Below are 144,179 nucleotides of genomic sequence, written 5' to 3'. Positions count from 1 at the left end.
AGGTTCCAAAGTACATCCACAATCCTCCACAAAACAACATGGTCAGGTCTGTCACATCAAAACCCCACTCCTGGTACTAACCTATCTTAGTTAGGGTTTCTATTGCTGTGATGCAACACCATGAACAAAAAGCAAGTTGGGAAGGAAAGGATTTATTTGGCTTATACTTCCACAATGTATTCCACCAATGAAGGATGACAGGAACTCAAACATGTCAAAAACATGGTGGCAGGAGCCATAGAGGCTTGCTACTAGCCTCTTCAATTCTTGCTCAGCCTGTTCTAATATAGGACCCAGGACCCCATCCCAGGGATGATATCACCCCAGTGTGCTTGGCCATCCCTCATCAATCACTAATTAAGAAAACTCCATACAGGTTTGCATACAGCTTGATATTATGGAGGCGTTTTCTCAATTGAGGTTCCTTGCTCTCATATGGCGCTATCAGATATAAAGTTGACATAAAATTATCTAGTACAATATGTTTTTTAATTGTTTAAATTAAAACGTATAAAAGAAAAGGAAGATTGGCAATAGAAAAGCAAAAGAGAAAGTGAAAATGAGAGGAAAGGAGAAGTGGATAAAAATGGGAGGGAAGGTGAAAAAGAACCTATGGAAGGCACAAACAAGAAAAGAGCCCTGGTTGGCCCTAGCTACAAACCCACCAGCCCATAATTGTTTAACAAGTATATAGGTCCTTGAGAAGTAATTTTATATATATATATATATATATATATATATATATATATATATATGCACATATATATATACACACACACATGAGTATGTATGTGTACATATACATATATATGATAAATATACCAGAAAGAGGCAAATTAAGTGAGTAAGGAAGGCTGGTGGTATCAGAGAGTACAGTTCATCAGGACAAGGGAGACATGGCAGAATTCATGTCAGCTTGCAGTTGTGGCAGCAGAAATATACGATTGCTTTCTTAGATCTCAGAAGATCAGGAAGAGAAATGCCAATCTTGAACCAGGTCAGGTTGTAACCCATAAGCCAACTGTCCTCAGTGAACTACTTTCCAGCCATGTGTCCCACAATAAAGAGGTGGCTTCAGGACCTCCCAAAATAAAATATATTAGCATGTAAGGATTAAAAGTCATGTGTCTATGAAGGACATTTCTCATTCACAGTATTTTGCGTCTGGTGGCTATGAGCTTATGGTTATATCATAATGACAAAAGCATACATCAAAAGTTACATAGTTTTAAAGTTCTCTTACAGGTTGAAAACCCAAAGCTCAAAGCCTATTCAGAGATTGAAGATGTAAAATTAAATAGTTTAATACTTTCAATAGAGAATGAGCAAACATCCACATTATGAATGAAAGGATAAGAGGAATTGTAATGATCAAGTAAACCAAAGTAGGAACAGGGCAAACATGAAATTGTGCTTTTCCCTTCATGTCTAGCATGAGGGGATCATAGTACCATCTATGTTTCATCTCATGAGCTTTAATTGACATAAGGTACTCAGTTCTGCTACTTTCACCAAGGATGCTTTTTCTTTTGGACTTGTGTTCATCGCCTGCTACTTTATTTAGTACATTTTAACATTTCCAACACCTTGTGGCTTCAATGTCAACTTTGTAGTATTCTGAAACCTTAGTGCACAAGTCTCCATAGCCAAAATTCTTGCATTCTGTATGTCTGAAAAACTGTAGCTGAAGTTTCCCTGTGTCTCACCTGGCCCATGGTCAGGACAAATCTCTCTCACCTGCCAGTCCTGCAGCCACTTGGACCCAAGTAAACACACAAAGGCTTATATTAATTAAAACTGTTCGGCAATTAGCTCAGGCTACTATTGACTAACTTTTACACTTAAATTAACCTGTAATTTTTATTTATGTTTAGCCATATGGCTTGGTACCTTTTCTCAGTTCTGCCTTGTCATCTTGCTTCCTCTGTGTCTGGCTGGCAACTCCTGACTCAGCCTTTCTGTTCCCAGAATTCTCTATCTTTGTCTCACCTATACTTCCAGTCTGGCTACTGGCCAATCAACACTTTATTTATTAACCAATCAGAGCAACACATTCACAGCATACAGAGCAAAATCCACAGCACAGCATTAGGTTGATGAGGAGTCTGAATTCTCCAGCCAAATCAAGATACAAAGTAATCATCTTCATGGCTTAAACTGGGAAATAATTTTCCTATGTGGGCATTTTTTTGAGCAACGAAACCTTGTAGAGGTGCTCTCTGTTCAAGCATCCTTTCCTTGGGCATTTTCCTTTCAAATGAATGTTTTCAAATGGTGGATAAGTTATTTTTCTCTCATATTCAACCGTAACACTAATCTTTATACCTACTTTAGGACTACTTAAGTGCTATTACAGACCATTTTCAATAGAATGTATATTATTTCCATAAATGTCTATTGCTCTGATTTTTTAAAAAATTATGCATTTTTATGCACTGAATTTTTCTCTTTTAAATCACAATTTACAAAAAAACTTGTATAAATTAACATATTGACAAGTTTTTGACAGATTTACCCACCTGTGTAAACAATCAATGAAGAAATTCAGCATTTCCATCATTCTTAGAAAGCCTTCTTGTGCCACTTTAAGGCATCTCAACACTTCCCCAGGAAGCCACTGCAAGTAGCATCTGTCCATTATCTTAGTTTATTTCTGTTATTCAATCTCAGACAAGTGGAAATGCATAAAGGTGAACCAAAGAAAATGAAAATTTCTGTTTATGTTTGGTATGACAGTTCCATATGCACTAAAAAAGTACTACTTCAGTTGAATGATATTACTCAAACTGTAAAGTAATTTTCTTTTGTAATTCCTCATATGGCAAGATGAATTTGGCTAGTTGGTTTTCTGTCAATTTGACACAAGCTAGGGTCATCTGGGAAGAACAGATCTTAATTGTGAATATGCTTTCTTAAGACTGGCTTATAGGCAAGTCTGTGGGGCATTTTCTTGATTATCTGTTTATTTGGGAAGGCCTAGCCCACTGAGGGCAGAGCCACCCCTAGGCAGGTGGCTCTAGCTAATATAACAAGGAAAGCTCAACAAGCCACAGTGAGCAAACCATTAAGCAACATTTCTCCATAGTTTCTGCTTCAGCTTTTGCCTTCTGGTTCGTATCTTGAGTTCCTGTCCTGAGTTCCCTTCATAATAGACTTGGAATAAACCCTTTCCTCCCCAAGTTGCTTTCAATCATAGAGTTTATCACAACAATAAGAAGAAAACTAGGAGATGAATGGGCTTAGTCTGTTGGTGATAGATGCAGAATTGAATATAGGCCTCAATCCAAATCACAGCAGTTTCTTATTTGGGGTAGCAATTTGCAGGAGATTCTTAAAGGGCATCATATTAAGAACTGAGAGCATTGATAATATTTCCAGTTGTTCTTTTTGATCTTTTTTTATTTTGAGATTATAATTTTATTATGAAATTTGTCTCTTCTCTTTCCTCCCTCCAAACCCTCACACATACCCCTCCTAGCTCTCCTTCAAATTCACACCTTCTTTTCTTGTTGTTATTGCTTGCGTGTAAATGTGTGTGTGTATGCATGTGTGCGTGTGCGTGTGTGTATGTGGTGTGGTGTGTGTCTGTGTGTGGTGTGGTGTGTGTGTGTGTGGTGAGTGTGTGTGTGTGTGTCTGTGTGTGTGTGGTATGTGTGTATGTGTATGTGTGTATGTGTGTGTGTGTGTGTGTGTGTGTGTGTGTGTGTGTGGTGTGTGTATGCGTGCATGCATATATATTCCTAAACATAGCCTGTTCCATCTTTATAGTGCTACCTATATGTATATTTTCAGGATTGGCCAGTTGATATACTCTTACCTGAGACATGCCACCTTTCCCATTTCCCACTTTACTCAGTTTTCCATAGTTCTTTTGTAGAGTTGAGACCTTATGGGCTTTCCCTTACCCAGGTTTTCATGTTTGTTTGTGTCATTCTTATTCAGCTCACATTTTGGCAGTCATGTTCATGAGATCTTATGGGTGTAGTTTCTGATGATGCTAGGAGACACATTATCACAGCAATCTCCCTGATGAGAGGTAAAAATTACATTTTGAATGTTTATATATTGCTGTTAGGGATTGCACTAGTTTAGTAAATTAGTGGTTGTAGATTCACCTCCAATAACCATGACTTCCCCAGCACTGAGAATTTGCTAGGTTCCCAATACCAGGAATGGTCTCCCTGCTGTGGATATTGCTCTGTATAAATAAAATGCTGATTGGCCAGTAGCTAGGCAGGAAGTATAGGCGGGACAAGCAGAGAAAAGATGCTGGGATGTGGAAGGCTGAGGCAGGGAGACACTGCCAGCCACCGCCATGACAAGGGAGATGCAAGATACCAGTAAGCCACGAGCCACGTGGCAAAGTATAGATTAATAGAAATGGGTTCATTTAAGATAGAAGTACATAACAAAAAGCCTGCCATGGCCATACAGTTTGTAAGCAATATAAGTCTCTGTGTGTTTACTTGGTTGTGTCTGAGCGGCTGTGGGACTAGTGGGTGAGAGAGATTTGTCCTGACCATGGGCCAGGCCAGACAAGAAAAACTCTAGCTACATCTCCCTTTTGTTGATTATGTTTTAATTCCAATTAGGGAGCTGTTAGTTACCACCAAGGTATGTGCACCACTGTTGCACCCTAGGGGTTATTATGCCATGCTGCTTGTTGATATAGTTCATAGGCATCATGTCTGGGTAGGACTGTTGGTTGCCTTCCTCCTTTGGAAGCTTGCATAAAAGCTAGTCCTCAGGGAAAGGGCTTTCAGGTCAGTTCCAGCTCATGGGTTTCTGGGCCCTGTTTCTGATATGCCTTATCTTCAGAAATAGAGACTTACCTTCACACTCTAGGGTAGGGGCAGTAACCAAGGACAATAGCAATCTATGAGATAGTTGATTCTGTTTCAATCAAGAACCATAATATTATTCATTTTTTCTAAGTTAACCAGTGTTGGGAGCCATGCAGCCTAGTCTCAGATCAGCATGTCTGTCCAACATATTTCCTCAGGGCAAGGCACCTGTGGAAATGGACTCTCACTTGGCAAGGACCAGCAGTCCATGGGACAGCATAGGAATTTGCAAAATTCATACAGCTCGCAGGCTCTTTTCTCTCTCATTATATTGGTGATTCTTTGGGTGTATTTTAGTTTTACTTTGACACTCACACATGCAATAGCTGTAATTTTCCCTGGAAATTCTGTTATTTCTTGAATATTTCCCCCTAAGTTTTACCAAGGGGCTAATGTTTCTCAAAATCTTATCTGGAATTACTAACTACAACTCCTAATCCTGGGAATTTTTCTGACTCAATAGAAATAGCTAGGTACATATGAGAAAACAACACTTGGAACATTAACCATGTCTCACAATTTGGAAAGGAGAGTAAAACATGCATACACTCAACAGGGAAAAAGTCTGAGTGCCAACTGTTGAGAGTAAGTTCCCTGGACACCAAGGATAGAATCAGTGGCAGGATCTGGTATGCTCCAAGAGGAAAGAACACAATGCAAAATGTGGAATGAATAGATCCATCTTTACCATACACAGAGATTTATACTGTTGGAAGAAGTATGATACAGTGAGATGAAAAAGATGCCTTAACAAGTCTGGCTTTTACAGAGAATTTGAGACATGGGACCCTCTTGTAGAAAGGGGAATTGTATAAAAACATATCTTGCAGACATGAAAGAATTGTCTGTGTTGAAATTGTTGTCCTTTAAGCATTGTAGCCGTGTCTATTACTTTTTAACTTTGTAACCACAAATAACTGGCAATTGACATAAGTTCTGTGAAAACAGGGTGTGTCTGGCTCAATATTTAGTTAATCCTGCAAAAATGCTGAACTCTATGTCTAGAATAAGGTTATTTAGGGGATGGGAAAAAGTATTTGGGGAAACATAAGAGAACAATGGGGGCTTTCATAATTATTATGATGTATTCCTTAAAATATGATGTATTTCTTAAAGGTAAAAAAATAGGAGCCAATAAGAAAGCTGTTCATGTAACTCTGGTAAGGAAAACTCTGTTTAAGTATGAATAAAGATGTCCTGAGCTATTTAGGGCCACTTGAGTGCAATTCACTTGGTAGCCAGAATTTTTCCTTGTGCCGATGCCCCTTTCCCACCTCAAGACCTGAACTCTAGCCAAGTCTGGACCCTGGCAAACCAGCTCATTATTGTTTCCTGAGATAAATATATCAAATAATAAAATAAGGTAAATTTAAGTCCATTTTAAATGTGTTCTATGAGTATTCCCAGGGACATGTGTTGGTAAGCTCTATTATGAGAGAAAACATAGCTTTGATGTATTTCCAATGGGATTTTAAAATAAATGTTTACCCTACACCAAGCATATTGGATGACAACCTGTAAATTTGGTTTTAATTACTTCATTTCACATTATGTTCACATACACCTTTACACCTAATTATTACAGGATTCCCTTGACAGCATTCTATTTTCCCATGGAGTAAATAATTGTTGTCAGTTGTAAATAACAATAAAAAGCAATCAGGCAGTTTTACATGGCATAACAGAATAAAAGTGGTTTGTTCTAATGTTAAAAAAATATGGAAAACAGGTCAAATATTCACAGGAGCTGGGTGGGGAGACAGCTTAGGGGTTAATAGCTCTTGCAGATGACCTGAGTTTGGTCCCCAGCACCCATGGCAAGAAGCTCACAATTGACTATAATCCCAATCCCAAGGCATCTAAAATTGTCTTCTGGTCACCTGCAAATGAGAGCACATACCAATAAAGAAACACACACGCATACACATAATTTAGAGAGAGAGAGAGAGAGAGAGAGAGAGAGAGAGAGAGAGAGAGAAGGATATGATAGATAGATAGATAGATAGATAGATAGATAGATAGATAGATAGATAGATAGATAGATGATAGAGTGTTCCAGTATATTTCTCTTCCATTAATCTAAGAATTACCATTCTTAATAATGTTAGAGCATTGGTGGATTTATTTTGGAAATATTATATAAACCCAGACAAATCTACTAAAATGCCTTTCTCTTTTCAAGTCAGCTAAGATCATACATCAAAAAAAAATCAATGATATGTTTAGGGAATTATATCCCTGAAGAACAAGTTTGAAGGACTATGTATTGGTTTCCACCAGCCAGTTTTTCTTTGAGTTTCTGTCATCCTCCAGCTCCAGAATTACTACAAAACCCTCACCTACATCACGATTGCTGGTTACAAATGGGTAGTTACTTTCTTCCTTAGGGTATTTGCTCAAAGGGTAAATAAAATGAGCACCCTCTTTTTAAAATCATGGTGATACAGCTTCCAAAAATACTTACATATAGAGCCAGGCATGGTGGCATGTGCCTTTATTACCAGAACTCAGGAACCAATGGCAAGTGGATCTCTGAATTCAAGGCCAGCCTGGTTTACAGAGCTACTTCCAGGACAGCCTGGGCTATACAGAGAAACCCTGTGTCAAAAAAATGCATACATATATGTTTATAAAAGGAGCCCAGAGTTTGACAATCAAGATTCATCCCAGACGAGGAGACAGAAAGATTCTCAGAACCAGCGGCAGTGGATTTCTGCAGAGGAACCATGTTTGCCAGGCATGATAGGACCATTGTACCAGTGAACTCAAAGGAGCTGTGACAGCATGCATAAGACCTGCCCAAAATCAAGCCTCACGAAATCCCTGCATGGGTGTGTAAAAGATTATGATATTCCACCACCCTCTAAAGAACTATTACAATTGAAGACTGCTCAGAAAAGAGACCCAGTTTTCTTTAGGGATGGGACCCTGAGAAGCTACCCATGTTCTAGTAGATTGCCTTGCACCCACATGTACTTACTGGAATCAGTTGCATATGAATAAAAGAGCACATTGAATTTGAGAAGGAATAATGATGGAGAGCATAGGGAGAAATTGGGGGAGATGGAAAGAGGGTTAACTTTATCAAAACATATGTGCATAAATTTCATATATGTGTATGAAATTCTCAAACAATAAAAAGAGAGAAAAATCAAAAATACTAAAGCCTGCTTCCCTGCTTTCAAGGAAGTATTGGTAACAAATATGCAGTTCCTGAGATGAATAATTATTTTCATGGTATTTAATCAGATTCTTACATAGCATATAATAATAATTTTCAAGTCTTCACTGTATTCAGAAATGCACACTTTTCCCAAAAACAGTTTTTAAGAGGCAAGGGTGACACTGCACTGAGGCCTGTTTGCTACAAAGTGGCAAAATTTTGCAATGTTTGAAACCACTGAAGGGAAAGCAGTGTTGGAAGACAGCAAGGGTGAGAAGGGTGAGTGCTGATAGAATTTAAAGCCTGTGTTGATCCATACTTTAAGTCTGATTAGGCTTCTGAGTCTCCAAACAAAAACTTCCAGGCAAATATTCCAGGCAAATCTGTGTGACAAAGTATCTAGGAACCTGCCAGCATGAATTGATGCACAGACATCAGAAATGTGAAAGACATAGGCAAATAGGCTCGAGGAATCAGAGAAAAAGGAACATGGCTCCAGCCCATTGTTTCTGAAGATGGTTTTTCTGCCATTGGATGCAAGGCAGATGGGGCAGAAAATCTGTTCTTCCTGGTTGTGAGGACTGTCAGGTGTCAGGTGGAAGAGACCCATGTATATTCCGCTACCTGTATTCCTGCTTAGTTGATGCCTCATTGCGTGTTGTCTGATGGTCTGGTACATTACAGTCTTACTATTGGATAACCTTCACTTGACTTTTCTCTGAGTCTCCTACCATAGTTTATGCTCTTAAAGAATATGTTGACAGTGTGTGATACTTTTTAAAATTTGTGAGCATACTTTATACAGTACTTCATATGTAGTAAGTTCTCAATAAATATTTATAGAATAAATGAACAATTAAAAGTTTTTAAATGCTATCTACTGATGAGGATGATGTTTAGCCATCTTTGCTTAGAAAACCAGCAAATGGGTTTACATTTAAATACTTTCTTTGCTGTCGGTGTGCCCATGTTGACAGCAACTTTTTAACTCTTCTGGGTAACACTTAGGGAAAAAATATTACATGGGTCTGGAGACCCATAAATGCATCATGTGAGTTTCACTTCTCCCAAGCATCTGTGTATTAGATAGCCATGGTTTTATTTTTTTCTCACATAATCCATTATGATCTATTTATTTACCATATGTAAAATAAAATCCTTGCCATAGAAACTTTTTTCCATTAAAGTTTCTATGTTTACATTCAGAAGCCATATGTATCTGACTTGTACACTTATATCAAAAGGCTAGAAAAATAAATTGCCCTTTGGTATTTCAACTAAGATATAGATTATGGAGATTATTGTAGATAATGGCCTATAATTGCTGTCCTGAGGAGGAGGATGAAAAAGTGTCAGAAGGCCTCCCTTCTTGTGGTCTCTCTTGGGTCAAAGCTTCCTCCTCACTATAGTTTTCCTAGTCTAATGGTTGAAAATAAGGCTGGGAAGGCAAGTATGAGATGATCAAGTTTCCCATGCCCAGTAGTGTCTGCTTCCTTTCTCCAGTTCCCTAACTGATACATAGGCACCCTTCTGTGTCTGCTAAAGTCACTCTAATCAGTGCCTTCCCCACCAAAGGTCTCTTTCCTATTTCCCAGGAACCCTTGCCCTAGCTCTGTCTTCTCTTTGCTTGCTTGTTTAGTTTTTGAAAGAGATAGCAGCAGGCATACATCTCAGGAGAGAGAGAGAGAGAGAGAGAGAGAGAGAGAGAGAGAGAGAGAGAGAGAGAGAGATTTAGCTAAGGCTAAAAATTATTCAAGGTCACATGCAAAATGCCCTGAGGTATGGAAGGAGAATTGGAACTGCAGTTAATTTTTTTTCAAGAGTTTGAAGTTATTTTAGGACACAGGCTCAGAATAAAGAAAGGGATACAGGGAAAAAAATGAAAGTAGTAACTTCTGAAAATTCTTAGAGAAAAAGACGTTAAAGACAACAAATGCACAAGGCCTTCCACAAAAGCAGCTTATCATTTGTCCCATGGCTTCTTCCCTATCCTTTCTCTAGCTAAGGGATAGCAAGTGTTGGCACTCGGATCCAGAGTACAGGCTTTGAAAGCCGCCAGACACAGACTTGATATATCTTTGCTCTGTCATTAATTAATAACCCACCCCATTGTTTACCCCTAATCCTTACCATCTAGTAAGAACTAGCTCCTGTTTTTATTAGCATGGCCAGCCAGGTTCATTCTGGGGTGTGTAGCTGCAGTCCCAGAAGCTCTGCCAAAATGTGAGTTTATTGCTCGGTCTTCATGCCCCATGACTGTGGTTGATAGATTGTACACCCTAATAAAGGTTTCCTGGGGATCAGAGAACAGAACAGCCACTAGATTAGACATAAAGGCCAGACAGTAGTGGCACACACACCTTTAATCCCAGCATTCAGAAGGCAGAGATTCATTCAGTTCTCTGTGAGCTCAAGGTCACACTGGAAACAGAGCCAGACATGGTGGCACATGCCTTTAATCCCAGTACTTGCTAACCATAGAGGTCTGGAGGTCTGTACAGACAGACAGGAAGTGATAGAGATGGGCAGAAAGAGAAAGTGATGTAGCTGGGTGGAGAGAGGAAGTAAGATGGCAGGGCACAGAAAAATATACAGGGGTGAGTATACAGGAAGTGTCTCTCTCTGGAAACTGAGGAGATGGTAAGCTGAGGTTAGCTGTGGCTTGTCCTATTCCTCTGATCTCTCAGTTTTCACCCCAGTATTTGGGTCTGGGGTTGTTTTTTATTATTATTAAGAAGACCGTTTAGCAATTCATTTTACACATGACATTTAGCAGGAGGCCTACTGTCCAGTCACTTCCTCTTCCTGCATCCACAAAGGTACAGTCCTTGCCCTTGATAGAGATGAGCAGGGGACAGAGCACTGCACAGGGTTTTATGCAGACAGAAAAGGCAAATAAGATGCTGACCAGTCTAGCAATACCTAACACATGTAGACAGAGGTCTGTGTAAAGATTGACAACATGCCTATTTCAGTGCAGTGACAGCCTGGTATGAAGGATGCAAGTTCAAAATTAGCAGTTTTTCCTACTTATTTGTCCTAATATTGATGCTGTCCCTTGCCTTTGGAATTACTCAAGCTTTACCATTCTCTTATCACTCATGAAATGCTTCATTCAGAGGTAGAATGTCTCCCCAAGAACACTATATCCCTGGATGTGCTATTTTATGAAAAAAGAAACACTGGGCATTTCTAGACCAGCAAACAAGAATCCTGGGCCCTGGAGTTCTATGACCCTTGGCAAGACATTGAATATAGTATAAGTGAATTGTCACCTAAGGGTGACTAATACATGATGAACTGTTCAAGAAGATATTAGAATCACAGTTCAAACGTTGCAAGTTATTGGAAGCAGATTCTTCTGAAAATCATTTCATCTTTTTGGAATTTGTCTCTGAAAAAAGTAGTTTAAGCCAGATTCTTTAATATTCTATAAGCTAAAAACTTTCAGTGGTTGCCAATAAGACTTGCTTAAGAATGGTCATGTGTTCACTTAAAATCGAAGTTTTCAATTACATTCCCAACACTGTAGCCCCAGGCTCTGCACTCTAAGTAGTTAAGGGCCTCCAAGACCCATGGATGACTTAAGCCCTGTCACACTAAATGGGAAAAAGTGAAGCAGGAACAAGGAATGATTCCTGTCATTCCACAGAGGGGGGGGATGTATTAGGGTTGTCCAGTGTGCTGGCTAATTTTATGTCAACTTGACACAAGCTAAAGTCATTGGAGAAGAGGGAAACTTAACTGAGAAAAGGCCTCCATAACATCAGGCTGTAGCGTAGCTCACAGAGCATTTTCTAAATTAGTGATTGATGATAGAGAGCCCAGCCAATTAATTATCAATTGAGTAATCCCTGGGCCAGTGATTCTAGATCTATAAGAAAGCGGGCTGAACAAGCCATGAGGAGCAAGTCTGTAAGCAGCATCCCTCCATGCATGGAGGAGCCTTTGCATCAGCTCCTTCGACCAGGTTCCTTTGCCTTGATTCCAAGCATCTCTAAAAGCAATAATTTGTTATCAAAGAAGTAAAAGTGTAGATGGAATTGAGTTGATATTTAGCTCAATAAAGATATTAGAAGAGAAAAAGGAATCACTGAGTATCAGCGTATATCAGAAAATTGCCACCAGTATTAAATTTGCATGGAAGGACCCACGATCCCAGGAATATGGGCAGACTTGAGAAGTTGAAAAAGGAAATCAGGGTCCTCTAAAAAAAACACTGCCTTGTTGATACCTTGACCCTATCTCTGTGTGAACAACTTGGACTTCTAAACTCTAGGATTCTGAATTAATAGGCATGCCATTTTAAGCTATGGAGTTTGTGGTGGCTCATTAGAATGGCAAAAGAAAAAACTGGGTTTGTGATAAATAATAACCAACAGACATTTTGCAGAGGATAAGGATAATACAGATAGATTCTTTGGAGCCATATTGTCCAGTAACAAAGTTTTATGTAACTCTAAAAAGTACCTCTGAAATAGGTACCATTGAGTCTGATGCCAACCGTGTAAACAAAGAAATGGCATAGATGCTCTTCTCTGGGAAAGCCACTGATGCTTTACATCAGAACTGTACTGAGTAGTGTTTAAGATTTTGTGCACATTCTAGGCCAGGACAATTTCATGTTTAAAGGCATGAGTGCTGGGATCAGAATATTTAATTCCATCATTCAACTATTCTGTTGACCTTGGGATCAAGCATCTAAAACATAAGTTTACTTACAAATAAAGTGAAAGATAACAGTACCTACATTATGGGGTGATGAAAAGCAAATGGGTTCATTCAACAAAGAAATTGATCTGGTATATAATGACTTCAACCAAGTCATTTGTTTATAGTACACATACATTCTCACATCTACAGAATTCTCATTTCAAATTTGTGGAGGAACTTCAGGTCATGGAGAGAGAAAGTTGGCAATTCAAACACATTATTTTGTACTTTCAAAAATACCCAATTAAATAACTACTCCTGGGGTGTTATAATGTTAGGATTGGGTAGCCCCAATGGAAGAATTATAGTCGATATTTAAATATCACACAGTAGGAAAAGTCAGGTAAGCATTAATGCTGGCAGAATTTTGTCTTAATAAGGAGTATTTCTGCCTGGGTGAACTAGACATTATAGCAGCATCTGGAGCTAGTTTCTGCACCCAGCAGGTGTCTGTGGACACCAATGACTCCCATTTGTGCTATAGAAGAGTAAAGAGTTGAAATCAACTGAAAAGAAAGATATGAGAAACACCCACTGCTCTTGGCATCACTGAGCCCAAAGAGTGGCTAAATTGCTTCCCTATGTAGCATCACAAATGTTACACACTTGCACATGTGTTTATGTGTGTGCTAGTGTGTAAAAGGGAAGTAGTAACATCAAGGGGAAAAGTGAGACCCTCTTAAAAGTAGAGTCACTCCTAGACTATCATTTATATCTGTGGAATATGACCACTGAGAGGATTATACCCCATACTGCCCAAATGATAAATTTGTTTGTTGTAGAAAGTGTCTTCCTCATTATTGTACTTCAAATATTAGACATGCAGTAAATACATATCCAATGTATCATAAAGGTTTAGCTGTTATACCATAGAATATCATGAAATCTGTAGAATTATTTATTAATGTATGATGGGGTTTCACTTCTACAGAAGAATAAGAAAGAAATAGACATATGACACTTACCTCCAGAAAGAAACCATGAAGCATTAGAACCTATATCATGAGCTTCAGAGAGCTCAATAAGGGAGTTATATTTCATTGTTGCTAAAAGCTATGAATTATAGAGGCAAGGAGCTGAGGTCTACACACAGGCTGCAGCACAGCCTAGGAAAGGTTAAGTCAAGAAGCAATAAGAAAATCTCCTGAACCAAATGAAGAGTGTTGGAAACACAAGTGTGTGGTAACTAGAGACTACTCAAGAGCAGACCTTCTAGACAGGTTGTTGATAGAAATGGGAAATTCTCAACACTAACATCCATGCTGATGGGTGCTGTGGTCTGGTAAAGCAAAAGCTTCTGGTACCACAAGCCAGAGAACAAATAATGAGAGAGCTCAAGCAATGAGTATCTCAGTAGTCATTGAGATGGATCAAAGGTAAACTCTCAAGTTTCTGTAGAATTGAAGAAAGAGAAGATGAGAACAAGGATTCAAAGAAAAGAATACAAAGACTGTAATGGCTTGATTCAGAAAATCAGAGATGCCAAGCCTCTTGCCAATACTGTTTGGGGCAGAATTCTGACATGTTACACATGTATGATAAGAGATGGAAGGACTACGCTGAAATACTAAAATATTTATCTCTCACTGGAGTTTTATAAGTAACAGTAACTTAATTTTTATTTATAATCACCCATACACCATACACACACTTTTTAAGTGAAAATACAAAATGCTACTTGCCTACCAATGAAGTATGAACTGATACAATGAGTTTTTATAGATAAAATGGACCCCACCTCACTTTTGAACAATCTCAAAATGTTTACTTGGTTCTTTTCTCTGAGAAACTTGAGATGTTAGGGTGTCCAGAGGAACACTAAAGCTCTTAAAGAGTTTCCCCCTTAAAAGCCCCTCCTCAGTGGTCCATTTGCTCCAGCCTGCATGATGTATATGTTTGATATTTTAAGAATGTAGCAGTCTCCAGGAAAAATGAATAAACAACAAATAAAATGAACTCTTCCATTGGCAACATCAAATCTGAAGTTACTGAAGTTTAGCGGCATCTCTGTTAGGGTATATAAGATGAGAATGGTTATTGCCATTTCTAGGACTTTATTACCCTACACAAATACAGTTTTATGTCTGGATACATATTCCTCGTTTGGCAGTGAATTTTTCTGTAGTTTATATAAGTGATGTCACTCTAGTGGCACAGGTACTGAAGGGCAGGTTTCCATTAAGTACCTGTCAGAGGTGATGGGATAGTGTCATGGCTAATTTCATCAGAATTAATGTATAGATGGATTTAGAATTGAGTGGACTACGAGGAGGTGGTGGAATCTACAGAAAATTGGGTCCAACTGAGGGAAATAGGACATTGGAGCGCTCTCTCTCTCTCTCTCTCTCTCTCTCTCTCTCTCTCTCTCTCTCTCTCTCTCTCTCTCTCTCTCTCTCTCTCCTTCCCCAGACCATAGGTAAGCAGCCCTTCTTCTTGGATGTTCTGCATTCCTACAAGCCTGAAAGCAACAGAGCTACCTAATTATGAAAGGAAACCTCTGAAATAATGAAACAAGATAATTTCCTCTTTGAAGATCTTTGTGTCAGGTATGTTGTCATAATGATGTAAGTCTAGCACCAACTTCCTGTAACAATGTTGTAAATAATCGCCTGAAAATCAGGAAATCAACAATGACATTACTACCACCTTACCCTCAGAATGCCATTCTTAGGATTTTTACAATAAACTCCTTTGTAGTAGAAGGAAGCAATTGGAGAATTAGGCATTGATTTTTTAATAATAAAAAGGCATCACTTTTTATTTTGTTTTCTCACTCTCAAGTAGTTCCTCATCCTTTTCTTTTCTTTGTTATTTTAGGAGATAGAATGCCAATTGTTTTTGTAGTTATAGTTTAAAAACTGCAGTGTAAAATTGGCCATCTAGGTAAACACTTTTGATAAATTGGTCACATTCCTAAACTTAGATGTCTTGACTGGAAGTGCCTGTCCTGTATCGGGTATGCCTAACAGGGTCTTTAACATGAAATGCATTTTCAGTAAAGGCCTGTTGAATGAATGAATGAATGAATGAATGAATGAATGAATGAATGAATGAATGAAAAAATGCTGTGAAATCCATTTCCTAAGTGGAAGTCATTAAGTGGGTGTTCAGTTAAGGTAAAAGTTCTATCCCTTTATTCATTTTCAGGAAACATCCCTTGGCTATATGATTCTCTGCTGCCTTGTCAATCAAGACATGGCTCTTAATCTAAGAAATCAGCTGCGAGCAACTCATACCAGGGTAAGACTGGCACTGGTGAGACTGAGAACTATACAACCTCTGCCCCCCAAAAAGATCCACTCCGACTGAAGGAATCAGGGAGACTGGCCCAGAGGCAGTGACAAGTGACATGATTGTTGAGGGACAACTAGAATTTTTAAAGGCAGGGAGAGAACTGAACTTCTGCAAATCAATGTATTCCACATTTTTCACACAGTCCTTGGCCTTATATTGTAACATGGTATCATTGAGGAAGTGACAAGATTGGAATGATTAACAATATCTGGGTGAAAGGAATGAACCCCAGTTCCAGCCTGTTTCTCCTGTATTGCATTCATTTCCAGATTTCTGTGGCTCTCCTTCTGCATAAAGGCACGCTGAAATGTCGGCTCCTTGCAGAGCACAAAAGTTGCGATTCTTTTTTGTTTGATTACTAACATGGTGGTTTTGTTTAGTTCCACTCGAATTTTGCAAACTGAGACCCCTACATAATGACCAGCTAGTCTGGAACAATGAGTGAATAGACTTCTTGCCTCAAGAGTGGATTTGATTTTATTGATTTTCTTATAATGCTTGTAATTTTTCCCAGTTTATTGGAGCCTCTTTTTCTTTTCTTTCCTTTGTATTCCCTAATTGCTTTATCTCTCACAGAAAGATCTGTTTGTGGCTTGTTACGTTTTTTCCTTCATCAAGAATGTATGTTGTAAGATAGCTTTGGCATAAAAAGGCAAAACTCTATTATCAAAAACTCCATTATGTCCTATGATATGTGTTTTTTCTTTCATGAAAATGCTACAAAATGTTTTTGTCCTTCATTTCACAAAAAATTGTACTCTCTAGAGGACGAGAAAATCATCTGTTATGTTCAATGCTTTCATTTCAATGTTGTGTTATTAGTGTTTGGGAAAAAAAAACATTTTAACTTGGTTGTTTGATCTCCTTTGTCCTTCTGAATACCTCTGCATTATTGTCTGTGTTTTAACAAATGAAATGAGAAGCCATTCAAGGTTAACACACAAACCCCCAAGGAGAAGCATCCTTTCTGATACATGTATTCACTCACTAACATTTGTAGAGCACAAACTAAATGCCAGTAGATTTTCAATTACTGGAAATACAGAGAGAACAAAATTCAGGTTTTCTTGCATTAACTCTAAATGAAACTGCAGAGGGAAGTTGGACCCATGAATGTTCTCAGCTGTGATTCTTCATGATGTTCAGGTTCTGATGGGGACTTTGGAATCTTAAAAGTGTGGCCTCGAGTTCAAGTTTTATGGTAAGGTGAATAACCTGTCTTATTTGAACCTCCGTGCCCTTAACAATTAGATGAAATGCTGCACACAGATTGCTACCTAGAGTGCTAGACCCATAGTAAGTGCTTACTGAACTTGAATTCCAGATTTACACTGATCTTGCCTTATGTACATTAATCCACAAGACTAAACTCATAGATGTGCCCTAGTTGTTTTTATTCTGTGTATCTGTATGGTGTGTGTGTGTGTGTGTGTGTGTGTGTGTACATTACGGTGAACACGTAAAATCAAAGAGTCAATTCTCCCTTTCCATGGTGGGATCTTGGGATAAAAATCAGGTCTCTCGGATTGCATGGCAGGTGCTTTCATCCACCAAGTCAAACTCCCTGGCCCTCTAAATATGTGCTTTGACTGTCACTCTAAACATTTTATCCATCAAGCAATAATATGCTGCAATGTTGGACATGGAACTGAGTGTTTCCGATTTTAATCACAGAATTCCAAAGGGGACTTGATGGTTGGTCAGTGAAGCATAAACGAGTCACTTAAACTTTGTGGTTCAAACCTATCCCATTCATCCAAACCTCAAAACATTTCTATTTATTAAAAGTTAGCATACTGACTGTCAAGCAGTCTAAAATTCACTGATATTCTTCAGTTATATTTTCTAAATATAACTAAAATAATTTCTAAAATATTATATAACTAAACTATTTCTAAAATAAGATGTATCATAAACAGGATAAAGCTCTGAGTGAAAATTAATTTTATCTTCTACTCTTTAGGTTCAACTTTGATCTTGACCTTCCCAGAAATAGGACAAACCTTTAAAGAAATAATTAAAAATCTACCCAGGTGCGTCCTTATCTACAAGGGCTATCCTCTACAACTCTCCAGGCAAATCTCTTCATTAGGGACAAAATACAAAATGAGTAAGATTTAAGAAAGGGCGGAATTACATAATTCTACAATAAAGAGTTCAAAGAAAGTAACATCTTAAAAGGAACACTCCACAAACTAAGTCAAGAGCCTTTCAGTAAGAAAACAGCCAGTCCCAGAAAGCAATCAGCTACTAATCATGGATCCTTCTATGCATTAACCATTTTTCAAATGAGCATCTAAAAGCAACCTTGGGCACTCTATACTTATGTGGATAATAGCCTGCCATGTACCAGGTACAAAACCATGAAATGTGTTGACCACTGGTACACAAATAAAATGAACCAAAATACCCAAAGACTTGGATATTTCATAGCAACATGTCTTCCATGTATAATACAGACAATTGTTGTGGGTAAAAATTTCTATGGAATTATGAGATAGATTTGTTGAAGAAGATGAACTGATCCCATCAAAAGGGACATATGCACAATTTAAGGGCTGACTGTGCTTTATGGAATTCTCCTTGTTTTTGAAAGTTGATGCTTAACTGTTATCCTGATAAATGCCTCTTTATAGTCAGCTCACTCCTTGTTGGCCTGTATCTTGCTCCTCTAGTATTTATTGCATAAAGGAATGTTTCTCAGACAACTCACAGATAAATCTCCTCTTTGATGGAGGGCTTTCCCACTGCCTATTATGTGCCTATTGAGGCTCAGCCAACAATTTATTACCAGCTGAAAAAGGAGGCAATGAAGTAAAAGACTGAATTGTTTTTATGGCTGTGTCCATATTTCTTAAAGACTAAGAGCCTTTATGGAAAGAATTTATCCTGGAATTGTATGAGCCACCATTCATTTGGACTAAAGTGAACTTGTTATAAAATATTGAAAACAGAATCAAATTCTATGAGGCTGTCATTCTGTTTTACTACCAGGAGCTATTTTAATCCCCACCTACTTTCTTTCTACCTTTTCTCAAATAAAGAAATGCTATGAACTTGAAAATGTGGTTTCATCTGAGTACCACAAATAATGTTTAGAACCAACACACAGCATTAGAAGAGAGGATTCTCATCTGACTTTCATTCAGGAAAAAAAAAAAAAATTCTCCATTCAGTACATGACACATTCACTGATGGTGATATATTTTTAAAACTTGAAGTAGTGGGATGATGCAGTGGTGAAAATATTAACAAAAATTTTGTAAGACTGAGGTTTAACTCCAAAACTTACAAGGTAGCATGCTTGATTACCTTGGACAACTTATTTAATCTCTCTGTGCTTCATTGCGTGATGTATATGATGAAAGTTTAGAGTCTACTTATGAAAACCACTTTCTGAGTTTGAGTCAGCTCATTTAATGCCATTCTTTCTATATCCATCCATTTTCCAGAATTTTTCTTAACTTGATTTTTTTTTTTTACAGTTAAATGAATTTCCATTGTCCGTATGTGCCACATTTTCCTTATCCATCCACCTGGTTCTATTTTCTTTTTACTATAAATAAAGTAGCATCAAACATAGACATATGCACATTTCTGTGGTTATATATGGAGTCCTTTGTGTAAATGGCCAACAATGTCAGACTTAGAGAGTCCCTTTCAAAGGGAGCAGGTCATAGTTTCATCAAATCTATGGCTTGTTTTTCCATATCCTATTATTTTTCTCTCTTATCTTAGATGGTGTGAGCATATGTGGCTATTTATGTGGACCTACACAGGTTGCGTTTGGAGGCCACAGATTGTCATTAAGTGTCTTCCTCGAGTGTCCTTCACCTTATTGTTGAGGTGAAGGCTCTCTCTCTTCATCTGGGGCTCAATAATTCAGTAAGACTAGATATACAGCAAGCTCCAAGAATCACCTTGTCTTTGACACCCTCAGTACTAGCATTATACACATGTATCATCATGCCTGGCTTTTCCATGGGGGCAGGGGCTCTGAACTCAAGTCCCAATCTTTGTGTAGCAAGCTCTGCTCACTAAGCCATCTCCTTGCTGCTGCTCTTCCATTTACATAACCAAATCTTTCAATGTGCAAACATTTTTAATTTTGATAACTCAGTCTCTTCTCTTTTACTTATTGATTTAAAAGCATCTTTACTCAAAATTACTTCAGTATTACATATGACATACCATGTTAATTTCAGAAAATCCGTCTATAACTTCTAACTTACTTGGAGCATCTGAGACACCTTTGCGATAGATCTACAAAGTCAAATCTCAGGGAACAAACGGCATGTGTGTTGGATATCTACCTCAGTCTCCTCTAGTCCATCATGCACTTTTTATGCCAGCTAATAATGTTGGCATATTCCATTGACAAAATATAAATTACATTTTTAATTAAATATGTTCATATATGCATGTGTTCTTGTGTATATGTATACATACACATAATGAACTTAATTACTCTTACCCTGTCTCATCTCCTACTGCTGTAAATCTTGAATTTTTCCTACAAATATCTTCTCCTTTTGAGACTGGTGGCTTGATGTCCAAGCTAAGAAAGCTTTCTCTTACTCATGGTAACAAAGATTTTATCTGACATTTTTTTCAGAGGATGTTGATGGTTTTACATATTACATTTAATCTACACTCCATTATTTCTTTCTTTCATTATTTATTTTACAAATACATATTTTTATTGTCTATGTACACATGACATGTTTGAAATATGTATATACTTTGGAACATTGAAATGAGCTGATCAACATATGTTTTACTTTCCATACTTCAAGTTTTCATAATGAAAATGCCTAAAATCTATCTATACACTAGGAAATTTTCAAGAATGTAACACAATGTAATTAACTATTGCCACCATATTGCACCATAGAGCTTTTTAATTTAGTTGTGAAATCTAACAGAATTATTTTACACAATCCGCTTTTTATTAGTTTTTATGTAAGCTAGGAAAAAGTGGTCAAGGATTAGGCAGTTATTCCAACATTATTTGTTAAAATTATTATGCTTTATCATTGAACTACCTATACATATGTAATTAATAATTTGGCTCCTCGTCCCTAATTCTTGTGCCTTCTCTTGGGCTCTTTTCCTTCTGTTGATTTGTCTTGTCCAACCTAAATATGATAGATTTGTTTTATCTCATTACATTTTATCTTGTTATTTAAAAAAATGAACGAATGAATATATGAATGAAAACCTAGCTACTAGGGTAAAGTTTAACAACTGAACTTGCATTTATATCTGCTAATAGAAGGAAAATCAGTTTTTTCCAATAGAGTGACAGTGGATAAATCAACCACTTCAGGACAGACCTCATGTTCAGGAGCAGTTGACCAATATTTAATGGACTAAATAGTTTTGTTTTTTTTTTTTTTTTTTTTTTGTGTGTGTGTGTGTGTGTGTGTGTGTGTGTGTGCGCGCGCACTCATGCGCACGTGCGTGCTTTTATTTGGTTACAGTTTGCTGTTTATTTGAGGGGGTGGTTTTACTTTGTTTTCTTGGGGTTGTTTTTGGAGGGATTGATATACCAGGCTTTTGTTTGTTTTTTTGAAGAAGAACTTATAATTGGGTTGGTAGAAAAGCAGAAAGGAAATGGAAGGACTTGAAAAAGGGGAAAATATGATCAAAATATATTTAAGTTTAAAAATTGTTTTAAATTAAGTGCTTGCCACAAACAATGCACTTTATTACAGTTGGTTGACTGTAATAAGAGTAATAAAACCTCTCTTCAGAAGTCTGTTATTATAATAAACAGTGTACATTATAATTAAATGGTTAAGCTAAAAAAAATGTTTTAAATAATAAAAAAAATAGTCACAAAAATAATTTGACTCCAATTTTGGTGTCCAAGTGACAACAGTTTTCAATACCCACCACCCTTTCACTTTTTGAACCACAACTAGACAGTTAAAAGTGAAAATTAGGAGCGTTCAAAGTTCCAGTCACTGTATAGAGTGGTGTTTATGACAAGAATTTTCCTGGAGAAGCACAATACACATTTCCACTCACCCTCAGAACCAGAGCCTACAACAGACCTAAATGCCGATACCACCAAAATCCAACTTGATGAACCAATGAGTTTTATTGTAAATAGGTGATGAGTTACTTACGGGAGCAGAAATGACTCAAAGACATTTTGTATTACCAAAGCCCTTCAGAACAGGTGCCTTCAGACTGCTCAACAGACTGGAACGTGTCCCTTTCAAGTGATTCATTTGGTCTGAACCTGTTCCAGGCAGTTCAACTGATTTCTGCCTCTTCCAGGAAGATGGTCTGGTCTCAGAATCTTCTTTGTAACTTGTCTGATCTGAGAGAGTCTTTGCAGCTTGGTTTGTGTGTCTACTCTTGGGAGGGAAGGGTCTAGTGAATCTGGCCAATTTCAGGGACTTCCTAAAGCTATTTTGAGTTGCTTACCTTCTGTTTTAAAGGGCTTCTCTGTAGGATGAATTTATCAGTCACTGGAGGAAATTGCTACACTACAAATGGTCTTCCAGTAGTACTCTCTAACCACTCAGAAGTCCCAGCACACTGTCTTTTTCAAACAGTCCATACATACTCTGTACAATGGCAGAAGGGTAGCCCTGGGGTAAAGGAAAGTTCTTCCCTAGACTTTCTTATGTACCTAAGGAATTTACCCTCAGTGCTTGTTAGTCTGTAGAATATCATCATCTTATTAATTAATTAACCATAATCCCTATTAATTGACAGGATGTCTATACGCCTCCAGACAGGATCCACAAACCATCTTTGTAGGAAATCAATTGATCATATGAGTAGAGGTGTAGTCTCTTATTTTTTATTGCTATCATTTATTAGTTTAATGGATTTAATTATGAAATTTCATCCATATGTATATTACTTTGATCATCTTCAATCCCCTATAATCATATCCTGTTTGCCTACCATTGTTCCCCTTCATCTATCTCAACTTCTCCTTCTAACTTCTATTTTTACATAATATCTTAATTTTTATTTAAATATTATTGTTATATGTATATGTACTGCTCGTGGCCATGTCAGAGGAGAAGCAGATGGCAATTGACTTCAGGGAACTGGCCCACCAGAAAACACAACCCTGACAGGTGAACCTCAGATAGACTGCAGCCCCAGAATGTTTCTTGCTACTGCTGTGTCTTTGCCTGCTCGCTGCTGCCATTTTTCTCTGGTATCAGGCATGGTGTGAATGGATGTAGGGAGAACCCCATTGCCCTTAATGCAGTATGATCATCTCTTGAAAATATCCTGTTCTACTGAGCATTTTTACCTGTGGATTATTATGAAGATGATTTCCTCCTAAGCTGTACTGTTTAAATGAAGCTATGATGTTATACAATAATAGTGTTAGTTTAAATGGGATTTTGATGATTGGGATTTTTTAATAAATATAGTAAGGAATTATGATAGAGGTTAGTTTAGCGGAAAAATTAACATAGGTAAATGAAGGGTAAAATGTTGTTCCTGTTTCTCATAAAGCAGAGACTTCGGAGGATAAAAAATAAAACAAGGAAGTGTCACACAGCTAGAATACATGAGTTTCTATTGAGGAGCTGTATAGGCTGTGGCTTAGGTTAATGGTTAAGAAAAACAATTGAGTCCCAGTAGCCAAGCTAGCTTAAATTCTTTTAACCTTAATGTTGGGAGATGTGTTCACAGGTTTCTGATTGCATCATAGCTGAAACAAAGCTTTGAAAATAATTAAGGTTAGACTAAGATATTTTTGACAAATAGCCTTGAAGTAAAAAAAAATCCAAGAAGACAATCTAAAGTTTTAGAAAGGCATATAGCTGAGTGAGGGACTTTTTAAGGTCAGAGAACAACAAAAAAGCAGCCCAATTATTATTAGCTTAATTACTTTTCTTGCTAGGCTTGATTGGTGACCAAGGATGATGATTAATTCCTGGTACCCATTTCTGCCCTCAACTTCTTAATATTAAAAAAAAAACTGTTAATGAACGGGTATGCACCCTAAAGATTTAAAGCAGAAGTGACTGATTCTTTTTCATATATAAAAATTTAGGTTTGTGATTTTTTTTTAAGATTCCTTATAAGATTACTTTTCAAGATAAGCAATAAAGTGATTGATTTCTTCTTTGTAACTGCAATGTGCTGTCTGCCAGTAAAAGAACTGGCTGAGAAAAATACCCTGCTTACTCACACTCTGTTATCTATTACAAGTTACATAGATGTACCTCTATAACAAGTTAATTGGATGTAAATGTATGTGGGTTCTTGGGATGACTTTGTTTTAATCATGTAAAGGAAATGAAAAACATATTGTTGTTTTTACCTGTATTCATTATAATCATTCACTTAAAAACAGAATGTAACCACATTGTAATTTTTATATTGCCTGGGAGATTTTGTTGGGGTATATAAGCTGTAAAGGAAAAATAAAGTCAGAATACAGAAAAAGGAAACCATCAAGATAGTGTGTATGTCTTTTTCTTTACTTCCTCAGATAAACAAGTCTTAGTATACCGACTCCATGGATCCCCTTCCAGCCCTGTGCTGCTGGATACTGGTCCTCATGGCTGTGGTGATATACATATAAAGATACAAATACAATCTGAGTCCACTTAGTGTTGTTCATATGTCTATGTATTTAGGAATGATGGTTTGTATCAGACAACAATTAGGGGCTGATTTCTTGGAAGAGTGATTCTCTATCTCTTGGAAGTCATTAATAGTCTACAGATACTTGCCTAATGGTGGATTTTTGGGCATCCACATTGGCATGTCAATTTGTATTGTTATAGTTAAATTTATAACTTAGGTGACCATATTGTGGAAAATTCATGGGTGCAGTTTTCCTATCATGTATAGAAGATACAATCTTGCAGCATAATTCCAGTCCCCACTTCCACAATATTCTCTGAGCAGGTGTAGGGGCTGTATTTTATATGTATCATCTAGGGCTGGGAACCCAATGATCAGTTGTTTTCTGCATTTTGCACTGTTGTTGATTTCTATAATTGTCTCCACTTACTGTAAAAAAATGTTTTTTGATGAGCAATGAGAGCTATACTTACATATGTCTGTAAGGATAAATATTTAGAATGCAGTTATAAATGTCCACTACTCATGTTCTTAGTCTTCTATAAAGACTATATACCACAAAAGAGATAAAATCATAGTTGCAGTATGTGGAAACATAAATAACTACTATATTTTGATCTTGGATTAATAGACTTTGCTAAGTCTATTAACCAGTTTTAATATTACTAATACCTTCAAGGTCTCTATGCATTTGACCCTGTTATCTGTGAAAAAAAATAGATTTATTTCTTTACCAATATATTTTTCTCTTAAGATTTTTTTCTTGCCTTATTACATAAGCAAGGTTCCCTAAAACATTCCTGAGTTAACATTATTAGAATGAATATTCTGCTTTGTCTGTTATATTGGGTAGAAAGCAATCATTACTTCATTCTTAGATATGGTGGATTTGAGTATTTGTTGACCCAATTATTCACTCTATCTACTGCATCCCACTGTGATTTTATGATGTTCTCTCAGACTCTGGATATTGCTATGCATCTAACTTTGGCAGACCTTTTAAACAACCATGAATCAATAAGAGATTGGAGAAAGGATCTGTTTTTTTTTTTTTCCATGTAATCTCTTATCCTCTTCTATATCCATAACAACTATCTGTGCTAAGCCGTTAAAAAATTAAAGGAATGTAGAATAGGGTCAAGTTTCCCCACTAATTGCCATAGTGACCCCCTTCCCAGTTGTATAAATAAACCTGCCAAAACCAGCAAAACCACCCACAAGCTGCAGCTGACTCTCTGTAGGTACCCTAGCAGGTCCAGCTGAGGTTACCTGAGCCAGGTCAGCAGCTGGAACTCAAAAACACATTTATTGCTCTACACTCATAAAATTTTATGATTGTTTTATGCAGCATTACTGTGGCATTAGATAACTGAAGCAGTAGACTAGAAGAAGCCTATACAAATCCCTTTTGTTCAATCCAAGAATGACAATTAGCTATCTGGAATCTTTCCATACTTTCAAAAGATCACATACTACCTGCTCTTTATGTAGCTATTTCAAAGAGAAAGCAATGAGCTACTAACATTTTATTTTGAAGGAAATTTTCATGTTTAAAGCTTCCATGAAACAATATTTACAGTGACCATGAAAACATTCTTTTTATGTGTATATGGGGTTGGTGTTTAGAGTAGGAGAAAGCCAGGATTTTATAATGCCAAATAAATTCAGCCCATTGCTGCATGACATGAGTATGTGTCATCTGCCATGTCCCCTTCTCCAGCTGCAAAAGCAGTCTCCCTTCACTGTGCTCCATCACAAAAGGAGTGTCAGTGGTGGAAGAGCAACATTCCACTCTCAATTCCAATTTCACAGTTCAGTAAGGAACAAGTGTGAGCAGACAGTAGCTTGAGAAAAGAATGACAATCACAACCAATGAGGGAACCCAGTCATCTATTCTGTGCCCTTCCTCCCCAAAGTCCTTTCAATTTGTACAAGAAAAAAAAATTACAGTGGGCATCAAGCCCTGAAAAGGTACCAGATAGAACCCTTAACTTCTTAAAATGACTAGAGTCCAATCAGGCAGAGACACGGGCTGCTGTCTCTTCATTAATCTCTGGTTGTGTTTCTGCTTTAAGGTTTATTTAAAAAAATAGGCTTCTCCTCCAAGTCTGAGCAGCTGAAGGAGAGGGGACAGAGGACAATGAAAGTGACATCTGTCAACTAACAGTAATTAAGCAGAGATGTGTGGAGTTCCATGGCTCTAAATGGTCCCGTTAAAGTGTTGATGAGCAGTGAAACGTCTGATTAAATTTTAAACAGGGATAAATTGGTCAGTCCCTCCATAGGAAAAAGCTAATGGAGGAGTAGACTAACAAATTAAATGAATACTGCACCGGGGCCAGTAAAGAGACCAGCTGGCACAAGCAGCCTGTCTATAGCAGAAGCATCACTTCTTCGGTGTGATCACAAGGAATATGCCTCCTACAAGCACTCCTGGGGTTCAGAGTAGGTACTGTACTAACTAGAAAAAGAATCAGCTTCGGCAATAAGGGATTCAAATTCCAGTCCAGCTAGGACACTATGTGAGTAATCTGAGATGGCATGGCACATGACCACTTTGGATCCCTATTTTCTCAAATGTGGAATTTAGAGGTTGTTCACAGATAATTTCATATACCCAGTACACTGAATTTTATTTTTTCAATTTAAAGAAAGAACCAAAGTCCTTTGTTTATGTGACAGCCAGAAAGGTGTATATAAGGATCCAGAATACACACAGCAAATTCCTAAGTATCATGGCAGTAGTTGGAAGGATAAACACCCAGCTTGTGATGGCTCTGGGGGCCCATTTCATTCTTGAACAATAGCGTGTTTTCTCTCATTTATTCTGAGTGTCAAATTCCATGCACATTTTTGTAACAGGCAAGGTTATATCAATAAACAAATTTAAAGTCAATAGATTAATTTTCCAGAATTTTCTTTTATCACACTCAGAGGAACAGGAAGTTTGGAGTACTATATGGGTCATACGAGAAGATCAGAATGTTTTAATTGAATCTTACAGCATTGTTCATCTCCCCAATGGTTTAGAGAGACCCAAGAGTGAATGACTCCTAATGACAAGACTTCCAAATTTGCAAAGATACATGGAATGAAATTATGAAGTTGGGAAAACCTGAAGATAGTTACTTCAGATTTACTGACCAGAAAGTGTTCTTCCTATGCACCAAAGAATGACACAGGTTAGAATTCAAGGGGATCATAAAGGTTGCCAAATTCAGAACTGATATTTGATGTTTCTTGTGCTCTCTTAACACCTGTAATTACTATTTAATATATTTTCATTGTCTTCTACTTTCTTTCTCCTTCTACGTTCTCTTTCACATTGATAATCTTATCATGATTCATAATCACATTGAAGAAGTCATGTTTAAGCTATAGAAGAGGCATGCATGTGCCAGCTTGTCTCTTTTATTTGCTCTGTCTCCAGATGATGGTTTCTCTTTACATCTTATTCTCTCAAAGGAAAAATTCACCCAAGTGGAACAGACAGTTGAAGCAGTTTACTCAGCAGGTAAAAGATAAAACACTCCACAGAGATAGACTGGAGAAGTCTGACCCATAGAAGAGATTAGCAGCATGACAGATTCTGAACTATAGACTTTTAAGACTCTTATGACCATTAGGAAGTGACAAGTATATTCATGAGTCTAGAGAACATTTTTCTTTCCCAAATAATTGTAGAACAGAGCTCCCCCCTCTGTTTAGGAATTTCTTCTGATACTTTTTGAAAAGCCTGCAAAAAAAAATGGTGTGTGCGTGTGTGTGTGTGTGTGTGTGTGTGTGTGTGTGTGTGTGGGAAACAACAATGAAAATGGCATTATAATGGTCTTTTAAAAAGACCCTTCATTGTTGTTCACTGTGATGACTGGCTACGTTTCTTGGTATTTTAATTTGGGATACAGCAGTGAAAGCCTAACTACAGCTTCAAGAATACTTGCAACTCCCACAAAATATTATCAAGGGACATATCTACCACAGCATAACTACTGTTTCCTTGACTGTCTCATGTCTAACTCACTGCTCAAGTCGGAGACATAGTTACCAAGCTGTGGTTGTAGTTTTCCTTGGTCCTGTCATAACTAAGTACTTGCTCACCCAGACAGAGGAAGAGCTATAAATCTTGAGTTCTTACAGATCTTAGTCATCTACAATGCTGCAGCATCTTCAGCATTTCTCTGGGTTTTAACAGCAGAAGACATCTCTCATCTTCTTGTTGAAAGTCTTCAGTTCCATCTCCTGTAGTCTCCATTAACCGTGGTTATTAAATTTGTTTTCTTCATAGATTAGTCCTTTATCTCTGAGTAGATCCTTCCCATCAGCAATCAAACATGCACTTACATATTTTTAAAAATTATTCATTAGTGCGGTACCCATACATACACTCTGCCTCACATGTTTAACACCCACTATTTCAACTTCCATTTATGTAAAATATGAATAGAGAGATAATTCAAATAGATACACTCCTCTATTTATCTCTTACATTATGGCATTTTAGTCAATTTTTAAAAGTTTGGCTGCTTTGAGAATGATTTATATTGTTAAGACAAGAAATATAAGAGAAAGAAATAGACTTGTTTTCATAAATTCTCATAGTTGACATTTTTACTGTGAACAAACATACATTAGTTTTGAAAGGCAGAATTGGTCAAAAGAGAGATTGAATTTTCAAAATCCAGAAACTACCTTTACATAAAATAAAGCTTGTGGTTTAAAAATAGAAACTGACTAGAAACCATGGATTGAGGGTATTGAGGTTATAACGTGAACAAGTTTTTCTTTGCCTGCTTGGAAGGAAGTGGGAGACAGAACTCATTACAGAAGGTTCTGGATAGAAAAGAGACAGCACTGAAGGATGTGTAGAACAGACAATCCTAGCTCTTCATTCTAGGTCAAAACCATGGGTGAATAAGCTATTTAAAATTACCATGAAATTGTTTGGGAAGCCCTCAGGCAGTGGACCTGTCCTTGGTGCTTGGGCTGGCTTTTTGGAGCCTGGGGCCTATGCTGGGACACTTTGCTCAGCCTTGCTGTAGGGAAGAGGAGACTGGACCTGCCTTGGCTGAGTCTACCAGGCTGGGCTGACTCCCCAGGGGAGACCTTGCCTTGGAGGAGGTGGGAATGGGGGGTTTATTGGGGGGAGGGCTGGAGGTAGAAGGAGGGAGGACGGAGAAATCCATGACTGATATGTGAAATTAAGTTAATTATAAAATAAAAATATTAAATAAATAAAAAAATCTTAACAATAGTCTATTTCTCATTTCTATGCCTACCACACTGAAATTTTTCATTTTCAGTGAATAAATACCAATACCATCTTCACTAAGATGTTATCTAAATAGTAGGCTGAAATATTTGAGGGACAAATGTAGGAAAAAAAATCGAAGATGATGCACTTGAATCTCACTCAGATTCCACAAGTACAGGTGGCTCCTCTGTACTCTAAGTGGAGGAAGAGGAGGAAACTGAGCTATGGCTCTACAGAGCACTCATGAAATTGCTTCAGGGAGTCATGATGTGTCCCTATAGCAGAAGGTGAAGTGTGACATCCCTTACTATGGTTCAGAATGAATGTTGCTGACAGATTCTAGACAGTCTTCCATCTCAACCAGAACAGAGGGAAAAGTGAATGCCCAGAACAGGTGATAAGACTTTCAGCACCACTTTCTCTTCCATCTGACAGATCCAATGACCAGGTGACATTAAAGGATATCTCTATGGATCTTGCCAAGAATCCTCAAGATACATTCATATGTCAGTGAGCCTTCTTATACAAATGCTCTTGAGAAGATATATGTACCCACCAACACAAAGACAACACATTACCATGAAGAAAAGCAAATCATACTGAAAGGCTGGAAATGCACTAAACAATTCTATTGTGCTCCCTTCCCATGTGGCCAACTAGACAGCTCTCCTTAGACAACCTGAAGTCATCTCAAATGTAATGCATCCCAGCAGAAAGTGTCAGTTATTATTTCCTGTTTCCATCGACCTTCAGATTGTTATCTTCTCATTCAATGAAAAGTAGATCTTCATAGACCCATCAACTCAGACCCTGGAAGACATTCTTGCAACATCTTCCATTTTTCATAGAAACTCAGAAGTCAACCTACTTTACTTCACTTTTACTGTCACCACTTGTATTCCGACCTAAGCATCAACTAATAGCCTGGGATGTCTACCTTCAACAACAAACTCAGGAGGTCTTCTTCCATTCCACTTGGAAGATGGAAAGACAGATAAAAATAAATATCACTTTATAATATGTGAATTACTTTCTTCTCTTCAAATTGGTCATAACTAAGAACTGAAAAGGGAATAACAAGTAACAAGTTTTATGGAGAGGGGTGATAGTAAGCCAATCCAAGGAGGGCAATCACCTGTCCAGTTGAGAAAGCTGCTGGTGAGAGACACATCAGTACAACAACTTCCATAGTTAGTGCTTCTTACAAGTTCATGGGTAATCAGCATGGGATAAGAAGACTGTCATCCCAGCACCAAAGAGTCTGAGACACAAGAACTGGGTATGAACTTGCGTACTTGAAGTCCAGACACTTGGAAGATGGAGGCAGGAAGATCAGAAGTTCAAGGTCATCCTTGGCTACATAGTATATTGGAGGCCAGCAAAGCCTACATTAGACCATCTCCCAAAAAGAAGAGAGAGAAAGAAAGAAGGAGGGAAGGATGGTTGTTAAGTAATCTAGCCAGCTTAATGCCTCAAAATAATAAGAAAACCCACAAAAGTAACATCCCGGGTATACTGGTAAACATTAGCAACTTGTCTAGAAAAACAAAGAAACAAAACCACAGATTTGTGGTGTCTGGTGATTTCTGTGGTGCACATATACTGTGGTAAGTTTTAAATTAACTACAGAATGGAAAGTCATGGAAGGAATGTGCCCAGTCTATTTATCAGTGAAAAAGTCCTTACATGATGCCATGGCACTCTACATCTATACTTCATGCACTTTGGCCCATGATGGTTCTTATGTAAGTGTTCTGTCAAGATGAGGAAGAAAAGTGCAAATGAAGGATCAGAAAACAGAGGCTCCAAGCCTGCCAGACAGAGGTAGACAGGCCAGGAGAGGACCTATGCAGTGAATCTGAAGATCATGTACAGAAAGAATCAGGGGAAAAAAGCTCCTCAAGACCACAAACTTGAAGAAAAGGGGAAAAACGGAAAAAATACCACAAAACCCTGTGGGTGCTGCCCATGTTTAATTATTATTTGAATAAACCACAAATTTTGAGGAAATGTGGTTCCACAATGAGAAAATTGTGAGCTGGAGAGGTGGCTCAGCTGCTAAGAGTGTGCACTTCTCTTACAGGGGACCTAAGTTTGGTTCACATCCACATGTAACTCCAACTCCAGGGCATTCAATTCCTCTGGCTTTCCTAGGCACCTGTGCTCATATGCACAGACATACACACATGTAAACACAATTAAAATAATAAAAATAAATCTTTAAGAAAATATGTACTAGTGATAGAGACCACATATTTGGAGAATGAATAAATATGGGATTTGCTAACTCTAGCTAACATCAATATCTATGAGGAAAAGTAAATGGAGTCAGTTAAAAATATCTATGTAGTAATAAAACTAGGAAACATGCATAGATAAATACATGTGTGTGTTGCTTTTTCTGAACCCTTACAGCCAGTGTCATGGTAGGATTAAATCATATGATACAGTATCAGACAATTTAGGTTTAGGGTCTCACACTGAGCCCTAGTACCTACGTAATCTGGGCAAGCTACTTAGCCACTCAGAGCCCCAATTTTCCTCTACACAGTGGGAAAGATGCGCGTTCTCATAGTTCTGAAACAAATCTTTTTTTTTATATTTTATTTTTTTTATTTTACAATACTATTCAGTTCTACATAATAGCCACAGATTCCCTTGTTCTCTCCCTTCCTGCCCCCCTCCCCTTCCCCCCAGCCCACCCCCCATTCCCACCTCCTCCAGATCAAGGCCTCCCCCAAGGACTGGGATATACCTGATAGACTCAGTACAGGCAGGTCCAGTCCCCTCCTCCCATATTGAGCCAAGCGTCCCTGCATAAGTCCCAAGTTTCAAACAGCGGTGAGACAGTTGATTGGCTTGATCTGTTTGGGAGGCATCTAGGCAGTGGTACCAGGTCCTGGGCTCTTTGCATGAGTTAGCTGAAACAAATCTTTTACTGTGTGTTTGATGACACAGCACTAACTCTATTGGGGAAAGTTTACTAACATTTTTGAAAAGATAGTTCATAATGTTCCTTTGATTGTCAATATTACATTGATTATCATAGCAGAACTTTTTTTAAACAAATCTTACAATAAAGAATGTTTTATTTCAAATTCTATATTGAGTACTTTCTTCTGAATAAATTTGTATTGGCAATGTGTTATTGTGCATTTTTTTTTTTTTTGAGATTGGATCTTCCTCTGTGGTTAGGCTGGCCTTGAACTCATTGTAATACTCTTGCCTCAGCCTTTCAAGAGCTGGCATTACAGGCATGAACGACCATACACAGCTGATTTTAAATTATTTCTTTGGTGAGTTAAGCATTGTTAACTTATTAAAATGCAAAAGTGTATGCTTTGGCCCACAGAGCATTCACTTTCTCACAAAGACTTAAAAATACCTTCATATTTCATCAGTCAGTATCTATATAATAATTTAGCCAGAGTGTCAGGGAACAGATTTACATACTTTCAAGTTCTATGCTAGGATCAGTAAAATACACTCCCTGTTGTCTGCCTGCAGTATTATTTCACCAACATTCTATGAGCAAATATCACCAGGCTTTCCCTCAATCACAAATTACCCTGAAAGTCATTCAAAATAGGATGTGAACTGAAAACACATGACTTTGGAGCCTGCTGTCTGGTCTTCTTTACCTCCCTTCAGTTTAATGAGCCACAGAGCACCTGGGCTGATACTCATATCCGTGTCTTTAGCAAAACACCCCCTAGGAACTTTGATGTGTGTCCTATGAATAGATCAATTTCTAGGTCGTGTCTTCACATCTCCATTTTGAGCTCTGGTGGAGGATCCTGGGAAAGTGTGCTGGAAGCTGTGTTAGCCCTATCATGTGGTGACAAGCAGTGCCATGAGTCACAAATGAGCCCATTACAGCTTTACAGAGAAGAAGACAGGTTAATCCTTTGTCAAATAGCCGTGTGCACTGTCCTCTGCCTTGTTCCAATTACCCAGGAAGTGATGGCACTTTCTCATCCAGCAACCCTTCAGCACCTGCTGACATGTACTTAGGCCATTGCAGGGCATGTGGGTCTTAACTGCACTGTGCTCAGAACGCCTCCTGGAATAAAAAAAGAACAAAGACATGCAAGGAGAGACTGGGACACCACACATTTTAGATGAATACAACCCCATTTAAAAATAAGAGGAAACAGCAAAATAAGCAGAAAGATTCTTGTCCCAAATTAAAATATTTACTTAAATTCAGAAGTAAAATTGTCCACAAAACCTAGAGAGCCAACAGTAAATGGCATGTTGGTTTTACTAGTGAAGAAAGCAATTCCACTGAGAACGTAGTGTGCCTCCTCAGCTAGTTGATGTCAAAATTCCTCAGAAAATTATCCCTAGAAACAGTATTTGCTATTTTTTTCAGCATTAGCAATTCAGATTCTCTCCTTTTTACTCATCCGACAAATAATCTCTGAGTGACTTCCATAAAGCCAATACTTAAAACGTTAGGGATTTTAGGTAAGGTTGAAATGTGATACTGCTGGGAATGTAAAGTAAAGCCCCATATTGCTGGGGGAGGCACCTGCAGACACACATCGGAGTTCAGTGTTACAAGCAGAATCGAACCTCCATTAGTCATGAGAATGCATATCCTGGAGTCCACCCCTGGGACACGGGGAGCCCTTTCCCAGAAAGGTGTCTCCTGAAACGCATTGGAGAGACAGTGCTTTTGGCAAAGGATGAAGGGAGGAAGAGTGGAAAGTACAGGAGGAATATTCTGTCATCACACAGAACACTCAGGATGCTGTCTTGTCCAGCCTTCCGAGCTCTTAGCAATTTTTGACCTTGATGATGCACTTCCTTACTGATTTTGTCCTCATTTTTAGTTCTTCATTACTTTTCTAAGTTTGGTATGAAAGCAGTTATCAGAGAAGCAGTTCTTATGTAATTTCTCATTGCTACAGCGGGATTTCTTCACCTTAGTGGGGCCAACAGGAAGATGCTGAGGTTCTCTTTCCCTGTAGTAAATGCTCCTTACAGGAGGACCTCGGTGTTAATTTTCTCATTTGTTTTCCAGTTTCCTTGTTACTTTCTAAGGCTTTTTCATTTTGCTAATTTTCCCATTATTTATGCTAAAACTGAATTGTTAGGTATATATGTATTGAAAAGTTATATTCAAAATATACTTATTTATGTCTTATAATCATGCTTTAATGTCTAGTTTCTCTTAGTGGGGGCTGTGCCAGCTTTTGTAGAGCATTGCTCTCTTTCTTGCCAATTTATTTTCAAGGAAATTCTCTTGCTGGCTGACTGGATGGATGGCTGGGTGGCTGGCTGGCTGGCTGGCTGGATGGATGGATGGATGGTGGATGATACATGGATGGATATATAGACAGTATATAGATACATAAAGACACAGATACATTTATAAAAAATAAGTAAATATAAATGTAGATCAAGTGTGTCCAGCTTAGGGAAATACTATTTAGTTTCAAATATTAGCTCCAAGTTGAAAAATGTAAATGTTCCAGACTCTAGTTTTAATCTTTAGTTTGCACTTCATACAGACTATTATGTGTACAATCTGTTAGCATATTCCAAGGTCAATAACAGAAAAACTAGACACTACTCTCTAGGCTAATTACACTGTTATTATAAGAGGGAGAACCTCTTATTTTCAAACATCCATATCTGAAGATATGACTAGCCCAGAGAAAGAAGCATAAAATAACATTTTTTACAACACAGTTAAAGAAAGGAGAGATAAAATAATATGAGATTTATAATAACCACCTACATCCTCAGCAGACATATGTTCTATTGCTCTGAGGAAGCTTCACAGTGACCTAACATTGTCTGATAATTGTGATAAAATTCAATCCAAAGAAAAGTCATAGAATGTATAATTGTGGTATGCCTATCTCTATCTCTAGATCTATCTCTATATTTGCATATATATAAAACTATATGCCACATTACATCTAATTGGCAATAAATTTTTCACACTTTATTCTTGAAAAGTTAATACAAATATTCAAGATACCAAACTATTAGAGGGAAGTACAAGGATAACACCAAGCATAGATGTTTTTATACTATCATCTATTAATAGCATCTATCATTTGTTCACTGCTTATGCCCTAGAGCCAGTGCTGAGAGAGAGAGAGAGAGAGAGAGAGAGAGAGAGAGAGAGAGAGAGAGAGAGAGAGAGAGATTGAATCCTCTTAAATATAACAGTAACATTGTTTTTCAGGCAGACATCTGACCCTCGAGAGGTAATAGCCACTTCATTCAAGGCCACATCTTGCTATGAAATGCTGCAATCTATTCCTGTAGAGATATTTGAAGCCTGAGTTGTACCATAGAGAAGCCTCACTTCAAAGGAAGAAGGGATGTTATTTACAGTAGTGCTGTTACAGTAGCATGAAAAGTCCATTAAGGGAAAGATTTTACTCGTGGTCAAGAGAATGGAACCTCTGGCCTGAGTGAAGAGCTTATAACCCAAGCTACATAAAACACATAAGAGTTAATCCGGCTAGGATCGTCAACTGCCCAGCCTAGTAAGGGACTACCGCTCGAGATTCACCTGTGCATCACTAAAGAGATGAGAGAAATAGGAAGTTCACCCCTGATACAGTTGCTTACAGAGCCACAGCTATACAGCTGGATTAAGTCTGTCCTTTTCTGAATAACTCAGAAATTTATGGGTTTTCCTTCCTTTTTATTATCTCTTTTTGTTTGTTTGTTTTTGAATACCTAATAAGTCTGTGAGATTCTTTCCTGGATGCAGCAGACTTTCTCTTAGCTCTGTTTCTATAAAGTTATTTCCACCACCACCACCCCTGTCCCCTTCTACCATGTGGCTGCTAACAAATGGTGTCATTTTCTCTCTTCCCCCTCATCTCCTTCTGCCAGGAGGTACTGATATTTACAGCTTGCCTGCCCTGAAGTTTTTCTCCTAAACTCTAATAAAATTGTCCTTGAGCTTTCTTCTAAGTCTATTCTTAAATTCTTTTATTAATGAGACTATGAATTCCCAAGAAGGCATTCCAATTTCCTTAGCAACATGTGGCACCCCATGTGAAGCTCCCCCAAATTTCTAATGACAGTGCCCTTCAGTCATCAAATAGGCAGTATACATCTCCAGAAGAAGTTGCAATCAAAATAAGGACTAAAGGATGGCAAGCAATGGACAGAAAGCAAAATGTGAAATGATCTCACCCTGAGAACGAGTATGTCATCAAATATATTTCCCTGGGAGACCTGGTAAGAGGAAACATAGCCAGTGCCTTGCAAAATCTCGGTCTCCACCATTGTGACTTTACCTTTTATGGGCCCATCGTGCAATAACGGAAAGGGGGCTGATAACCATGTTATTCTGCGTACTTGGCTAGAAACAAATATTCTGCAATAAAGATGGCGTGACAGGTAACCAAAATGTAACCCAGGGATTTCCACACTTCATACCAGGTTCCTTAGGCCCAACTGTGTGTCTCTTGGATCTAATCTTGCTCCTTTTAATTTCTGAATGAACCAGCAAAACAATTCACCATAGCACCTAAGTCTATGTAGCTTATGATACTTCTTTGTTCACACAATATAATAGCAGAGAAAAAAAGCTAGACTTCTTCAAGTCTGCATTGGGAAGATGTTTTACTAACTACTATTTTAGAAGGTCATTCATGAAGAGAGCAATAGAGCAGCCATATCCCATTTTTCAGTTTTCACTACTATATCTGAAATGGGTGCTGCATAACCCAGCCACCGGTCTTTTATCGGATTTCTCCCCATTAACTGATCATAAGAACTCTCTAGAAGACTACAATTATAAACCATAGGAAGATCACCAGAGCAATAACAGTAAATGGTGTAGGAGACAGAACCACCTGTTCATGCAGCTAACTGTGATCTCTAGCATGCGCACATGTAGTTAGGGAAGTATGAATAACATTTTGCAATGAGTACTGCTGTATGCCCTCAACAGTCATGACTGGAGGCCCTCTTGGCACATAGTTCATGAGTGTTTTCCCCACACTCAACTAATGCCCCTTAGTTACATAACCCGTTTCTGCAAGGACCCAGAAACATGCCAGCAGCTGTTTTTTGAATTGTGTATGACTCTTCTTGCAGATGGCATGGCCATACTCCAGAGCCTTAAGGACATGTGCTGTAGCTCTTCTACTGAGGCTTGCCAGAGTCACCACATGATGTCTTTGCTCACTGCAAATACCTCTAGTAGCATGAGATCAGAAGAGTGGTGTGGCTCAAATGGAAAAACAGAACTCTGGATTGGTGAATAGGCTCTTTTTGCTTTAATTCACGTTCAGAATAAGTACCTTTTTATACTAAAGAATACACAAGTAAAAGTAGTATTTGTGATTGAAATATACTATAACCAAACCCAAAGGACCCTAGCCATCCCTTCAGAGTGCCATGCACCTTCAGAAATTTATATATCCTTAAATGCTTCTATGATGGACCTCTAAATTTCACCCTTTGCTTCAAGTTGGTAAGCAATAGACTAAACTTGTAATTCTCCCTCTTGGTGCTCAATCCTAAGTAACTATAGTTAACACCCTACTAAAGTTACAGGAATTAGGCAAAGTCAGTCTCTCTCTTGCCACCTACATCACACACCACTTCATCACAGGTAAAAATCAAAGAGATTGCATTGCTACAGCATCACGGTGAGGATCATGAACATTCTAGCTATAGCAAAGGATGGGGTCCTCTTTGCCATTCAGTCAGAAAATGCTCGAACTCTAGAATGCCAGTCTTTCTGGTCAGTCTCCTAAAGTTACTCCTTACCATATGGCAGGTTTTTTTTAGAATCAAAATATGAGACAGATTTTTTATGAAAGTGAACTATTGAAAAAAAATGTTCTCAAAAGGAAATTGGTAAAGATAAAGAGGAGGACAGAATAAAGAGAATAACTTAAAAAGACATGATTCTTCTGAATTCTAAAATTGGGTTGAACACTTGAAGAGCTATAGAATATATATGCATATATAATATATTCATATATAGAGAGGGAGATATCTACAAATATGCTTGATTTTGAGGCAATGTTCTGAGACTTCTGAGTCTTCATATGTGTCAATAACAACTATAGGGACACAACTAAGACATAAGCATGGTGATATAAACATGTTAGTAGTCATGTTAGCCAAAGAAAATCTTCCCAAGAAAGTGTGAGCCTTCAACAGCCAGTGCTTTCAACAACCAGGGATTGGGACTTGAGTCTAGGAAAGAAGATATCTGAATTGGCCTACCAAAAGTCTACCATAGGAAATGACTCTGAGACCCATCTCTATAGTCTACCCATGAATTAAGTCACTACCTACCTTGTTGGCTACCTTTCTAGATTCCTACATTTCGTACTCCGGATACCTTCTAAATACACAGTATCTAAGAGTGTTAGATACTACCTGCTATGGAACATCAGCAGCACCTGCCACAATTAGGAAGACTCTCTCATCAGCCAGCATTCTGCACAACTATGAGTCATAGGAGAGTATCACCAAAATTTTTTAATGTGTAGCCTTTCCTATTGGAGTGTGCACAGCATGAAGAGTTTCTCAGCTGTTCCTAAGTGCAAATCTTGAGTGGTTCTGCTCCTGCTTGAATTCTTGACCTCAATTCAGTCAATGATGGACTACGACCAGGATGTGTAACTCAAATAAACCTTTTCCTCCCCTAGTGGCTTTTGGTCATGGCACTTATCATAGAAAGAGAAATCAAAATACAACAGTCCTTGTGTGCCTATGATTATCTGGAACCATGGAACAGCAAGGCTGAAACAGGATGACCAGTATTTCTTCTGGGTCTGTAACCAGAGAAGAGGCCAATGGCCATGTTTCTTTCATAACAAATGAGATGTAATCTCCCAGTCTTTTGTTCATTGAGGTTGGTGTCAGGACCAAATAGTAATGAAGCTGAGGGCATGGGACTGGTTCTGGTCTGCAACCAGTACCTCAATCAGTATGATGTCACAGGAGGCACAGGCTTTAACTAATCCTGGACCATTGAAAGCAGTCATAAAGCTTGAGACAGAGATGGGGACCAACCCCAGCTCACTTGTGGTGAGGAATGTGATTCATAGCATAGTTAAACGCCTCCCCCCATAACTTCTCCTTATAAAGATTCACTCTATTGTTCTACAACTTCTGAAATGGGCAAGTGGTTCAGGAGATTTTACCATAAGCCTTGTGAACATATCTCTAAAACCTTCGTCTGCATCCTGCACTGAATGCTGTGTTCACTGTTTCTTCTTGGTGCTCCTGAGACAATTTACTATAAAATCTTACTGCATCCTGTTTTTAGTTTTTACTCTGAGTTTCTCTGAGTTTCTCTTTCTGTCATTCTCTCTCTCTCTCCCTCTCTTTTTCTAACTCATTCCCTCTCTGTCTCTTCCTTTTTCTCATTCTCTCTATCTCTTTCTCTCTCATTCTCTCTCTGTCTCTCTGTCTCTCTGTCTCTTTTATTCTCTCTCTCCAGTATATTTTCAGTTACCTATAACAGTTTTCCACTAGTCATTTTACTTTCCTCCACCACAATCTTACTCAGAAAAATAATGTATCTGTCTATATTTAAAGGCAACATGATTGAAATTCAATCCCTAGCTTTAGCATTTATTGGTTATGTGGTCACAGGTAAGTCGATTCATTTCCCTGAATTGTGTCTATAAAATATCTGCCTGGGATAATTAGTGATGTGGTTAAATAGCATAAAGGTGACAAGTATAGACAGTAAGGTACCTGGTATTAGCTCTTGTGAGCTTTCTCTACCCACAAAGTTCCCACACATTGTTGATGGAAAAGCTTGCTTCATGTGCTGTAGACAAATCCCAGCATCTAATGACAGAGGACAATTGGGAACCAACATTCCTATATGAATGACAAGGTGGCATTGGTGGATGTGAAACAATATGCAAAAATCTCTGAGCCATGCACATGCCAAGGACTCCAGATCAGCATAGTAAGACCAAGAACATATCAAAGAGCTTACTATGAACTGAAAATATGGACCCTTCATTCAAACACCGTTAAAAATTACAAGACTTCAACAACAAGGGCTGAAGCCCTGGTGGCAAAGCTGACCTTGCACAAAGAGCTGGTCTCTGGAACTGGATGCCTACCTTCTTTTTCTATTCTCCTTTTTCCATTCTCTGCTATACAAGCTAAGTTACAAAGACAAATAAAATAAGCTTGTTCCAGTGTCAAGTTAATTGAAGCTGAGCGGTCAAAAGCCACAATGAATGAGGTACTGACCCTCCCCTTCCTTCCTGTGCAAGACAAATGGAGTTTTACACTGTTACCAGGGAGCCCTATTTCAGTGACAGACAGTCAGGAGAGTAATCATTTGCAGACCTTGTTTCTGTTTAAAGGTCTCCATCAATTCTAGCACCTTCTAGGGTAGAGTTTGTAATCTTTGTTGTAAAAAAAATAAAAATAAAATGAAATGACATGAAAAACTACCCCAGAATAAAGAAAAGGAGAATGGTAAGGACAGGGGAAGAGAGAGGAAAGAGCAGAGGACAAGAAGGGGGAAAAGAAAGAGCAGGCAGGAAGACATAGGCCTCATCAAAACCCAAGCTGGTTACCCCAAAGCAGGATGCCCTAGGAAATCATGGGGAAATCTGATGGTGCCAGCTAACCATCAGACCTCAGCGACTCTTGATCCTTCTATATTGATTGCCAGCCATAGGTCAATTAATGATCATTCACAGTTTGCTTTTTGTAACAAAGTCATGACAAACATCGAGTTTCCAGGCTCTCAATTTGCCCTTTCAGTCTTAGCGTTATTATTCAAGGGTGTTTGGGGGGGAAAGTATTTTAAAGCTATAAAAGAAAAGAGAAAAAAAATATTTTTGAAAATACCAATCCAGATCTATATAGAATAGACTAGGATGAAATCTCTGCCACTCAGTGTTCCCTATGGTGTGATGGTAAACAGGAAAAGTGAGGAGACAGAAAGGGAGAATGAGAGATATGGCAAGGAAGATGTGGAGAGAGAGAGAAAGAGTCAGAGACACAGAAAGAGAAAAAAGAGAGAGCAGCAGAGAGACAAAAGAGGAGAGACACCTGTTTAACACATGCGCATACCTTGCTTTATTTAATTAGTAAATAAGCCGGGAATGCAGCATCAGTGTCAGCAGCACTGTGTTGTAAACACAGTAAGTGGTGTTTTAGATTTGTTAACATGCATCACCAGCTGCTTGGTTTCTGATTTCTTATTTGAAATGATGCTTCCTGGAACATGTGGCCAACACTCCCCTTATGAGAAGACCCAGGAGCCCTAAGTGGATACATTTAGCTCTGTGGTTTCATGAGCTGAGCTCCCTTTCAAGTGTTCAGTCTGCTCAGTTTGTTGGAGCAAAACTGACCCAGACCAGTAATGAAGACTCATTGCTCTATAGTCCAAGAACGGGCCCTAATGGCCTCGTGACTTTGGCATAATTCAAATCTGATGGAGGTAGAGAGAGGAATGGAGGGGAGTGAGGAAGGGGAGAGAGAGGCAGCCCTACAGATGACCTTGGAGCAGTGAGAATGATGTCTAATGTTCAGCAGTTATAGGCTATCAGACACTAATGTACTCTCTGGGCTGAACCGAATAGGCCCATTACTCTCAACTGCAATTCACCATCTGTGAAGTGAGCTGGTGGCTTCAGACAAGACTACAAATTGCACTTGATACCAAAAGAGACAGAGAAGGGATGACGATGTAAAATGAACCAAGGAGCAGACAGACACCAAAGGCCATACAAAGATAGGCAGAAAGGTTCTTAGCCTTTAGAACATACTTAAAAGGACCCAAGACATTCACAAGACTGAATTCAAGTAGCCTAACAGATGCTGGAGGTTTGTGGGATCAAAGGTTTATTGTCATTAGGAGAGATGTACGAAACTGGAACTCACAAACCCTCCCACTCTAGGGCAGCCCCATGGTCACAATTCATTAGCTCTTTCTGATAGTCATTTGACATCATTTCAGAAAAGGAATGTAACTATAGCCCTGAAAATGGAGCCTCTAGAAAAACAAATGATAACTATAGGTACAGTGTCCTGGTAAGTTTGAATAAAGGTGGTGAGAATGGGAATGGCAGCCCCTGATGTTGACTGAAGACACTTTCCTAATCATTCATGGAATTCATTTCAACCTTCACTCTACTGCACAGGGTTTATTACAGATAGAGCTGTGTTCCTGTAAAATCCACATGTGGAGATCATAACAACTTTCAATGTGACGCTAACTTGAGGAAAGAGCTTTAAGAAAATATTGAAGGTTGAGTAAGCACATACAATTGGGGCCCTGGCATTATAAGACTGGTATTCCTATATAGGGATTATACACAACTGCCCCCACTTTCTCCCATTCCCTTACCTCCATTTTTTTCCTCTGAACACATAGACCAGGAAGGCCACCCAAGGACATAGCAAATGGGTCTCACTGGCACTTTGATCTTTTAAGTCTAGCCCCAAAGGCTATGGGGGAATTAAATTTTCACTCAGTCTGTTGCATCTTAAAATGGCTATGCAAGCTGACTAGCAAGGGATAATATCATCTGAGGCTAAGGATGGTGAGTGATACCTTGGGCAGCTTAAGGACACATTCAATATTTATCTAAGGCTAAGGACTTCGTGTGGTGGACAGCAAATTGTTAAGCACAGGTATTTCTCCCCACTACCCAGGAATAATTCAAACAAAGAAGCCATGTTGAAGATGCATCATCTCTGGCCTGATGCTGAAGTTAGTCACCAGGTGCTAGGAACCCACTGAAACAGGGCTCCCCCTGAGAAACAGAAATAGCCCTTCCCATCTACATTTAGAAGAATTCTCATCTGCTAACACCTATGTAGCAGATATTATAAGAATTCTGACACTTCATCCACATATATTCTGTTTGTTATGACTAGGAAAGGGGAGAAACTTGCCTAAGAGTACACAATTAAGCAATGGAAAGAAAACCCTGATCCCATAAGCCATAGAGTCATCCAGAACAATCTGGCCAGCCCATCCAAGGTAACCTAAGGACAGAGGACTTGCTTGATGTAGTGAACCTACTCACACACAGGCTAGAACACCACAAAGTATGATCAATCCAGGACTGTGGAGCACTTTGGACCATCACATCTGTGTACATTTAAAGATATGGGGAAGGTTTATAATGGGTAAATGAAAGGGCAGCACATACAGCTTTTGGAACTTTGAAACAAATCCTACTTGTCTATAAAAGGAAATGCAGAAATAACTGTAATCATAGGATTTGTATGATGTTCACTTGACTATCTTTCTAAGAAAAGATGTGTGTCATGCTATGTGTTTATATATATATATATATATATATATATATATATATATATATATATATGGAGAGAGAGAGAGAGAGAGAGAGAGAGAGAGAGAGCTGCAGAATGAAATATATAAAAGTATTTAATTCCTAAGACAGTTCAAGGTTCATCATATTTCGTGTTTGACATGATTTTAAAATAATCACTTATTACCTCCACTAATCATAGAAATGTACACATTTTCTAGTTTGTTGCTATCCCAGGATGTCATTCAGGACACCCCATGGCATTCAGTCTGTGTGCCTTCATGGCCTCCTCCTAGCTGTGACAGTTTCTCAGACATTCCTTGGTTCTGAAGATCTTATTAGATAATTATCGCATAGTCAGTGTGGAGAATATCTTTGTACTGGTTTGGAGTGGGAGAAACCCACTGAGGAAAGTGGCCATTTTTAATATATCATGCTAAGGGTAATGTTGAAGCAATGACTTTCAGCTTGATCTACTAGAAGGTGACTCCTTTTTTCACCTCCAATACTTTACACTTCCAGTGCAGTCAAAATGAAAACTGCACTGTGGAGTGAGAGGTCAGGGTATAAGGGGCTTGCTACTTTGTATCCCCCTTGTTTGTTTTTGTGTGCTTCAGAATCCACTCACTGATTTTGGTTTGGGATGTAGTACATTGCTGCTTTATTTTGTTGCTGAAATTGTTCCAGCTTCAGTCACTAGGAATTCCTTGGTGGGTACCCATGTCTCCTTGACATATTGCCTCAATCTGTGTATTTTACTTTTTTATTTTTAGAGCAATTCTTTACCCCAGTAACTAAAATCTGCTGCAAATTCATCTTGTACATATCTTTCCCTAGTCTTAGAGTTCATCGTTTTGCCTAATCTGTTAGTCTATGCCCTTTGACTATAATATTTAAAACATTCATCATTATGATGACTTGCTATATTTGGTTTTATACTCAATATATTTGTAGCTGCTTTCTATTTTTTGTATTTATTATTTATTTCTCTCATGCCTTCTCTTTCTGTCTTCTCTGGTTATACAAAAGTATGTTATGTAATTCCATTTTTTTTCTCCTTGTCCAGCACACTCCCTAAAACTTTTAGAAGTGGTTATATATTTCCAGTGTGTGTGTGTGTGTGTGTGTGTGTGTGTGTGTGTGTGTGTTATGTGTGTACATATGTATATTTATGTGTTCTGAGGTGCACATGTATTGGGTGAGTGTGGAAGCCAGAAGTTGACACCAGGTGTCTTCCTCAATTCCTTTCTATATAATGAGGCATGGTCTCTTACCTCAACCCAGAGCTAGCTAATCTGAGTAGCCAGCCAGCTTGCCGGAGGAAGTACACAAGTTGACAGTATAGCAGATGATGTCACAATGTGCTGTAGAAACCCTAATAGAAAGCAAACACAACTCCACCAATATAAAAGAAACTAAATTAAAAAATGAATATAATAAGATATATTATCTTAATAATATATACAATATATAATAATAATAATAATAATAATAATAATAATAAAAGAGTAAACCTACTAGAAAAATAACAAATCTTAGTGCAAGTACCTTCAAAGCACTGGGATGGCAGGTAGACCACCACATTCATCAGCAACTACTTGGGTACTGGGAATCCAAACTAACTCTGGTTCTCACTTTCTCCTTACATTTTCAGAGCAGGTGACTTACCACCTGAGCAATCTCCATAGCTTCTCAATATACATTTCTTAACCAATTAAAGACCACCTTAAAGTAATTCTTCTTATGTAAGGAAGACATCTGTGATGACTAGTCTTGGTTGTCAACTTGGCACATCAGTAAAGAAGGAGGAACCTTAATCAAGGATGTGTCTCTATCACATTGGCCTATAGGCATGTCTGTTGGCCATTTTATTGATTTCTACTTGATGTAGGAGCACCCAACCCACTGTGGGTAGTCTTATTCCTGGACAAGTTCACCTGGACTGTAAAAGAAAGGTAACTGAACAAGCCAAAGGAACCAAGCCAATAAGCAGCATTCTTGAAGGCTCTCTGTTTCAGTTCCTGTCTCTAGGCTTCCCTTGATTATGGATTGTGAACCAAGTAAAGTCTCTCCTGCACCAAGCTGCTTGTGATCAGTGTTTTATCACTGCAACATAAAATAAAACTAAAGCAGCATCTTATAAATCATTTCTTATTGCTTCCACTCATTTCATTTATACCTCCACTGTAAGCACAAACCACATTGTTAGTGCTTTCTTTAAACAACTATGTCTTAAAACAATTAATGACAAAGAAATACTTTCTTTGACCTTCTGCCATTACTTCAGATGCTCTTTTCCCATGTATATCCATTTTTCTGAGTGTATCATTTTTATTCATTGTGACATTAATGATTTTATTTTCCCCAGGGCAGATCTGTTGAAGGTGAATTCCCTCACTTTCCATTGATCTAAGAAAGCTTATTTCCCCTTAATTTTAATTAGAAACCTATTTTATGAATGTTAATGGGATATCATATAATGTTTGATTTATGTATGCATATATAGTGTTCAAATCAATTCTACATATTCGTCTCCTCATACACTGATCATTTTTGATAAAATTTATGATGAAAAGTTGGACAATTCTTTATTCCATCCTTCACAAGGTACTGTACATTCTTCATTCTCATTATCTATCATCACCCCATGAAATAGCACGCCAGTGCTGCATTCCTATCTAACTGTAACTTAATATACATTGATCAAACTCTCCCTATTTCTTTCTCCCTTTACTCTCCTCTAACCTCTATATTGACCATTTTTCTATCAAATTCTACAATATCAGTCTTTGGGGCTGCACATGTGAATGATTGTAGTGGGTAGCCATTCCAGCTTTGATCTGGAAGTTCCAACCCCCACTGAGGCTTCGACAACTGTCACGCCTACAAGGCGGGGCCAAGGGAGGCACCTGGAGACCCGAGATCTGGATGGGCGAGCACTCTCTCTGTTCCTGGACCCTTGACGGTGGAGATTGACTGAGCAGAGCTCTAGAGAATACCGCTGGATTGTGATACACCTTCCCCAGACCCCACGACATACCTATCCCTTTTTTGTAAGTTACCCACTAAATAAATCTTCCTTTTAACTACGTGGAGTGGCCTTAATAATTTCACCAATAAATGATTGAGGCACCTCCTGCTTTTCCATTTCTGGCTGGTTTTGCTCAAGAATCTCCAGTTCCTCTCCACTGCTGCATAACTTCATTCAGTGTGTGGCTTAGTAGTACTTCATTATGCATCCATTTTATCCATCATTTTATCCATTCATCAACTGATGAACACTTAGACAATTTCTATTTCTTGGCTATTGTGAAGAGTATAACAAACACAGACGTGCAGATGTCTCTTAGACAAGCTGATTTCATTTCCTATAGATATTATATACCTAGTAGTGGAAATTCAGTATTTCTTGAGGAATCTACATATTGTTTTTCATAATGGCTGCAACAAATTGTATTCCTACTAGCAGTGGTTGCTTCTCTCCAAGTCCTTGAAATATTTTTCTTCAGTATTTCTTATAATAAATATTTTACATGGGTGAATTAATACCTTGTTATGATTTTGATTTGTATTTACCTGGTGATTAGTTATTGTAACATTTTCATATAACTGTTGGCCATTTTTGTGTATCATTTTGAGACATGAATGCTTAGACGGATTCCCTACATTCAATTGGATTTTGAAATATTAAGTCTCTGAAGTTCCTATAAATACCAACCACTTGTCAGATATGAAGCTTGTAAATAATTATCCATTTTTAAGGTTGCATCTCTGCACTTATGAGCTTTTCTTTGTGGTGAAAAAGCTTTTCTGCTTGAAGTAATCACATTTGTCTATTTTTACTTTTGTCCTCTAGTTGAAGTTCCATAAAAAATCCTTGCTAAGTTTTCTGTCAATTTTAAGGTAAATTTCATCCAATACAGAATTTTAAGTTTATGGATTTTCTTTTCTGTAATTTAAACAGCCCACACCAGTCTCTTCTTGCCTTTATATATTCTGACAAGAAGTTTGCTATAATTTTGATGTCCATTTCTCTATAAAAAAGAATACCTTTTTTCCATTTATTTCAAGAAAATCCCTTTAAATTTTTTTGAAAGTATGACTATAATGTGAATCTAACTAGATCTGCTTCCATGGCGGTGTGAAACTGTTCACCACTTGTTTTCTGCTTCATTCTTTCTTTCTTACCCATTTGGAACATGAATCTTTGTAATTGTTCCATGTCTTCTCTTGTCACAGTCCACTGGGTTTCTTATCTGATGTTGCTATTTAAAGATTTTATTGTTTAGCTGTTGTTTGTCTTTGTGTTTCAATTTAAGAAGGCTTTCTTACTCCATTTTCAAATACTGACTCACATCTCAGCTCTAATTAATATCCTGGTGACATTACCAAGGTCTTACTCATTTTTTATTTTTTGTCATTTTTTAATTAAAAATGAATTTGTTATAAAATACCATTTATTAATATATTTTAATTGAAAAGAATTTTCATACAATATGTTCTGATCATGATTTCCCCTCTCCTAATTCTTCTTACACCCTTACCACCTCCATGGCCATCTAACGCTGTGCCCTTTCTTTCTCTTTCTTTAGAAAACAGGCAAACAAAAACAAAACCAGAATTTTAAAAACACAAGAAGCACACACAAAAATAAATAAACAAATAAGCATAAAACACAAAATCAGAAATCATAATATACAGGCAAAAGACCAGTAAGAGAAAAAATAACCAAACAAAGCAATGTGAGATAAAAAGTCTACAAAAATGTAGAGTCCATTTTTGGCTGGTCATCTACTACTGGGCATGGGGTCCACCCTTAAAGGTATTTAATATACCCAGTGTCACTTATTTTTTTAAAAACTGGTTTTACGCTTTCTTTCTAGATTGATCCTTTTGAGTCGTTCTTAAAACTTCCACCAATGTTTATTTGTCCACTCACATGTCACCTACTTTGCCCAGTACAGCTTTTGGCATATGTAAGTGCATTTCTGGTTATTTCCTGCCTGTTGATCTCACCACTAAGTTATATCTCTGACTAATTTTGAAACAGAGCCTCCTAGACAGGATCTTTTTCCTGGTAGCATTGAGGAAGATTTGGAGAGATGGCAGGTGTGCTGGTTTGAATAGGAATGGCCCCCAGAGGCTCATATGTTTGAATGCTTCATAATTAGAGAGTGGCACTATTTAGAAGGATTAAGAGGTGTAGTCTTATTGGGATAGGTGAGGAAGTGTGTCACTGGAAGTGGGCTTTGAGGTTTCAGAAGGCCCAAACCTGGTCCAGTGGTTCTCTCTTTTCCTGCTGCCTGAGATGTAGAATTCTCAGCTACTTCTTCAACACCATGTCTGCCTGTAAGCTGCCATGATCCTCAGCATAATAATGATAATGGACTTAAACCTCTCAAACTGTAATCAAGCCCTAGTGAAATTCTTTCCTTTATAAGCTGCTATGGTCCTGGTGTTTCTTCACAGAAATAGGACCCTGACTAAGACAGCAGGCATATCCAAATGCATCTATCCAGACACAGTCAAACAAGAAAGGAAAATTAAAAAAAAAAAGGTAAGTAACAAAGTGGCAAAATCTCTTCTTGTTCCTTTCTGCCTATTCAAAACTTGATTCAAAAATTGCCCCCTCCATGGACTCTCGGAAGAATAACCTACTTGACCCAGACCACACTTTTAGACTTTGGTTAGAGCTTGGGAGCAAGCAGTTATTGAAAAATTACTTGGAGAATGTCACTTCAGTAGAATGTCATTTAGTGCTCGTAGTGTTGCTCAGGGGTAGAAGGAGTTTCTCTGCAGAGGATATTCAACTCTCATTTTAGTTCAAGTTATGCCAACAAGTTATATTCATTTTTACAGCCTCTTATGTCTAAAGAGACAAGCAAGACTAGTAGATATAGATGTTTATTATTAAGCAGTTTTTAAATTCATACATTGTGGTAGGAATTTGGCCATGAAATATTATATATATGATTTGTCCTGATCTGCATGAATAAAAACTTTAAAGGAATAAGTTAACACTAAGTCACAAAGTAGCTGAATGAGGAAATCATGATTCAAATACAAACCTCAGTCCTTCGTTTGCCTCCTATATTTTGATGCCTTTAAAATTCATCTGTCTTCTTATTCCTATGCAGAAGACAGACTCTATAGGAAGTTTCTCCTTCACTCACATAATCTACAAGGTAAGAAATCAATGGGCAGAGATATGCATACATTCTTTCTCACTAAAAACAGACAGCTTTGAAAGAACAAAAACAAAATTCTATTTAATTAAGCAAGGTTGATTTTGTCTAAAAACCAAAGAGTTCACACAGGTGAGTCCACTGATACCAAATAAAAACACACTCTAAACATCTAAGATTAATTATTAATCAGCATGAGAGTATCAGGAGAGCCTCTGAAATACAGCTGACCCAAACCAGTTAAAGGGTCAACTAGAAGATACTAAAATCAATCTAGCAGTTTTTGAAGAATTCTCTGGCATGTCTTCAATGAAATGACACATGTGGCTATATGTAACTCTTTACTATTTGGATCAATTTTTAAAAACAGTGTAAATATTTCTCAAACAGTTAATTACAGATTCCTTCGTTTTTTTTTGCTCTGGTATAAAGAGGGGATTAAAAACTGCACATGTCTCCTAAATGTCCTTCAACAGTTGAATGAATAATAGAAAATGGTGCATAAACACAATGGAATGCTATTTAGCGCTAATGAAAAAAATGAAATTTGCTCGTAAGTGGATGGAACTAGAAAAGATTAAACTGATAGGGGAGACTCAGTCTCAGAAAGACTAAATATTCTTTTTCATCTGTAGTTCCCAACACCAAGTCCTCTGATGTAAGTATACAACATGGAGTAACCACAGAAACCAGAGTGCAAAAGGGGCCAGGGAGGCTTGAGAAGAAAATAACAAAATATAGGTGATATGAATTGGGAAATGGAAAAATATGGTGTGGACTCTAACTGGGGTGGAGGAAGTGAGATCAATACAGAAGGAGAAGGAAGGGAAAGGGAAAAACAATAACAGAGTTTTTTGATAAAGCCTCAAAAAGTCATATTAATTTATATTTAACAAAAAATCATACACAATATATTTAAGTGTACACACACACACACACACACACTAAGCTGCTGAAAATGCCCTCCATAAGAACCATAGACTGAAAAAACACACCTCAGTACCAGACAAAAGAAACCTCCATTTGAAAGACTGATCAGGGTAGTCCAAGTGACTCTCAAAACAATATAGACTATCTGCTGTGGGATGGTCTTTATGTCAAATGCTCTGATTGGTCAATAAATAAAACACTGATAGGCAAGTGGCCAGGCAGGAAGTATAGGCGGGACTAACAGAGAGGAGAAAGGAGGGAACAGGAAGACAGAGGGAGACACTGCCAGCCGCCGCCATGACAAGCAGCGTGTGAAGATGCCGGTAAGCCACGAGCTACATGGCAAGGTATAGATTTATGGAAATGGATTAATTTAATCTGTAAGAACAGTTAGCAAGAAGCCTGCCATGGCCATACAGTTTGTAAGCAATATAAGTCTCTGTGTTTACTTGGTCGGGTCTGAACGGCTGTGGGACTAGCCGGTGACAGAGATTTGTCCTGACTGTGGGCAAGGCAGGAAAACTCAAGCTGCAACTATCTATGTAGCCCTTGGGTGTCTCCCATAGCTTGAGGGTGGGCCCCTATTGCTGGAGCTACTGCACACTTAGGACACAGGAGTAGGATGATTCGAGCTAGATCTGACCTAAAGCTTCCTTCCTGTGTTCTAGCTTCCATGGTTCCAAAACACAAGCTAGCAAGGGAAGGAAGTGATGAAATAGTCCTACCCAACCACAATACCTGCAGATCACAATGACCAGCATATGAAAGTATCCCTAAAGTTGTAATAGATGGGACTCGCATGCTAGTGGTAACCAATAGCATTGGACTAAAAGCTCTGAATTATACCTGGTCTGGGAAAACTTGTCAGTTTCCCAGAGCAAGTGAGATCATGAACCTTAGAAAAGCATCTACTAATCACTTTGCTAGACCAGCATAATTCTTTTCCACATTCTAAATCTTATCCTTATATATGCAGGTAAGTGTAGCTACCACCTATCATCAAAGAAGCCTCTTAAAAGGAGACCATCATGCAAAACCACCACTAAACACAATACCAAGATTAATAAATTGTAGGGATCCCCATCCCAAAGAATACATCTACATCAAGTTTTCTGAATCTATGGCTCAGGAAACATCACAGAAGAAAGGACAGAAAGATTATAAGAGTCAGAATACCAGGAAGTCTGTTATGGAACAGTGCCTCCTAAAATTGGCTGCACAAAGCTCAGGACAATGGCAAGATCAACAGATATGTTAACATGAGAGGGGGTAAATTTCATGGGCCCCACCCCTAGAGAAAGAGCTACGGGTAACTAATGATTGTTGAAAGAAGAATTATCTGTATTGGATAATCAATAAGATGCCTCATCTCTGATGGGGGCCTTTTATTGGTTATCTAATATAGAGTGCTCAAACCTGAAATTGTATATACACAAACAACAAAAATTAACTCAACAGTTTGTATTTACATATTTGTGTAGACATATACCTTTATATTTAACAATAATAATCAAAGAAAAACAAGCTATCAAGGTAGGGTGCCTGGGAGAGGCTAGAGGGAGGAAAAAGATGTCAATTATAACATATATATTAAATTTAAATAAAGTATAATAAATAAAAATTATATTTTATATGTATATAATATTATTTTAGTTGCATAACTTTCTTAAAAGATAGAGATATTTTCCAAAATATACAGATTGTTATTCAAGAAAAGATGAAGAAAATGAAAGAAATATTTTAAAATGCATCTGAACCTGAGAAACTTTTCTATACAGAGTTTTGATTGAAGTGTCTCTGGATGTGATTATGGGGAATCTCTGGCTCCATAGATGAGCTTTAATCCTCTAGGCAGGAGTATACAAGAGCCTGTATTTGCTGATTTTGTATGTAGATAATTTCGTTGTTTGCAATTTTTTGAAAGATTTAAGATATGATATCTTGTGGTCAAAATGTGCTCTCAAAATTGGAAAGATAATATATTCTGAATGGATTTTTTGTTTATGTGTTTAATTCTAATATATTAATTTTGCAAAGGACGAGTTTCATTATGGCATTCCCATACATAGTATAATGCACTTTGATCATATCTACCCTAACTATTGTTCCTTCATATCCCATCCCACCCCCCTCCCTATTCCCTAGTAGTCTCTTCTTTATTTTCAGGTCCTTTTTTTCCCCAGCAGAGTTCATCTTTAGTGATAGTTCCAGGGATTATCTAGTTACTGAGAATCTGAAATCACATTGCAAGGAGTAGAAATGTCTTTACAGACTTGGCATTTGTTAAGTTTCTTCAATTTTTAATTAAGACTTGACTATAACTATCAGATGAAGAAAATGTCAATGAGGGAAAAAACATTTCATCCTCACAAGCCATGAGGTTGAATATTGTCAAGTTCATTTAGAAAGACAAATTACAGGATCTCACACTAGCACCCTTCAAATCACATGCAAAGATCAGGAGGGAGATTCCTGGAAGGGAGTGCCACAAGAATGGGAGGACTGGCTGTATTCAAGATCCACAAGGTCCCAACTCCACACCTTTGGTAGCACAGGACAAAGAAGGAAAATTAAAAATCATGAATATGCAAATGAAAGGGAGTAGGGATATAGGTGAGTTGGTAGAGTGCTTGCCTAACATGTTTGAAGCCCTGGCACTAATCCGTGCACAAACACACACACACACACACACACACACACACACACACACACATTCATATATACATACGTACACACATACATAAACGATGTGTAAAACCAGCACTTAGAAAGTGGAAGCAGGAGGATGAGAAACCCAAGGTTATCTCAGCTACACAGTAAGCTGTGGTGGAAGCATCAATACATGAGACCTTGACTCAATAACAACAACAAGCTCTCTCTCTCTCTCCCTCCACTCCCACGAGATGTGCATCCCTCGACCCCTCTCTCTTTCCCTCTCTCTTTCTCTCTTCCTTTCTATCTTCTCTTTGTCTGTCTATTATGATAAACTATTTCTGTGTGCCCGGCTACTGCCCCCAGCTACTGTGCCCAGGTTTTACATGGATGCTGGAGATTTAAACTTAGGTCCTGTGCTTTCACAGCAAACACTGTACCAATGAAATCATTGTCCCAGCCCACATTTTTTTTTGGGGGGGGAGGGTTGGGGAGGGGAATTAAAAGCTGTTTCTCCACAATCAAGAGCAATTTCCTGCATCCAAGTACTTGCCCCAACACCCTTCAAGGATGGACTATGATGTGAAAGTGCAAGCCAAATAAACCCTTCCCCCCCCCCCGCAAAAAAAAAATATCAGCAACAAAAAGAATATTCAAGCAAGATCTCATTTCTCTTAGCCATGTGATTTTGTGCTCTTCCAACTTAAAGATGCAGTATTCTCATCTTTTATCTTGGTAATTCTTTACTCTGGGCCAATGGAATGCCAGCCTTTGCTTCTGATCAGAAACATGAAATGTCCTTGTTGACCTAGGCTTTCACTCTCATATTCTGCCATCCTCTTGAAAAGAGCACATTGCCAGTTCCTTGGGTCAAGAAAGATGTGCTATGCAGCCAGTATAAGCTGAACTCCAGGCGGGGAGCAGCATGCGAACAAGGCCTGTGGGAATCAGCAGAAACCATCTGGCTAACTACTAGGATGTGCATGAGAAACACTGATGCCAGTTAAGGTAGTTAAGGGCACTGAGTTTTGGAATGGTTGTTACATGATGGAAGCTATGAAGCTTCTTGGCAGTAAAGCATATCCATAAATTCTAAATTTTGTGCAGTTTAGAGAATTCGTTGACCTCCTGAATTATCTGCGAAGGCCTGGTTATTAATACTATTTTTTTTCATACAGCTAAATAAAGATAAACTTCCAGTGGTTTCAGAAAACCGGTAATTCAATCTGAAATATGATGCAGATGCAAAAATTATGTATCTGTGATATTTTGCAAATGGCTTGTAGGCATTTCTCTAGATCTCTCTCTCTCTCTCTCTCTCTCTCTCTCTCCTCTCTCTCTCTCCTCTCTCTCTCTCTCTCTCTCTCTCTCTCTCTCTCTCTCTCTCTCTCTCTCTCTCTCTCTCCACTCCTCTCATTCATTTCAAGAAACAAGCTTCAAGCTTTTCTGGTGACACCTGTAAAATGTGTTTAGAAATTGTCCATCCTTCTCCAACCAAGCATCATCACTGAAAAGCCCTCATTTCGTGATGATTGTCATGCCCTCTTATCTCCTTCCCTGCCCTTCTGCAACCTATTTTTTTTAACTAACAGCCAAGTTTCTTCTCAAAACTTTCCCTTGGTGGTGTTTTGTTATTCTAATTTTAAAAATGGTTTATGCTTATGTCAGGAACACTTTGCAATTCAGTTAAGAAATAGAGTTACATTCTGCTCAGCCTGAACTATGGGGAAAACAACTAATGGCTTTAAAATTGGTTATTCATCCATTCATTCATGTGCCTAGCATTATTTACATGAAACCAAAGAATCTTATGTGATGGTGCACAGAATACTGTCTGAATCAACTTTTAGGTATATGCAAAAACTTTGGGGTTATAGGACAATTGATAAGGTGCTTCCTCAGGATGAAGAAAGCCCTGAGTTCAGATCCCAGAACCATACAAACTGGGAAGAAACTTTCAGGGCCTATTTTCTAATATTTTCTAGTAAATAGGCACTGGAAATTTGAAGAGAAATCCATATGTATGTTGTTTTAGTAGTTTAGAAGCTGTCTAACTCACAACTTATTAGCAGCTTTGTCTAGTTATTATTAACTGAATAATATTAGGTTCCATATCCATCTCATCAAATTATTCTAAATTACTATCAATTTATATTTGTTCATCTTTATATATAACATATTTTACATTCTTCACATCAGGGTTTATGTAACCCAAAGTGGCCACAGACCCATGATATAGTAAGAATGAGCTGGAATTTCTGATGTTCTTACACATACTGAGTGCTAGGATTACAGGTATATATCACCATGCCCAGTTATTACAGGTTTCCAAATTTATATGCAGATAATTTTTACAGTACTGCAATTATTGTGCTTTTATTGTCTTATCTGTAATAATGTATCATACTTTATTCCTGAGTTTTTAATCTCTGATCTACTTTCTTTGATGTTCTAGCTACAGAATTATCCATTTGGCCTTTCCACCAAACTAACTTCTTCTTATCAAACCATGTTAGTTTTGCTGATACTGTCTAACTTTTTTATAGTATCAATCCAATTTATTTATTCTATGATTCATTTCTTTGCTTCTGCTAATTTTCTGCTTCATTTCTTTTATTTCGTGTACTCTTGCAATGTGAAGGTAAGTGGTTGACTTGAGATCTTTTCTTCCTAGTGTGGGTACTTCCTGCTTAGATTGACATTTGCTATACCTTGCAAGTTTTGCTCTCTTAATTTCCATTTTCATTTGTACAAAATTAAGTTTTTCTTTCCCTTCTATGTCTTCATTTTTAATGGTTGTTCTGGAGTACATTATCTCATTTCCACATACTATGCACCTTTTATTGTTGATCCAATTCATACTGTTGTGGTCAGAAAATAAAGTCATCATGATTTCAATCTTTTTAAAATTACTCAGGTTTGTCTTGCTGCCTAATATATGATCTATCCAGCAGCGCACAGAGCTATTCTGCAAACACATGAGAAAAATGCATATTCTGATGCTTTCAGCTCTGCTAATATCTTTCCATCCTATTTGGTTTAAAATATAGTTCCCATCTACAATTTCTTAATTAATTTTCTCTTGGATGACCTGTTTTCTTCTGAGAGTAGGATGTTGAAGTCATCTACTAAAACTATACACAAACTATACACAAAAGTCCTCTAAAATTGATTAAAAAGTAAATACAGAGACTGGAAACTTTAGAATTCCTAGAAGAAAATACAGGGGAAAGGCCCCTTGACACTAATCTTAGCAGTGAGTTTTTGGATAAGACTCTAAATCACAAGTAACAAAAAGAAAAACAAACAAGCAGGACCACATCAAATTGAAAAGGTTTTCAAGAAATACAACAAAATGAAAATGCAAGGTACAGAATGAGAAATATTGACAACCCTCTAAGGAGATCTTATTTCTAACATATAAAGAATTCATACAACTTAATAGAAAAGTCAAGACAAAACAATACAAAAATGTGCCAAGGATACAAATGGACATTCCTCAACATGGGAGAATCAATAAGATACTATTCAATTGGTACACACTTCGAGTTATAAGACAAATGAGCCCTAACTTATAGCAGGGTGACTATACTTAATAGAATGTGTTATATATTTGAGGTTAGCTAGTATACCTTAATTGTTCTCATCACAGGAGTTGAAAGTAATAGTGTGAAATGATACATATATTAATTAATCTGTTTGTGATAAGCATGTTATAATATGTACATATCTAATAATTACAAATCACTATACATATAGCTTTCATATTACATAATATATGTGTGTAAATGATAGATAGATAGATAGATAGATAGATAGATAGATAGATAGATAGATAGATAGATAGATAGATAGATAGATAGGTTTCATATGGTGATCAAAACATCAGCAAACTTAGTCAAGAACATTATTAGAATAGCTGGGAAAATGTGAATAAAGTCTATGTGTGGAGACAGTGCTCACTTTGACTTTCTATTTTTGAAAATCCCATTAAAGTTATGTAAGACAATGACTTCATTATCAAAATACACACTATTTAATGAAAGAAGCTTCCCAAATGGGAGAGTCTATAAGCTCTTCTTGCAACTTTACAAAAGCTTGAAGACATTCTAAAAGAAAAATAAATCAGCTGAATTATTATCATTTCAGATTTTTTCAGTGTTTGCCTGTTAATTATTTCTTCTTTTTTTGTAAAGAGAATGTTCTTTCCACCAAACTGAGACTAAAGGCTGGGATTAAATGCAAATATATGAAGAGTATCTCAGACAGAGTGAATTAGAACAACCAACTACAGAGTCCTAGGTAAACACAGACAGTCATTGTCCACAGTTTCTCAAAACAGAAGTTAAAGAGATACCAGGTGATTATAAGTGGAGAAACCTTCTTTTCAGACAAATGAACTTGGAAAAATACACATCTTTATGTGTGGTATCAGTCTCAAATAATGTTATTAAGGAGACAGTCTGAGACAATTAGAAGTGACCATTTGAAGCCATGTGAACCAACTGTAAAGATGTCATGCTTCACTAGCCTCCTATCCCTTTACATTGTTTTGGCTTATAGATCATGGTGTTGTTGTAAATCATGTGATATCAAAGGGATAGAGAAGTCAAATGTCATTAAAGGTGGAGTGAAGAAGGACAGAAGTGTAGAGGCAAAGAAGAATGCAGAGAAAGGAGAAAATAGAAAGGGAATGAAGGAGAGAAACAGAGAAAGAGAGGAGGAAAAGGCCATTTTTGAGAAAAGAAAGAAGGGGGATCATATAGATGGATTTTAAAAACAACTTACTGACTCCTAGCTGAAGCACTAAATGACAAAAATCATACTCAAAATATGTTGTTTATGAAACATAACTAGCATGTATATCTCTCTTTCTTTCAAGGTCTTCCTGCCAACCTTTTTTCTTCTTCCAGGATATTTTCTATCAAACCTCTGAGAGGATAATTTACCACTCATGTTTGTTTTCCTCCTTGCAGGTATTTTTATTATCATGAGAATCTCCTTTAGTTCTTTCTTTCTACAATGATTGTCCTTTGCTGGGCACCAATGATATTGCTTTCCAAATGTGAATACATTCCAAGCATCTTGTCTCATAGAGAAGAGGATCTCATTGAAAGATTTCATTGCACATGTATCATATTTAAGGTAGATTTCATAAAAAAAGAGAAGTTATCAACAGTGTTTATTCCAATTCCTAAACTCAGAGTGATTTGGCTTTTCAAGAAAATTTTCAAATACTTTCTGCATGTGGCAAATGATTTAAGAGTCTCTGAATGGAAATTATAAGAGAAGAGGAGATAAAGATATATGAAATAATGAGGATGATATAAAAAAAAATCTAATGGTGTGATCCGATTAACCTTGTCCCATAATACTTGACTATGACAGCATTTAGATCAAAGGAAAGTGATCCTTACATAATGTAAAATTAATCTATGGAACTCTGAATCAAGGAATATTATTGAGGTAAATTGCTCAGCAAGCTTAAAGGTGGAAGTGAATAACCTCTAAAATAAAGAGAAATTGCAGATTCCATTCCAGAGGCTGAGATTTTTTTTTAGTCTCAGTTCCAATGATGAAATATAGATAAATCCTTTGCATATTGCCGTAAAAGCTCTCAATATACAAAATCAATATTTTGTATTCAGATAGGGCTCAATTAGGTATACACCTCTGTGTCAATATGCACATAGACAAACACAAACAAAAATACAACATAAACCTGTAAAAAACAAAAACAGATTGAAAAGATGATTCAGCCAATTGAAAGACTTGCCATGCAAGTGTGAGGATGAACCCACATAAACCCCAATGGTTCTGGTAGCATGTCCCAGAATCTCAGTATGTCTGAGACAGAGGTAGGGGGTCCTCAAAGCAAGCTGGTTATCTGAACTAGCTGAAGTGAAGAGTTCTGGATTCTGGAGAAGATACTACATCAGTAAATAAAGTAGAGAATGATGGAGGAAGATGCTCAACATCAACCTCTGGTCATTACACTCGCATATGTGCCCTTACATGTGTGAACATGTAGGCACACACTGATGTACACCACACACACAAAAGAAGTAGATAAAAGCAAGTATTACTTATTCAATTTGATTTGATAGTCCTTTACTGAAATTAAGAATCTGGAGTGTGGTGTGGTGGCACATGCCTTTAATCCCAGAATTTGGGAGGCAGAGACAGGTAGATCCCTGAGTTGGAAGACAGCCTGGTCTACAGCGCAAACTCCATGTTAGCCAGAGCTACACAGACAAACTTGTTCTCCAACAACAAACAAAAGGAAAAAGAGTGAGAGTGCTGAATGACAGGCACTATTTCTATGAAACTGGTTAAATAGAACACCAAATTTACACAGTGCTAATTCTTTTCCTATTGATCAATATTGTAGTAGTTACTGATTTGGGTACAAAAACACCTTATTGTTGAGAATATCATTTTAGAAAGAATTCAAGAGTCCAAAGTCTCCCAAGTCCCCCCACAGAAGCTGTGCTCTTGATTAACTATGAGATTTTAGAATGCAATTATCCTGTAAATAATAGTAGCTTTGGAACTGTACAGCTCTGAGTTTGAATTGGAATTCAGCACTGACCTTAGCCAATTGCTCAGCTATTTGGTTTTAAAAATTATGATTCTCTGGTTCATAACTGTAAAAGAAGGAAATATGATGGAAGCCAAAGATTTCCCAATTTTTAGTACCTGATAAATATAATTTCTTCTTCAGTCAAAAGTTCATTTTTGTTGGACTTACCAGACATCATAATGAAACTGAAAATCACAAAGAGAGGTGCATCTACACTGAGACAGGCATGAGGACCATGTTTATTGATTACAGAGCAAGGAGGCATATCACCCATGGTATATATCCCACACCCTGTGGGTGGATGAGAAAAGGCCCATGAGGAAAGTTGGCTGCAGTCCTTTCCTGGGGTGAGGAAAAATGACTGCAGCACACTGTCTCCACTGTTTCTCTCTCTCAGCTGCAAGGGAAGCTGTGAGAAAACAGAAAACTATTATTTCTTAAATCATTTTTCACATCCATAAATGAAGATAACAATTAATTGCAGGATATGTTCAAGAACTGCTGAGAAGATAAAATGAGATTGCACATGCAAAAGTAATTTCTGAATTAAAAAGGAAGTTTAGGGTTGTATGTTCTTTCTGCTGTTCTTGAGTGACCTCTGTATAGAGAAGTCAATGATCAGAACATAACAAGAAAATATGAGAATGCAAAGACTAAACAAACTTTTTAAATTTTCTTTTTTAAAAATAAAATGAATGAAACTTCTTCCTTTATTGCTGTATTTTTTTTAATTTTTGAGTAACCTTTTATTTTTTTATTAAGAAATTTTTTATTCATTCCACATACCAACCACAGATCCCTCTTTCATCCTTCCTCCCCCTTCTCCCCCAGCTTCCCCCCTCAGCCCCCCCATTCCCTCCTCCAAAAGGGTATGGCCTCCCATGGGGAGTCAAATTAATTTTATTTCTTAATTATTTATTTGTAAATATCTTACTTATAAACATTGCATAACAATAATAATGTTTACCTTTCAAAATATCTGCAGGATGAATACAATGTTGACTCTCTACATTTCCATTTATTAGTCATAGACATCACTGGAAGTCACCTGAGGAAAGATTTGTCTTAGGCAATATGCTAAATGTCTTGCAAATATCTCATTTAAATCAAGCTAAGTTGCATCACTACTTTTGTATCCTCTTGTCCCTTGTTATGGGCCAGAGTTCAAGCACAGAATTAACTAGACATGACACATGACAAGCATCCCATAAACAAACAGTCTCATTGTGATGACCATTATGACACCACAGGGGAAAGGGATTTCATTTCCTCTACAAATAAGAAATCTCGGAACCAAAGATTAAATCTTTCCATGCAGTTACAAAACTAATGAGACTCATTCACTGCTTAGGGGCCATGGTAGACTCAGATCACATGGGTGCTGTTTGCTGGATTGAGGAAAAAAAATCTCTAAAAATTAGAACACCCAATTCTACATTAAGATCAAGTAATATGTGTTTAAAACTTCCTCTCATCTAAAAACCACAGACTTCAAGGAGGAAATGGCACACTGTAGAGTGGGTTCTAGGACTGAATTTTACTTTAGTAGCTCTGGTCCTGTATTGGAATCAATAACAGCCCCTATGGGCTCCATGATTAATTGTCTACTCCCAACACCATCATCACTCTGCTTTCCTACCTTGGTCAGAGTCAGAATTTGACTGTGAGAGGCATTTATTAGCGGCTTTGGAACCAAGAAGTCATATGAGTTGCTTAAAAGACCTGCCCTTGATCTGAAATGTTTCCCCACTTCCACAATACTCCAGCTCTGCAGCCCCAACAGCTTAGTACAATATGTGGTGGGTTACTTCCTTGAAGTACCTAGACTCTGATTACTTCTCTGACTTTTCCAAGACACTCCTGATTCTATCCATGTTGAATCTTTGGGTTAAGGTGATTACTGGTCATTTCACCTATCATCTTGGTAGAGCCTTCACTTCTCAATTATTATCACAAATTTTATATGTAATAAAGCCTGTATCAACATTCAAGATTTTTAAAGTAACTGTTTTTCTGATTAAATTAAACTAACTCAAGATATACTTAAAACTGAAATTTTAATTAATCCATTTTAGTTTCTTCCCTTCCTTACTTCCCTGGCTGTATATCATTTTATTCCTTTTAAGTATTAGGAGATATTTTTGTCACTTTCATAAGTAAATATTACTGTACTTCAGTGATCAATCCTTGAGAGTCAGCTGTAAGAAAAACACTTTCATTCATTCATTTATTCATTAAAGAAATACTTAGTAATCATCTAAGCTGTACCAAGCTATGAGAAAAAAATTATGAGAAATGGCCCCATTCTCACAGAACTTACATACCCTCCGGAAACTCTGATTATTAGGTAATCTGACTTTTCAACTCTAAGGCTTGTTGTGTTCTGCCAATCCCAGGAAGGTTGACCTACCTAGTGACTTCAGAATTTCCCCAAGGGAACAATGAAATGAAAGGTAAAGAAACATTCATTCAGTCAAGAAAAAGGGGAAACTGCGTGAAGAGTGTACAGTGTAATGTGTCTCAGTCGAGGGCTGAGAGGTAAACAAGGAAAGCATGTGGCTGAAGCAGAATGGTGGAGGGAGGCAGAACAAATGTACTACATGCTGCAAAGGAGGAGGATCCAGACCATCCTAGTTGATGTAAACCACGTCATACATTTTTAATTTTTCAATATTAAAAGTGATATAAAGTCATTTGAAGGGAAGATGTTTGTATCACCATATTTACACATTTTAAAGATTATTCTGACTGACTGGTAGTGAGTGAATTAGAGAAGGAGAATTGTTCAGGGAGGGGATTAAAAAATTACAGCATCAGCTGCAGAGGATGAGAATGGTTCCTTTTACAGTGGAAAGCCTAAGAGATGATAAGTAGCTAGAATTGTAGTCAACATCAAGAGAGGATGGTGAAATAAAGGCACAATCAGGAAGAGAGTCAACACAGTGTGGTGTTGTTTTAGGTTTCAGGAGTAAGAGAGAGGGAAGGACCAGCAATGCATGCCAGGTTTCCAGCTTATACAGATGGGTACATGAAGGAGCTGATCACTGAATATGATGGTCCCTCTTGATTGTCACCTTGACAGAATCTAAACGAACTGTGGAAACAAGTCTCTGGGTAAGTCTATGAAAGCTTATCAGGGTTAGTTAATTGAGGTGAGTCGCACCATCGCATACACTGGGATCTAAGATTGTCTTAAAAGTAGAAAGCTTGCTTAATATCAGTATTCATCTCTATGTATTTTCTGGATGAAGATACAATGTGTCCAGCTGTATCATACTCCTGCTGCAATGCACTGCCCATTATGACAGGCTCTAATCTGGAACTGTAAGCCAAAATAAACCCTTCTGTTTTTATGTTGCTTTCTCCCGTTCATTGTCACAACAATGAGACCAGTAACCAAAAAAGCTAGCAACAAAAGTGAAGGAGCAGGTTTGATGAAGGAGATCATGGGTCACTTGAAGATATTTGAAGTTTCAGATATCCAAGAAAAGTGAGGTGGATACAAGATTTGTTTTAAACAGGGTTGAAGTGGGATATTCTATAAATCAGATGTATGAAAACTAGTTCCCTTTTTAAAGACTTGTCACATCAAATGTTGAGCCTCAGTTCCAGATGATAGGTTACCTGGTAGTATTAATCTTTTGAAAACAATTAAAGAGAGAATTTAATGAAGGTGAGGTAGTCTCATATAAGAAAGTGTATTCCATAATACCTTTGGGAAAAACATGTAGTCACTGGAAATTTATTAAATTTCAAAATTGTCAAAATTAGTAAAAGACAGTCAAGAGTCACCCAGATGTCAGTAAACTTCAATGGTTAGACAAGCTATAACACCATCAGATTTCGCCTGGTTCTCCAGGTCATGAAATAAGATAAACTTCTAAGAATCAGACCCTGGGTGTGGAGAGAGGAAAGTCTTGGGGGACCTGTCAGAGAAGGAGGTTATATGAACCTAGTCTCTAAGACAGTAACAGTCTTATACATGTGAAACTGGTAGGATATGTTTATTATATCCACTAACAAAAATAAAACTTGGAAAGTATTTTTAAAGTCTCAAAAATCACTTGCTATCAAAAACTTCTCTAAATATCTGTTTATTTTGGGATGAGATACAAATCTTACTTTCTCCTCACTAGCATATTTTACCCAAGAAGATATTTTTGTATGTCAACTTAAGAATAAATTAAAATAGTCTTGGCATAAAAGGCTTTTTTAAGAAGAAATCTATTTTAAATGGCTGCAACAGACATGTATTTATTCTCCAGAAAATGAAACTCACAAGGTTAGAAAATATGTCATGGTGGTTATAATGGCAATTATGAATTGTTTTACACAGATCTTCATGGGCCTTCCTTAATATTTAAATTTTCAGTTGGAGCTGTGATGGTTTGGGGAAGAAATGCCCCCCATAAGCTCACATATTTGAACACTTGCTCCCCTGTCAGTAGTTTTGTTTAGAGAGCTTGTGGGACCTTTAGGAAGCAGAACCTTGCTGGAGGAAGTATGTTACATGACAGTCAGCTTTGGGAGTTCATACCCTCTCCCCAGTTCCAGTTCATTCTTTCTGCTTTCTGCATGTGATTGAAGATGTGAACCCTCAGCTTCCTGCTCCCACCCCCTTCTGCCTTACTATCCTTACCATTTAGGGACTATCTCCCTGGAACCATAAGTATAAATAAACTCTTCCTTCTATAAGCCGCTTCTGGTCATGGAGTTTTATTACAACCTAAAAACAGCTAACACAGGGGTCAAACTTACCGATATAAGTTGCATCCTAGTGCTCTCCAAAGGACTCACTTCCCAGGGCAAGGCTATTAGCAGGTGTGGGAATTTTAAAAGTCAGAGGCTAGTGAAAGGGCTTTAGGTCATTGTAGGTGTGCCTTTGACGTAGGTTATTGAATTCTAGTCTTTTCCTCCTTAGTTTGCTTCTTGGCCATTAGGTGAAAGGTTCAGCTCCACCATATATTTCCTGCAAGATATGCACTCTTAGTCAAACAGCAGAGTCAACTGATCATGAAACAATAATCCTAAAACTGTGGGTCACCTTAAACTTTTTCATACAATAATGGTCTCATGTATTAATGTAGCCATATAATGGAGAATAATAATAACTATGAATTCCTTCACTTCATGTATCTAATTTTCCACCATCTCTTGCATCATTATCTCTATGACAACATAAAATACACATATGCCATATCCTCTGATTGCAATTAAATCAACATCTAGTATGATTAATCATTATCCATACAGGTAATGCTTAGTTTCTGTCTAATATAATAATAATAATCTGTCTACATATAATTAATAATAACTAATATATTAATAGTTCAACTCCACGATTTCATTGTATCTATAAGAATCAAATTGAAGACCTCAAAATACTACATTTTCGTGCAATTTTTTCTCATGTTTCTGGAACAAGAAATCTAAGATTTTTAATTCATGCATCCTATCACTCATTTAATTATTCATTCAATACTTATTGACAGTGTATTATATTCCTGGTCTTTGATGAAACATTTGGACCTATTGGAAAGAAGAGGAAGGGATCAAACTTCAAACCTACACAACTGTATCAACTCCAAACATAAGCTCAGTAAGAGAAAGAGGAACCAAAGAATATACTTAAGACTTAGGTTAAATCCCTTACCTGGAAGTTACTTAAAATGTATATAAGAAGAATATAGATAAAAAGGTGATGGTTCATTAGAAACCATGATCATGGAGTATGGACATAAAATTGAATTTCCTGAGAGTACATTCAAACAAGTAGAGTGGGAGGAGAGACATTACCAACAAAGTAGGAAGTTAAGCAAAAGTAGTGAGGTAAAGTAAAGGGAGCATCTAGAGAAGACCATAGTTTTATCAGCTTAGGAGGCATTGAAAGATATATCAACAAAGGAGGTATACAGAGATGACATAGTTACACCATCTAATGGACATACAGAGAGGGCCATAGGTATATTATCTAAGGGGGCAAACAGGGATGACAGATTTGTCAGCTAAGGAAGCATACAAAGATGACATAGGCATATCATCCAAGAAGATGTACAGAGATGATATAGCTATATTAGCTGAGAAGGCATACAGAGAGGAAGGACTGTGGTTATCAGGTTTAACCCCACCCCATAACTTCTTACCTACTTAAGGACTCAGCCACACCCTTCATATCACTCATCTACTAGATTAAAGTTTTCCAATCTGCTCTGTACTGCCCTAGTCCTGACATTCATCACTGTATTGCCATTTTTCATCTTCTTGATGTTTTCCCTACTAGGCTATGGGTGGTTTAAGAACAAGGATGCCATCACAAGCTGAATTGGTCAGGTTCTAGTATAGCATACCTTGAAATTCCCAAAAGGATGACTCACCCATATTACATTCAAAATCACCAACCTGGCCTCGCAACCTCCTCTGTCTTTCATGCAGCATATCTCCAAACCACACTGGAAAGGCCTACCAATAGTCAGTGGATGGACATGTTCAGATGTCATTTCCTAAGCTAAGAACTGCCTCTTATCTCTATGAACTATGCTAGTTCTATAACACTGACAACTATAATGGCAACTATTTTAGCAAGCTCCATTACCATATTATCCCACTTCCCAAATAATTTAATAGAGCTGAAAAATTGGCCACCTGCCTAAGCTCCAGCTTATAACAGAGCTAAAATTCAATCCCATACCTCTTTGACCCTGGAAATTACCCTCTACCTAGGCATTATGAAATATCTTCCCTCCACATTCATGTCTCATCTTCTCATATACAATCATTTCTGTGAATCTGTAGTGGTATGAGGAGTTTAAGAGCAGAGTTGATCTCTTATTTATTTTGATATCCCTCCCACTTGACACAGAGGCAAATATTTCCAGGGTACCTGTTATACTAAAAACTATTTCAAGAAAGTCAAATGAATGAACTCACCTCATCCTCTCAGCAACACGACAATGTAAGTGCAGTTGAAAGTTTCTGGATCACATCACTAGTGAGTGGCAGGCCCATCTGTCCCTTTTAACCTGCGCATTGATCTGTCTTTGAAAACAATACTAAATGTCTACACTTTAAGTGCTTAAACCTTTTGGGTCATCAGTATTTTAGAACCCTGATTACCCCCCAAACAAGTATATAGAGGGCTAAACCAGTGGACAGGACAAAAACAAAACCCCCAACCTGGCAGTCTGTGCCTCTTCCCAACCCCCATCTACACTGCAGCATTTATCTCTGTTATCAACTGTGTTGATAAGTCTGTTATCAAGGCTTTCACAGTGAATGTTAATATTATCACTTACATTTCTGCAGGAGAGGAGCTCGCTTCAATAATTCAGAATACCATTTGCCCCCAAGGTGCCAGAGACCAGAAGGATACCCAAGAACCTGAGAGAATTCTTTTATAAACAACAGATTCAATAAAAGCAAGATCTAGTTGACCCCTAGTCATATATGTTGATAGTATCATGATGAATATTGCCAGAAAGTCACAAATTGCATTATCTTAAAGACTGGATCTACAGTCAATATGATAGCTATTAATCTGACATCAGAAAGTCTCTGACCTGATGAGTGTGAAAAACCTTGAGTTAAACAGCAAAGCCAGACATATCAAGGGTGACATGCAGAAAACAGCTTTTCACAAGCTGATCAGAAAGAAAGGGACACTGAGAAACAGGACTTCTAAGTACACTGTCATCTAGCATAGAGAAATTGCCTATTGCATTTGATGAAATACAGTGATGTTGACAGAATATTTGGGATAGGACTTATTTTAAAATCAGAGATCAAATCAATACATAGAAGGAATGATCAGTCCTAAGCTTCAGAAAAAAATATATATATACTCATTAAAGTCAAGTTAAAGACACTGGATTTTAGATCTAAATTCTATCATCTGAGGACTTGATATGCAGAAGAAAGGAAATTATTTACCCAAATTCAATATCACTTTTAACATCAAACAGAAAAAAAAGCTTGGAAAAGAACCACTTGGTTCTTGCTGGAGACGGCTACCCCATCTAAAGCATGAGGCTGATATCACATCTGTCCTGTGCTGTATATACTCAGTGAAGTGGGACCTAGCTAAGACCTACCCTGGCTCCCAGTATAACTATCCACCAACATGCTTCTCTTTGCCCATCTTCAGAGCACATATCTATCACAGTGAAGTGGTTAAATATAGAGAAGGGCTTTATTTGTTAAAGACTGGCTCACTTCTGCCTTGACCATTTCTACATACTCAGTATGTGCCTAGGCACCTTACCTACTTACTCTTTCCTCTTCCCTGGTGACGTTATAGTACACACCTACCCATATCTATCCCCAGGTATTTGGTCAAAGTTATCACAATAGCTTCCAGAAACTTCAAACAACACAGCAACATGGTTGAGGTTGAGTACCACTGTTGGTTGGTGCTGTGGGATGGTCTGTATGTCAAATTGCTCTGATTGGTCAATAAATAAAACACTGATTGGTCAGTGGCCAGGCAGGAAGTAGGTGGGACAAGGAGAGAGGAGAGTTCTGGGAAGCAGAAGGCTGAGGCAGAGAAACTGCCAGCCGCCACCATGACCAGCAGCATGTGAAGAGTCCGGTAAGCCACCAGCCATGTGGCAAGGTATAGATTTATGGAAATGGATTAATTTACACTATAAGAACAATTAGCAAGAAGCCTGCCACGGCCATACAGTTTGTATGCAATATAAGTCTCTGTGTTTACTTGGTTGGGTCTGAGCTGAGCGGCTGTGGGACTGGCGGGTGACAAAGATTTGTCCTGACTGTGGGCAAGGCAGGAAAACTCTAGCTATAAATGGTGCCCAACGTGGGGCAAGAGTTTCCACCTAAAACCTGAGAAAAAAGATTCTAAAATGGAGCTAAAAACAGTTCCTAGTTGTTTCTCTCAAGTTAGCGGCAGCCTGCATGTTTGAGCTACACACTATGGTGGGTTTCTGGCATATGCGCTCAACTTGCACGATGGCGGGAATGAGGCCTCTGCAAGTGGCACATTAAGCTGCGTGGTGGATTTAGCCTTTGCTAGTACAAAAAAAAAAAAGGGGTTTCTGGGCTACAGGCTGCTTTGATAGAAGCATAGACCCACTATTTCTGAGAATTAATGGCTCCCAGAGCTGGCGGAAAACGTACCACCGCCATGTTGGGAAGCTGAAGTGGGCAGAGTCAGCAGGCTTAAAAGGCTGCAGTTTAAAGCAATAGGCTCAAGGTAATATAAAAAATAAGTCATGTAAAGATGGCTACCACACAGAGAATCTGGATTATGTTCTCTTTGATATTCGTAACTGAAGAAAAACATTTGATTACAAAAGCTGTTGAGTTATGCCAAAATGTATATTTTAAAGGTACCTTGACTTCAAAATTTGGATGTAATGATATGTTGCTTTGGAAAGGAGGCTCTGTTTTTGTTTCTACAGAAAGCCAGAGGCTATGAATTTGTTCCAGATTAAGATACATCAGGTTTGACCAGCCAAGACTACCTGAAAGGTCTCTGATGACACCATGGCCCAGATGATCCAATATCCAGAATCATTTCAAGGCAACTGGCTCAGACAATACAGTCTCACGAACTACTCCATGATCCTAAAATTTTCTTTGTGTCTCCATAAGATACAGCGCCCCCCTCCAGCAGGAAGTAGTAAGAGAAGCTACACCCAAATTCCCAAATATACCAAGCTGGCTTTGGAGATGTATAAAAGTTAAAACCTTCCTTTTTAAAAAAGAAAAGGGGAAGTGCTGTGGGATGGTCTGTATGTCAAATTGCTCTGATTGGTCAATAAATAAAACACTGATTGGTCAGTGGCCAGGCAGGAAGTAGGTGGGACAAGGAGAGAGGAGAGTTCTGGGAAGCAGAAGGCTGAGGCAGAGAAACTGCCAGCCGCCACCATGACCAGCAGCATGTAAAGATGCCGGTAAGCCACCAGCCACGTGGCAAGGTATAGATTTATGGAAATGGATTAATTTACACTATAAGAACAATTAGCAAGAAGCCTGCCACGACCATACAGTTTGTATGCAATATAAGTCTCTGTGTTTACTTGGTTGGGTCTGAGCTGAGCGGCTGTGGGACTGGCGGGTGACAAAGATTTGTCCTGACAGTAGGCAAGGCAGGAAAACTCTAGCTACAGGTTGGAAAGACAGTGCAAACAAGAATAAGCACATTCTCCCCAAGTGTGGTCTCAGAAGATTTAGCATCTCCTTCCTTCCTTACAAAGAGCCACATGTTCTAAACAGCCCTCACTGCATACTGTAGATGTAACCAACCGTCTTATTAAATAAGAAACACAGAAACAATGTAAAAGAGAAAGCCGAGAAGTCAGAGCTCAGAGCTAAAATCTCACCCTTCCTCCTGCTGTCCCAGCTTCGCGAAAAGAGACCTACTTCCTGTCGGTTCGTATTTTTAAAGTATGTTGTTCTGCCTTCTCATTGGTTGTAAACCCAAACACATGACTGCCTCGTCACTGTCTGAATGTACAGCCCCCTAGGTCTTAAAGGCATATGTCTCCAATGCTGGCTGTATCCCTGAACACACAGAGATCTTATGGGATTAAAGGCATGTGCCGCCACCGCCACACTCTTGCTATGGCTCTAATAGCTCTGACCCTGAACACACAGATATCTATGGGATTAAAGGCGTGTGCCACCACCGCCACACTCTTGCTATGGCTCTAATAGCTCTGACTCCCAGACAACTTTATTTATTAACATACAATCAAAATAATAATTCAGTACAATTAGATTATCACCACATTTCCCCTTTTCTATTTTAATAAAAAGAAAAAGAAAGAAAAAGGTTATAACTAACAAAAGAAAAACTATATACAAAAGTACAATAACTATATACAATATATACAAGTAATAAATACCTAAACAGGTATTTGACAAATCAGAGAAAATAATTCCATTATCTATCCTATTTTGGTAAATCCAAGATGTATCTAATGCACTTTCTATCCTAATTAATTTTCAACTATAACTAACTAATCTTCAACCATAACTAACTAATCTTCAACTCCCTCAGAGACCCAAGAAGGGAATAATAGTAGCTAACAAAAATAAAAACAGGAAGTGCATGCAAGCAACTTCCAAAAAATTTTGTGAGTTGACAGAAACAGCCAGCTGCCTGGGCAGTCACCTGAGGTTTCTCCGCAGTGTTGGGGCATCATCTTCAGCCTATAGGCTTAGTGTATCTGACAGACTCATTTGTGAAGTAGGATGTACACAAGGTCAACAGTTCAACCTCACATTGGGTGAGAGCAGTCCACGTACCAGAAACACCTGAATTCCACTAGTGTCCTGTCATGATTCAGGATTTTAAATTCTGGAAATTGTTGACAGTTTTTTAATTCAGCTGTCCATTCTTCTTGGCTGTGTATATATGGCTTCATCTCAGCATCCCCTTCTTCTCCACATCCCTCTATTAAATGCCAGTCTACTTTTGAGAGGCATGAGCTTTCAGCTGCTGTTCCATTGTACAACAGAATCCATCGGCCCTCTGCCTGTTAAGCTGCCTTCGAAGAAAAGGGCACCGTACCTTTTCCGGATGTGAAGGCCACTTCAGGGATGGGGCCATATTGTCCTGGCCTCAGAAGATGCCTTTTGATAAAGCCATAACCACACTTGTTTTGACAAGAATCAGTAGTCCCTTGTTTCATGATCTGTCTGTCCATTTTGTCCTGTTGATTCGAGGATACTTTGTTGTCCAGTGGCTAACTTTTGCCAGAATGAAAGTTGACTCCATATGCAGTTTCTTCAATGCCCATATTTTCTCTAAAGTAGATTGGTACTGCCAGGAGCCGACATGTCTCAAAAAAGAAAAATTTTCTAAGTTATTAAAACATTTTAAATGCCATATTCTGTAGATCTCTGAAGGGTTTGAAGATGACCTGTCTAAAACATCTCTGCTCAATTTTTAAAACATATCTAATATGACTACAAGTTCTATGATAATGTCTAACTACTAGCTTTCATTTCTTTATATCCTAATAGTTGATAATAATAACATTCAAGGATCAGAAATTTGCATTACATTGTTAAATGGATGGAATAAATACAATTAGAAATATACATATAGCATTTTCTAACAATATCAGTTTCAAATTTGTGTGCTGTGGGACGGTCTGTATGTCAAATTGCTCTGATTGGTCAATAAATAAAACACTGGTTGGCCAGTGGCCAGGCAGGAAGTAGGTGGGACAAGGAGAGAGGAGAATTCTGGGAAGCAGAAGGCTGAGGCGGAGAGACACTGCAGCCGCCGCCATGACCAGCAGCATGTGAAGATGCCGGTAAGCCACCAGCCACGTGGCAAGGTATAGATTTATGGAAATGGATTAATTTAAGCTATAAGAGCAGTTAGCAAGAAGCCTGCCACGGCCATACAGTTTGTAAGCTATATAAGTCTCTGTGTTTACTTGGTTGGGTCTGAGCGGCTGTGGGACCGGCGGGTGACAAAGATTTGTCCTGACTGTGGGCAAGGCGGAAAACTCTAGCTACAGCATACTAGTAGTTTTCATGTCTCAGACATGTGCATATGAATATAATTTATGAGACGCAGATGTCCAATAGATCCAAGTAGCAAATTCTACAGAAAAATAGACCAGATTTCCAGAAAGAACAAACACCCATGAATATCTTCCCATCCACTGACAGCCTTTATAGCCTATTGAAGGCTTCTTTGCACTATCATCAGACTTTCTCGGAAGGCTGGAAGCTCCTCTGTATCCTGCCAAGCCCAGCCCAGCCCACCCTGTCCAGGCAGAAACAAAGCAAAATTATTCCTGCTGGATCTCAGCAACCCCTTTATTGTTTCACTTTAGTGACTCATTGACATTTCTATTTCTAATTAATCAGCTTTAATATATTTTACAAATTGTCCTGGTAGCAGAAATCTCTGGGCTTCTGCATTTATAGAATTTGCCTCACTTCCCAAATATCACATTTGGCAGAACATGTGTCATTTTCTATAAATATTGAAAAATCAATAATTGCTGCCAGAAACCCCATATTTGTTCAAATCCCAGGCAAGATAAATGATAAATAGAAATGCCACTCTCTTTAAAATTCAGAAACAAGGCAGATGTGATTGTTTATTCGTTTGGTGTTTCCACAGTGTGTCTGGCTTCAATAATCAGATACTCAGCCTGACTCCTTTCCCCTCTTCCTGCTGCACTTAGTTCTTTCACAGCATCCTTTAAATGAGCATTTAGATTCAGTATACCATCTTCCCAAGAGGGAGAAGCCCAGGTCTACATGGAAGCAGGTACACATAGCTCAGGGCTGGGAAGGAGAGTCAGTTCAAGAATAAACACACTTCCCTAAAGTGATAATAGTATGACAGCTGCTGGCATGGTTGTCTCTCAAGGGGTTTTGTTTGATTGGCTTGGTTTGGTTTCGCTTGGTTTTGTTTGGTTTTGCTTGGTTTTGTTTGGTTTTGTTTGGTTTTGCTTGGTTTGGTTTGGTTTGGTTTGGTTTGGTTTGGTTTGGTTTGGTTTGGTTTGGTTTGGTTTGGTTTGGTTTGGTTTTCTTGGCCATGCACTAAAATCATTTAAAAATTTTGAAGCCTCTTTCTCTCTCCTCTCACTCTTTCTCATCCCTCTTTCCCTTATACAGTATATAGACAGATGATAGATGATAGATAGATAGATAGATAGACAGACAGACAGACAGACAGGGGGAGAGGGGATAGATAGACAGATGACAGAGCAATCAGCAGCACAGCACACTAAGTATCGGCAACCTTGTAGCTGACTGGAACTGCAGCACTCTCGTTGCTATTGCCTAGCAGCAGGGTACAGTAGTGAATATGTAGTGGTAGTCCTGGAAAATTCAGAATTCAAAGTATCATTTCTGTACCAGGGAGAGTTTGGAGACCTAATCTTGAATCCCAAGAACCTAAGTGTGTAACTAGAGTTTTCCTGCCTTGCCTACAGTCAGGACAAATCTTTGTCACCCGCCAGTCCCACAGCCACTCAGACCCAACCAAGTAAACACAGAGACTTATATTGCATACAAACCGTATGGTCGTGGCAGGCTTCTTGCTAACTGTTCTTACAGTGTAAATTAATCCATTTCCATAAATCTATACCTTGCCACGTGGCTGGTGGCTTACTGGCGTCTTCACATGCTGCTTGTCATGGTAGTGGCTGGCAGTGACTCCTGCCTTCCTGTTCTTTCTTTTCTCTTCTCTGTTAGTCCCGCCTATTCTTCCTGCCTAGCCACTGGCCAATCAGTATTTTATTCATTGACCAATCAAGGTAATTTGACATACAGACCATCCCACAGCATAAATGAAGCTGAATGCAATAATTAATTTATCTGTAATCCTACTGCTTCCACGTGGTGAGATGAGAGGCAGACACAGGGGGGTGATGGAAGCTTGTGAGCTGGTTAGCCTGCAGTATGACAGCAAACAACACAGACATCCTGCCTCAAACCAGGTTGAATGGTAGGACTGTCACCAAAGATTGTCCTCTGACCTCTACACACAAGTTGTGACACATGTGTACCTATACACCTGTGCATGTCATACAATATATTGTACATGCACAAATGCAAACAGGCATACACATACTTACCACACACACACAAATGTGGCTTCTGCTGGGATTATGTCACGTTTTAAATATCATAAGGTAAAAAAAAACAGTTAAGTTAAATTATTGTAAATTGAAAACCATCTGCATATATACATACTATATACACAAACATAAATCTGCATATTGTATACTTTCACTAAATATTGTTAGAATAAGCATTATATATCCAAGGACTATTATTTAGATATTCTTTAGAAACAGAAAGAAATAATACAGGCCAAAATATACTTGTGTTTTCCCAATGGACTATCTTGCAGCCACCTGGTAAACAAACCATTTTCAAGACAATTATTTTCAATCTTATTTTGTAAAAGACATAAGCCTTTTCTGTAAATAAGCCAATGCAAAGCACTTCATCTTTGGCCGGTCACAATGTCTCTTTCTTCACTAATCAACTCTGCAATTTCACCTTAGACACAGCCCTAGAAAACACCTAAGCCCGCATGTATATTTAGTTATGTTCTGATAAAACTCCACTTACAAAAACAGGTAGGAAGCCCAAGAGAGACCCTGGGAAGCTGGAAGTTGCCAATGTCTGGTTTAGAATATAATGAAAAGATATTCAAGACAGTGGTGGGAAGGAGAGCCCATGAGAGCTAGTGCAAACATAGTTATATCAACTTGTTCACATGTGCTTATTTTTCTATATTTATTCTTCCCCCAGACCTGAAATATGCTATTTTTATGTATTTGTGTGTGCAAGTGTACAGGCACATGTACATGTCTGTGTGCTAGTCAAAGGACAGCCTTAGTTGTCCTTCCTTGGATGTTTTCCTCCTGTTTTTCATTATTTTCTTTTGTTTCAACTTGTTTTGTTTTATTTGGTTTTGTTTTGTTTCATTTTGTTTTGATAGCATCTCTCACCAGCCAGGAATTCACCAAGTCAGCCAGACTTGCTGACCAGTAGGCCCTGGGATGCTCCTGTCTCTGTCTCTCCAATACTGAGATTACAGGCAGGAATGTGCCTTCATGCCTGGCCTTTTGTATGTGGGTTCTGAAGATGGAATATAGCTCTTCATGCTTGCAAGCAAATGTTTTACTAATGGAGCCACATCACCAGCTCTATCCTGTACATTTCATGGCTACAAACTTGACCTTACTTTGAACATAGATTGAAAATTTAGCAAATGAGACCAATATATATGATGCAAGCAGCTAAGAGCCATTCTTGGATGGCCTAAATTCATATATGCCTAAAATCAGTATAACTACCATGCAACATGTTCACCAGAATCTGAATTCCTTTCTAGGTTCAGTTAGTTTTTGTTGGGTTGTTCAACTATAGCCAGTGGTGTGGGGTGTAAATTGATTCATTATTGTTTATTTCATTTAATATGAATACAATACAATGAGAGGACTTTTCTCTCATTTTAAAAGTGAGAAAATTTCAATGAAGAGATGTAAAGTACTCAACTGACTACTTTGATCAGGCAGTAGTGACAAGCTGCGAGTTCTTATTGGGCTGACTCTAGGTATTCAGGAGGTTTGGGTGGCCATGACATGAGACAGTGCTTTCTGAAAGCCCATAAATCTGGGTGCAGTTTCACAAAATAATAAACACAGAGAATGAGTTCCAGAAGCCACCACTTGTGTCCCTGAGTTAAATTCCTATTTAACTAAGAGAAAATAGGTATCGACCACAGTTGGCTTGATTGCAAATGCCAGGCTCTTTGAATTATTAGGAACCACAATGAAAAATTGATTACATTTAAAACATCCTGTGAAAAGTTTTACAATTGCACATTAAGAAATGGTGTTAAGCAAATAAGAACTAATTGTTCTCAGCTGCACTGGTAATAACCTTGTCTGCCTTCCTGGTACGATGCATATTCATTTCATTTGAAGCAGGAAAAGTAAATAAAAATAAAAAGTCCCAGACCTCATTCACATTCAATCACTATAATTCTAAACTGCAAGTCACCCTACTGAGGGAGGAGAGCAGTTCAGCCACTAACATTTTCACTGACTAACGTCTGCCTATCCATGACTGTACTGAGACCAGAAGGAAATCAACAGGGGACTGATACCATACATCATGTGGTAGGTGTGCATCAAAAAAAATTGCAATGTAAATTTTAGGGACAGAATGAGTTATTTTATGTGTCTAAATGAAGTTCAAATCAAAACAAATATTAAGGCAAGTGCATTTTCTGTCTTCACTCATGGCCAGCCATCAACTGGCTGCAGTGTGATTCAGAGAACAAAAATACCACCTAATCCCTAGACCTCATCAGCTCATGAATTATAAGGAATGAGAGCAGAGCAGTCTGATCAGCTCCACACTGCATTCATGGAGTCTTCTTTCTGTTTTATGATTTCTCTCCTGAACCAGTGATAGGGGGTGAGGTTCTGCAGCAGTAACAAACTGCCAAAATGTTCAGTTTCTTATATCTGTGTTTCCTTTCTCATTTGGGCAAAAGTGGACCTCTTGGGACCCACATGTGAGCTTCAGCAACTGGACAGCTGGTCACCCTCTCCACACAAGAACTTACATATAACCACATCAGTGGGAAGCACATGCCTTGAGTGACTTATACTTACTTGAGTGGAGATTCTTAATTGGATGATTGCTCTAATGCTAACCTGGAATTGTGCTTTTCTCTTCCAAAGTTTTGAAAGATCCTTCATTTCAACAACAGGACACATGACTAACACACTATCCGTATATGTCACAATCATTTATATTCTGATTATCTGATCTAAACTCTACTGACCATCACATCTTTGCAAATTTAAATCATTTCATAACAGGACCACACTCACAAACACATGCTCCACCTCTGAGATCTTCTGGTCCCACTTTACCATTTTTCTCTTCCTGATAGAGATGCAGTAGTATCATTCACAGTTCCTTCTCTGCTTGAGTTTAGAGAAATGGTGCAAAATAAACTATGAATCTTAAAAAGCTTACCTAAAACCCCAAAGCCATTCAGAGGCTTCTTGTAACATGGTGACTTTAAAACACAGTTGTGGGCTGGAGAGATGGCTCAGCCATTAAAGGCTAGGCTCACAACCAAAAATAAAACACAGTTGTGCATCACAGTCACTGTTTAAAAATCCTGATGTCAGACAAGATCACAAGTCAATTCAATAATGGGTTTTAGCTTCAAGTATCAGTGTCTTTTTAGGAGATCCTGATGTGATTCCAATGTGCAGAGAAATCTGTAGCCATGGATCCAGAGGAATAAGTCTGAGTGTAACAGATGAAATATGTCAAGAGGGTGTCCAGTTCCCAGCACGCACAAGACAGTACACAATCGTCTCTAACTTCAGTTACAGAGGATCCCATTCCCTCTTCTGGCCTCTGACCCAGGGCTTGTCCAATTGACAGCATCTCTCACTGAGGCATCCTCATATGAGTTAAGGGAGAAATCCTTTCTGAGCACCCCTTCCCATATCAGCTTGTGTTATAACTCCTTGTGGTATAGAAATGACATCTCAACCTATCCCCATGAGAAATTTTTTACTCTGGTTTTTCTCTCAAAACAGAACTCTTCCACGGGGCAAAAAATTTCCAGAAGCATCACAAAATTCACTTATCTAAACTCAAACCCTTCTTCTCACCCAGTGGTATGAGGAAGCCAGCTCACAGAAGCCAGTTGTTAAATATTCAGAAACTTTGAAGATTGCTTCCTAATCTTTATGTTAACCTGAAATCAGATATGAGACTATTTCTGCCATAAAAGCTGGAAAATCTTGCAAATCAAGGCTTCAAAACAATAAAGCCAATTTACTACTAAAATTTATTAATTTTGGAGTTTACAAAGTTTTTCAATTTTTTATATTTGAATTTGTATTATAACATTATGAACTCCTGTTTTCCTCATTCTGCATTAAAAATATAGAAGCTCAAAAAGCTTAAACGCCATGCCTGTTATAGCTAAGATTCAACCACAGAGCTGACTCCTAGTTTAATAACCTCTTCCCAAAGCAGCACTTCACTTACAAGGTTAACCTCTTGTAAACTCAAGGCAAAAGTTGTAATTGGCTTTTGTTTGCTTGTTTGTTTATTTATATGTTTGTTTTTGCTTGATGCATTCATCAACAAATATTAACTGACTACTCTTCTATGGTCTAGGATTACCAAAATAATAAGACATAGTTTCACTAATTAAGAAAGAAAACCATCTTAACAGATAAATCAGAGCAGAATGTGATGTTTGAATCTCTGGGTCCTCATTTATCCTCTCCACTGGATGCAAGTCAGGCATATATCCCCATGAATTGAGCTTCTAAAGTTAATGAAGATGTTCATGCAACCTGGAATAACACTTTCAAAACCCTGCAGCTTCATTAATCTCCATATGCATAGCTCATGACATGATATTCCTGCACAGTATATCCTTATCTATATTATGTGCTCAAAGATCAAGGACAGGCATTTTTTTCCTTTCCAATTCTACATCAAGCCATGCAAATGTATTGTCATTGCTTTCCTTACATCTGCCAACAGGCAATATGTCAAATAAATAATTTAAACCAGCTGAGGCACTACAAGAAAACAAAGCCATCAGTCATCTTAGCTGCATTATTGATTGCCAATAACAAGATAGTTGCTAAGACAAATGACTGAACTATTACACTAGTGAGGTTTTAGCCTGTCCCAACTACATAAATCATATGGAACTGCTTGTTGTTTTAAGGTGCACAAACATATTCATAATCCCCTTTATTTTGCTATTTATCTTGACTGGCTCTTCATATGCAAAAATCTCAATTACTTCATTTACACACCACACACACACACACACACACACACACACACACACACACTTCTCTTTATCTCTCTAGGTAATACCAAAAGATTGCTGCGTACAGTTGCACATATGAATTCAAAGATATGGTGACATGCAAAACACTTGTATAAACCCAAGCCAGACAAAATCCCAGCATGGAAGAGAGAGGCACAGGAGAAATTGTTCACAATGCAGAGATTTTGAAAGAAGAGAGTCAGTTTGCTCTAATATTGGGACCCCGGTAGGTTGACCACAATGCAGAGAAGGCAAGAGTAGTTGGGCAATACAAACCAAACTCAATAGGAAAGAAAGAAAAAGACTAAAACTCTAAGTTGGGTGGATAGGGTGGTGAAGATGTAGAGAACAGATATAGGAGCAGGTAAGAGAGGAAGAGTAAATATAATCAAAATATATGAAGCAAAACTGTTCTGTTACGAACATGCCCATCTACACATCACCAAGAATAGGTGAGATTTTTTGATATTCCAGAAATTGGATAATTCTAAGGATATATAAATATTTGCCAAAGAACTAACTAAATGAATGGAGAAGGAGCAGAGGAATGTTGAGGCATCAAGGAACTTGACTGTGATTTCCCTAATCAGAGAGGGTACAGTATAAGAAAGACAGCCTAAAAAACTCCCAATCACAAACTTGTGAACAACAAGCTATCTTGGGAAAAACAATGATTCCTTCACAGACACAGTCAATTCTGGGGAGCTTCATAGTAAGGAAACAGATCCATTCTGATATCTCCTCATCAGTCACACACTGACAGCACCTAGGAGGCAACGAAACTAGTACCGGGAACTTAGGTAGGCTAGTGTCCTGGGCCAAAACCATGTGGAAAGAATTGGAAAGAAAATGAATCTGGAGGGTCATAACACACTATGTTAGATTACCCTACCACCAGGGATATTAACCACAAAGTCATAGTATACTTTTTCTTCCCAAAGCCCCAATTGACTCCTGAAGTCGTCAACTTTATCTCTACCATTTCTCTCACATACACTTTCTAATATTGACGCTTTGTACATCCTTGTATTGGGTAAAATCTTTTGAAGGCGTATGTCAGAAAACAACTCAATCCAGCTAAATCAATGAGGGATTTATTGGCTCCCTCACTGAATTCTCCATGAGAATTGGGCTTCAGCTGTGTTCTGATCCAGGAGTTTCATTTATTCCATTAGTCTCTCTTTCTGTATTTCCTGTTTCATCTGCTTCACAAGCTATAGACCCTGCTATGTACGTGTCCTTCCCACTGGTGACTAGAGCTGCTGTGACCCACGTAATACCCACGTTAAAGTTGGTAAAGCAGCAGAAGTGGTTCCCCTATCAAAGCAGAAGTCCCCAAGCTGAGTCTTGTTGCCATCTATAATTAAAAACAAGCTTCAGTTCTTTGTAATGACTGTGACTAAAATAAATAGTGTAGTTCTCAGCTCTGGGCCAAGTATCTTCTCCAGAGATAAGTGGTATCAGGTATAGACACACACAAGCACAGGCAGACACACTGAAAAGTTTGACTATGATGATGGGGTTTTCATTTTTGAATCATTGAACAGTGCTTATCAGAGAGGTTTACATTGTTCAGCTATTTTGACAAAGGTTTCTTAAAATTTCCCAGATAGCCATTTCACATGAGCCTTTGAAACCCAGTTGAAATTGTCTCTAATACAGAGTCTTGTTTCCAGAAATAATCCAACTATTCTTGATATTTCTTCATATTTTAAAGGGTCTTGTTTCTTCAGCCAGCTTCTAGTTCCATCAACATAAGATGTTACCTCTGTCCTGAATCATTTTGACCTTGACAAACTCAGCTGCTCTTGGTTCCCACAAGAGTGTCCTACCTCACATTAATGGCAAAATTGGCCCATTATTTCTTTTAAAATGTACACTACAAGAAGAGAAAAACAATCTTCAACATTATCCAGCTACAAACCCTGTAACCTACAACAGCAACCTGCCTGCAAGATGTTCTGGTGCAATAGTGGTACAAATGTTATGGTAATCACCAACCATTTTTTATTGGATTTAAGGTCTATTATATGAGATGGAATCCATACCTGACACTGCAAAAGGGGCTAAGAACCTGAGACTAGATATATTATGCGCCTAGGGGAAAATCTAATATGATTATTCAGCTAAAGGAACATAACAATAATGACTACTAATAATATGCTACTATACCCAAAGATCAGTGCATTATCCAGCCCTCATCACAGAAGCTTCTTCTTGCAGTAGATGGCAGTTGACACAGAGATCCACAACTGCACAATGTGCTGAGAGTGAGAGATTTTAGGGCACTCAGCCCTGACCACTCTTTACCAAATCCCTCTTCTTCAGTCTCTTGTATCTGTCAGAAAAACGAGGCAGACAGACTGAAAGAATCAGAGGTGGTAGATAACTCCATGAAAGCAGTATCTTCCAGACACAAGACTGAAACTGCATGTACAAGACCTGCATAAGCCCAGACAAAACCTCAGCACTGAGAAGGGGGAGTGGCCAAAAAGTCTCATCCCTTACCAAGAAGATATTTGCAATTGACACATGGTGGGAGAAAGAAAATTTGTGTTCCCAACTCAACTGAGTGATGCCAGTGCACTAACCACATTCTGAGGCAGATCCCATGCCCCATATCCCAGTAGTAGTTAGTAAATCAAAAATAGACTTCATGTATTTTGAGTGTTTTTTGCTTGGTTTTGTTTGGTTTGGTTTTTATCTTATTGTGGTTTTGATGTTAATTTCTTTGTTGGTTTTAATTTTCATTTGTTTATTTTTTCTCTTTATTGAGAAAAAAAGAACATGAAGTAGGTGGTTAGATAGGTGGAGAGGATCTAGAGGGGGTTGGAAGGGGAGAAGAATATGATCAAAGTCTATTGTATGAAAAATAAATTTTTAATTAAAATGAACGAATGAGACATTATGAGGGATAAACATATTTTAAAATGTATACAAGTTTACTAGATGCCTGAGGAAACACCAAAATAAAAAGATTTTGTTCATATTTGTGATTGAGAAAGTGTGTGTGTGAGTGTGTGTGTGTGTGTGTGCGCGCGCACACACACGCGCGTGCATGCATGTCTGTATATGTGTGTTTACTATCACCTAATTCTACCCCACAATTAATTCATCTTTTTCATGGAACAACAATTACAGTTTCCTCTGAATCTCATACAGAAAACTGAATGGCATATCCTGAACACCTGTGGATATAGCAAACACCTATAATTTCAAAATGGGGACAAAAGGTGGGAATCACTGGGGAAGATGAATTGACATTTGAATAGTGTTCTCATTGTCCTCCTAAAAGGGTGATGCCTTCTGAGGAATAATGAAGTGTGAACTCATGCTAGCTTTATATCTTCTGTGTGTCTCATCTATTTCCTAAGAGTACAATTGTCTTTATCTCTATTTCTTTTTAATTTTTATTTAGTTATTATTAGTGTGTGACATTTACATACACCGCCAGATTAAGTAAACCTTTCCACACCCAAACTTTTTTCAGTACACTCACCCCATCTGCTCTTAAACCACACTAGTACCCCACCTCTAATTTCATATCACATGTGATTTACTATTCCCCTTAGTTTGGCTTCCCCTTGTGACTCCTTAACATCATCCTGGCCTCTATTTACATCAACTCAAGTTCAGAGATCTAAGACTCCAAGCTCAGAAAACAGGTGTAAAAGACTTGAGTTCTGCATTTTATGACATCATTTTGTTTCATTTTTATGATAAAGATGAAATAGAATAAGCTTAAGAGTTGGACAAGTCTGACTTCAAATCCCATTCATTAATATTATTATACAGAATAATTCCTTTTCCACCTCAGGATCACAGCTCCTATATTTTTTGATAAATATGGAAACTAGAAACTGACAATTATCTCTGAGTTGTTATGAAATACACAAAGTTTGTGGCATCAAGTCAATGCACCTGTCTTGCCATGGTCCTCCTGAGAAAACCCATAGGAGTGCATCCCAGTCTCAAGGAGTTGTACATTTGTTAGAATAGAATGAGGATATACATGCAATTGTGGGTTATTGTTCCATGCAGAGGGAAAACACATTCATGAAGAGAGAAAACAAGATTGTTGAGAAAACAGCAAAATGACTGGAATGACTAAAGCACAAATTACCGACACGAAGCAGAAGATGAGATTCTGCCCAGGTAAGCAAGGCCAGACAGAATAGGCTTAGCACATTGGATAAAAGAATGTGTAGCTGATTAGTAAACAAAAGAGACCTCTCACAATATCATCTCTTGTCAAACCACAGAGTATATGTCAATACCTATGTACATCTCAAATCCAAACCAGAAGGAAATACAGTTTATACTGTCCCCAAATATTCAAAATGGCTTCACTGTAACAATGCTATCTCTAGAGTATCTGAGAAATAACTATACATAGGCCTGATTATATTTTTTACAAGACCATCCTCTGTTCAAAGAAATACTCTTGAAGGTAATCTATGTGTTTTATATAGCACACTACTTCTAAGAAATGATGAATGGCCACTGTGACTTTGGTAAACAGTACTCAGGCATTGTGGTAGAATCCATCAGATGATTTGGAATTCTAGATAATTGAAAAGTTTCCTTCATCTATAAGCTATTATCATAACACATTACCTTTTCCAATATAATTTCCAACACATTACATTTGATTCTTGCAAGCACACATATATGGGTTCTTTCAAACCAATTTTTTCCTACACAAGCAAATACACTAATCTATGAGGATGCATAGATCAGAATGACACATCTAGAATATACAACTGTAATAATGCCTTTTATTTGCATAGTGCTTTCATTTATAATTTATATATAACTGCTCTAAGAAAGGATTGAGAGAGCTATAGCACTTTATAATTTATAAGACATTTCATCTTATGACAACCCTGGGAGAAAAAAAGAATAAAGCTTGGTAATCTTTTAAGAATAAAAGGGTGGAAACTGAGGCTCTGAAAGGTAAGGAGACCTCCTGAACCATGTCAAGATCTCTGAAAGCCTCACGCTATGCTCTTTCAAAGGAGTTAAGCTGTCTGTTTTTAACAGATTATACACTTAGCCGTTCTTTTAACATTAGGAAGTGAGTGAGAAATCACTATGACTAGGAGGGCATTTCATGATACAAAATCTCTTCTCATGATCTCATGTCCCTATCCTCAGTCACTCAAGTGTTAAAACAGTTGCTATTGTTTATTGGGTGCCTATGGTGTTTGCAGCTGTTATATGTGGCTTCCATTTGTGGACTCATGAAATCCCTATGAAGTACCTAACACTAATTAATTTTAATGCTAAGAAAGTGCCACTAGGTGCCCAGCTTTGGGATTGGAAACCTAATGGGAGTGATGAGAGAATAAAGAGAAGACAGACACACAAACACATGTACAGAAAAGCTGGGATGGGGTTTGTAACCAGACATTTCTCTCCCACTCACCTTTTTTCAAATACCCTGCAGCTGCTTCCCAAATTACCACACAGAGGCTCATATTAATTATAAATATTTGGCCAATTGCTCAGGCTTGTTACTAGCTGACTCACACACTTAAATTAACCCATAATTCTTATCTATATCTAGCCATGTGGCTTGTTACCTTTTTCCAGTATAACATTCTCATTTTGCTTCCTCTGAATCTGACTGCCAACTCCCTGACTCTGCCTTTTTTCATTCCAGTTCTCAGTGTGCTTGTCTCACTTAACTTTCTTCCTGGCTATTGGCCAATCGGCATTTGATTAGTAAATGAGAGTAATACATATTCATAGTGTACAGAAGGAATCTTCCCACAGTATCTCTCCCTTTCTGTCTAATTAAAAAGGTAGGTTTTAATTTTAACATAGAAAAATTAAATATAACAAACACAGTTATCAAGTAAGAAGTACAGTTACAATATCCAGTCTATTTGTATTTGGCAAAATTAAGGAAAATATGCTATCATCTACCTTATCCTTATGAGACAAAAGTTTTGTAACTAATTTACCCTTTCATCATAATAAGAAAAATGATAACTATGACTATATAGTCATCCATCAAAAACTCCAGAAAGATGAAAAGTTACCTAGTGACAGGGACACCAGGCTGCCTGGACAGTCACCCAAGGTTCCTCAGCAACATTGGTCATCCAACTTTGGCTTACAGGCCTAGTATATCTGATAGACTTTCCTGTAAAGCAGGGAATTCTGAAGAACTGTCCTACCTTACCTTGGCAAAGTTTGGCAGTCACACATTTCATGTCCTGCTGGTCAAGTTTGGACAGTAACAGTAGCAATTGAGGCAAGGGCAGTTTCTTTGCCCACAAAACTGGATTTTGCCATAATGAAAGTAAAACCCATAAGGAGTTTCTTCAATGTCCATCATCCTCTTTGAAGTAGTTGGTGCTGCCAAGAGCAGACATGTCTCACTATCAAGAAAAGTCTAAGTTTTAAAACATATTAAATGCCATGTTCTATAGGTTTTTTAAGTGTTTGAGGACATCAATCTATTTGAAATGTATCTCTGTAGTTCCTTGAAAATGTATCTAACATGACTATCAGTTTGACTATTATAGAGAGCTATTAATTTGTATTTTTAAATATATTATTTTAATTGAGCTAAATAAATGCATAATACCTTAAACAAGAGTAGAAATATGCACATGGTATAATAAAATTAACTTTAAATTTGTATCAATAAACTAAAATCTATACCAATGTAAAATATTTTGAGATTAATAATAAATATTTTGTATTAAAGTAGATTTAATAATCTATCCTTTTCCCATCATTTCTATATCATATGCCCTTTTCCTTTTATAGAAAGAAATCGACTATGACCAATAACAATTTGTAACCAGCCTTCCTTAAATGAAAACAAACATTTATAACCAATATTGGGGAATGTGAGCATAGTTTTCTAGACTACTTCCTGCTGATTGGAAGGGCACTGGTAATCTTTGAAGGACCTTGAGAAAATTAGAATAATTGTTAAGTCTTGGCTAGAGTATTTTGTGAGGCTGGATCATCTCAATCAGTGGCCTTGAAGCTTTTTTGGATGTTGGATTGTCTGGGCCATTTTTATTCTTGTCTGGTTCCCTTGCTCTAAAAATATATAAACTTTTAAAGGTAATATACATATTTGTACTACTGCAAATATAAACTGTGCATTATTCTCAAGCCAGCCAAAGATAATGTTTTTGTTTTATGTTTGAGTAGGTAAAATACATGTCATGTGTCTTATAGTTACTTTAGGTTTATTTTCCCATGTACATAGTTAGGATTTCAGTGGGTCTTCCTCAATCAAACCTGACTTTTCTTAACACAGAATGAATTCATAGCCTCTCATTTCCTGTGGAAACAAAAACAAAATCTCTTCTCCAAAGTAACATATCTTTTGACTTAAATTTTGGAGTCAAGATATTTTTAAAATATATAGATTGGTTTAATTTAGCAGCTTTTACAATCAAATCTCTATTAGCAGTTATCATTTTTCCAATAACAGTCAAAACTCCAAAGAGAACACAATGGAATATAGAATCTAGACTCTTTGTGTATTTCCCATCTTTACATGGCTTATTATAATTTTATTATTATTATTTATTTTTAAAAACTTTACTATTATTTTTAAAACCTATGACTGGCTCTACCCTTTCTCTTCTCTCTCCCAAACCTACGCATATTTTTTAAACATACTGTGAGCCTTTTTTGTCTGAGTCTGTTTTAACTGTGTATCTTTAATCCTTTTTATCTACATGAGCAAAAGCCCTAAACCTGCTTCATTCTCTGTACCTTGACTTCTGTGAGATGGTGGGAATCTGCCATGTTTTAGCTCAAGCTGCACATTGTGGCCAGAAGACAAATCTCTGTAACATGTTTCCTAGTGAGAGACATGAACTATGAAGCTACCCTTGGCTCCATTTTTGTGTGTCTAGAATTCTTTTTCAGGTTTTCTTGGGCTTTATGTGGATATGCATGTGATACATTGGAGCATCATATGTAACCAGATATTTCTCTCCCACTCACCTGTTTTCAAATATCATGCAGCCACTTCAAAAATTACCACACAGAAGCTTATATTAATTATAAATGTTTGGACAGTTGTCAGGCTTGTTACTGGCTAACTACACTTAGATTTACCCATAATTCTCATCTATGTCTAGCCATAGATGGTACCTTTTTTCAGTATGACATTCTCATCTTGCTTCCTCTGCATCTGTGTAGTGACTCCTGACTCCACCTTTCCTTCTCCCCAGTCCTCAGTTTGATTGTCCCTACCTAGCTAATGGCCAATCAGCATTTAATTAGCAAATAAAAGTGATACATAGTGTACAGAAGAATGTGGTCTCTGATGGAGATGCACCAGAGGCATCTGGAAAAATCAGCATGTTTACTATATATTGAAGGAGGAAGCTAGTTTATTGTGTGCAGCTGAAGGGGTAGAAGACATGTTTAGCTAATCTTGATATGAGATCTTTATAGGGAAGATATTAATTTCAGGCTGTACATATCCTGGAGGAGGAAGCTATGGTGGATACTTTCTGTATCAACATCCACACATGCACTGTGGGAATGCTTTGCCATTCCCATGGGTCTGAGGCATTGGAGTCCTTAATATGGCCACACTCATGTCAAGAAACACATTTGCAAAGGACTTCTTCTGCTTCTTAAAAGAAAGCAGTAAGGATAGCAGGAGCATGGGTAAATAACTTCCCTGGAGAGCAGATTTTAGAGCTGTTTTTCACAGCTTGCCAGACTTCAATCAAGGACCCATATGGGGAATAACCACTAAGTTGTTGTTACTTTTTCCCCCAAAATTTCTTCAGGCTACATATCACAACCAATGGATTTTTTTTGGTTAAGAAACATATTTACATACACACACACACACACACACACACACACACACACACAAATTATAAAGTGTGTAGTTCTTTTCCTGGATGATTCAATGGAGGGGCTAGTCTTCAATATTTTCAGTATGCCTATGAACCCATATACAAGTAGAATTACTAAGAGCATTCTCTTCTTTCTAAATGCAAACTGATTTCTCCACTATAATCTATCCAACTAGTATCAATACCTAGTGGAAACTTGACTGGCCCATTGATTATTTTGCAAAATAACAAAATGTCTGAAGACATAGTGCATATATACAAAGACTATCTAGAATAGTAATTATAACATTTAATTAAATTTTTCTAATATAAAAAAAAAGACCCAGAAGTCAGAAATTGAGATAAAGACCTGATAAATACAAGGAACAGCTGAGAGGCAATTGGCTAACCTGTAGTAGGACAGGCCCATAGGGTTGAGGAAACTGGTTCACACCAGTTGCCAAGACATGCACATAACATACTTTCTTATGAGCCAACCTGGAGTCTGCCTGAGGGCCTAGCAATAGGTGCTGTCAAAGATCTTGATTGTGCCCAGCCAATGAGGGGTGACCACACAATGATACCAGATTGGGACACAGCCTGGGTGCTGGGAGGAGGGTATATAAGGCCTTACCCATTATTGAATAAATGAATCTGCTGTTTGCCTTCAACTGACTCCCAGTGTCTGTGTCATTGATGCTTGCCTTCTCACCCTCTTCCCCAAGGGATCTGTTAGGATCTAGCAACATCTGGCACCTGAATATGGGGCTTCTGTTATTTTCTCTTTCCTGGTGCAGGTTCTGATCATCTTTCTCCCTTCACTCATGGTACTGGACAGCACCCTCAAAATGGTGTGTTTGAATAAGAAGGCCCCTCAGTGGTGTGTTCTTTTGGTCCTTCCAGCAGGTAAAGGTTGAGCGTCCCATTTCTTTCCTTCTATTGTTGTCTGGCATGTTTGTCTGCCCATCCTATTAGAAAGGCACATTGTTTTTCTGTTTCAGTTCTCCTAGCACCTCCATATAAGGACTGACCCCCCCAGGAGGTGGAACCAAGGCTTGACTCCCGAACACCATTGCTCATCTGGAGACACCATGTGGACATATGGCCATGATCTAAAAGCCATGGAATTCCTACACTAAGCACAAGACATAAGGGTCTGATACAAATTTCCACCCCTGTTGACTGTCATCTTTTCTCTGATTGTTGTTTACTTGCTGTTTCCCTCTAAAAGATGGGTGATCTTTTCCTTATCCCCACCACTTCCATGTCAAATATCTCTCTGATATCCAATGATGAGGAGACAGACAGTTTGGGCCCCGTGAAATCTGTCAAGGAGAACACAGTTGTCATGAAGTCACACACTGCTCCCCCCTCTGCTCCACCACCACTGCAGGTAGGTATGCCTCCACCATGATATTTTTTTGGGGTAATCTACCCCAAATCTGCCTGCCTCAGGAGGTGGCTACACTCCTACAGTGCCAGATACTTTACAACCCTCACAGCCTGTGCCACTATTAGTCCATAGGCCTATAGGAGCCCTTCCAGCCAATGTGGGCCCAAGTGCTCATGCCAAGCCCTGTACTCCTACCCCATAACTGAACTCTCCCTCATCCCGAAGGCAGCCAATAAGTCAGGCCCAGATTCCTCCTACTTTCAACAGGTCCTTTCTCAATGATCCATGCAGTTACAAACTTATTTTGACTGGTACTATTTGCTTAAAGTTGTCTTGGAGCCTGTGGTGTTTCTCAGTTGGATATCAGCCTGTGATGATGAGCCAGAATCCCAGGCCTAAGTGAACATTTTACTTAATGTCCTGGTGACCTATGATATACTTCCCACACCACTGATGGAGGGGCCAGGTTTAAACTTCCAATGAGGGAAGTGAAGCATCTCAGTCTCAATTAAAACAGTGGCATCTGCATCCATGTCAACCAAGCCTTTTATAGTTTGTCCATTAAGATAGATGGTCAGCACTGGGGACTGTGGGAAATTGTCGTTGTTCAATAGATTTTTGGATTACCAGAGCCTCCTCTTACTGGTGAGGCTGAGGAACACCCCACCTGGAGTTAAAGTGGCTGGTGATTTTGCAGGCTGTGACCTGCAATCCTCTACCCAATGAAATTCTTTATTACATCTGGGGCATTGGGTCCTAGGTTGTGCCCAAGGGCAGTCACGCCACAAATGGCCTGATTTGCCACATCCCCAGCAAGTCCTATCTACCTAAGGGCCCTTGGGAATGTCATTAACATGCTGCCTGTCACCAAGGAGAGCATCCAGGGAGGCAGTGAGAGCAGTGATGGGACTAGTGCTGGGGATGAGATCTTTGCTGGCCTGCACCATTTATATATGTCTTCATGTCACATGTCTGCAACCGCATTATGGGTTTAGACATTGAGCCTTTTCCAAGTCAGCCATTTAATCAAATCAACATATCTCAGTGGGGCCCAAATCCATTCTCCACTCTATGGCCCCTATTGACATGGGCCAGGAAGTCTGTAAAGAGCTCCCCTGACTTTTGGATAAGATTACAAAAGTAAGCCTAAGAGTCCCAAAGAGAGTACAGGCTCTGAGGGCCTTGAGGGCCAGGTCCAAGACCTGTGGAAAATAGGCATTCAAGCCAATCTGTGCCTGGGGCACAGGATGGACATACTCCCCAAAAGTTCTCACCCCTCGCCCAAAGGAGACATTAGGATCCAGCAACACTGACCCTCTCCCCATCTTTTTCTCCAACTACCAGCCTCAGAAATTCTTTCTTCTCTCTTCCTGTCTCTCTCTATCAGACATCCTCAGTCCTTCAACACCTCTATGGACAATCCCAGTCATCTAAACACTGACTCTGTCCTTGGATTCAAGGTGGCTTTATTGGCACAATGGAATGGCCCCATGAATAATTCTCCCATATTTCCTCTTTTTTGTCTAAATAAAAAGGAAAGCTTTTAACTCTAACATAGTAAAACTGTACATAATAAGAACAATTATTGAGTAAGACATACATCCCCAATATCTAGTCCATTGGCATCTGGCAAATGCAGAGAAAATACTCTATTATCTATCTTATTTTGGTAAGTCCAAAGTTTTGTACCTAATTTACTTTCTATCATAACTAACAAAAACTATAACTCTAACTATCTAATGTTCAACCCAATCCAGAGATCCAAGAAGGATATATTACCTGAGTAAACAGGAAGTGCAGAGCTAGCAAATCCCAAAACTGTGGAAATGACAGAGACATATATCTGCCTGAACAATTACTCCAAGATTCCTCAGCAATATTGGGGCATTCATCTTCATTCTACAGGCCTAGAATATCTGACAGACATTTTGTGAAGCAGAAATTTTTGAAGGTTATTTTTACCTTGTATTGGCAAATTTGGCAGTCGCCTTTTTTCATGCCCTGCTTGTTAGGTTTGGATAGCACACTGTCAGCAGTAGAAGCAAGGGCAGCCCTTTGCCCAAATGGATAGCCTTGACACATTGAAAGCAAATTCCATCTGGAGGTCCTTGGATGCCCATTATCCTCCCTTGAAGTAAATTGGTGCTACCAGGAGCATATGTGGCTTACTGTCATGAAAAGCCCTGCATTATCAAAACATCCTAAAGGCCATATTCTATAGGTCTCTGAAGAGTTTGAAGACCACCTATCTACTTAAAATATATCTCTATTTGACCTAGAAAACATACCTAACATGGCTATAAGTTTGATTCTTATAGATTAATCTGTATTTATTTATTATCCTAAATAGTTTTCAAGGACTAGAACTTCACACTAAATTTTCAAATGAGCTGCATAGATGCAATACCTTAAATAAAAATAGAAACATCCATACAGTATAACAGAAAGCCTTAAATTTGTATCAACATACATAAATATCTTAAACAAGAGTAGAAACATATATACAGCATAACGAAAATAACCTTAAATTTGTATCAATATACAAAAATCTATACCAAGGTGAAATATTTGAGACTAGTAGTTGCTTTTTTAGTTTAAAAGTAGACTTAATAATCTACCCTTTTATTCTATCATTCCCATATCCCCCCTTATTCTTTTCAGAGCATGGTCCTAGAATCTGATCTCCTTTGTTTAGTTTCCTCCCTTATCGTGACCAATAACATGTAACCAACCCCCTTAAACAATGATAAACATCCACTGAATGACCAAAACCCACCCATGCTACCATTTGGGAATGTGGATGTCATGTTTTTAAAATTACTTCCTGTTGTCTTGGGGCAGCGGCATCTTTAAGAGATGCTGAAAAAACAATGAGGTTAAGATCAACTCCTGGGAGAGCTAATTGTTATCCAGTCTCAGTGTGATGGGGAAGTGCAAGGCTTATTTGAAGTTCTGGCTGGAGTGGTCTATGATGGTCTATGGACCATCTTAGCTAACTGCCTTTACACTGTCCTGAGTGGTTTGTAGTCTGAAGCTGATATTTGGGTGGTGTTTTTCAGCTTAGTGGTGTTATCACAATCACATTAATAAAATACTGATTGGCCAATAGCCAGCCAGGAAGTGTAGGTGGGGTGACCAGACTAGGAGAAGGCTGAGAAGAAGAAAGAGAGAGACAGAGTACCAGCCAGATGCAGAGGAAGTAAGGTGAGAATGCTAGACTGAGAAAAGGTACCAAGCCACATTAGTAAACATAGACAAGAATTATGAATTAATTTAAGCATAGGAGCTAGTTAGTTATAAGCCTGAGCAATAGGCCAAACAGTTTATAATTAATATAAGCCTCTGTGTGTTTATTTGGAACTGAATGGCTGTGTGACTGAGCAGGACAGAAACTTCTGTCTACACATCACTATATATAATGTGGGATGTATAGTTAAATGCCATTAAGATATCTTATTCTCTTCACAAAGACCTGTTGTGTACTAGTTCAGATCATCAATATCAGATACAATCTCAAAAGATTAATAAAAATACCTCCTTTCTGCTTCATCATGAGTGTCATCATTTAACTGGCACAGAAGTGAATTCATTTGCTCATCCAGCAAGCCAAAGCCATATACCTAGTCCTTTTTTAATACAAAATACCTGTAGAGAAAAACAAGAACATGCTGTTGTCTGTGACTCTAGGTTATCACAGTACATTTGGAATATTGTACACAAAAACTATATCAATTTAATAAAAAGTAAAACAGAAAAGAAAAATGGAAAATCTAGATATTTTTTATTAGTTCAAAATTTAGAAACCACTGTTAATATTTCAAACAATCTTGAAAGTTTACTAAATGCTTGATGTATGACTCATTTCTTTTCCTATGAGATAATACTACGCTCTAAAATTAATTTAGTTTAGCTTAATTTTAGACCACCTTCTGATTTTAGAGACATAATATATGAGACACAGGTAAGCACTTTGTTCAAAATTACACATTGATGACGATATTCCAAATTCTCACCAATCTAGACTGATTTTAAGACTTATCATTTATTTTTAATTATGAATATGTGAGTTAGGGGTTGTGTGCATGTGAGTGCAGGTGTCCACAGATGCTGAAGCATCAGATCCCATAGAGTTGTTGTTACAAGTGGTTGTAATTAGCCTAATGTGGGCACTAACAACTGAACTCAAGGCCCTTGCAAGAGCAAAATGAGCTCTTATCTACTGAGTCATCTCTTTAGTCCCAGGCTGTCTCAATTCTTTATGAAATTAAGCATTTTTCTCTTGCTTCTCAAGAGCCAGATTAAAAAAGAAAGTAAATTCTGATTGCTTAATAAAATATTTTAATAACAAACATAAACTAAAATTTTGGCCAATTACAATATGGTGAGTTGTTTGTAATTTTTGCTTCAGAGTGGAGACAGAAAATAGGTGTCTTCTCTCCTTATTTTGTAATACTCACTACACATGAATGAATTCTAAAGACTGTTGCAACACTTTATACATATTTAAATATGCATATTTAACATACAAATTTAAAGCAACTGTTATGCAAAACAAAATAAAATGAATGATGTTGAAACCAATAGTGGAAGAAGCCAAACAAACACTAAGAACTATATCAACTTAATAAAATATAGATTAAAAAATAAAACAGAAACCACACGTGGTAGATTGTACATCCCAAAGTGTGGTCTCGTCTCAATGTGTACCAAATGATATACTCCTCTTAAACTATATTTTTAACACAACTTTACTAAAGGATGGAATCTGTGAAGCTGGAAAGAAAGAACTTTATTAAGGCTTCAAACAACAGAATTCCATGGACATGATAGTCTTGACTCCTGAGGTCAGAAAAGACTAAAGGGCTTCTATCCAGCTCTCTCTCTCACGGTATACAGTTCTTTGAATTCAATCCCTATACTGTAAGGAAGCCTAAACTGCACAGAGAAGATATGGGAGTATATCTAGGCAAACAGACCCAGCAAGATTTGTTGCCAACACTATCACAGACCACAAGGCATACAAGCAACTGAGTTTTCACATGGATCTGAGCCCTCAAACTTTGAATCATCTAGTTGAAAACCAAAGCATCATAGAACAGGGAAAAACCATTTCCTCTCTCTGTGAATTCCTGAAGCACAGAAATTGTAAGAGATAATGAAAATCATCATCATTCTCAGCCAGTAAGTTGGGGAGGAGTTAAGTGCCCATCAACAGAGAGCTAATAAAGGAGAGAACTAAAATGCAAATCTAAACATACTAAAAATACGATGAAGAAAGGGGGACCAAACTCACCTAGAGAATGGAGAAGAAAAACTAAAAGGGAGAGGGGAGAGCTGCACAGAGAGAAGGCTTCAGAGAGCTGCAGAAGGCTCCCTTCAAACCTTCCTGAGTCCTAGCAGGCAGATGTGGGACTACTCAGGGCCAAGTGAAGCCACGCCTGTATGAAGCAGACTCTACCAAGAGAGTACACAGCACTGAAGCGCATTCTGTTTGTACAACCTTGGAGGAAAAAAGATGAAAAATGTAACTAATGAAGCAACAAGGGTCAACTATTCAATAATGAACAAATAGTTCTAGAATAAGTTTCTCTGGCTCTACCAAAATCCTCCCCAAGTGGTTCTGAGAGGAATGAACTATCTCGAGTTCAAATAACTACACCTCAGGATAAAACCCAAAACTACTTACAGCGACACAAAAACACCTATCACTTAGCAATGTAAAATTCACCATGATTATTATCCAATAAAAAGAAATGAACAGGCATATAAAGATGCAGGAAAATACAGCCCATAATTAGACAACAAAATAGCACCTTTAAATTAGTGAGAGAAAAACAAAACTGTCAAATGCTAATTCTATTCCTGCCCTCTCCCAAAAATCTGTCATAAACAACAAAAAGAGAAGTCTTTTTATATAAAAGCCCCAACAACTCAGAATTAGCAGAACCATAGCTTGAAAACATGATTTTTAAAAGCTCCTGAGACAGAAAGAACATTGTAGCAAGAATCTACATCAACATGAAGGTTTGAAGCATTGGAAACAGTAACAACTAGAATGACCATTAAATACCTTTACTTTCATTTTAAGAATCCCACTAAAATATCTCAAAAAAAAAAAACAATAACAATGTAATGAGTTTGTAACACACAGATGTAAAATATATGTGGCACAAAATTTGGAAAAAGGAAAATGCAAGTACAGTTTCTATATGTGTGTTTTAAACTATGCATAATGTGGTATATATCATTTGAAAGTACCTTGTATTAAGTTAAAGGGAGATTTTATATATATATACACAGGGGGGGGATAGCTCAGTCAGTAAAGTGCTTATTTTACAAATATAAGAAATTGAGTTTTGTTTTCTTTTTTGTTGTTGTTTGTTTTGTTTTGTTTTGTTTTTTACCAAGAACTAGCATAAAAATAGCTTCATACAGCAGCACAGGTTTGTAGTTTCAGGACTAAGAAGGCAAAGACTGGTAGAATTCTTAGGCTCACTGGTTAATGAGTCTAGTCTCCTTTTAAAGGCTGATGGAAGGCCCATTCTGAGAGCAAGGGGGTGAGAGGGAGGGAGGGAGGGAGGGAGGGAGGGAGGGAGGGAGGGAGGGAGGGAGGGAGGAAGAATGGGTTCATAGAAATGAATGATATATGGTATTTTTCCTCTAGCCTTCACATGCATGCACTTACATCTACATACACATACACCTCATGCATAAATACATACAAAGACTAGATATAAACTATAAGCAATAACTAGATAAACAAAGGAAAAAATTGAATTACAAAAATACTCAGTTCATCCAAACTAAAACAACAAAAAAACAAGATAGGGAAACAGTGACAGGGGACCTTAGAAATAAGATCCTATAGTGAGTGATGATTTACACTCAACTGTACTCATAATCACACTACATATAAATGATTCAAAACTCCAAATTAAAAGACAGAAATTTGGATATATATTTTAAAATAAATAACAACCAAGAAAAAAAAACCCTATGCACTTCCTATGAGAAATAATCATTAGATTTAAAAGGGTGAGATATATATACCATGCTAGCATTAAATAAAAAGAAGCTGACGAGTCTGTCATTTGGGTGAATTGAGATTATATTATAATTACAACATTTCTCTCTCCTTTGTCCTCTCTCCTAACCTTCCCATATATCACTCCTTGCTCTTTTTCAAATTCATGGCCAATTTTTATCATTAATTACTATTACATGAATATATGTTCATGTATATTTCTAAATATAACCTCAGTCTGTATACTGTTACTTGTATGTATATGCTTTCAGGGCTGACCATTGAAATCAGATAATCAATTGGTGCACTCTTCCCTGGAGACAATATCACCCACTGTCAGCATTTCCCCGGTTGCTTGTAGTTCTTTGTGTAGAGTTGAGGTCTACTGATTACCCAATATACTTTGGCATGAATACTGGCATCATCTTTGTTCTGCTCTCGTTTGGTCAGTTTTCTGTGCATGTAACTTCTGAAATTACTGGGAGACCCAATCTCACACCAAACTCCCCGATCCTTTGGTTCCTACAATTTGTCAGGCACCTCTTCCACAATGTTCCCTGATTCTTAGGTTGTGCAAGTATTATGTAGATTGATCCATTGGTATTCAGTTCCACCACCCTTCATTTTGATTAGTTGTGGTTTTCTGTGGTGGTCTCTGTCTGGAGCAAAGGGAAGCTTACTTGATGAGGGATAGGGACTCTATTTATCAATGGGTATAAGGACAAATGTTTAGATTGTAGTTATAGATTATGCTGGTTGGGGAAGTGTCTGTTACAGGTTCTTATCTTAGTCTGTTCTATTGCTCTAAAGAGACACCACAGCCAAGGCAACTCTTATAAAAGAAAGTATTTAATTGGGGCAGGCTTATAGTTTCAGAGGCTTAGTCCATTATTATCATGGTGAGGGAACATGGCAGTGTGCAGATAGACGTGGTGCCAGAGAAGTAGCTGAGAGTTCTACATCCAGATCCACAGACAGCAGGAAGAGAAAAGCACTGGGCCTGGCTTGAGCTTTTGAAACCTTAAAGCCCATGCTCAACAACACACTTCTTCCAACACCTCTTAATCTTTTCAAATAGTGACCAAGCATTCAAATCTATGAGACTATGGGGGCCACTCTTATTCAAACAACCACATTCCAGTCCTTGCCCCCCCATAGGCTTATAGCCATATCATAATACAAAGATGCATTCAGTCCAATTTCAAAAGTTTCCATAGTCTATGACAGTCTCCACATTATTTAAAGGTTCAAAGTTCAAAGACTTTTCTGAGAAATAAGGCAGTCTCTTAACTGTAACCTCTGTAAATCAAAATCAAAAATCAGATCACTTACTTCCAATGTATAATGAAGTATAATGTACATTTCCATTCCCTAAGGGAGGGCAAAGAGCATAGTGAGGATATACGGTACCAAAATAGAAAAAAAACAGCAGGGCCAGGATTTGCATTTCTATATCTGATGTCAAAGCACTCTTTGGATCCCCAACTCCTTTTAACTTTGTTGTCTGCAACATACTTCTCTCTCTTGGGCTGGTTCCATATCCAGTCTGCAACTTTTCATGACAAATATCCCATAACTCTGGCATATCCAACATTTTTGTGTCTCCAACACAATCCCAACTTCTGCTTCACAGTTTCATGCAATGACCTATCTGGGCATGCATGCAGGGACACCCCTTACATATTACTTATTAATTGACTACTGGTAAAAAGGACTTTACATCTAAGAGTTTTAACACATTCAGTTGGAATTTATAGTTTTGAAACTAATGACAAAAATATTGAAGGGATTTTTATCATTTTGAACAGCTAGCAAACTCACTAAGATGGCTTCAAGGTCCTGGATGATTCTGTCTCAGTTCAACATCATATCATGCCAACTACCATCTGTAAAGTGTTCCAGTGACAGACCTTCCAAGTTCTAGAAACATTTTGAGATTGTACTTTAAAAAAATATGTGTACAACTGTTCTCCCAGCAAGTATGTCTACTATAAGCATGCAGTGTTCATAGAGGCCAAAGAATCAAGAGGAGGAAATGAAATGTTCTCAGATTAAAAAGTAAAACTGAAAAAGTCATTACTCATCTTGGAAAATTCTAGGAAATCCACATCAAAGCTATTAGAATTCATTAATTTAGCAAAATTGAAGGAGGACTCAGTATATTTAAAGGCCTCTATTTTGTTGAATTTATCAATAGCCCATTTTTTTTAGAAAAATGTTATAATCTATAAAATCTTTTTAAGAATCACTTATGTGTTTGTGAGTGTTTAGGTTGATTTTAGTCTGAGATCATTTTAAATAACTTGTTATGTGTGTATACATCTTGTTTTCTTCTTTTTAACCTAAGGTCTTATTTTAATTATGTAAAGCACTGAGTAGAGTGTCTGAGTCCTACAGCACACATATGTTTGACATTTAAAGAAACTACAAAAATGTTTTCCAAATCTTTCACACAATCTGAAATACTCCCCAGCAGTATATGGCACTTTTAGTTGTTCCACATCATTGACAACCTTAGACACAGCCAATCCTTTTAATGTTATGTAATCTAAAGTACAGTAATGGATAGCTGTGCTTTTATTTTGTATTTCCCAACTATCTGATACTCTTCACAGCCTTCTCATAGGCTTATTTGGCACATACTTGACTTCTTTGGAAATTTTTAAATGTGTGCCCTCAATCTGACTTATATTTATAGATTATTAAAAATTTGCTCTTCCAGACATACTGTTCTAAAATATAGGACATACTTATCTAGAATATATGAAACTCTGTATGTCTGGAAGAGCAAATTTTTAATAATCTATAAATATAAGTCAGATTGAGGGCACACATTAGTGAGTTTGCTAACTATTCAAAATTATAAAACTCCCTTCAATATTTTTGTCATTAGTTTCAAAACTATAAATTCAAATTGAATTTGTTAAAAACTCTTCGAAGTCTCTGTAAAGTCCATTTACTGTTAATCAAATATTAATAGGGAAATTATGACAGAAAAATAGGCAAGGCATTAATGGTTTCTCTTTCCCTACTCTATATAGTCTTGTCCCTATCTTGAGGCATTGCAATTGATGTGATAGATTATTCTGTAATCCACTACTATTTTAAGAATCTTACTTTGAATACACTAAATGGAAAGGAAGCTGATCCTATTCTCCATTTAGTCACTCACATAGCTTGCTTCATCTACCATACTAAGTGAAGACTTACTTTTATACACATCTGCAACATTTACTTTCCATTAAAACAGTATTTCTCAACTATCTTTTGTAACTCAGTACATTGCTTCCTAACTTAATTTTCTTTAGTACTGCCATTAGTATATCAATAGTGTACTGCCATCCGAAATATATCAGGATACTGAAAAATAGTTAATATATTGTATATATTATATATAAAATATAGTATATAGTAAATAGAAGCCATATTATAATAGTATATAGTATATTATATAATATAGTATATGGTAAATATAATATATATTATAATACATAGTAAATATCAATATAATCACATCTACATTTAGGATAATAAAAATGTATAAAGTGAAGTCACTTGAGTACTATTTTTTCTTTGCTTCATCCCTTGTAGTCAACCGATATACTGGATTTGACCTTTCGTGTGTGTGTGTGTGTGTGTGTGTGCGTGTGTGCATGTGTGCGTGTGTGCGTGTGTGTGTGTGTGTGTGTGTGTGTGTGTGTGTGTGTTACTGGTAGATAAAAACAAGAGCCTTGTTCATGCTTTCAAGCGCTCTCATGTTGAGCTATATCTTATCTCTTGAAGCCAAGCTTTATTATAAAGCATGTTCTCACACCCCACACTTTTCCTGTACATGCATTTACCCACGAATAATACTTAGATTTTGCAAGATTTTAATTTTACATAAACTGTATCATTCTGTTTGTAGTAGCCATAAAAATTTGCTGCTCATGCATCCTGCATTAATGGTCATAATAGTCTGGTTGACATAGTTGGTGCCCTATGCCACACTTCCTATAAGCTGCTGCTATACAGTGACTGAAAAGGTTTGTTACTAATGTTCTCCATTCTGCATGACACAGGGCTTCTGATGTGAGTGACTTTGGTTATCGACTTCTGGCAGGAGTTAGACCTGCACTGTGGTCTGGATGCACACATACCCTTTTTCCTTCAGAGACATACATACCCTCTCCATAAATGTGTTGCACCCCTAACTTTATCTTAATGCCTTAATTTTACAGGACACAAACTTCAATGATATTCTTTTCCAATTTACTTTCTTTATTTAGCTTTTATATTTTGTGATTTATTGGATATGGATATATTTATGTCTAGTTCATTAATTTTAATCACTGGGAAGACTCTGTTACATAAGTATCATAGAATTGATTTATCCTTTTTCCTTTTAATGGCCATTTATGTTGTTTTTCATCATTACAATTGATGCTTCAATGAACATTTTAATACATAGGTCACATTCTGTACATTCCTTTACTAGTTTTTGTCAATTATATCTAGTTTTACATCTCTGGACAGTCTTCAGGAATGTCAATGGTTCCACTCACTTACAACCTTTGAAATCACTAATAGTTTTCATTTTGTTGGTCTTTTTTTTTTTTTTTTTTTTTTTTGGTTTTTTGAGACAGGGTTTCTCAGTGTAGCTTTGTGCCTTTCCTGGGACTCACTTGGTAGCCCAGGCTGGCCTCAAACTCACAGAGATCCGCCTGGCTCTGCCTCCAGAGTGCTGGGATTAAAGGCGTGCGCCACCACCGCCCAGCCATTTTGTTAGTCTTGATGCTATTAAATTATAGCAGCTTTTGTCAATTATATCAAGTTTTACATCTCCAGACAGCCTCCAGGAATGTCCATGGTTCTATTCACTTAGAACTCTTGAAATCACAGATTGCTTTTATTTGACATTGACATTACCTCTGCCACCTAGCAGGTCTGAAAACATGCTGTCTGGATACAAGGTTCCTAGCACAGTTCACATTTCTACCCACGTATTAATAGCTTGTTGTTCAAATTAGTAAAATATTATAATAATTCTTGATATCTGAACATCTTAATATAAGCTAAATGTTATATTTTAATCTTCATTAAAATTTGTCCAGACATTCTTGATCCTCTGTTCTATGCCAACTTTAGAATCAATTTGTAAAGGTCCATGGGAAATCCACTTGGGACTTCTAATGGAAATGGCATGTTAGTGGATTGAATTTCAGAAACTGAGGCTCTTCATGATTTGAGAATTTAAAGCCACAATTATATAATAATTTTTTATTTGACTCTTTTAACAAAGATTCCTAAGTTTTTCCACATTATGTATGCTTTATTTTGATATTACTATAATTTTATTTATGTGTGAGTGTGCTGTAAAATATGGATGTGTTGCATGCATATATGTGGAAGGAGTTGCATGTGCCAGGATGTACATGTGGAGACAAGAGGGCATGTCAGGTTTGCTGACCCATCACTCTTTGACTTCCATATTCTCTTGAGATGTCTCTTACTGAGTCTGGAGCTGGACTCCATCCCACCTCTCATCTCCATGAGCTTATCTTTTTATTTGAATGTTATGGTCTTGAATTTAGATCCTTATACTTGAACATCAAATGCTATTTCCCACTAGAACATCCCTCTATCCCTAACAATGCTATATTTAAATTACATTCATTAATTGGACCTGATATAAATATTTTTTATAAAATTTGAACTTAATTCTGTTATTGCATCTGTAGCTTTTTGTGGATTTTATACTGCAGGCAATAGTAAAATCTGAAAAGTAATGAGAGTTTTGTTTTTCCTCTTCAGTTTTTATACTTTCTTGATTTTTATTTTCCTCTGTGTGTTTTCTATAGAAAAAAGAGCCTCCAGATAAAAATATAACAATTAAAATAAATTTGTCATCAGTTTGTTCTAGTCTTGAGTAGAAACATATTTAATATATTTATATTAAGCAACATTTGTGTTCTCAGTTTATTTATATACCTTTACCTATTTAAGAATTTACTATTGGATTGGACCAAGAGGTGAGTGTCTCCTCTCCCAGGCCAAGAGTCCTGTCTCTAGGACCCAGGACCCAGGGTCAAAACTCATGCCCCTCTTCCCCTACCCATCACTGTCTCAAGTGAAAGCCAGCAGGGAAGACTCCTGAGGGCAGGCATCCCCACCAACAACCCCCATCAAACCCAACCCTGCAGTCTACAAGACCCATTCTCTGCTCCAAACCCACTCATCCTGCTGAGACCTCAGTGGCTCCCTGAGACACAGAATTTGCCAGCTCTGATTATACCAAGAGGACCAAAAGCTCTGATAGGCTTAAGAGGGGCTCCCTGAGACATAGAATCCTCCAATCCTAGTTGGACAAAGAGCTCTGATTGGACCAAGAGCATTGATTGGACCAAGAGTGGCCCCCTGAGACACAGACACAAAAAGCACAAATTGGACCAAGACCAGCTCCCTCAGACACAGACACCTCTTGCACCTATTGGAGGAAGAGATAGGTAGGTGCCAGTGCAAAAATGCAATACACCAACATAAAGAACAATATGGTACCACCAGAATCTAGTGGTTCTACAACAGCAAGACTGAACATCAAAAAGTAAAAGATACAGAAGAAAATGACTTTAAAAATAATAGTATGAAGACGATAGAGGCCTTTAAAGAGGAAATGAAAAATTCCCTTAAAGAAACTGGAAAAGAAAGAGCCAAGTGGTGGTGGTACATGCCTTTAATCCAAGCACTCGAAAGGCAGAGGCAGGCAGATCTTTGTGAGTTCCAGGCCAGCCTGGTCTCCAAAGCGAATTCCAGGAAAGGCACAAAGCTACACAAAGAAACACTATCTCAAATAAACAAAAAAAAAATGGAAAAGACAAAAAAAACTAGAAGAAATCATTAAACCACTTAAAGAAAGCCCCCCCCCAAAAAAAGCAATTAAACAGGTGAAGGAAACAGTTTAAGACCTGAAAATTGAAATAGAAGCTATGAAGAAGACACAAACTGAGGGAATGCTGGAAAAAGAAAATCTGAGTAAACAATCAGGAACTACAGATGCAAGCATAACCCACAGAATACAAGAGATGGAAGAGAGAATCTCCGGCATGGAGGATACAATAGAGAAAATAGATTCATCAGTCAAAAAAAAAAAAAAGAAAGAAAGAAAAAAAACACTAAAACCAAAAAAGTAATAACACAAAAGATCCAGGAAATCTGAGACACCATGAAAAGGCCAAACCTAAGAATAATAGTGATAGAAGAAGGAGAAGAATACCAACTCAAAGGCAGAGAAAATATATTCAACAAAATCATAGAAGAAAACTTTCCCAACTTGAAGAAGGAAACACCTATGAAGATACAAGAAGCTTATAGAACACCAAATAGACTAGACCCCCCCAAAAAAAAATCACCTCACCACATATTAATCACTCCACTAAATATACAGAATAAAGACAGAATATTAACAGCTGCAAAGGAAAAAGGTCAAGTGACTTATAAAGGCAGGCCCATAAGAATAACACCCGACTTCTCAATGGAGACTCTGAAAGCCAGAAGGACCTCGACAAACATAATGCAGACACTAAAAGACCATGGATGCCAGCCCAGAATACTATACTCAGCAAAACTTTCAGTCACCATAGATGGAGTGCACAAGACATTCCAAGACAAAACCAGATTTAAACAATATCTATCCACAAATCTAGCCCTACATAAAGCACTACAAGGAAAACTCCAACCTAAGGAAGTTAGAAGCACCCATGAAAACACAGGCAATAGAAAACTCCACAGCAGCAAATCCCAAACAAGAAAAATACACACACACTACCACCAAAAGATAACAGGAATTAATAATCACTGGTCATTAATATCCCTTAATATCAATGGATTCAATTCACCTATAAAAAGACACAAGCTGCCGGGCGGTGGTGGCGCACGCCTTTAATCCCAGCACTCGGGAGGCAGAGCCAGGCGGATCTCTGTGAGTTCGAGGCCAGCCTGGTCTACCAAGTGAGTTCCAGGAAAAGGCGCAAAGCTACACAGAGAAACCCTGTCTCGAAAAACCAAAAAAAAAAAAAAAAGACACAAGCTATCAGAATGGATAAGGAAACAGGATCCACCCTTCTGCTGCATACAAGAAACATATCTCAACTTCAAAGACAGACACTACTTCAGATTAAAAGGCTGGGAAAAGACTTGTCCAATCAAATGGACTTAAGAAGTTAGCTAATGTAGCTATCTTTTTTTTTTTTTTTTTTTTTTTGGTTTTTCGAGACAGGGTTTCTCTGCATAGCTTTGCGCCTTTCCTGGACCTCACTTGGTAGCCCAGGCTGGCCTCGAACTCACAGAGATCCACCTGGCTCTGCCTCCCGAGTGCTGGGATTAAAGGCGTGCGCCACCACCGCCCGGCTAATGTAGCTATCTTAATATCTAACAAAATAGAATTTGTAGTCATGTTTTAATTGTGCTGAAATGTGATTTTATTTGTATGTTAATAAATGAAGTTCACCTGGAGATCATAGGTCACACAGTGAGGTCACATAGTGAACCATAGGCAGAAGCCTGGCAGTGGTAGCACATGCCCTTAATCTGATCACATGGCAGGCAGAGTCTCTGTGTGGTCAAGGACACAGCCAATTGTGGTGACACGAGCCTTTAATCCCATTACCAATCACAGAGACACTGTCTGTATAGACAGGCAGTGACAAGGAAATCATGTGGCTGGGCTTAAAGCCAATGAGAAAGCAGAACAGAAAGGCAATAAAAACACAAATCAGACAGGAAGAAGCTCTCTCTGGGGAAGATATGGCAGTGAGGTGGTAAGATAAGGTAGTCATGTCCCTCTGATCTCTGGCTATTACCTCTGTATTTGGCTCTGTGTTTCCTATTTACTAAGACTGTCTAGAATTTTGTCTACAAGACTTCAAAGTAAAAACAATCAAAAGAGATTGGGAAGAACATTACATATTCATCACAGAAAAAATCCACCGAGATAAAGTCTCAATTCTGAACATTTATGCCACAAATACAAGGGCACTCACATATGTAAAAGAAATATTACTAAAACCTAAATCACACATCAAACACCACACACTAGTAGTGGGACACTTCAACACCCCACTGTTGCTGGAGGCCTTCTCTCCAGGTTCCCCAAGCCCCGCAGTCCCACAATCCACTTATAAAACAATCACTCAGATGCTTATATCACTTATAAACTGTATGGCCGTGGCAGGCTTCTTGCTAACTGTTCTTTTATCTTAAATTAACCCATTTTTATAAATCTATACCTTGCCATGTGGCTGGTGGCTTACCAGAGTCTTTACATGCTGCTTGTCCTGGCGGTGGCTGCAGTGTCTCCCCCCCTCAGCCTTCTGCTTCCCAGAATTCTCCTCTCTCCTTGTCCCACCTACTTCCTGCCTGGCAACCTACTTCCTGCCTGGTCACTGGCCATCAGTGTTTTATTTAAATAGAGTGATATCCACAGCACCCCACTCTCACCAATGTACAGATCTGCCAGACAGAAACTTAACAGAGAAATAAGGGAACTCACAGATATTATGACTCAAATGGACTTAATAGATATCTATAGAACATTCCACCCTAACACAAAAGAATATACGTTCTTCTCAATACCCCATGGAACCTTCTCTAAAATCGACCACATATTTGGTCACAAAGCAAATCTCAACAGACACAAAAAAAAATGGAATAATCTCCTGTATTTTGTGAAACCACCATGGCTTAAAGTTAGATTTCAACAACAAAAATTACAGAAAGCCTACAATCTCATGGAAACTGAATAATGCTCAAGTGAATCACCAATGGTTTGAGGAAGAAAGAAAGAAAGAAATTAAAGACTTCCTAGAACTCAATGAAAATGAATGTGCAAAAACTTATGGGACACTAGGAAAGCACTGTTAAGAGGAAAACTCATAGGACTAAATGCCCACATAAAGAAGTTAGAGAAATTTCACACTAGTGATTTAACAACACATCTTAAAGCTCTAGAACAAAAAGAACCAAACTCACCCAGGAGGGATAAACACCAGGAATAATCAAATTGAGGGCTGAAATCAATAAAATAGAAACAAAGAGAACAATACAAAGAATCAATGAAAGGAAGAGTTGGTTCTTTGAGAAAATCAAGAACATAGACAAACCCTTATGCAAACTAACCACAAGGCAAAGGGAGAACATTCAAATTAACAAAATCAGAAATGAAAATGGAGACATAACAATAGAAAATGAGGAAATCCAGAGAATCATCAGGTCATACTTCAAAAACCTGTACTCCACAAAATTGGAAAATCTAAAATAAATGGACAATTTTCTGGATAGGTACCATATACCAAAATTAAATCAGACCAGATAAACAATTTAAATAGACCTATAACCCCTAAGGAAATAGAAACTGTCATTTAAAGTCTCCCAACCAAAAAAAAATGCAGGACCAAATGGTTTCAGCACAGAATTCTAGCATAATTTCAAAGAAGAGCTAATACCAATACTCTTCAAATTGTTCCACACAAACTAAACAGAAGGAACACTGCCAAACTCTTTTTATAAAGCTACAGTTACCCTGATACCCATACCACACAAAGGTGCAACAAAGAATGAGAATTACAGACTAATCTCCTTCATGAACATATGCAAAAATAATCAATAAAATACTGGTAAACTGAACCCAAGAGCACATTTAAAAAAATTATCCACCATGATCAAGTGGGCTTAATCCCAGAGAGGCATGGATGATGGTTCAACACACAAAAATCTATCAATGTAATACACCCTATAAAATAACTGAAAGAAAAAAAACTGCATGATCATCTCATTAAGTGCTGAAAAAGCCTTTGACAAAATCCAACAACCCTTCATGATAACAGTCTTGGAGAGATCAGTAACACAGGGAACATACCAAAACATAATAAAGGCAATTTACAGCAAGCCAACAGCAACCACCAAATTAAAAGGAGAGAAGCTCAAAGCAATTCCACCCAAATCAGGAACAAGGCAAGACTATCTACTCTCCCCATATCTATTCAATATAGTTCTCAAAGTTCTAGCTAGAGCAATAAGACAACAAAAGGAAATCAAAGGGATACAAATTTCAAAGGAAGACTTCAAACCTTCCCTATTTGCAAATGATATGATAGTATACATAAATGACCCCAAAAATTCTACCAGGGAATTCCTACAGCTGATAAACACCTTCAGAAATGTGGCAGGATACAAGATTAACTCAAAAAAAATCAGTAGCCCTCCTATATGAATGATGAATGGTCTGAAAAAGAAATCAGAGAAACATCACCCTTTCTAATAGCCACAAATAATATAAAATACCTTGAGCTAACTCTAACTAAGCAAGTGAAAGACCTGTATGACAAGAACTTTAAGTCTCTGAAGAAATAAATTGAAAAAGGTATCAGGAAATGGAAAGATCTCCCATACCCATGAACAGATAGAATCAACATAATAAAAATGGCAATCTTTCCAAAAGCAATCTACAGATTCATTGCAATCCCCATCAAAATCCCAACACAATTCTTCACCGACCTGGAAAGAAAAATACTCAATTTCTTAGGGAAAAACAGAAAACCCAGGATAGCCAAAACCATCTTGCACAGTAAAGCAATTTCTGGAAGCATCACCATCCCTGACCTCAAGCTCTACTATAGTAATAGTATGGAAATATGCAAGAGTGCTTTAGTAATAAAAACAGCTTGGTATTGGCATATAAAATTACATGTGGACCAATTGAATCAAATTGAAGACCCTGACATTAATCTGCACACCTATGAACACCTGATTTTTGACAAAGAATCCAAGACCATACAATGCAAAAAGGAAAGCATCTTCAATAAGTAGTTCTGGCATAACTGGGTGTCAACATGTAGAAGATTGAAAATAGATCCCTATCTGTTGACATGCACAAAACTCAAGTTCAAGTGGATCAAAGACTTCAGTATAAATCCAGTTACACTGAACCTGATAGAAGAGGAAGTAGGAAGTAGCCTTGAACACGATGGCACAGGAGACCACTTCTTAAATATAACACCAGTAGCACAGATACTGAGAGCAACAATCAATAAAATGGGACCTCCTGAAATTGAGAAGTTTCTGTAAGGTAAAGGACATTGTAAATAAAACAAAACACCAACCTACAGAATGGGAAATGATCTTCACCAATCCCACATCTGACAGATGGCTGATCTCCAAAATACATAAAGAACTCAAGAAACTAGACAGCAGAATACCAAACAATACAATTAAAAAGTGGGCTACAGAGCTAAACAGAGAATTCTCAACAAAAGAATCTCAAATGGCTGAAAGACATTTAAGGAATTGCTCAACATTCTTAGTCATCAGGGAAATGCAAATGAAAATGACTCTGAGATACCATCTTAAGACCTGTCAGAATGGCTAAGATCAAAAACATTGATAACAGCTTATGTTGGAGAGGAACACTCCTCCACTGTTGGTGAAAGTGTAAACTTGTACAGCCACTTTGGAAACTAGTATGGCGGTTTCTCAGAAAACTAACTGAGTCTGGGTTACCTCACTCAGGATAATTTTTTCTAGATCCATCCATTTGCCTGCAAACCTCATGAAGTCATTGTTTTTTTCTGCTGAGTAGTATTCCATTGTGTATATGTGCTACAAGTGGGAGCAATGAAGGGTGAGGGTCGAGGGAAAGAGAGCGGGAGATCCCAGCTGGATCAAGAACAGAGAGGGAGAACAAGGAATAGGAGACCATGGTAAACGTTGTTATGAAGTGAAATTCCATGCCATTTATGATGATCATCTTTATATTTTAATCTATTTCTCATATCTTACTTTCTGTGATTTGTTTTCTGAAATTATTTTCCCTTATTTTGACCTTTGATTTTTTTTATGTAACTTCTTGGTATACTCTAACAGTAAATGGTCCTATGGCTGGGAGGATGCTCTTGTGCAATGGATGGAAAGCTTTACATATGCAAAATGAACAACTTCTAGAGACCCCTTGTGCCTATAGTTGACAACAATATGCTGTGCAGTTAAATGTTTGTTAAGAGGATAGATCACATGCCAACTATTCTTAGCATACACACACACACACACACACAGAAGTCTGTGATGAGAATCCTATAGACATATACATATATTCAAAGTCATCAAACTGAGTACACTAAATATGTGCAGTTCTTATTTTATCAGGTATGGCAATTATACCCAACAAAGCTGGGGTTTTTTTTCTAAGATGAAGATGTCATTTTATTTTTTAAAATAACAGGAATTTTAGAAATACTTAACACAGTGCATAGCCCTTCTTTCTATAGATTATGATAGCCCAAGAGAGTATTTTTCTCTTTGAAGATCATTCTTTTAGATGTGTGCATCACATACTATGTGGAAATGTTTTTATTTATAATCATGTTTCCTTTTACAACACCAAGTATACCCAGAACTTGTACAATGACTCCTATGGGCCAGAATATAATGTATTATCTCCATTAGCCCTACATCAAGAGAGTGAGCCTACCCAGGTTCAAGCAGCTGTTAGGGGTAGAGCTGGGATTTGAAGCCACATCTGTCTACTTCTAATGCCAATATACTCCCAGGTATTCATGCTTTTCTGTTTCTGAGAAGCAAATGTGTACAGTGACTCCTGATACAAACTTCTCTCAATGTGCATAACATTATTAAAAGTAATGTATAGGCAGAGGGTAGAAAAGAACAACCATTAAATTAGTAATTAGTGAGGTGTTATTATTTAAGCTTTATATGGAGGCCCAAGTTTGGGTAGGGCATTTGAAAATGTATAAATGTTATATTTTCATATTTTCCTAGATTTAAACAGGATTAGAGGAGGTAGACTAAGACTGTTGGAAACCAACAACAAGCTAGAAATGAACAGTTACACAGAAGATCCTAGAAGCTGAGCACCTGTTCTCACTAACAGGGGTGTTGTTGTCCGTGTACTTCACCAGTATCTTCACACTCTTAACTTCCCAAATGGATTTGACCCCTTCCAAGACCAGTTGTTTTGGGTACAACATGTTGACCCACATATGGTCCATCGTATTTTATGTCCTTTTCCCTTGGTTGTGAAATTTAAATAAACCTTCATTGCCTGAACACAGGAGGCAGTAAGGTATAAGATGTCTTCAAAACTTCTGGTTTATTGTTTTACTTAAATTAAGTACAGCATCAACTCCCAACTATCACTTTCATTGATCCCTATCAAATTTATCAACTTGCTCTATCCTACAGAAGACTCTCACTTAAGCTGTGCACGGACTGTATTCTCACTACCAAAGTTTGGGGACATCAGCGCCAACTCTGGCCTGGATGCTTGCAGTTTTGCTGAATGTGTGCTTCTGATACCACTACCACAACCAGTCAACATCTTTTTAAAAAGATATACAGACTAAGCTCTCCCTGCTACCCCTTGTCATTAAATGCTGGAAGGTGGCTTGGTGGACTCAAAAAAACATGCTTTAAAAAAAATCAGGGAATAAAATTGCAGGTGTTCCTCTGCTCAGGAAAAAAAAAAAAAACAGAAGAGAAAATTAACACACATAAGAGAAGACAGCAAAATCATGAAGAAAACTCAAGTCACTTGGATGGCTTTCCCACTTTCCTGAGAGAAATCATTTCCAAAACTACAACAAACATTACAGAACTCGTGTCAAAATGAGGAGTCCTATACCCAAAGGTTCCTTCTTTCAGTTTATCAGCGCCAGTGGAAGTGATCAAGCTTGAGCTGAATGCTGGATTTCCCAGTTCTTATGATCATCAAGAAAAGAATTTAAAAGTCTGGCAGAGGGCCAATATCCAAATTCAGCAGCAGCAATAGCTTCCATGCTATTCTGTTCTGCTCATTACTAAACAATTTTTGTGCAATAAACACTTGTAGCCGGTTGTGTGTGTTAAATAAAACAAATTAGGTGAAATATTTATCTTGAAATTTATGGTGGCCACATACACACAGGTTAACTAGGGGCCCAGCAGCATGGTATTTTCAGGCCTATTTGGCAGTAAGAAATTATGGACAGAAAACAAAGAACAAGGCTTTAAAGATCAACATTATTATATCCATGGTCTTTTTCTAAGTTTTTACTCATTTAAGGCATCCATGTTATTATAACATATAACCTAAAATAAACTCTTCTCTCACTTGGAAATCCCCTCCACAAAGTCAGGCAAAGAAAATAATTTGGTATTTTATAAGCTCAAACAAAAATGCAATTTAATCACAGGCTACCCTTCAAGAGACCCCCAAAACAGAAAGAAATCTCAACCTTTTATACAGGTGAGTAGATCCAATCCATTTAACCCTTGTTCTCAAGATATTGCCTAGTTCTCATGTAGGAGGCCTTGCAACATCTTTTCTCACATCCAGTTCATCCTCAATTCATGCAGTAGGAAGGTGGCCACCTACGCTAGCTACTGGCTTTATACTAAGGAAATATAAACTTCTGATGGGTTTATAACAGGTAGTTTTGGGAACCTGAAGTAAAGCACATGCTCAAGTTAAGCTCCTATTTTTTTTCCACAGAAACTGGGATGTAAGAGTGCTATTTTCCTTAATTACATTTCAAAGAGATGAGTCCAGAGTCCTTGAGAGAGATATTCCTGGATTGCAAAGCTGACAAGAGGCTTAAGTTTTTAAAAAATTTACATATATTTCAAAGAAATGGGAAAAGAACTTACCATTACAAATTTTCTGAAGTAATTACTCTAAGGAAAGACTTGTGGGACATGAGTCTCTTCCCCTCATTTCAGAAGAGAGAATTTTAAATTAGCATTTGTTCTCATAAAGTTATGAACCCAGTACTGGTGCCTGAACAACCTAAGGGGAACCCAGCTAAGCTCTCAGTGGAGCAGAATATCAAGTTGTCATCAAACCAAGGTTCTTAGTTCCCATCTGCAGTACTGGAGATCTCGGTTCCTCTCACTCCAAACTGCAGTATGTCGATCCAAAATTTAGTTTCTATCTGGAAAAGTTGTACAGATGCAACTCATACACACTAGGATGATTTGGCCAATTTTTTATGAGTGACAGCCTTTCGTAAGATAGCATCGGATTCTACAGAAGAGTCCAAAGGTGCATCTGAATCAGAGAAGTTTGTATTTTATGAGCATGGTAACAAATATCATAGCCATTTATGTGTTTAGTTAACAATTCTGATGCTGTATAATGCTAAACACACTTTGCATTAATAAAATGCACAGTTTTATGCTTATTATGATAGGAATAAGAAACTTGAGAAAAGAATTTTTATCTGCATGTATACATGAGTGTAAGGAAGGTATTTGTAACTGACTGTATTCATATATTTAAATGTACAAGGCACAGTAAGCCCTGAGAAAGAAAGGTGAATTCAGCATAGGAAGAGATTGAAGAGAACCAAACCTACATTTGAGTCTCCACTTGACCATAGATTAGCTAGTTCTTTTTCATTTTCACAACTCAAAACACATTGTGTGTGTGTGTGTGTGTGTGTGTGTGTGTGTGTGTGTGTGTGTGAGAGAGAGAGAGAGAGAGAGAGAGAGAGAGAGAGAGAGAGAGAGAGAGAGTATTCCTGAGGGCACAGTCTCTACTTTTCAAGGAGAAATAAAAATAATAACCTTACTTGTTTGATGGGTTAATGAAAAGACAAAATAAATTTATAAATACAGAAGAGTTTTGAGAAAAATGTAAGTATTGTTCAATGTAAATCTTCCCCAGTATTCTATAATGATCCATTGTGAACAATCCTAAACTTTATAGAATTCCAGAGATGAGACACACCTGGAATATAGCAGAGGGAATTATTAGGTATGCACAGTGTATGTGAGTAAAATGCATCACATTTTTGGTTGTGAGCCTAGCCTTTTTAACGGCTGAGCCATGGAATACTACTCAGCAGAGAAAAACAATGACATCATGAGGTTTGCAGGCAAATGGATGGATCTAGAAAAAATCATCCTGAGTGAGGTAACCCAGACTCAGAAAGACAAATATGGTATGTACTCACTCACAGGAAGATGCTAGATGTGGAACAATGATGACTGGACTGCTACTCACATCACCAGTGAGGCTACCTGGAAAATGGGACCCCAAAAAAGACACGGAGAAATGGATGAGATCTACATGAACAGCCTGGTCATGAGTGGGAGCAATGAAGGGTAGCGGTCGAGGGAAAGAGAGCGGGAGATCCTAGCTGGATCAAGAAAAGAGAGGGAGAACAAGGAATAGGAGACCATGGTAAATGAAGACCACATGAGAAGGGGAGGAAGCAGAGAGATAGGGAGGCCCACGGAGATCCACAAAGATACCCCCACAAAAGACTGCTGGCAATGGTCGATAGACGGCCGGGACTAACCTACTCTGGTGATGGGATGGCCAAACACCCTAATAGTTGTGCCAGAAACCCCATCCAAGGACTGAGGAATCTGGATGCAGACATCCACAGCTAGGCCCCAGGTGGAGTGCTGGGAGTCTAATTAGTGAGAAAGAAGAGGGTTTATATGAGCGAGAATTGTTGAAGCCAAGGTTGGATAAAGCACAGGGACAAATAACCAAATGAATGGAAGCACATGAACTATGAACCAAAGGCTGAGGGGCTCCCAACTGGATCAGGCCCTCTGAATGGGTGAGAGAGTCATTTGGCTTGATCTGTTTGGGAGGCAGCTGTGCGGTGGTGCAGGGTCCTGGGCTCGTTGCTTGAGTTGGCTGTTTGAATCCTGGGACTTATGCAGGGACGCTTGGCTCGGTTTGGGAGGGGGGGACTGGACCTGCCTGGACTGAGTCTATCAGGTTGATCCTGGTCCTCGGGGGAGACCTTGATCTGGAGGAGGTGGGAATGGGGGTGGGCTGGGGGGAGGAGGAGGGGGCGGGAGTGGGAGGGCAGGGGAATCTGTGGCTATTATGTGGAACTGAATGGTGTTGTAAAATAAAAAAAAAAAACTGAAAAAAATGCATCACATTTATTAATGAGAGTAAACTGTTGACTAAGCACTTGTACATAGATGACTTTGGTTGAACTTTGAAAGGTGCTTTGCCTCCAGGTAGAAAGAAAATAGAAGGAAAATGAGTCTCCACCCACGAATCTGGGAGGTTTTGGATGAAGGAAAGGGAAGAGAGATGATACAATTGTATTAAAATATCAAAAATTAAAATAATGATTTTTTTAAAAGTACATATTTTATTACATTCTTTCCATATGCCTTGAAAGCAATCATCTTGTCCCACAAGGAATACCATTTTACTTTTGAACAGATTAATTTACTATAGAATGTAGAGGCATGGCCTCAAAGAGGGGGAGGGTAAATTTTAGATTGTTACAAGTTGACACAAAGGATAGCCTTGCCTCCCATTTAATTAAACTTCTAAATTAAACTTCTAACCACATACTTAAATATTTAGATCAGCAATTATCATGTCTTTACATTCCACTATCAGATGCTGTATTTTCCTAGCTGCCTTCTCTGACTAAGCTTTTATAAAGAATGACGATTTTTAAGTGCTCTGAAGAAGTCTTATCTTTTCATGTTTTTTCTTTAAAAGTGCATTGTCCTCTTCACCAGCCTGTTATTTACTGAGCTCCTGAGACTACCTTGTCTTAAATTAATGCTCAACCATCTGAAACAGGACAGGGTGTTCCTAAAATGTGAGGCCATCTCACAGAGTGATATGGTGAAAAGACTGGACAGGTGGCTGGGGAAGTTTTGTGGCCATGGTCACAAAGAACTAGAAATTAATTTGGACAAAACAGGAAAGAACAATATCTGAGCCTGCTACCTGACCCCAGATTTGATGTACAAGTTCTCAGGGGCCATTTGCTCCATTCTGTCAGCTTTCTCATTTCCCTCAAACACCCCCAACTCCCTTCACAAGCACCTTACAGTTAGATTAGAGCTTCCACCTGCCCATGGGCAGTGAGAAGCTCAGAAAATAGTTTTCTCAGGATTGTACAGCCATTAGAAGCATAAGCCAGGGCTTAAATCCCAAAGAAGCAGACCCTTTCACAGTACCATACTGACGCCCACACTAAGATGAAAAGTCCAACTTTACCTTAAGCAGTGGAAGACACCTCAACACCAAGACTTGGTTTTAGAAAAGATAACATTTCCGAAGGTCACCTACTAAACCACCAAGACTGAAAATCTCACGTACTTTGATCAGTCTGGATTGTCTCATTCGACCTTTGCTAGGTCTTTTGTTTGGGATATAGATGTAAATGCAAACAAGGATATAAATTTGATACAGTTGTAGTTACAGACATATACAGGTATAAATATAGGTATAATATAGATACAGGTGGTTAAACAGAAACACAAGTATGAATGTAGGCATGTGTGTAAGATTATATGTAGATGTTAGATAGATAAAGGACTATCCAATGTGTGAGAGAATATCAAATTTTAGCACTAGGTTTTTCTGTTTTAAGATAATTTAGTGATTCTTTGTTCTTATGGAAAAAGCTAATCTGACATGATACCCATCAGTGGTTTGGGAAGGAGCAATGATGAGGAACAAATAGCCCTTTTTACATAGAACAGAGGATGTGCCCTGATTCCTAGTCCTCTAAACCCGAACTGCTAATGCCTTGCGTACATTTTTTACCTGACTGATTCCAAGCAATGAACATATCAGAATCCTTATGATTAGAATTATTTTGCACAGTCAGGAGCTGGTGACTTCACAGCCTCCAATCTCTCTCCTCTTGATTCTGCACATTACAATGCATTGAAATTGTTTTAATGTTCAGTTGTCATTGTGACCTTTGAAACCAACTTATTTCCTTTGTAAAAATGAAGGTCAGAGGCATCTGAAACGGACAAGGCTATCACTGTGTGGGGCCTCAAAATGTAGATATTATTTGATCCTGTCTCTGCAGTTTTGTTTCCCTAGAGGAGGGGGAGGTTTTAGACAGGAGATGAAGCAGCATCAACTTAGAATCCTCCTCCACACCAAATAAGTTCTCTTCTACAGCCCACACGTTAATGTGTATATTCACAAATTCCTAAGCTCTTCCTCTCATATCAGGGTGGGACACAGAATTAATCATATAGTTGTTTAGGTAGTAAGGACAAAAAATTTAGATGAGACGCAGGTCCCAGGTTTGAAAGAAAAAAAACCTAAACCAAAATAGACTATAATAATAGTTTTATCGGTATTGTTTAAAGCTCTCCTATCTCTTCCTAAGACTAACTATGAGAGGAAAGCCCACATTCCAAGGAAGAGGTTGCTCTTGTGATGAACCGTTATCAAGTTGTATGGGAACAAAAAGCAATTAGGGCCAATTGCTAAGAATCATATATTCTTAAAATCCAAACTTTCCTCATTTTTAAGTATATTTTAGTTGTTTGTTTAGAGTTTCATATATGTATATAATACATCCTGGTTTCTCTCACCATTCCACCTTTCCATGTCCTACTCCCACCCCTGTCAACTCCCTCTCTTCCCTATAAGTCCCCTTCATACATTCACGAATTTTTGGTTTGCCTAGTAACATGCTGAGTTTAACTAGGGACATCTATGGGACCACAGATTTGGAAGCATCCACTGAAGCACTCCTCAATGGGTAAATAACTGAAGACCATGGCAGTCCATCCACCAGAATGGTGGCCAATAGTTCAACAGAAAGATGTAGGGCCTAGTGAACCCCTCCTTGATCTGTGATTGACTGATAACAGACCCAATTGTGTGCAGTCCAAGTGCAGGCAACTTTAGCTGCTGTGGAATAATGATTTCAACAGATGTCTCATGCCCAGAATGTAGCATTTTGCAGCCTTTCTCCATATTTCCTGCTTCTAACATTCTGTCTGTCCTCTCTTCTGCAACTTTTAATAACTACACAGAGCCCGAGAAACTCTATGATGGTTCATTTTCATCAACAACTAGTAGATTAAGAAACACTTGCCAGGCAGTGGTGACGCATGCCTTTAATCCCAGCACTCGGGAGGCAGAGCCAGGTGGATCTTTGTGAGTTCGAGGCCAGCCTGGTCTACAGAGCGAGATCCAGGAAAGGCGCAAAGCTACACAGAGAAACCCTGTCTCAAAAAACCAAAAAAAAAAAAAAAGAAAAAAAAAAGAAAGAAAGGAAGGAAGGAAGGAAGGAAGAAGGAAAGAAAGAAAGAAAAAGAAACACTTATGTGATTAATGAAGCAACCTCTGGATGGATCTTTGGAAGGCGTTTATTGTGACACTTAGATCATGAAGGTTCTCAGTGGATTAACCCTCTGATGGCTTCATCATATGAAGACCTTATTAAGAAGTGGTGAAGTTAAGGGGTGGTACTTAACTGAAGGACGTAGGATGTTCTGTGTGCCCTTAGTGCTATATCTTCTGCATCCTTTGTTCTGCCTTTCTTTTCTTTGCATCTACTGTTTTTTACTTGAGGTGGCCCTCATTCACCAGGCTCTCCATTCCATGATGGACTGAACCCTCTGGAAATGTGAACAAAAGAAATTTTTTCTCTCTTGATAAAAGGAATATATTTTTAAAATTCAAACTTTTCTCATTTTTAATTATATTTTAATTGTTTGTTTAGAGGTGTTTTTTTTAAATCACAGATGAGAAGGGTAACTACCACATACCCTGTGGAAAATACATAGTTCTATTGATGAGCTTTTCACCAATCTTGTGATTATATTGAACAGGAACAAAGAAAAGAACTTCAGAATCAGGATGATGAATGTCGTTTGACTGGAAGTAGGAGAAGACTTTGCCCCTTAGCTAAATGGTGGATGAGAATTTCATCAGAACCTAGTATTTCAAAGCAAAATCATGTTTTTGGTTATAAAGTGCTTGTAGAGAGGCTTCTACTCATTTGAAATTAGCCTATAGTCTATTAATTAATTAGTTATCTATCCTATAATGTGATGTTGTGAAAAATGTTTGTCAACAAGTATGAGAGTCTACTTTAGCATGAGGTCAGTCTTAAATCTCTTCTGAACACATATGTGACTACTTCCAATACCACTAAGTCACTCTCTCTTACAAAAGCTTAAACCTAAGTATCTAGGAATGGAGGGTAACTCAAAGATTAAGAACATTTGTTGCTCTATCATGAAGGCTGAGTCTGAATAGCACCCTTGGTGTGCAGGTAACTCAAGCACACAGAGCTTCAAATGATCCAATGACTTTTTCTGGTCTCCACAGGTACCCACATGTATATCTATGCATACACTAATGTATACACACACACACACACACACACACACACACACACACACACACACGCGCGCACGCACTCATGCATGCACGCACGCACACACGCACGCACACACGCATACAATATAAACCTTTAAATTCAGATTTTTCATGCCACTCAAATCTTTAGAACTATTAGTCCCACCTCTAATCAGCAATGCCTTCTCTTAGAAACTAGAGAAAAGAATAGTGAACCAAAATAATATGGAGAAAATGACCAAAAATTATGTAAACCAAAATAACCCAAAGACACAGTAGCTATTCTTAAGAAAGATGCAAGAAAGGCAGCCAGAAAAAAGGATTTACATTGAGAGGTAGAATTCTGTTGTCCAGATGGAATAGACAAGGTCATCAGTGCTTCCCTAAGCTGGTGCTTTCCTGAGACTGTTCTGTGTTCAATGCATACTCTGTCTCCAGAATTTAGCAGAATACTGATGCCTGGAATACAGGAGATGCTCAGTTCATATTCACAGCATGACGTAAAAATGGCTTATTTTATCTTCCTGACCTCAATTTCCCCAACTTAAAAACATGGCCTAGTGAAGGGTTTGGTAAGCTTCATAACATCTGGCTTATCAATTAACTTCAATTGTTTTTTTTTTCAAAATATTTATGCTGAATCCCAATATAAAAGACAGAAAACAAAAGATGTCAAGAAAAAGACTGAGAGCACACACTCTCAGCCACTCAGTGCTCTTATATAGTACACCCACAGAACACTTTGATTCCAGGGACAATGATTCTAAATGTTCTCTGTCTCAGGCTCATATTTCCCAACATGACTACCTCCTGCCTCAGAGGATGTCCCCTTCACTTTTACAGGAAAGGCAGACTTTGCCTTGGAGCATAATATATATATGCTCAGGAATACAAATATGTCTTTAATACTTTGCCACACTCTTCTTCTCATCTACAGAATGGGTCTGAAAAGTAAGGGCCTTGTCTGTCCACCATTGGCCATGTGCTAAACTTCCACAAGTCTCAGAAGTAATCAGTAAGGTTCCTGGGTATATAATTGCTCAAAGATGATTTAGGACCTGAGATGTTGTTAATGGGTGCAATCAAATTTTCATTTCAGATGAAGTTTTAAAACCACCAAAGGCTAATGTCAAAGAATAAAATTACCTTATTAAGGAAAGGTCAAAGCAGAGAACTTGGGGCTAAGATACTTCTGAGGATACAGATAGACAGTATGTGAACAGTAGATGGAGAGGGGAGCCCTTATATGGGCTGGAGTCTGTTGTCTAGAAAAGATGTACAGAATGGGATTCTAAAGAGTCACAAGATTCTTATTGTTTTTCTAAATAATCATTAATAAAAGCTAACACCTACTGCCTCCTAAATTCTGCACACAGTGTTGAGCATCAAATTCCATTACCACATAAAATCCACTCAGCAATTCTGTGGAGCTCGACATATCTTATCTAAATCTCTGTTGTAGTTGGAAAGTTTCTCTCTGGGTCCTGCCAAGCCCACCGCAGTTCTGCAGCCCACTTATAAAATAATCACTCAGAAGCTTATATTACTTATAAACTGTATGGCCATGGCAGGCTTCTTGCTATCTAGTTCTTATATCTTAAATTAACACATTTCTATTAAGCTCTACCTTGCCATGTGACTCGTGGCTTACTGGTATCTTTACATGTTGCTTGTCATGGCAGCAGCTGGCAGCGTCTCCTGACTCAGCCTTCCTGTTCCCAGCATTCTCCTCTCTTTGTCCCACCTATACTTCCTGCCTGGCTACTGGCCAATCATTACTTTATACAGAGCGATATCCACAGCACTCTGTTTTATGAGAAAAATAAAGCTTAGCTGCTTAAGAAACAAAGAGTCCCACAACTAAGAAATGGTAAAACCAGGACTCAGACCTGTCTGACACAGAGGCTCATTCATACAAGCCCTCCACTCTGACTCTCACTAAGGTCTAATTTGAGCACTATAGATGCTTCCAGGGTGCTAGCATCTCTCTTCCTGTCACTAAGGCCCCTGAAGCCAGGAAAGCTCTCACATTGACCCTCCACCCAACATCACCATCCACACAGCCTTTTTCCTAATTCTGTTCTTCTGCCCAAGTCAGGTACAACCACTTCTTTAAAATGTGGAGATGCTAGGAAAATTAATAAGTCAGTGCCGTCACTCTGCAAGCTGGAGGACATGAATTCAATCCTTATAACCCACATGCAAGGGTTAGGTGTTGTCAGATATGCTTGCAATTCCTGCTCTGGGGGATACCAAGGATAGGTGGATCCCAGGGACTTGCTGGCCAGCCACTCTATCCTACTTGGGAAGCCCCCAGACCAGTGAAAAGTGCCATCTCAGAAAACAAGGTAGATAATAGTTGAGAGAAGACAGATAAAATTTTCCTCCAGTTTCTGCATACAGACAAACATATCTGCAACACACACACACACACATACACACACACACACACACACACACACACACACACACAAGGGGGGTGTCTAATTATGTTCTATGTTCTATGATTTTTGCATTGGTTTCCACCTGCATAGTTTTGTCAAACAGATAATAATCAAATACACATCCATCTGAACTCATCTCTAATACTGATAAAAGTGCTAGACGTGGTGAGAGATAGTGATATCAACCTAGTATGATGATAGCACAGTTGAGGAAAGAGAAAAGGACGACCAAACTCCCAGTTCTGTCATACAGCGCTGAATGGCTTGGGAAAACTGCCTAAGTGCTTTAAAATTCAGCCTTCTTATCTTAATAGAAGTTCGATTCTACCAGTCTGTGTACATTAGGATAGTCAAATGAGATTAAGTGAGCCTGTTTCTAATGCGTGGTGAATATCAATGTGCAAGTCTGCCATTCTTGAGGTTAGTGGTACAACGGACACTAAGTGTTCTGCCCTGGAAATAGATGATCTCAATTTAAAACTCAGCTTTGGGGCTGAAGATATATCAGAACCAGTGAATAAGAGCATTTACTCCTGCTCAACCCTGAGTTTAAATCCCTAGCATCCATGTAAAGACAGAGCATCATTGCCTGTACCCAGTGCTATGGGCCACAGTAGGGAGTGAACACAGGAAGATCACTAGGGCTTGCTGGCCACCAACCCAGCCCCATGTCTCAGTGAAAGACTCCATCTCATGACAATAAGGCAGAGAGTGATACAGCAGGATACTCTCCAATCATGTGTGCATGTACCACACATACATACAAACTCACAGGAAAGATAATTAATTGAATTTATTTTTTTTAAAGTTTTGCTACTTTGCTAATTTTGAGCATGGGAAAGTTTATTAATGTCACTGTATTTTGACACACAAACAATAAAAATATTATGTAGCATTGTTGGAAAGATTTAAAACATTCTTACAATGTCTAGCATACATAAATAATGACAAGAATTAAATTAGTGTGTTGTATGAGATCTTATAGTTACTCTTAAAACATATTGGTACATAACATGTTTTACTACATGGTTTATATTTATAGATCATATGTTAAAATGTTATCATTATTTTCACCTTTGTGTTTTTGTTTTAGGAGTCTATCATGTCACAATTCATTCAGAAAAACTAATTCAAATCTGCTGCATATACAGATACCTAGGTGAAAAACACATATGAGTCACATAAACAATTGTCTGAAAAATCATCAGATGCAACAATTACCTTTTTGTCCCTGTTCTGTACTGTGCCCCTTCTCTGCCTGTGGTTACTCTCTTGACATGTGTCTGTTTGCTTCATCTCCCTGGAGACTCATTATTCTTAACTTGATAGCACTGATATGATAGACACAAAATGCTATGTCAGTCCAAGGGTCTCATACTTTTCCCAGCTCACCTCCTGAAATGTCTTACTGTGTTGTTCTATATGCTCATTCCATTTTCAAATAGAGAGAAGTTACCTCATGAAGTCCTCCTGGGGCTGGCAGTCACAGCTGGTTCAGTCAACTCTGGCAAGAAGGCACCACAAAGGCCCTAGGCTGCATTTTAGGGCAGTGATAGGCCAGAGGCAGTAATAGGAGGGCAGTACAGGTAACTCAGGCTTAATTCACCAGATATGGGACAAGGAAGGCATATACTCCAATCTGGGCCAGTCAGAACTGGCATTCATACTCAGCTGGGAACTTTAAGGTAAAAGCGTATTTATTCTCTTGGCTGGACTGAACCCTAAGAGACCACAGTATTAAGGCTCCTGAAAATAATTGTGCAGAACATAAAAATGAAATAACCATAGTTGGGGAAATTCTAAACCATCTGAACCTTGACTCCTGCCTTTCAATGTTGTGACTCAGTAAATACCTAGGCCAGTTTTAATTGTGTACTCTTCTTTTTAAACCCAAGAACATAAACCAAGAAAGCTGAATGTCTTCAAATGAGCAGTTGTTCTCCAATTGTGTAAAATGAATTAACAGAAACCACAATCTAACCACGTTTTTCCTTTCAGCTGGCTTTGAAATATGGTCCCTGTCACCAGCACTCAGCAGCTGTAGAGACCTCTGGAACAAAATGTATGTGATAAATGAAGGTGGGTTCCATGTTAATTGTCTGGTCTGAGGCCAGAGAAGATGTTAACGAAATAAGAATGCTATAAGGCACAAAGCTAAAAGGAACAAGAAAGTAGTAATTCATAAGAGGCTGATATCTTAGGAGAGAACCGTGAAAACAGAGGCTGTTCTAAGGGACTTTGTCATTTGAATTTAATAATAAGGAAAAATGCATACTTGGTCTCCTAGGTCAAACAACACACAAGGCAAGCAAGTCTCTGCTCACTCCTGAAATCCAACTGAGACAACAATAAAGGGTTATTTTGAAGGCAAAAAGTTACAAGGACAAGCAAAGCAGAAGATGCAATAGCCATGCTACTGCGTGGCTATGGAAACCAGGATGCCAACAGAGGAGAGGAGACTGATTTAGCACAACAGTAGGGACTCAGCCAACAGCATGAAAACAAGGGAAGCAAGTCCTTTCATGCCTCTGAATCCTCCAGAAGACTCAGAAACCAGCAACAGTGAGCGTCTTTGAAGACAGGTGAGGATGGGATTAAAAATAAACAACAAGGTTCAAAGTCCATATAAACAGCAGTTAGAGCCTGGGATCACCTGCCTTACCTCACTGTAAAGGTAAGGTTTGTTACAGGGAATGCTAAGTCTCAGCTGAATCCCCCACCATGGTAGAACTACCATAGTAAAAGAAGAATGAGAAAAAAAGGAAAATTATCCAAACAAAAGTTTCAAGGCCCGGTCTTTTTATCCATCTGCTTGCACTATATTGCCAGGAGACATCCAGGTCACCAAAGGAAAAAAGACTAAAAGACATTTTCTGTGGAATATGACTCAGCATCACCCCTTCTCAAAAAATAAATAATAAACTTTAAAAATACATAACATAATAATAGAGGACATAAGTTCTTCCAAGGAAGTACCCCAGGCAGATCATGCTACATTAACACTTAGAGTTGAAGAGACAGGTTTGTACACAGTTTTCCGGTCTGCTTCTGAATGTCATATATGGGCCGAAAAGCATCACCAGGTGTTGATGGTGCCCCTCCTCCAAAACAAACATGAAGAAGCAAGTGCTTGAAAGACTACTAAGAAATGATGGGAAGGGAAGCTAACCCAACCCCTGAACAAAGATAGAGCTCTTTAAATCATGCATTTAAAAGAAGATGGTGTTTGTTTGTTGTTTCATTCTTTGTTTCTTTGTTTGTTTTCGTATCCCTTTGTTTTGTGACCTGTTGATTTTAATCATGGTTGTCTGTTTTGACCATGATTTTGAAACTATCCTGACCCTGATGGGTTCACCATTGGGTACACAACTGAAAACAATGCCTGTCCCTCTCTCAGAATCTATTAATAGCATTTCGGAAGGTGGGGGCACAAGTCCCCCCTTGATCCACAGTTGACCATTGGCAGGCTCAGTCTCTTGCATGTCAAGTGCAGGAAACCATAGCTACTCTGATATTACAATAGAAAAGACTATGAGATTCCATGAACAACTTCAAGGTCTTTCTCCTTGTCTTCTGGCACTTACATTCTTTTCACCACCTCTACTACAGTGTCCTGAGCCATAGAGGGGATAGCATTAATGTCCTATGTAGAACTGAGCATTCAGTTACCACTTGTTGATTCTCAGTGCCTTGAGCAGCTATGCAACTCTACACCCACCATTATTCACTGCCAAGGGGAGGTTCTGTGTTTAAAACTGAGATAGTATTTGTCTGAATATAAACATAAGTTTTAGAAAGCAGTATGTCACCATTTCATCTTGGTAAAGCAATAGTAATAAGTTCCTTCCTAAGGCTTATAACCTTCCCAGTCATAGACTTTTAGCTGGATTTATGGTATCAGACACACATTTCCTCCTGTGAAACAAGCCTCAAATCCAACCAAGGAGTGGCTGGTTACCCCTGCAACAATTATCCCATTGTTGTACCAGTGAGCTCATCTTCCCTGGAAAGTTGACATTGCAATTCATAAGGTTCACAAACGGATAATACTTTTGATGGCTTTTGTCCCTGAGTAGCCTGCACTACACTTTTTGCCACAATGAAAGTTAGCCAGATCAGGGAGGACACTTCAAGTGCACATCCAGTTTCACTGTTCCGTATTTTACAGTCCAGTGTGTGGTGTCTTCAGTGAGAAGTTCTTATCGTGTAGTTCTGGTGGTCATTAAGATGGATAGGAAGAGTCTATATTGTTTAGGTGGTGAACAGTTCTTTGGGCCTTACTGACCAATAAGAAGATATGCCATGCCTGCCTGGTCCCAGGATTTTTAAGTGGCATAGGATGTCATCTAGGAGTAACATCATCTAGCCACACATGATATCTCTCTTATAATTAAAAGAAAAAGTATGTGGGTGTGTGTGGGTGTGCACGCACATGTGTGTGATATATGATGTGTGTGTGTGTATGTGTGTGTGTGTGTGTGTGTGTGTGTGTGTGTGTGTGTGTGTGTGATATATGTATATGGGTGGTGAGTGTTTGGAAATCAGAGAACAGCTTTATGGAATCAGTTCTCTCCTTCCCCCTTTGTGTAGCAATTCCTTTAGTGTTAAAATATCTCTTCCAAGTCTCAGGAGACTTGGGAAATAAGGATACTTCATATGTCTGTGAAAGCAGAAATGCAAAAGATTCACAGGGTCTCTCACCAAGGTTAAGGAAGCAGTGGCTAACTGCTGAGAGGGGAGACTGGCCAGCTGAGCTACCTGAAGGAAACTCTCTGACCTGTAGAGATGCCCACACCTCACACAGAGACCCCAACTCCAAGACATAGTTGCCACTATTCAGAGCACTGGAAATAAGGAAAACATTCCAAAATCTTCCAAAAGAGAAAAAATAAGGAAGCTTTCCTAGGAAGATTCCAGAAATAGAGTAGCAATGGACTTCTCAGCATCACTGGCAACCAAAAGAAAGAACTGGCAGTGCTTTAGATTGTAAAAGAAAAATAGTGATTTCTGACAGAATTGTACATTTACCAACCCCAGAAACTGAGTGTGGGTGTTGTGGAGACATGTCTAGACAAATCTGCCAACCCAGTACTTGAGTATGGATATTATAGAGACACTTCTAGATGCATCTACCAACCTCAGAACTAGATGTGGATATTGTGGAGATATATCTAGACATGTAAGTTCTCTCAGTTTTATATCCAATGTTTCTTTCCTTGGGAAGTTGTTGAGGCCACAAGTCAACAAAATGAGAAAGAAAAGCAAGCCTAGGAATCAGGTTAGTAGTGAGAATGTCTCAGGGTGACAACTGGGAGCAGATTGGTAGATCCCTTAAAAAGTCTTTCAGAACAGAAGATGAAAATTGCTTACTGTGATGATATTTTGTGTATGTTCTAATATATAAAGCTTACCTGAAGATCAGAGTGCAGCGCTAAGCCATTAATTAGCCATAGGGGCCAGGTAGTGGTGGCACACACCTCTAATCCAGCACTCAGAAGGCAGAGGTGGATGGATCTCTATGAGTTCAAGGCCATCCTAGGATACACAAGATTGATCCAGTCTAAAACAGAAAGAGAATCAGGCAGTGGTGGCACACACCTTTGCTCCTAGTACTTGGGAGGCATACATGCCTTTAATCCCAGCACTAGGGAGGTTGAGACAGGAAGTAGTATGGCTGGGAGGAAAAAGAATGCAAGGTGAGTGTAGTGGGTAGCCATTCCAGCTTGGATCTGGAAGCTCCAACCCCCATTGAGACTCTGGCAACTGTCACGCCTACGAGGCGGGGCGAGGGGAGGTGCTGGAAACCTAGGAGCTGGATGGGCAAGCTCGCTCTGGGCGCGCTCTCTGCGCCTGGACCCTGGATGGTGGAGATTGATTGTGCAGAGCCTAGGTCAGTCCCATGCAGGCTTCCTGGTTGCTGGTTTAGACTCTGTGATTTCCTTCCAGCCAAGTTAGTTATTTCTGCATGTTTTCTTGTGATGTTCTTGACACCCCTGGCTCATACAATCCTTCCTCCCTCTCTTCAGCAGGATTGCCTGAGCTTGGCCTAATGTTTGGCTATGGACCTCTGCATCTGTTTCCATCAGTTACTGGATGCAGGCTCTCTAATGACTGTTGGGATCATCACCAATCTAATCACAGGAGATGGACAGTTCGGACTATTTATCTACTATTGCTAGGAGTCTTACCTGGCTCATCCTTGTGGATTCTTGGGAGTTTCTAAAACCTGATGCAATGGAAACTCCCAGTAATAAGTCCTGTTGTATAGATTCCACAGACGAGGAAACAGAGGCCCAAAGAGGCTATCCTGCTGAGTGGTACACATCCAGTGAGTAATCAGCCAGCAACTCATGCCAAACAACCATGGAAGGAGTCTATTCCAAATCTGAGCTGTTAGCTGTCAGCCCAAACACTGAGTCCAAACAGAATACACAATTAAACCCTTCTGCAATCAGATGACTACGTATGAGAGACAGACATGGAAAATACTTGTGCTAGAATGAAATATAGTCCCTTAGAGGCTAACCCCAGTGCTTACAAAGCAGAGCTCTGAGGCAAAGCTTGTTAGATATGAAATTGGCTCTGGCAAGTTGCTTTTAGTTGCCTTGGCAGGTCTTGCTCTCAGGTCCCCAGTGTCTGTTTTCAGCAATAGTGTTCACGTTATGTGTCCTGTCAGAGAGCTCATATATTTCCCCATTTTTCAAATAGGAAAATTGTGGCCCAGTGGATTTTATTCTATCATCAAGGTAAAATATAGGTCAACCCAAGATCAGAATCACAACACCAATACCTCATGTTCATTTTCACTAAGTCAGAGCTGGCGTAAGTAAGACCTCTCTTAGTGACTAACATTTACCTGGCCAGTATCCAGAAAGCTGAGAGGACCATAATTAGCCACTAACCATGGAGACTTACTGTACATCAGCAGCGGAATGGATTTGAGCAGGTGACATTCCAAGGACATTTTTAAATAAATGATGAACCTTTAAAATAATGAAGCCCATATTTATCCTGCTGCTCAAATAGATTGCTGGGATATGGTTTATGATATTAAAATAGTAATAAATATATATTTAATTCCCATCCATCTCTACTAGGAACTATAATGTAAAGTTTAATCAGCATTTTCCCTAACATTTGAAAGGCAATTAGAAGATGATATTAGCATCCATCTTACATGGCTCCTTAAAAGGCTCGATTGTTTAGGATGGCTGTTAGAGCATTAAGCAACTGCATCGTGTGATACCATAAACAGATCTGGACTGAATTCACTATTTGCTTACCTAAAACATCATTTCAAAGGCAGAGAGAAGAAATCAGCTAATTATCACACAAGGGCCAGATGCAAATCTCTCATTATTTGTCATCTTGGGAGAGTACGATCTCACTCTAATGGTAGAGTCAGCCATCAGATACCTTAAATGAAGCAAATTATCTTCAACAAACACATTTTTTAAATTTCAACCTCCTCACCACTTCAACAACTTAGAGAAGCAATGATCTGAGGGGAGAGTCTAAGAAATAACTTTAACCACAAGAAATGATAGTTAAGATAAAATTCTGTCAATAAAATTCATTGCAGCCAAACCTGAATTTGAAGAAAACTTTTCATGTTTTCTTTCTTTGTCAATATTGTGTATCCTTGAGCTTTGTTTCAGGAGCTTGCTGGGCTTCCACAGAAGCAGCTGTGTCTACTGGTCACATTCCTTATTCTTTGCAAGGATCTCTGCTAAAGAGATGGGATTTGTGTTCCTCTGTCCGCTGCCACTTGTATACCTTTGATATTCCTAGTTAGTTGCATCCGTCATGTCCCTTCTTTACCCCTACCACTATTTCCTTAGTCAGAACTTCATCACTTTCCATTCAAGCTCCTCTTACCTTTATCTTATCTGGCTGATTAGTATTTCAGGGTATAAATACAAGTGGGGCCTCAAAGTTTCTCTAGAGTCTAAGCTCTTGCATCCAAAGCTGTTTTCCAAGCTTACTTCCTATTAAATAGAGCACAAGCTGTATGGTAGGGATTTTTCATTTCTTACAGGATCCCCAGTGTCTATTATAATGTCTTGATATTTAATAGATGTTAGCAAATACTGGTTGGATATTGGAATACATATGGACAGCTCTCACTTAACAAACCCTTACACAATTATATTCAGCTTTGAAAGCTGAAGTTTCCAATTATAGTGTTCAAAAACCCCTTGGGGGCTTTGGGAGATCGCTTGGTGGTTGAAGGTGTTTACAGCACAAACATAAGAACTTTGAGTTCATATGCCCAGCACCTACATGAAAAGCCTGGAATGTGTGCATATATGCCTGTAATCCCAGTGCTGGGGGGGAGGAGAGATGGAGGATCTCCAGACTATCATAGATTTAAGTCTACTTTCAGGTTCAATAAGAGATCCCATTTCAAGGGAGTAAGATGAGAGCCATGCTTTCCTTTCATGTCTGTGCATTCTCACAGGTATGCATGCACATGCACATTTCGTATACATACATACTACACGCAAACACACACACAAATAAATGACAAAATTCCAGCAAAGTTTCAAAATTCCGTCCTAACAATGCCTCTTCCAAGGAGTACTGTTGATATCCTTATGTAAAGGTCATGTCTTGTTAGTATGGATAGGACTAGTGTGAATTTTCCTGTGAAGAACTTAATAAGCATCAACTAGAACAAGAATGAGAGACTTAATACATGATGGAACCAAAGTTTAGCTAAGTGAATCAATGAGTTTATTGGCATAGATAAGGGAGCTTAGGTGAGGGGCCATGTGAGGTAGCATAGAGACTCAATGAGGGTGCATCTCCAGAGCCTCCTACACAACTTGCATACAGCTCCACCGGGGTCTCTATGCTAACAAATTATTTATATAACCTTGTGGGGGGGAGCATGTTGAAGATCTTGTAAATTTCTGAGTTTCCTGTCTTGTAAATTGTTTGCATTTCCTGAATCTGGTATATTTCATTAGCTTCCTGAATCTTAGAAGCCATACTCCTTCCTCTAAAAAAGAAACAAAAAATTCAATTTACAGGAAACAGTTACACAAGGACTTTATCTTTTTAAATACATACTTTCATTATGGTAAAAACATACCAAATTGAAAATTTTCACTGTAACCATTTCTTCTTGTTTATGATTTTTAGTGCATTTATGTATCAGTCTGTCTGTGTGTTTGGGGGAAGGGGAGCGTGAGGACACCTCTGTGTCAGTGAGTGTATAGAGGTCAGAAGACAACTTGCAATAGTTGGCCTCTCCTTCCACCATATGTGTCCTGAGTATCAAACTTATGTCATCAGTTATGTCTTCAGCAGTTGTCTTTACCTGCTGAACAATCTCATTGGTGCCATCATAACCATTTCTAAATTTATGCTGTACTGGTATTTAGTATATTAATGTTGATGTGTAACCATAACCAACACCTGCCTCTGGAATTTTTCTTCATCCTTGACTGACATTGGCCCCTGAAAAGCACCATACCTTCTGTCTCTTCTTCACATAGATGGAATAAAGCTGTATTTATCTTTTGTGTCTGGATTATTTCACTTAATAGAATGTTGGCAGTGTTCATCAATGCTTTGTAGCACATAACAGAATTTCAACTTCTTGAAGCTGAGTCGCACTCTATTGTGAGTGTGTATTGCATTTTACTTACTCATCCATCCTTTAATAGACATTTTAGCATTCCTTAATAAGGTAATGGAGCTTTGGAGATGTTTATAGATGCTAAATAGAGAAGCCAATGTTTTATGGGGAAAGCATTCGGTGAGGAAAATGTTTGGGTGCTAGACACACAGGAGGTAAAGATGGCAAGACCAGATCTCCTATGTTCCTAACCAAGTTTGAAAAGTCTGATTCTGAGCAAGAGAAAGAGAATCTGAGACACATTTAGGGAGTCCAATAGTACAAATCAGCTTCTCTGTTATGGTGTATTGGGTGTGGCATAAAAAATGTATGAACAGAGCTAAGGGTCTATCATCCTGTGAATTGGGACAGGAGTTGAGGTTAAACAGTGAATAAAACTTGCTCAAAACTTCTGCTGTATCAAGAATTCAGACACTCTGCTCTTGTGGAGCCAGAGTCAGATTGAGTCAATACATTCAAGTCTCTGGTGTGTCTGTTTTTGAGGCCCAATCTTACTTTATTACACAGATTTAAGACTCATTACCTTCTAGGACTATGCCTCTCTAACGGAGATGTGCTATCCTCCAGGTATTTCCACCACAGTTAGAGTTAGATGTATTGAGTCGTGGATTATTGAACCTCACAAAACTATTTCAGCATTCTCCCAAATGTACTCCCCTTTTCTCCTTCTACTCTTCTGCTCACTTCACAGCAACTTCAGAGAAATTGAACAAAACAATAACATCAGTTCTCTAACACGCTATTATTCATGGTAATTAATATGCACTAAACAATGCACTTATAATTACTAAAGATGGACAATAACTACTTGTGGGTCATGAACCTCATACTTGAAAAGATTTCATTATATATTTGTTCAATTACATGAGATGACTTTTTTCAGTTTTGAAATGAATAATCATAGAAGAGAATTATTAGTAACAGCATATTTTAAGGAACACTATTGATTGCCTTGTCATGATTTTTATCTAGATTGAATATCTCAATTTGTACTTATTTGCGTTTTCTTTTTCATTCATTTTAAAAGTTCTATTTTTCTTCATATACTTGGGTGGTGTGTGGTGAGGGGAGGGTGGGCATGTAGCCATAGTCTTGTGGAGTCAAAGAATAAGTAGTAATTAAATAGTTAATCAATTTCCAAATATACTCTGAAAAGCCACTGCTGTTTGTGATCCAAATGTATGGATACAATAAGCTTCAGCAAATGCATGTTCCAACCTGTTTGTCTTGTCAATGACAAGAGTCTCGACTATTCAAATTCAGTGTCTCAGATGCTAAACTCTGGGAAACAAGTCAACCTTGCAACAAAACTGTTCCAGGATCCTGCCTGCTTTGTAAGTTTCCTAAGTTTCTCCTTCCTTCAAACTCCTTGTTTATCTTTGGTATTTTTAAACCCTTGACATTTAAAAGATAACTTTGCACAATAGCTTTACTCCTGTTCCTCACAAAAGTGACATTTTCTTGTCATGAAAATTTCCAGGGGAGAATTTACAAAGAAACTTTACATACAAAGCAAGAGTTCCTGATGCTCAAGAGGGAAAATGGGTTTTCCTGTTCTGTGTCAGGTCTACAGCTCAGCAATTCTATCAGCACTGACTCTCCTGCACTGCCTTTCACATCAGTGAAAGATTAACCACATTTGGATTACAGAAGGAGGGATGGCTGATAAAAACATTAGAAAATCCCTGAAGCCAGAGAACTCCTGAGACTACCTTGGAAGGCATGTGACATTAACAAGGAAGTGTCTCTCAAGAACTCACCTCTCAGTGGCTCCCTACACTCAGTTCTCCAGGGCAGCACTCACTTCAGATAATGAAAAGGGACAGCACAGAGGTGCTGATGCTCCTGGGAGGAGCTCTGCATGCCTACCTTTGAGACTTCCTTCAGAGTCCAGCTTCAGAGGATCCAGCAGTTCCCTGGGGTTAGGAACTTTGTTTCACAGTCCCGAAGTCCACAGGAGAGCAGACGAGGGATGTGAGGACCACATCCACAAAGAATAGGGACTGCTGGTCTGTGGTGCACGCTGGCCATGAAGGGAGCCTTCCACAGAGCAGTAAGTCAGCTCTCAGCAGCCTCAACTTTTATCTTGTGATCCAGAACTCACAGCACAAGTGGCAGTGGATCTGTTCTAATCTGTTTGATTTCTTTGGGAATGTAGATCCCTTCTCCTTCCATTCTTCTTGGCTGACAACCACAAACTAAGGAGTGTGCTCGTACTGAGAATGAAAGAGAAAGAGAAATAGCAATCTTGTTATTGTTGATAATTTTAACCAAATCAGAGATCAAACAAAAGCATTATACAAAAAGCAATGTATAATTCTGAGAAGACAGGATATAATGCTAGACTGACACAGACCCCTCCCATTCTAGACTCTCCATCTGCTCAGGACATTCAGAATTGTTAGAATGCAAGAAATTCAAAGTGAAGAATGCCCTTATCTGCAGTGGTATTGGATTCTCACCTCTTATGGTCCTCCATGCAGTTACAAGTGAGCTATTGACTATGGATTTCTGCAAACAAAAAGAAGACAAAGAGAGTTTTGTTCTCCCACCCAGGACCATAAATCACACTTTTCACCTCCAGCCTCCCTGGTTTCATCTGCCAGTGGCCCAGTAGACAAAGTGTCTGTCCCAGAAACAAGCTCTCTCTTTTCTAGGCCCTACATTTCCCCAAAAGTAAATGATCTTTGTGAAACAGGACAACATATACCCTATAGGACATCTTCTAATACAAGATGGAAAGACACCTGATGAATGCATAGCCTTGGTGTGATCCAGAGAGGAGTCAGAAGCAAACCACAATCTTCAGTTTCTCTTTTCTGTCCTACTCTCTGATGCTGAAGTTGCTGTTTTGCTGCTGTCTGCGTCTCCAGGGCTGGTTGACATATACCAATGGAAAGAAAATACTGAATTAAGTTGGTTTATCTGCTGAGGTACTTTCCCCTCTACTTGGAGTCATACACACATATACTTAGTAGTCATCCAAATCAAGGAATGAAAGAGCAATCAGGATGAGGAAAAATATGAGTTAAATTTGCCACAAGTAGCAAATAGTTTGCACAGACAACCACTCTTATTTTAATTATTATTTAATTTGCTCTGGGTCAAACAAAGAATTCTGGGAATTAGAGTGAGGTTTTGTGTTCTAATTCTAAGATTAGAGTCATCTGTATTTCTTGTAGCAATTTGAAAGGAATGTGATTGCACCAGCCAAAATGATACCTTTAACTAAACAGGGAGGATGTAAAGCTAAGGAATATGTTTACAAATCACTGCAATGGCTTCCTTAGACTTTAGTATCTAACACTAGACCTCTCAACTCATGGGTGAATCATGTGACTTATTGTCATACATGTAAATAAAAGAGTAGGTTTGGGCATGCTGTCAGGGAAAAGAAATTGAAAAGTACAGAAAGTTCAGGATGAATTAGAGAAAAAGTTGCCTTGCTGAGTTCCTCTGAGGAGATATGGAGATGCGAATATCTCAGATTGCTTGCAAAAGAAAACAGAGGACACTGTTGCTCAATCTTGTAGAAAACAAAGCTTTTGCAAAGAGAAATGTTTCAAAGCAAATTGTTTATCAAATAACTATCAACCTAGAGCAATGGGTCAGGTCTAATAATGAAACAACATAATGATAAATGCTTAACCTTGTATGTGCGTTCCACATGTTTTGAGTTTGAATACAACTTTTCTATAGAATGATGTAGCTGCAGAGGGACACTATCACACAATCTAAATGATAAATGTTGTGGTTGAGAATGGTAAGTACCACGCTCTTTTAATAATTTATTGGGTACGTATATTTATGTGAGTGAGTAGTGTATGTACACGCAGGCATATATGCACATGCTCAGAGGCCATTATATATCCTGGTCTGTTACCTTCTGCCTTATTCTTTTACGATAGTGTCTCTAACTGAACCTTAAGCCAGGCTGACAGTCAGTAAACTCAAGGAAACATCTTGTCTCTTCCCTCACAGCATTGAGGTCACAGGGGCTTGTGACCATGCCCAGTTTTATCAGTGAGTGCTCAGTATTTGAACTTAGGTCCTCATGTTTCCACAGCAAACACTCTTAGCCCAGTGAGCCATCTCCCCAGCCCATAGCTCTTTAGAGGCTGTTCTAATCATGACTTTCTCATCTTGATGTGGCTTTTGTGTGCACTTATTTATGAAGTGAACTAAAAACCGTCCAGAGAAACTGGAGCACAGTCAGAGAAAAGTAACTAATATCATGGTCAATCTGAGATAATGACAGAAACTGAAATGAAATCTGGTGGTGGTCGTGTCACAGCCTGTGCATAGACCCTGCCTCAGCTCAGCATATCCTTATGCCATCCATGCTCTGTTTTCCAGAGTGGGAAATAATATTCTTTGACTGAGTGATGACTGTAGTCAGTTGATTATAACTTAACTTCCACAAGAATGGTGTAACAGTACTGCATAGGCTATGTGCAAATGCAACCAAAAAATCAGTTAGTGATGACTGCTACAGCCCCATTCAATAGATGGGGTGGCACTCGGCCGAGGCATTGGCCCTTCCAGTTCTCTCAGCTTCCTTCTTTGACTAGTAGAAATCTTGTTCTGGACCTTGATCCCACCTTCACCTCAGCCTCACAATGACCCTTCCAGAAATACCAGAGTAAATCCTCTGGAAAGTAGCCAGGCCAAAATGAGACCATAAAGCCACCTTGACAAGCAGTAGGACTGTGAAGGAATATTAAAGGCTGTGACTCCCCTTCAGTGCCCTTCAGATGAATTAGAAAAAGCATGCCTGAGCTGGTGTCACTTGTAAATTGTCTCTGTGGACAGTAGGGTCTGAATTCTAATTAGTTGTATCCATCTCTATGAGTATATTCAGAGAAATCTAGCTTTAGAAGATAAAGAGGTAGAGATGAGGAGATGGCACCGCGAGGAAAGTGCTTACTGCATAGGCGTGAGGCCCGGAGTTATGCTGCCCATCACCAAGTAAAACACCAGGAAAGGCAGCCTGTACCTGCAATCCCTGTGTTAGAGAAGCAGAGCCAAGGGGATCCCAGAGCCTACTGGCTGGCCAAGCTATCTAACTAAGGTGGAGAGCAATAAAGAAAGACACCCAGAATCAGCTTCTGGCCTCCGCACACATACACATGGGTGAATATCCACATGCAGAGTTGCACACACATGAACATACCTGCATACACATACAATACACATGCATACACATACAAAAATAACAGAAACTTAATACACAGAGAAGAGGTTATATTTTTATCATCTCTAAGATGTCTGGACCTCTGCCTCTTGGGTCCTTTTCTTTCCATTTTTGATTCATAAGCCTTCACAAAGTCCCAATGAAACAATCCTGATAAGGGATCAGAGGAAAATGGCACAGGGAGCTTCTGTACTCTATAGAATTATGAATGAGGCAGAAAACAAGGATTAAAGTCCATGTTACCAGATTATGTTTTAGAGGAATTACTTAATCCTATTAGAAAGTGGAACACAGAGAGATTAATATGCTCACAAGTTATAGTTGTTTTGGGAATTAAATAATGGATCCCCTTAATATATATTTGTTTGGTTTGATAGTAATAGATGATCATTGTAAAAGAATAATCATACGAGCTGGGCGGTGGTGGCACACACCTTTAATCCCAGCACTCAGGAGGCAGAGGCAGCGGATCTCTGTGAGTTCGAGGCCAGCCTGGTCTACCAAGTGAGTTCCAGGAAAAGGTGCAAAGCTACACAGAGAAACCCTGTCTTGAAAAACCAAAGATAAAATAATAATAATAATAATAATAATAATAATCATAAAGCAGGTGAGTGAGTGAGTGTGTGTGTGTGTGTGTGTGTGTGTGTGTGTGTGAATAACATAAATCACTCCTGATCCTATGACTTAGAAACAACCCACCACTATACAGTCCATATCATCTACTGATAGACTGATAGGAATAGAGTCACATAGTACACACACACACACACACACACACACACACACACACACACACACACACGATGAGGGGATGAGGGTAGAGGGAGTGAGAGTAAAAAGAGAGAGAGAAAGGAAAGAGAAAGTGAGAGAAACAGTAAGACTTTATCTTTTCCCCACACCTCAGCATGCAAAATCCCAAAGTGACTGAAGGAAAACAACAAACATTTTAGCTTCTAAACTTTCACCTGAGTACAAACATGATCCATGTATGTCTTGTAAATAGATTTAAATCACTTTCAGTGTAATCATGTACATCATATAACCATGAGGTGCTATTTGCCTGGGTGAGCACTACCTCTGACCAGACACTGGAAGACAGGATTGAACTCTGTCCAGAATGTCGATCACACCATTGGCAGCCACAGAGGCTTCACAATAGGCTCATGTCTGTGAATGCTTCTGTCACTAAGTGGCCCCACAGCACCAGCTTTTTCTACCTGATTTATCAGACATGCTGCACGTTATACACATTGGACTTTCTGGGCAAATCATTATATACATTGCACATTCTGGGCGAATCAATTGCCTTCTTCATGGTCTTGCTCCTTTGCAGTCACATACTGATTATCCTCTCTGGATCATAGCACTTAGGTAGTTAAAAAAAATGCACACAGATGAAACTAGATAAGTCAAGGCAAGCCCTACAAGGCCCCTCTTCCTTCATTCTCCAAGGAAGAAGGATGCACTAATGTCTAGGTAAAGTTGTCTAGTTTCTCTCTATAAAGCTTGTTTGAGCTTTGTGTTCAATCACATGTTCCACAAGCCACTAAGTACTTGTTCATCTTTGAAGGGCCTGGGAAAGGAGAGAAGAGATGACTTGAACTTTTGAACATCATGTCTAACCTGCAGCCCACAAGCCACATGTGGCCCCAGGTAGCTGTGAATGTGGTCCAACACAAACCTGTAAACTCACAACACTGAGAATTTTTTCCTTGAAGTCAATTACATGCTTCTCAAATTTTGTAGGTAACAATGGCTTGTCACATGTCATGAGGCTGGACAGACCTGCTAGAGGTTAAACTTGTCTCTACACTTTCCCAATCTGATGTCTTGACTATTGCTACAAGTTGCTTCAGCATGTGGACAACTTCCTTGAGAGGAGAGTCACACTGTCAGGCTGTCAAATAGAATCAATTAACCAATGAAGTTATAATCATCCACAGGGGTTACCTAATTAGGAATAAGGAAATTAAGTCTAGTGCAGTTCTTTGGCATTGACCCTGACACAAGTCCAAGAATAATAAAGTCTTAGAAATCAAACATAAGGTTAACTATTTAAGTCATGTGAACATTTGCCCAGTTAAGATCGAGTTAGACACACAGCTGTCATCAATTCTGGAAAACCTGTTTGAAATGACAAATAAGGGGGGGAGGGAAGCTTGGCAGAGTTATTTCTGATGTGGCCATTAGGCACTGGACTGGCTACACTGCACAGAAGATGCCCATAGACAGAAACTCTCCTGAAGTCCTCAGACTGGGTTGTAGAATATAAGAAATGTGTTGGTATTTAGTTCCATAAATGGATCGTTATTGCATTTTAAACTCCCCCACACCTTACTTTTGTTTCTTCATATACTCAGATCTAAAATATTAATATCTGGTTACATGAATAATAGTTGTCATATCTTCAAATGGTCAAAAATGTTTTGTAATTAAGTCTTTCGGTTCTTTACTCTCTGCATATGAACACTGAATAAGATGACTTATAGAAACACCAATCCTATTTAAGTTGACATTAAATCAATGAAGATTTTAAGTTTGAGTTATATGAATTTGGGTGTCAAACTTAAACTGACAGGAAAAGACAGTTGTAGGCTTATGCTGGAAACAATGATGACTCATATAGTTTCATTTAGCACCCTAAAGCCAGCAGATGTGAAGGCAGCCACTTTTTGAATTATGGTGTAAATTTTTACTTTGAAAATTCACTTTCTACTTTCAGTCAACCACTGCGTGAAGCCTTAACAGTCTTTCAGGCTAGATATTAATATCTCTTGTTTTAAATAAGCTTAGAGAAATTAGTTTGTTTTTTAAACATTCTGTAAGAGAGGAACGAGAGAATGATAGAGGGAGAAGAGAAGGAAAGGGAAAATGAGAGAGAATTAGAGGATGATGGGGGTGTAAGGTGAAGGAGAGAGGGAAAGGGAAGGAAAGGGAGGTGGGAGGGGAGGAGAGGAGAAGAGGGGAGAGTAGAGGATGGGAGAGGATGATTCTCCCTATATGCTCCAGACCAGCCTGGAATTCATTATATAAACTAGGTTGGCCTTGAACTCTTCACCCTTCTGCCTCTCTTCCTCCTCAGTTATTTTCAAAATATTTTCTACTTTAAGATTTATTTAGTTTTATGTGTATAAGTGCTCTATCTGTACCGGTGTCTCTATGCCATATACAAGTAGTGCCTGAGATGGCCAGAAGAGGGCAACAGATCCTCTGAAACCAGCGTCACAGGCAGATGTTAGCCTCCAGGTAGGTGCTGAGAACTTAGCCCCAACTGCTGTGGAATGTCATTCTGTATGCTGTGAATATGTGCTGCTCTGATTGGTTGATAAATAAAATGCTGGTTGGCCAATAGACAGGCAAGAAGTATAGGCAGGACAAGCAAAGAGAATTCTGGGAAGAGGAAGGCTAAGTCAGGAGTCACCAACCAGACACAGAGGAAGCAAGATGTGAAGGCAGAACTGAGAAAAGGTACCAAGCCACGTGGCTAAACATGGATAAGAATTATGGGTTAATTTAAGTGTAAGAGCTAGTCAGTAATAAGCCTTAGCTAATGGCTGAGCAGTTATAATTAATATAAGCTTTTGAATGATTATTTTATAAGCAGGCCACAGGACTACTGCAGATGTAACCAACCATCTTATTAAATAAGAAACACAGAACCAATGCAAAGAAAAAAGCCAAGAGATCAGAGCTAAGAGCCTTACCCACCTGCTGCAGCTAGCCTCTTCAGCCAAGAGACCTCTCCAAAAGAGACCTACTTTCTGTCAGTTTGTCTTTATATAGACTTTCTGTTCTGCCTTCTCATTGGTTGTAAACCCAACCATATGACTGCCTTGTCACTGCCTGTATGTACAGCCCTCCAGGTCTTCTATGGTATTGAAATTAAAGGTGTGTGTCTCCAATGCTGGCTGTATCCTTGACCACACAGAGATCTACTTAGCTCTGCCTACCAAGGCGTGTGCCACAAACGCCCAGCTCTGCTATGGCTTGCTATTAGCTCTGACCCCCAGGCAACTTTATTTATTAACATACAAATAAAATCACATTTTAGTACAATTAAAATATCACCATAGACTACAGGGGCTTGGTGGGACCCAGAGAAAAATTCCGGCTACACCCAACCACCTACAAAACCAGCAAGTTTTTAACTGCTTAGTCATCTATCCAGTGTAGCCATAAGTTTCTCTGGTTCCACCCTTAGCTGGCTCTTATAACTTAACTCAACCCATTTATATTAATCTACATGTTATCATGTGGCCATGGCATTACTAGTTGGCTGGCATCCTGTTGCTCCTTTGGCAGTGGGCTGGCATCTCCCCTCACTCTCCTTTCTCATCTCCCTATCTCTCTTGGATTTTTCCACCTGGCTCTATCCTGCCCTGCCATAGGCCAATGCAGCTTTATTTATTAGCCAATGGGAGCAACATATATTCAACAGCATACAACATGAAATCCCACAACAGTCCAGCCCCTCTAAGTATTTCCTTAAAGAGCTAAAATAACATGGCCATTTAATTATTCAGTTTCACTAAAATGGGGTGTATTTCTCATCAATTTTACTTTCTTCCTCACTCACTTCTTAACCAGAGCCTCTTCCCCTCCCTACCCCCACTCACAAATACATGTGACATAAAAGTAGGAATGGAAATACAGATTACAGAAAAGTACAAGCTGAGGGAGACAGATAGGGGAGAGGGACAGGGGAGGAAGAGGAACCAAAACAGAATGTGTAAAGAATGTCATAATAAAACCTGATCTTTCCAAATCAAAACTAATGAAATGTTCATTTTAATGAGTTGTTTTAATATCATGTTATAGCTGGAAAAACAACATTCATATCAAAAATGATCCCAACTTGACAACTGAGGAAATGAGATGGTCAGGAAGAAAGCACTTGTTCAAAGCCACACAGCTAATGAGGAAGGTGGACAATTTGGGTTTGAACTTAAGCAACTGTATAACCACTGTCCCACATCTTCTAGAGAAACAAACAGGTTCTGGGGTCCAAGATGGAGACTTAAACAGTGTACTAAGAATTAAGCTTTGTATCGGTTTCCGAGATTCAGAATCTAGGCATAATAGGATTGTGAAAATGAGGCTCAATATCTTTGAAAAATGCCTATTTTTTCTGCCCTCTTCCTTTTTTATTGCCCAATATCCTGACCTCATGCAATGAGCTGTGCACTTGGATATCAAGTCTGCAAGTTAAACACACAGACACACACACACACACACACACACACACACACACACACACACACACACACACGAATGCAGTCCCTGAAACACAACTGGCTGTTCTAATTGCTTTTATTAAGTTTAAATTGTCAGAAACGTTACCCAGGCAACAGAGTCCTCTTTTGTATTTTGTAGAGTCACTACAAACCAATAGCAAGTGGTTTCTTGCAGCTATCCAACTTATGACTGCTAGGAGGTTGCAGGCTGAGATCTCCTCATCCCATGTTTCTATTCACTATGCAAAACCATATTCTCAGTTTCTGATCTCCATGAGTAATAAAATAATACCAGAGTTGGAAATAGATGGCTCAGAAGTTCTTCCATCTGATGAGACTCAATCCTGGATTAGGAGTTGGCTCTCTTGTCTCTGATTTATCTAAAGGCTGATGGGGTAGGGTTTATGTTGTGTCAGTCATGGGAACAAAAATGGGACAGGAGTGAAGCAGCAGGCAGTATGGTGTAAGATGCTGGATCTGCCAGCGAGGTGAGTATAGGGGAGGAAGGGGAAGAGAGAGGTGTTTTGCACTTTGGAAGGCAGGGAAGAAAGCTGGGAGTCATGCAAGGAAGAATAGGTTGTCTGGCACTGATGGATTTGGTTCTAAGAAAGCCAGTGCCTTGTGCATTTCTTAAAATCGCCCAGGGTGGTTCTACACCGCTAGCACTGAGAACCTCTAAAGTAACAAAAGCAGAATATGAGTAAGTAAGAAAATGTGAAAGCACGAGATGGGTTCACCATTTATCAGTAACTGAGCTTTTCTAGTCTGTTGTACAATTCGCAAATGATGCATTTATAATATATAAGTAAGCACAGCAAATGATGAGAAATGATAAGCACCATTAAAAGAATAAATTGAATCTTGGAGGGTCTCTGAATGTGGAAGAAATTGCACCACTGCCCTGGGGTAAAGAAAGAGCTTGGGAAGGCTTTTAGTGGGATGTACCTATTTCAGCCATAAATAAGAATATTCATATGAGTGCTAAACCCAGTTCAAGTGATTGTAAATTTCAAAGACCATAAACACAAATATAAAAAAAAATCCAATTTTCTTACATTTTTTTTCTTCTCACTGCCCTTACTTTCTGACTCAAAGATCTCCCTCTTTACCAGGTAATAGAAATTTTATCTGGTGCATTTCCAGGTGCATTCAGCCCACTCTGGGGAAATGCCGTCAATTTAGAGCTGAGATTGGGCAGTTCAGGATTTTCAGCCCTTTAAGGGCTGTGGCTTAGGTACCATTAAGCAATGGTCTAGGGATGTCACAGGTCTGCAGGCATCCTTGAAGCTTCATGGCATCCCGTAAGACATTCTTCCTCTTCATATCTCCTCTGTTGGTCTCTTTCAATGCCCCACCCTGGGGCATGGGGAAAGTTCAGGATGCTGCCTCCATTCCTCTGGCTCTTAGAGACAAGAACTAGACACATTTTACACAATGGTTGTGCTCACTCTGTCAGATGCATAAAAGATGTAGATCTTAGTTCATCTTCCTACCTAAAAACTCTTTCTTCAGATGTGCTGGAGTTTCTCTCAATTGCCTCTTCACAACTGGAAACTGTTAACAGGTAAGGGAAAATAGGGTTGTCCGGAGGCAAAGCTGTGGCTACTTCCTTCTGGGTGTCTCACAACCAGGCCCAGCCCCTCTTGAGTTCCAGAAATGAGAAATTCTTACTTCTACTCAACTACCTCAAAATCTACCATTTATTGAGCAGGCTTCAGCTTTTGACGTTGAGCAAAATAAAACAACAATAACAAAATGTCAGCACTAGCAGGCACACACACACTCATACCCGTGTCATTTCTCTAAGCTGCCTAAATCAGGCCTGTAACTCTAAGGGAGGGATTAACTTAGCTCTTTCTGAATAGCATTAGCATTATCAGTAGACACAGGGCAAAAAGTAAATGTAAATGCTACAAGTAACATCCTCATTTAAAAAAAGATGAATTTTGTTCACAAGTATTTTATGATAAAGTCTATAACATTAAAATTATTAAAGAAATATGAACATGTATAACTTCTGCAGTTATCAAACGCACAAAAGTGATTTTTAAAATTTTAAAAAGGAGAAGGGGGGCATTGATATTGTGTGGAATGTTAGGACTTTTACAACAAAAATCAGGCAGGCTATTCTTTTTTCTTCTTTTTCTTTTCTTTCTTTTGTAAAAAGAGCAAAATGTTCTGATATTTAGAACTTGTATCTGGTCCATATACTTCTAGTTCAAGCTGAGTACTACCAACTCATGGACCACAATGGGATGCTGTAATAGGAAACATGCCTCCCACACGAAGGTAAATTTTTCATGCGGCCCTACCCTTAGCTACATCATTTCAACGTTACTAGTGTTCAGACCACTGAGCCAGACGAACTTATGTAAAGCACTCTCCAAATCCTAGTGTCCCCCGTGGCTGTTCCTGAAGACATTTTTATCTCTCTTATTTAAGCCCTTGTCTTTCAT

The sequence above is a fragment of the Peromyscus maniculatus genome, chromosome 4, assembly GCF_049852395.1.
Source record: "Peromyscus maniculatus bairdii isolate BWxNUB_F1_BW_parent chromosome 4, HU_Pman_BW_mat_3.1, whole genome shotgun sequence".
Taxonomy (NCBI): domain Eukaryota; kingdom Metazoa; phylum Chordata; class Mammalia; order Rodentia; family Cricetidae; genus Peromyscus; species Peromyscus maniculatus.
Note: the sequence above shows the minus strand (reverse complement) of the source record.